The sequence below is a fragment of the Lynx rufus genome, unplaced genomic scaffold (assembly GCF_022079265.1).
Source record: "Lynx rufus isolate CCGP_SWC_20201006 ecotype Redwood Valley unplaced genomic scaffold, mLynRuf1.p SCAF_26, whole genome shotgun sequence".
NCBI classification, from domain to species: Eukaryota; Metazoa; Chordata; class Mammalia; order Carnivora; family Felidae; genus Lynx; species Lynx rufus.
In genome coordinates this window covers 3,026,592-3,160,059 of record NW_025814841.1, presented here as the reverse complement: position 1 = coordinate 3,160,059, position 133,468 = coordinate 3,026,592, and the positions used below count along the sequence as shown (strand labels likewise).

Here is a 133,468-nt window from a genome sequence, read left to right as displayed (position 1 = left end):
TCCGGGTCACTGGGAGGGAGAGTCTTGGAGTTTCAAGCGTTTGTTTTCCCTTGTAAGAAAAGGCACTTTGGGGAAAGAAATCCACCTTATTCTGCCCCTTAAAGACGAACGTGCCTGTCCCAAGACACAGACACACGCAGACTCTCTCTCTCTCTCTCTCTCTCTCTCTCTCTCTCTCTCTCACACACACACACACACACACATCACCTGCAGCAGCAACAATGAAAATACCCACGCCAGAAGGAACCACTTGATAGTTGATCTGGATTTCCTTTTAAAAATATTTTCTATGAGGAGCAAATCATCACACAACCCCAGTAATTGGCAGACACGGAGTGAAAGTTCGGAGTGAAATATTAAATATTTAATCTCTTTGAAACTAAAGCGGCTTGGTATCAACGATTCTCCAGATTTTAAGGATGCAATAGGTACCAGCAAGTTTTTCTTGGAAAATAGCAAGTAATGTAATTCTAAAGATCCGGGTTTTTAGTCTGATTTTTCACAAGACTGGTTTAGAGGTCTTCTGTTAAGTCTTTCACCCTCTTGGGTCCTCAGTTTTCTCATAAAACTGAGATATTTGTTCTCCCCCTCCACCCTTCCAGACTTCTTTGAGAAGCGGATATGGTGATGGATGTGAATGCACCTTAATAAAATGGGAAATACCATAGAAACCTAATGAACACATACTGGCTTTGTAAGGACTGACCATGGAGGGGATTGGGTGGGCGTGGGGGTGGGGGGTGGGGGTAAGGGATAAAGATAAATATCATCTTGTCCTCAAGGAGCCAGCCAATGGTGACACACATCCGATATTTCAATAGATGACAAAATATATAAAACAGAAAATTCTACCTTTGAGAGAGGATAAAGATAAGAGTTTGGGGGAAAGGGAGAGTTGACTTCTGTCTTGAAGAAATTAGATCTAGAAGATTCACAGAGAGGTATTTGAACCAGGATATAGAGGACACAGACATAAAGAGATGAGGGGTGGGGAAAGGAATGGCATGCTAGGCCATGGGAACAGAGTATGTAAAGTCACAGAGGAAGGATGGCAAAGTTGAGTCTGATAGAGCTAGACAACCTTGGACCAGCCCTGCACCCTACAGGGAAGGAGGAGGAAGCAGAGACAGAAGAGGGGTAGTCAGAATGGGTATGGCAAAGCAACGTGTGAGGGAAGACAGAAATACAGAATTTCAAGAAGGGCAGCAGAGCTGAATGCTGTAGAAGGGTCGGAGAGTGTGGTAGACATCTGCTGTTCCAGCACCTGTTCTTGTCCTTATTCTGCTAACAGGCCCTGGAGTTTGTCTGTGGGAAATCCTTCACCCAGAAGGAGTCCTCACAGTGATGGGATGGGCACGTGTCCCAGGCCACCTGACTGTGCCCAGTGAGATCAGATTCCAAGACTTTTGTTAGATGGAGCAGATGGGGACCTTATTCCTTCCTGCTGGACTTGAACCTGGAAGGTTATAAACAAGAGGCTTCTGGGAGCCGTGTAGACAACACAGGGAAACAGTCCTGTGAACAGAGCCAACACAGAGGACATGCAGGAGAGATGGAGAAAGGCTGGTTTCTCACGACATGGATGGAGCTTCCGGAACCTCCCGTGCCTCAAGTCCCCCCCTCCTCTAGACTTTCCACTCTGTGGCAGCTGGTTGACTTCGGGTCTTCTGTCACTTTCAGCAGTCAACTGACAGAGACTGGGAAGATATCTTTTGAGTTTAAAGACAAGGCGGTCACATGTGACCTCAGGGATGGTGTTTTCAATAGTGGAATGGACGGTATCGTTGCAAATTTCCTCATCTCTCAGATTACACATACGTCTAAGTGATTAAAAAATTAGAAAGCCTCAGTAATTTCAGATTCCTGATTTGGCCATCAAGCCAGAAACAAGAAATCCAAGAAGGTTATGCAATTATTGTGAAAAGGCTGCTGTGTAAAGGTGAAAGGAATAATTACAAATGTAATGAAACTCCTGTAAGCTATCCAAATAACACACCACCGTAGGAAAATAAGATGGGATGCCAGGGTGGTTGCAACATCCTTTCTGAAACTGTCCAGGTGAATGATTTCAAAGGTTTCTTTATTTTAGATACTTTATTTTATTTTTTTTAGTAGAGTCTTTTTCCCTTTTTTTTCCCTTTTAATTTTATTTTAGAGAGAGAGCTTGATCACGAGTGGGGGAAAGAGGCAGAGGGATAGAGAAACACACAGAGAGAGAGAGAATCTTAAGCAGGCTCCATGCTCAGCATGGAGGCCAACATAGGGTCGGTCGATCCCACAACCCTGAGATCATGACATGATCTGAAATCAAGAGTCTGATGCTCAACTGACTGAGCCACCCAGGCGCCCCACGGAGTCTTTTCCCCCCCATGTTTATTTTTGAGAGAGAGAGAGAGAAAAGAGAGAGAGAGAGAGAGAGAGCACTCATGGGGGATGGGCAGAGAGAGACAAAGACAGAGGATCCGAAGTCAGATGTGGGGGTTGAGCTCACGTACAGCGAGATTATGACCTGAGTCGAAATCAAGAGTCAGACGCTTATCCGACTGAGCCACCCAGGTGCCCCTATTTTAGATACTTTACATCAAACCAACTTCCCATGTTTAATTAACTCAAACTTTTATCAGAAAAAGGGCTTTGTAGAATGTCGCTGAAGCAGGAGGAAGTGGCTCATGGAGATTCACCAACAGCAACATGAGACAGAGTGGGGAAGTTCAAGGAGAAGTGTTAGTTCACAGAAAGAGTTCTCCCTGATTCACCGGGTGGGATGAGCCTGGGCAAAAGTGCTCCTTGGAGGAAGCTTGTCCTCAGAACAGCCCCTCCTCTCTTCGCTTTGTCCTGTTCAGCCTCCTTCTTACCCAGAGGTCTACTTAGGGCCTCACTGGGCAGTAACAAGGATTTGGGAGAGAGAGATGTGATACTGGTGGGAAGCAAGACTGTCATTTTGCCTTTTTCTTGCTGGGGGAAGAGTCGGGTTGGTTGACTCACAGAACAAAGAGTGGAGGACTCACTGTCACCCAGAAGATTACAAAGATCGATGCTTAACCACAGAAATCAGCCCTGACTGATGATTTCAAAGGGCAGCAAGGTAGAGGAGAACATGGTGACTTCCTTCACTGAGTGGCTTGAGTTTTTGGGAAAACAAATCCATCAGACCCAGGGGTATTTAAGTCCTCAGCAAGCCCAGAGTCCAGGAGTTTGCTTTCCCTATTCTCCTGAACTGGCCGGCTCCCGCTCTAGGACCCTGTGGCCCTGAGAGGGTTTCAAGCCACTGTTTATGGGCAGAGGGAAGGAATGATGAGGTGTGTGGGCACACCGAGGAACAAGAGAACAAGAGAGAACTGGGTGTCTCCGGAAACCGTGCCCCTGCTGGGGTCTGTAGGAAGCCCCGGCTCCCTATCCCGCCCTGGGATCCAAGGTAGTGAAGATTTATCGAGCACTCACGTCAAGTCAGGACTTGGCCAAACACTACGTGTCTTAGTTTACTTTACTCTCACAACTCTTGAATCAGAGATTGCAGAGGTGAGGAGGCAGAGTGGACGGGTCAAGAATAGAAGAAAATGCGACGAGGTGTTGGAATTAGGAATCTAATTAATCTAGCCCTGATGTCAACTTCTGGTGTGTGTTTGGGCAAGTCAGTCTCAGGGCCTCTGTCTTCTCAACTGAAACACAAGGAGTGAGGTTGACAGGAGCTTGTAGGACCCACCCTCTGGGCTTTTAGAGTTTTGTGACTCTGGGAACAGGGACAGAAGCTCATTCAGAGTGCCTGGCAGAGTCTTCGAGTTTAACTCTTCTCGGGTCAAGGTGTGTGAATTGGAGACCAAGTAAGACTTGCCTTTGAGATCCAAGACTATTTTATTTCTGGTCCCTCCACTTCATTGGAGGCCCTTCATGGAAAGGGTGCCATATACACAGTGTGAAGCCTGCAGTCATCAGGGAATGATGCTTGATGGAACTGATCCTGAAGTCTGTGTGCTGATGCCCAGGGGCAACATGTTTATCACTGCTCAGCAATGACATGCATGACAGGTGGGAACGGTCCTCTGCCTGTGGAGGGCCAGAGAGAGAGAGAGAAAGAAAGAGAGAGAGAACGCCCATTGGACAACTCCAGAGGGCACCCTTCCCTGAAGCACCAGTCTTGGCCAGAAGGAAGGATGCTTGCCCTGGATAACAATACCAGCACCGGTAGCGAAGATTTATCCAGCACTCACGTCAAGTCAGGACTGGCCAAATGCTTTATGTGCCTTATTTTACTTCACTCTCACAACTCTCTGAACTGAGTACTGTTTTTCCCTTTTTGAGGTCAAATGATTTGCCCCAGGCCGCATAGCAGTAAATGTTGGCAGTAAGCCATTCTGGAACCTGTGATTTGCCCATTATGTGACTCCGGATTCCAAAGCCAGGTTCAGATCCTGGCTGCACTGGGGCCTCAGGTGACGTAAATGGATACATGATGACCCAGAAATGAAATCCTGCCTCCCTGACAGTGACTTCTGACCTGTAGCACCCGTGATGAGCTGTTTCAAAGCTGCTGCACAGTCGCCTAGATTGTGATGACTGTATTGTGGAGTGATTCTGTGTTCTTGCTCAGGTCACCAAGGACATGAGTGGTTAAAACAATTTATAAAGCAGGCAACACCGATCTGCCTTGGGGGAAAACTTTCAGACATGTTCTGGTGTGATTCCAAGAAACTCGAGGAAAAATGCTTTGCAAACGTTCTTGTCTCCTATACAGTCTGGTATTAACATAATTTTTGTTTGTTCTGCTTCTGGTTTGTTTGTTAAACTATTCTGATGCTGAGCTGGAAGTTCAGGCACGTCTGGGAAATGTAGGACAGTCTTTCTGCATTTCCTCTGGCTGCTCAAACAAAGCACCACAAAGGTGACAGCTTGAAAGAACACAACTTTGTTGTCTCTTGGTCATGGAGCCAGAACTCCAAAATCCGTTTCCCTGGACTGTAGTCAAGCTCTTGGCAGTGTTGTTTCCTTCCGGGGTCTCCGAGGGAGAATTTGCTTCCTAGCCTCTTCCAGCTTTTGGTGGGTGCCAGCATTCTTTGGCTGTGGCCTCAGCACTCCAGTCTTGGTCCATGATTGCAATTGCCTTCCACAGCCTCCCTCTTATAAGGACACTGTGATTATAGTCAGGGCCCAGCTAGGTAACCCAGGATAACTTCCCCCATTTCAAACCCCTCGATTTCATATCTACACAGTCCCTTTTGCCCTATAAGGCAACATCCACAAATTCCAGGGTGTAGGAAGATATCCGGGTATCTTTGGGGCCCCTAATTCAGCCTAAGATAGTGCCTATCATCATTCCCCTGAACAAAAAGACACTGCCTTCTCAAGAGAAGGGCTGGGAACACCAGGCTGGGCTCAGAGGTTTCTTCTGCCCATCTGCCAGCTTCACTAGCTAGTGCCTCCAGAAATCCTCCTGCTCCTTTAACTCACTCAGAATGTGCCACGGTTTCCGAGTTATTTTAATCTTTCTTAGCAAAACTTATTGCAGCAATATGATAATACGTAAGGAAATAGTGAAAGTGTACCCTGGGTTACAAAGGGTATAAAAAATAAATAAATGAGTAAATAAATGGCTGATCTGCATATGAGTTCTGGCTTATCACCTATCACCTATGGATTCTTGGCTACATTTCTTGGCCATTCTAAGCAAGAGCAAATCATTAAAAAAAATACCACTTGGATTTTTGTTGCATAGACCAAAATAGGGTTTGAATACTGTATTTTATATTTAAAAGTTTAAAAAATAAAAACAGTAAAATACATAGAGTAAAATTCATCTTGTTTAAGTATATAGTGCTATGAATTTTGACAAAGACATGCAATCTTTTGCAGGCAACTACCATCGCAATCAAAATGGAGAGTATTTCCATCAGCCCCAAAAGTTTCCTTGTGCCTCTTTACAGTCAATCTGCTCTACCCCCAGCTCTGGCCCCTGGCAACCACTATCTTCTTTCTGTGCTTTGAATTTTGTTGACTTGCGACTTGGATACAAAGTGAGGTGTAAAGTATCTGCATAGTTTACCTACTTTGGTTCTAAAAGTCATCTTCAACTTAGTAGCGTTCTTCCTGTGCTGTACATCTAAAGCAACCCCACTCCCTTCCCCTTTGATGCTGTCAAGATACAAAGCAAAAGGGATTTAAGGCAGACCTTGCTGGAATTTAGTCCAGACCCCAGCTGGGGCTGAGGCAGGGATAGCAGGCGCTCTGCTGGAGCCCTGCCGACACTGTATAAAGTTATGCAGACATGACAGTGTTGAGATTCTGATGCCCCAGGCGTGGGAGGAATCAGGGTACAGGCAAGAACATGAAACACAGACACAACAGTCTGGGTGCGGCCCCTCTTACATGCACTGGTCTCATCGACACCCACGCCCTCTGAAGCAGAGACTTTCGACCTCTGCACTGGCCATGCCATCTCATTTTACGCTCTTACTTCTCTCACATAAGGTAGTGGAGTTGTATATCTTCCTACTTCATTAAAAATGTTGTGCATCTTAAATTTTTCTTGGGAAAAAATTATTCCTTTGCTGTTAAGCGGTACTTAGTACTAGACATGACAAACAGTGAAAATGTTGTAGGTCAAGGATAATACCTAATTACCCATCTACTATGTAACTGTGTATTTATGGCCACTAATCTGTGATGTTATTTACCTGTGTAATCAAAAACCTATCGATGGCACATAAAAAGAGCTCACTAACTTCACGTTCACTTTGTCAATATCACAGCACAGCACATGGAGGAAATGTTCAGCGTTGGGTCCACATTAATTAGATCACAGTTAAAAGTTTCTTTTAGACTTCTTTGGAGCTCCAAACTGAGCTTCAGCCTTATTTACTTTTCCATTCACACATTTGCCTTCAAAGAAGTTCACTGGAGTGTTCCTAAAAACAAGTATTCGACTAATTGCGTTCCAAAATAAATGACTGTAATGCTAGAATAAACCACTAGATGGCATCTCGAAAAGCCCAACTGTTCTTTGGTTCAGAAACTTTTGTGAATAATAGATAAGCCACTCCTGGTAACCTTATATCTGTATTTATATATAGTTATTATCCTCTCTTTAAAGTTGCAAAAGAAAATAAATAGTTTCTTTGTTCCCGTGAATAGGACTAATGAATCCTTTTGTGGACATGTTAATGTACAAGTATAATTTCATATTATAAAATTATGATTTTCTAGATTTACAAAATATATGCTTCATATTAAATAAAGTCTTCACATTATGATTTTAAGTGAAGAGTGAGCAAATATAGTCCCTCCATAAATATTTATGGAATAATTAATTGCTGAGCTTGAATCCAATAGGTACTGGGCTGAGGTTCTTATAAATGTTATCTCATCTTGACAGGAACTCCATGAGGTAGAAAGCATTACTTCCATTTTACAGATGTAAAAACTATGGTTCAGAGAGGTTAACTGCCAGAGTCACACAGTTAGTTGATCAGATTTCAAGGCCAATGGAACCGACAACCACTATGTTATATGGCTAAATAGATGAAGACAGTATTTTCTGTCTTTAATTTGATAAAACAATTACTTTTATCTTGCAGAATAATAAGCAAGAATATTTGTACAGGAATAGCATAGACCTAATTCTAAAAGCAAAAGGAGAAAGGGAATATTGTTTGTGTTTTTGTTCTCTAATTGTTAATTGCTTTATGGAGACAAATTATACATCACAAAGTTCACCACATTGTTCAATTCAATGGTTTTTTAATATATTTACAATGTTTTAAAAACATTCACCTAATCTAACTTCAGAATGTTTTTTATCAACCCCAAAGGAAACTTGTACCCATTAGAAGTCGCCAATCCTAACTCTCCCATCTCCCCATTCCCTAGCCCTACGTAACCAATAATCTACTTTTTGTCTCTACAGATTTCAGGACATTTCATATAAATAGGATCATACAATTAATTGGTGGTCTTTTCTTTCTGACTTCTTTCACTTGGCATGATGGTTTCAAGTTCCTTCATGTTGTAGGATGTTTTCCACTTCATTCCTTATTGCCAAGTAGTATTTCATTTTCTGGATATATCATGCTTTCATCCATTTATCAAATCAGGTACATTTGATTGTTTCTACTTTTGGGTTATTATGAATAATGCTACTATAATAATTCACATACAAGTTTTTTATGTGGACATATGTTTTCATTTCTTTGGATATGTACCTAAGAGTGAGATTTCAGGGTCAGATGGTAACTTTATAGTTAACTTTTAAAGTACTGAGAAACTGCTTTCCAAAGTGACTGCACCATTTTACATTACTGCCAGTGATCTATGAAAGGTCATTTTTCTATATCCTTGCAGTTCCCTCTCTGCTTGACAATAGCCATCCTAGATTGTGAAGTGGTTGTTTTTAAATTTTTGTTATTTTTTTAAAAGTTTCTTTATTTTGAGGTGGGGGGGACACAGAGAGAGAGGGAGAGAGAGAGAGAGAGAGAGAGAGAGAGAGAGAGAGAGAATCCTAAGCAAGCTCTGCGCTGTCAGCGTGGAGCCTGATGCAGGGCTCAGACTCACAAACCATGACATCATGACCTGAGCTGAAACCAAGAGTCGGATGCTTAACCAACTGAGTCACCCAGGAACCCCTAGTCTTTTTATTTTTTAATAAAGCAAATATGGTTCCAAAGAAAACAGAAATGCTCACTATGTGACTGTAATAAAATCTTAAATATAAAGTAAAATTTCTCCATTATTCTCTGTGTGAACATGTAGTTAAGAATTAGTTCGTGTTCCAAGAATTATACTCCTTCCCACATCAATGACAAAGGCACTTAATGCTGCTGCTGATACTGCTGCTTCAGAGGACAATATCTACCACCCAGACATGTTCTGAGGATTAGAAATGATGTACATAAGGCATCTAGTACGACCGTTGGTGCTCAGGAAGTACTCAACACATGGATGCTTATTTTCACTCACTCCATTCAAGAAAATGGTTACAAAGAATCACTTTGCACACTTGCCAAACAATTCTAATGGCAACTCATGAGCTAGAGGAATGGAAATTATATTGTATGGTGAAATCTCCATAAACAACAGTAATAATGCAAATCCAGCCAAAGGAAACCAATAGGAACACAATGATGTTAACACTCATACGATGCATAATAACCAATACAAAGTCTGTATTTAAGTCAGACTTGGAAAAACTAAATCTAAAAGCCAAAAGAAATTTCAATGTTCTTTTTTTTTTATTTCTTTATTTTGAGAGAGACAGTGAGAGTGGGAGAGGGGTAGAGAGAGAGGGAGACAGAGAATCCCAAGCAGGCTCTGTGGGGCCAGTGCAGAGCCCAATATGGGGCTCAAACCCACAAAACCATGAGATCATGACCTTAGCTGATACCAAGAGTTGGGACACTTAACTGACTGAGCCACTCGGGCGCCTCAGAAATTTCTATGTTCTTTAAAATCAGGGTTCAGCAGATAAGGGAAAGATACATGATCCTATTGTAGTGAAAGTGAAAAAAGTTTTAGAATATTATTTATATGTTGCTTATTACCATAGTTTCTGGATACAAATAATTTCCCTGAAAGCCTGTTATTTATACTATTTATATTAGCTCAATGCATGTTACTAAGTCCATAGCATGTAGCCACATCTTTCCTGTTCAGGGCCCTGTGGAAATTCTTCACTTTGGCCTTTGTAAAGTAAAATAGAGGTCTCTGCCAAGATACCACTTTTCATTGAGATGCAGACATAAGTGGCCCTGTAATCAAGAAAATAGGACCGTGGCTGTTGTAAATCTGCTCTTTTGAGAAGCTCTACTAATATACAGAACACATAACACATGGTGGAGGGGAGAACAAAACAAAGGTATTAATTTGGAAAATGAATCTGTAATATTGACAACTAAAATGTATTTTCAACCTCTTATGCTCTGGGAAAGTCTTCTGCATAGTCTTTTTTTTTTTTTTTCTTTTTCTTTTGTTTAATCCTTATAGTAGTAACTCTTAAGGGTAGGTATTATCCCATGTTCCAGATGAGACAGCACGGCTGGCTGAGATCAGATGATGTATTCAGTTCTAAAACTCTTTAGCAGCAGAGTCAGGATTCAGACTGTGATGTGTCAGACTCCAAAGCCCATGCTTTTCCAGCTCACTCTAGTTGTCCCTAGTAAAGCTTCCATGTCACTTTTAGGAAAACGTTAAGCTTCTTAGGGCTTGAGCCTTCTTTCAGCACATGGGAAGATCTACCCTAGTTGACATCTCAGTAACTTCACTTGAAGTCACTCTTAGTAAATTCTTTGCGAATACATTTATTTCAGTATCTTAAATAAACCATATGTGCCCTAGGTTAGCATAGGGTGACTTGGTCCTACAATGTTCTAGCACTGGTTTCCAAATTTATTAATCCCGAAAACCTTTTGTTCAAATGAAATCTTAGATAGTTACTTTTGGCAGAGAACAGGGCCAGCAGTTTATTGATAACCTGACCATCAAACGTAACTATGCTTATTGAGCACTACACTACATTTAACCTCTCCTGTCTAACTTGCTTATATATATTATTTCATTTAATCCTCCAATCCACTGTTATTTCCAATTTAGGAACCAGTCGACAAGTTAGGAAGGTATTACTCTGTGGGTAATGGAGAAGCCTATGACTGGTGCATCATGTAAGCAGAAGTCGAGGTAGCCAAGCCAACCAAGGCTTGTGCCGTTGCTCAGAGATATGAGACTTTTTCTCTTCCTTTCCCCAAACCTTTAAAATGAGGCTCCTCCTTTTGCACTGGTGTTGGAAATGCAAACTGGTGCAGCCACTCTGGAGAACGGTAGGGAAGTTCTTCAAAAAATAAAACTACCCTATGACCTAGCAATTGTACTACTAGGTTTTCTTTCTTTTTTTTTTTTTTTAATTTTTTTTTTCAACGTTTTTATTTATTTTTGGGACAGACAGAGACAGAGCATGAGCGGGGGAGGGGCAGAGAGAGAGGGAGACACAGAATCGGAAACAGGCTCCAGGCTCCGAGCCATCAGCCCAGAGCCTGACGCGGGGCTCGAACTCACGGACCGCGAGATCGTGACCTGGCTGAAGTCGGACGCTTAACCGACTGCGCAACCCAGGCGCCCCATTACTAGGTTTTCAATCAAAGGATATAGGGGTGCTGATTCAAAGGAGCACATGTACCCCAATGTTTATAATAGTGCTATCGACAATAGCCAAAGTGTGGAAAAAGTCCAAATGTCCATTGACTGATGAATGGATAAAGAAGATGTGGGGGGTGTGTGTGTGTGTAATGGAATATTCAGCAATCAAAAAGAATGAAATCTTGCCATTTGAAACAACACGGATGGAACTAGAGTGTATTATGCTAAGCAAAATAAGTCAGAGAAAGATTACCCACCATTCACCTCTAATAAATTTAAAAATAAAGATTTCAGAAGGCGAGAGAGAGAGAAAGAGAGAGAGAGAGAGAGAGAGAGAGAATCTCAAGCAGGCTCTGTGCTGTCAGCACAGAGCCCAAAGTGGGGCTTGATCTCATGATATGTGAGATCACAACCTGAGCCAAAATGAAGTCAGTTGGTTAATTGACCGAGCCACCCTGACGCCCCTTACCTTTGTAGTTGTAATCAATATGTGGACAATTGATGTACTTGACATATGATAGGAGAGCTGAGTTGATTTGATCCTTTTGGCAAATGAGCTTCTTCCTGGGACTGTAACACTGTTATTCTTAAAATATTCACTGGCAAGTTAGTGTTTATGTGTCAGGTCCTGTGGTAGATTGCAAATGCCACAAATTCTTTGCTGTGTCCACTATTGAGAGTGGGGTCTAGCACTCTCTCTATTGGATCTGGTTTGGCTTCAGTGATTTGTTTGGCCAATAGGAGACGGCAGAAGTGACATCCTGGGCCTTCTGAGACTAGGTCATAAGAAGCCTTGTAGCTTCTGCAGGTACCTTGGGACACTCATTCTTGGATCCCAGTTTCCATATTTAAGGCAACACAAGCAGCCCCATGGAGAGGCCCACGTGGACAGGATTCAAGTGTCCTGGCTGAGCTCCCAGCCAACAGCCAGCAGACTTGTCAGTCATATAGGTGAGCTTTTTTTGTGAGTATATCCTACAGCTCCGTGGATGCAAGGAGCAGGATGAACCAGTTGTACTGAGCTCTGCCCAAGTTACTGATTTGTGAGCAAACTGAATGACTTGTGGTTGCTTTAAGTATAAAATTTGGGAGAAGTTTGTTACACAGCAATAGATGACCAGAACATGTGCTAAGGCCTTTACAAATGTTATCACAATAATCTTATGGGGTAACTGCTATTATCCTTATTTTAAAATGAGGAAGCTGAGGCTCAGTGAGTTTGCATAATAATCCAGGTTTGTTAGCTCCAATTTGAATATGGGTATTTTTCTTTACTGATATTACTTCATTCTATGGTTCATCTTATTCAAAAGACAACTGTTGAGGCAGACAAGACTAAGGTCAACTCTTAGTTTTGTCCCATTGTCTTAGTTTAAGTCCTTCTAGGACTTCTGTCCTATTGGCACAGGACTGTGAGGATCCAAAGATCCATATAATGGGCTTGACAGATGGTAGTCATTCAACAAGGGGTAAATAAGTATGTGCTTTGAGAATTCTTTCCTATGACAAAGAAACAGCTGTTGGTAAAGGACTCTTAGAAATGGTTTTTGATAGTGTGAACATGGGGATACACCCATTTAGGTCAGGTATGTGCTAAAACATGTCAAAAAGAATGACCTTTAAAAAAAATCCATAACATCACATAATGGCTAAACCATGTGTGCATATATGGCTTATGTTACAAGGCATAGAAAAAATACAGATTTCATTGAATTGGAAAACATTCCTGATTAATCAGCTACATCTGTTACTTCCCTTCAAAAGATTCCTTCCAGCTCTGAAATTCTGCGAATTTTACTTTGCCTCATTCTACCTTGAATGTTGAGGGCCTCAGAAAAAGATGTAATCAGCCAACTTCCAGCCCCTGGTAGTAGCCACGTGCAACTTGTAATTTGTGTGCTATTTCTGAACGAGGGTGCAGTTACTCCAAGAACCAACCTCTCTACTGCCTATCAATTTTTACACAGGGTAAGTAAAACAGGTCCTATGAAGTTGCTGTCATTGTCTCCCTTGAAGTTCAGGGGCAAGGGCGTGAAGGAACCAGCAAGCAGCTAGAATGGAGCTCTTATCATCACCGTCATCATCAATGGGTCTGTGGTAGGTACTCAACAAATACCTAGCAAATTGAACATATAGTACCTTTTTCCTTGTCCTTTTAACCTGTCTCACCCATTTATTTCCAGCTGAACAGTGGATGATGGGGGTAGCAGTGGTAGAAACTGAAACTCCAGAGCTTGTAGAAAGACCCCCCTTCATCCTGTGCTTATGTTCTCAGTCCCGGCTGATGACAAGAGCTAAGGCAGGGCTGCTGGCCCAAAGAATCCTAGCACAGCCTCCTTGGTTTCTAGTCTCTTCCAAACTAATCCCTGACTGATGGACTGATAAGGCAAGACAAAGTACTATGTCATGATAATCTGAGTAATATCTACTAAAATCTGTATCCATAAACAGAGAATGTACTTAACAGTGTTCCTGGAACACTTAAAAAAAAAAAAAATGAGAAAGGACAAGAAACTCAAATCTCCCCAAATAATACATATAACATTTTCTGATCTTGATGCCATAAAAATGAAAATTAATGTAAGAATCAGAAAACAAAACTACTATTCACACCAAAATTCCATTATCTGAGGAAAAAAGGAACAAAGAAAAGAAAAAAGGAAAAAAAATTTTCTTCTGTAAAACAACTTTTGGATTAAAGTAGAAATAAACACTGAAATATCACAATCCCTAGAATATAAGAGTCATGACAACACCAATACATCTAAGTAATTCAGCTTAAACAGTGCTCAGAATTGTCTACACCTTCAATCTTACATTAATAATTAGAAAATAAAAATGAATGAATGAAGTGCTAACTCAAGGAGTCAGGGAAAAAACAACAAATGAACTAAGGAGAGCAAAAAGTAGGAAATTTATTAAAGTGGAAGTCAGTTAATTGGAAAACAGAAAAATTATAGAACAGAGATATTCAAAACATACCACTCTGGGAGAAACAAACAAAAAATTCAAAATGCCAACTCTTAGCTATCTTATTTAAGAAGATAATAGGGCAAACATAATACACAAGGGAGAGCCATATGCACAAAAGAGAAAGAGATAACTTTGCTCAACGCTATGCAACTAAATTTGTAAACTTGGATGAAATGGAAGATTTATGATGTCAGCTAAGATATAAAAACTACACAGACCAATTACTACAGAAGATAGCAACAAAGTTGTTAAAGAGCTACTAGCCAAACATCCATCAGATCATTTCACTGAAATTTTAAGGAACAGAATATTCCAATGCAATTTAAGCTGTTCTGGACCAAAGGAAAAGGAAGTTTCCAAATTCACCAGCATAAAACTAAAAACCAAACTTCTTAAAGACAGCACACACATATAAAAACTACAGACTAATATCACTGATGAATACAGTTGCAAATATGCTAAATAAAATATAATGTAGCAATATATTAAAAATATACACATGGCCAAGTAGTTCATTTCAGGAATGCAAGAATGGTTCAAAATTACAAAATATATTAATAAAATTCAACGTATTAAAAGATCAAAGGAGAAGAATCATATGATCATCTCCATAGTGAAAAGGCATGTGATAAAATTCAACATGCATTCTTGGTTAAGTTTTTTTTTAAATATAGAGATCGGTGGATCAATTGATTCTCCTTAACGTGATTGACTGATATGTTTAACATTATTCTAGAAGTACTAGACAATGCAATTAAAATGTAAAGAGGTATGCAAACTGGAAAATATGATTGTGTAACTAGAGAACACAAAAGAAAAAAATATTACTAGCTATAAGAAAATGGTAGTCTGGTAGCTGTGGAGAAAATTAATGTAAAGAAATCATTAGGCTTAACATACACTGAACACAGATTGAATTACAAAAAGGACTTCCTTAATATTGATAACAAAAACACTGAAAGTCCTAAGAATAAACTCTTAAGAACGAAGATGATCTCTATAAAGTAAAATGCGAAACATGTCTAAAGGAAACAACCACAAAAAGAATGAATGGGCACCATTTTTACATAGGTACCATGATTTAGACAGAAGCTTTAACATGATAATGATGTCAAATTTCCTTAGGTTAATCTATAAAAATTAAAATTGTCTAGGGGTACCTGGGTGGCTCAGTTGGTTGTCTGACTTCGACTCAGATCATAACCTCAGTTCTTGAGTTCGAGTCCCGCGTCGGGCTCTGTGCTGACACGTTGTTTCCTGGAGCCTGCTTCAAAATCTGTGTCTCCTTCTCTCTGTCCCTCCCCCGCTCATGTTTTGTCTCTCTCTAATATAAATAAACATTAAGGAAAAAAATGGTTCAAAAAACCCACATACTAATGGGACTTGTTTTGTGAGACTTGAGTAGGTCAATTCTAAAGTTCAAATGGAAAAATAAGCAAGAATATTTAAAACATTTAAACATGACAGTTATTAAAACAGTGTAGGGCTAGTATAAAAAGAGAAAGGTAGATCAATTGAAGAGAATAGAATTGGAATCTAGAAACATATCCAAATAGTATATAAATTATATGATAAAAGTGTCATTTCAAATAGTAAGGAAAGAATGTATTATTTAATAAAGAGCTGCAGGATAAAATTAACTGGGGAAAAAAATGGAGCCTTAAATTCCAGATTGATTGTGATTGAAGTGGGAAAATTGAAATAAAAGAAATACCCAACTTTAGTTTTAATATTCAAACTTAAATAGATACATTTTTCCCTTAAAAAAAGTACAAAGTATGCATAGTAGGTTACAATTTGTATTATTATATATGGCATTTATATATATATGGACACATTTATGGATTTACATGGTACCTTTGGAGGGGTATACAGAATCTCTTTGGAAGGGAACTAAAAGATGGGTGTCAGGGAAGGGGAGAGACTCACCTTTTACTGTTTGAACCAGGAAAATGTATTAGTTAATTATAGAAAGAAATTAAAATAGAAATGCCAGGAAACAAAACCAAGAAACCTATACAATATAGTATATTGTTAGTAGGACCTAAATAAGATTAATTTGGTGATACAAATTCTGCTAGGAAAATATTCTATACGGGTCTGAAATGCATCTGAAAATCATACAAAGAGAACTAATTGAGTTATTGCATCTTATAAGAAACATTAATTAAGAAGTTTTCTCAAAGGCAAATATATTCAGCTCCTTAGGAATTTTTACACTCAAGTGCTGGTATAAGCTACCACCTTACTCTGAAGAAGACTGCCTGCCCTTCAATGTTCTTCTAGACACAGCGCAGTATTTTACGGCCTCAATCTGCACGTGCAGCAAAATGCAACAAAAATAAAGAGCAACTCTGATTTAAAAAGTACCTCAAGGCAATACAAAAAAAGTGATTTTTAATTTTTGATACATATTAAAACATTTCAGTCAGTTCTTTCTGACAGCATAACACGACAAATACACAAGACCTCAAACATGCTTTAAAATGACATTCAGCAAAATACTGAAAATTTAATAAATAGCAATAATCACACACAAATACATATTTCATACTCAATCATTAAGCTATTAAAACAGACAGCTAAAGAATAAATAAACAAGAATAGACAATAAAAAAATATGCGGGGTTTGCAATTCATTCTACTTAAAAAAGGGGGGAGGATCTGAATGATTTCGTAATTTGCTTTCTGACATGTAGCATGATCCTCCCCTGCAGTGAATAAAATATATCGAAAACCACTCTTACAATAATGCAGTCTTTAAATACAACAAATAAATATGAAACCAGCAAAGCAATTTCAAGTTGTAATAAAAACGCCCCCCCCCCCAAAGCTATGGAAATATATAGTCATTGTGGTAGCAAATGACAGTATTGAAAGTGATAGTGCTTGTGCACTGAACTCATCTGTGACCTTGACATGACGTTAGTGCAAATCCCTAGGGTCCAATACAAGCATCACCCTGTACCAGGGAAGGACATTACCAGTTGGAACTTATCTTGTACAATTTTTGTACATTTTTTATAAAGTTCAAGATTTAATGCATAGTAGAATATCTTCATCTGCTTAATTCTGTCCCGAAATAGGGATGAAAAAAGAAATGACTTGGGATTTTACCATTTGGTCTGTACCATATTAGAGTATTAAAGTCAACATTAGAAAATCTATAAAAGAGTTTCACTTTTGCCATTAATTTTTCTAACTCTAAATTTCACATCACAGAATGTTAAATGTAAGAGAAAAATTTGTAGACAAAGGTTTTTCCCTTTGAGAAAGCTCATAATATGATGAAATCCAATAATATTTAGACAGATGTTACCTAAATAAAAACTCAGGTGAATATAAGGGACTTTTTTTTTTGTACATTAACCACCTTGAAATGTGATATATTAAGTTACAAGATGTAATGGCAAAAAGCATAAAGGGTTCAATGAGAAGAAGGTATAATTTTGTACAAACAAATGTTTTAACATAGGATAGATAAACTGACAGTTGAATGAGTCAGCAGCCATACTTCTACTGTGAACTACAGTACCAGGATAAAAACAATTAAAACGAATGGAAGAACATTACTGAACAATATGAATACATAATGCAATTTTAGCTGCTAAAATAGTAAACTCTAAAGTTCATAGAGTTACAAGTTGTTTAATTTAACCATGCAGGCTAATATATAATAATAAGAAATCACCCTGCATCTTTTTTGCTTTTAAATTAAAACTAGTTTAATTGTGAAGTTTACAAAACAACGAACGGATGCTGCTCCGACTCGTACATGGCCTCGCTCGCTGTGATCCGTACCTAACAAAGTAACAAAGCCTCATCATCACTTGTTTCATTTTTCAGTGTTGCTTCCAAGCAAGTGTCTGGGATCTGGGCAGTGTGGACGACGCCACAGCGCGCGCAGGGGCCGTCTCGATTACTTGGCCTCGCTCCAGGGTTCGCTGCGCTGTATGGTTGTCTAAACCCTTGTCCTTGCTCCGAGGCAAGATCGAGAAGAGGTCTGGAGCAGTCATTCACATCCAAGTCTGAAGCTCCATCAGAAACCGGAATTAGCATTTCAACATCATCATCTTCTTCTCTTCCGTTTGCCCCATTATCAAGCTGTCTCAAAGGACTCTGGTTCTGATTTACGGAGCTTGATCGCCCTAATGTAAAACGTACCCAACGCAGCCCCTGAGTCATACGACTTAGTGCACTTGTGAGCTGGTGCCTCGCAGGACTCACACCTGGGGGTTCTACACTTGTCACATCCCTTCCACTATCTGTGTGACCACCTCGGGTACTCTGAGTTGAGGAACTTCCACTTGCTCCCACTGTTGCTTCTACTGCTGTCGTGGGAGGGACTTTTTGGGGCAAAGGAGCCGCAACCCCCCCAGATGCTCCTGCCGTATCTCTTCTCTCATTTTCTGTGTCTGTGTCGTCGGACTCCACAGAAAACAAACTTCTGTGAGCATGACTTCTTTCAGGTTCTCTGCTGGTACTCTGACTAGGGACAACCTCATCTCCATCTGCTGAGACCAAAGCCAATGACCCTGAATGACGTGATCTTGCAAAATTAAAAATACGATTCCAAATATTGCTGGATCTGCCTGCCATTGGAAGCCTGATCGAAGTGAATCCAAGCTGAGATCGTACTGCCAGCCTCAGGTTTTCCAAAACGGAAGCCTACAGAAAATAAGAGGAGATCTTAAGATCGCTAACAATGAAGTATTAACACAGAAAACATGCTTCTAACAAGAACGTGTTGTGGGTAAAGACATTATTACTCATCGTTAGAGTCTATGAAGGATGAATTCAATTCTCTCATCTGTAAAGGTTCACCTACCACAGAATCTAATCTATAACTCGTACCATTGCTCACTTAAGATTTTCCTGACACTGCATTTTATACATACAACTTTAGAGTGATGTTTCATATCAATTACAACAACTATTTTATTTCAAAACTGGATGCTGTAATCCAATTCTAAAAGTGTGCCAAAGGGACAAAATTATTTGACACTGCCTTAGCTAGGAATGTAAACTAGGCTCTTTATCTGGTTTATGCCTTCCTTATTTTTAAACACAGAACAAGTCAGACTTGATTTACAAGGTTGAAACTTTCCCAAACATGGTAAAGTTATATATATATTTCACAGCTGGTTCTCAAGGATTTGTTGAATGAATGGGTAGTGAAGATTGATTTATACTGTCATAAATAAGAGAATTAATTAATTTATAATACAGCACAGGAAACAAAGTTTAAGATTAATTTTTTTATAGCACTACAACACAATGGTATTTGAGACATTTGGACTCTTCTCAATCTTTAAAGATTAGGTTTCATTTTCTACAGCATAGCGTTAAGCATAAATTTTCACACCCTTATTCTTTGAAAATTTACTCATTTTCCTAGATGAATACATTAATGGGTTATTTTAAAAACATACAACATTTATATAAAACAGTCTTTAAGCTCCATCTAGTGGTTATAAAAAGGAGTATTCAAACTTGGAACAAACACAGCTTTCATCTGTGGCATTTGGTATTTAAAATACAGTATTTCCAGGAAAAAATGGTGAGCTGACATATTCCCTTTCCAATGATGCTATAAGTTCACCATGCCAAAACGAATGGCTCTCCCTTTCCCTTCACAGAAGAAAAGAGTTTCCCTTGTTAGCATGTGTTCTCCACCTCTCTTCAAGATGGGTATTAAACTTACTTGTAAGTCCCACATAGGCCTTTTGAACATAATCTCAGGAATAAAATTCACAGAAAGCAAAGGAACTACGATCATAGGAATATTTAATAATCTGGCACGAACTGTCAATAAGAAATCTGAAGATCAGCATACACAGATTTGCTATACAAATGAGTCAGATTTTTCACCAATTAAGAAGTATCTAATTTTATATTAAAAAACAAACAAACAAAAGAACCGGTTCACATCCCTAAGGAATTTCTCCATAGATGTGGTCCTCACCATTTAGCATTTGAGTTCTGAGGCTTTCATGTGAGTACTATGTTATACCCAGCAGTGAACAGAAGGCTCTTCAGATAAGCTTCCCTTTTATTCAGCTATCACCCATCGAGATCAACAACGCTCACTTTCACATTAGAGTCCGTCATAGTGAAGTTCTCTACTTAGAGTTAAAAGTCTGTTTAATTAAAATTAATTTAACATTAGATTCCTAATGTTTTAGGGATAATTTTACATACTTCTTCAGTTTATGAAGAAGAAAGCATTCTTCAGAAAGCATTTCTATTTTTGAATGGGATGGGAATTTAGAATATTCTTTTTCTTTTTAAAGAAAATAATAATTGATAATGACAAACTGATAATGTGTTACCAAAAGTTTGAAATTTGAAAGTTTAATCTCATAAATGGAATAAAATCTAGCTTACTATTCATAAACATTTTATTTTAAAAGTTTGTTAAGTATAATTCCCTCATAAGGCTAAACTATAAACCTAAAGAATGGCGTAGTATGTAGTAAAGAATTAAATGTTATTCAGAGTGAGGTCTGACCTTTGCCATCTGCTTCTGGGATGTGATCTCTGAGCCCTTACAGCATCATCTCTGACAGGAGTGTCCTAGCCTGGGGCCTGGGGCCCGGGGCCAGCCAGATACAGATAACGCTGTGTCTAAGGTGGAGGCTCTAAGCCACACGAGCAGTGTGATGTCGGGTGGGCACTGGACTCGGCAGGATCAGTCAGTGTGCAGGGGGTAGAGACTGAGATCAGCCACATGCGCAGTTAATCATGCCTGCATGGTGGAGCCACAGTAAAAACTCTGGAGGCTGTGTCTCGGGCGAGCTCCCTAGTTGGCAATATTCTGTGCACACTGTCATACACCCGTGTTGAGAGTGTAACACTGTCTCGACTTTGTGGGGAGAGGACAGCTGGAAGATCTGGGTTTGGCACCCTCCTGAACCCTGTTCCAGGGGTCTTATTCTTTGGCTGAATTAATTGAGGTCTTTTCCCTGTAATTAACCATACCCCTGAGTGTAAGAGCTTTCAGTGAGTTCTGAGTCCATCTAGTGAACAGTCAAAACTGAAAATCATTTTGGGAACCTCAGAACTTATAATTTCTGTAAAGATGAGACCTGTTTGGTGTGGACTGTGCTTTCTTTAACTCCACCATTAGCTGAACTCTTGGAGGAGCTTCGGGCCATAGGGGTGGTAGGTGGCAGATGGCAGATGTTAGACCAGGTGGGTGGAGCCGACCATTGTTGGAGCTCCCACCTAAAAAGAAACTGGCCACCTGGCAGGGCTGAGAATGTGTAGCTTTCTCTTATTTTGCACACAAAATTCTGACCAGTGGAACTTCTGAATTATTTACTTAGCAAGGTACATCTAGAGAAATGTTCTTAAAACTATAAATTCTCACCAATATTTCTTAAAAGACTCAAATAAAGGTGACGGACTGTAGTCAGAAATCATATCTACCAGAAAGGAAACGGTCTTCCATTTTGCACAGAATTAAATCACTGGGAAAAGAAGGTTTATCAATTTTTATAAATATTTCTGAATGAATTTACATTTTAAATGTATACACCCTTATGTCTTTATGAACCCTGGTATACTTTAGGCATTGAGAAAGAAGTTTTTAAAAAAATGCTAATAGAACTTTATTTAACTTTAATTTTTTATATTTTTATTAAATTTATTTAGTTCTGAGAGAGACAGAGTGAGAGTGAGCAAGGGGCAGAAAGAGAGGAAGAGAGGCAGAGAGAGAGATAATCGCATGCAGGCTCCTCACTGTCACTGCAGAGCCTGAAGAGGGGCTCAAGCTGACCGGATCTGGGGCTCAAACTCACGAACCATGAGTTCATGACCTGATGCTTTACTAACTGAGCCACCAAGGAGCCCCAAAATAGTGTTAATAGAACTTTAAAGAATTCGGAAACATTAATAAAATAATGAGTTACTATTTAAAGAAAATGATATGAATTCTTAAACAGTGTAAAATCTGGCTGTCAAGTTTTCCCTCAAGTCAGGTAGAAATGTTAACTTCATTGCAATTACTTTTATTGTTAACTAGTTAATCTAATTACTGATATATTACTAGTTACTGTTAAAAAAAAAAACGGTATGAATTCTTAAAGACCGTAAAATCTGGCTGTGAACAAAAGTTTTCCCTCTAGTCAGGTAGAAATGTTAACTTCATTGCAATTTACTTTTACTTATTAACTCATTAATCTAGCAGATTATTAATGTATTAATTTTAACGTTCATTCTTAAATCTTCTAGATGTTTAGTTCAAACAGAAAATAACTTACTAAACTTTACTTCTGAATTTTAATGCACCAAATTATCATAAATAGTAAAATGCTTAAGAATCACATAACAAAATCAGAAGAATGAAAACATTTGGTATTTTGTAGCATTTGTTAAAATACAATGAAACATAATTTCAAATCCTCCATATATTTAATAATCCTTGACTACAAGAATTATGACAAAGGTCCTTTATCAATTCATTTTAGGAAACAGAAATCATAAATTGCAACATACCTGATTAGGTGAACAAACAGGAAAATCTTCAACTGGTGGAATTAAACCCTGAGCAATCAACTGTCCATAAGAGGGAGGGGCTTCTCTTCTTAGCAGTTCTGCTTCCACTCTTGACAGCTGTGTTTCAAATGACCTGTTAGAGAAAACAGGGGAACAGAAAAGGTTAAAAAGGCAAGCTAAAATAATTTTTTAAATCAACAATGAAAAAAATCTGAACCTTAATATATTTGACCATTTTTAAAGCTTAGCCAACTAACATTTATTGGATATCTATAGCATTCTGACACTGAGAATACAAAGGCAAAAAGCCATGGGGCTTTCACTAGGAGCCTGGATCACTAAGTTGTAGTGAATTAGAAATTCCCATAAAAGGTAAATGTATTAGATCTTTAAAGCCCTAAGAACATAAGAGGTTTGAGACTTTAGGTGAAAGTAATCATCAAGTTCAACACATTTAGTTTTTAGATAAGGAAAAGAGTGAATGAGTCACCAGTACACTTTCTGGAATAGCTTGTTCTTATAAGACCTCTGACTCTTCACTGAGCTCTTATGCTGCAATGTAGTCAAAAGTTTTGTGGCCAAAGAGGCAGCATGATTACTTTGATACTGTGCATCTGCGTGTATCTATTAGCTTACCTGTTGGGTATATGAAGTCTTTTGTTGAATCTATAATTTGTAATTCTCCTAGGACTGAGGGTCACTTCTCTACAACAGTGTCCTAAGGGACCTCTCTCTGCCATTAGCTTCTCCCAAGTCCAATCTATCCTGCACCACGTGGAAGAAAACCTTCCCTGAAGGTCACCTTTTAATACTTAACATTTCTGACTTAACTGAGAACTCTTGACACACGGCTGTCATGGACCTGAGACACTAGCCCCATGTTCCAAGTTTTAACTTTTAGCCCTTGATATGTATCTTAGGCTCCAGATGAAATGAAGTATGTGATACTTCTCCAAACAATGCTAGGCATTCCTACTTTTATGCATTTTCCTAGGCTATTTTTTTCAACCACAGTATCTTTTCCCTGTCTACATTCTACTTGTAGATTTCAAATGGCACTTGCTCAAAAAAGCCTTTCCATTCCCCCCCATCAGATTAGGTTAACTTCTGACTTTTCCTCTATACTTTGTTTTACAGCTTTTCTACCATTTATATTTTTGTCATCTTATTCCACTCACCAATGCCTTCCTCCTAACTGTACGGTGCCTGTGAAATTATGCCTTATTCATTTTTCTACTCATCCGTATTGTGCTTTGAACCAAGTAGGTTCTCAAATATTTAGAATTGAATTCTTACTTATAAAAATACAGGTTAAAACACTACAACTGAATATTGCAGCTTGCAAAATTCCTACAAAATAATCTGAAAACAAAAACTAGTAAATACCAGTTCTTAAGTATTTATTAGTTTTTAAAATATATTTTTAAATGTTTGTTTATTTTTGAAGGAGAGAGAAACAGAGTGTGAGTGGGGGAGGGGCAGAGAGAGAGGGAGACACAGAATCCAAAGCAGGCTCCAGGTTCTGAGCTGTCAGCAGAGAGTCTGATGTGGGGCTCTAACTCACAAACTGCGGGATCATGACCTGAGCCAAAGTCGGATGCTTAACTGACCGAGCCACCCAGGTGCCCCATCTAAGTATTAGTTTTTATGTGTTTATTTAGCCTCTTGAGTCTTAGCCTTTTCACACTGATTTTATAAATCATAAAAGATATTTATCTATTTCCCAAAATAGTATGAGACCAAAGTATACTGCTGATCACACTAAAGAATGGTTGCAAATACTGGGGCCATGTTTACTGCAGAAGCCATAACCACTACAATTTTGTCTTGATACTGACCTTCGTTCAAACATTCTCAGGGAATAAAGCTTACAGGTACATCCCAATGCAATGACCAGTAACAAGCCACAGATAAGGCTGCCTATGACGGCTGCAGTTATGACTCTGGTAGGCACAATTACGGGGCAATTCTCCTCATCGCTGCCGTCGCCGCAGTCATCCTGGGAATCACACACCCAGCTTTCAAACACACAACGATTGTTTTTACAATGAAAATTTCCTGGCTGGCAAAAAAAGCAGTTTTTTTCATCTGAGCCATTTGGGCAATGATTCTGGTAGTTGCAGCGATCAGAACGAGGATAACAGACACCATTTCGGGAACAGGGAAATTCTTCCTTTTGGCACATGGTGCAATTTATTTCATCCCTTCCATTTGGGCAATGCCAATACCCATCACAACGCTGCTGTTCTGTGTAACACCCCCAGTTACCCCCACAGGGTATTTCCCATGGCAAACAGAAGCCATCTACTTGGTAAGTTGCATTAAATCCCCTTGCGGCATTCACTTTATCAGCACAAAAATGTACCCTGATCTGTCCAGAAGAAGAAACAACTGTAAGAGGTGCATGAGAATCAAAAGCAGTTAACACACGCAAAAGTTTGTGTGGATTCTCCTCTAATCCATCGTATATTTTGACGTAATCGCCATAACCAGTACCATCAAGTTTAAAGTCAGTGAAGCGTAAAATGACTTTACGATGATCACCAGTGTCTATTAACCAGGTGCAATTGCTTCCAGGAGGATAAAAGTCTGGATAGTTGGGAGAATTGAAAGTACCGTAAAAATATTTTAGCCACTGTCCACAAGTTGGCACATCACAGTCTATCTCATCTCCTAGGTCAAGGCAGTCAATGTTGCCATCACATTTTAAAGACTCAGGGAGGCAAGTGTAAACCTTGGTAAACCGAGACAGACACTGGAACTGGTTGTAGGCACAGGGCTGAAAAGAAGCAGCCGTTGGGGGACCAGCTTCTTTGGCACAGATCTCTTCATCGGAACTATCTCCACATTCGTCCATGTTATTACATTTCCAGGCTTCTGGTATACACTTCCCGTTGCCACAGCGGAACTGATCGCAAGCACAGTTTGGTTCTTCAGATTTCCCTGGGAGGATGTGGGGAGGACGGAGATGGAAGAAGGGAGAAAAAAACATACTCTTTTAAAAGATATATAACAGTAAGTGACACTTTTATAATAAATATTAACTAAGCCCAAGTGATAGGGTTTAAAAAAATCTTATTTTACAAAATAGATCAGTTCTAGTGGCAAACTAATATTGGCTCACTAATTACTCAACAGTTCAATTCATTAAACACTTATTGTTTGTTCCATGAAGACCTTAGTATTTTTTTTTTTTTTTTTTCAACGTTTTATTTATTTTTGGGACAGAGAGAGACAGAGCATGAACGGGGGAGGGGCAGAGAGAGAGGGAGACACAGAATCGGAAACAGGCTCCAGGCTCCGAGCCATCAGCCCAGAGCCTGACGCGGGGCTCGAACTCACGGACCGCGAGATCGTGACCTGGCTGAAGTCGGACGCTTAACCGACTGCGCCACCCAGGCGCCCCAAGACCTTAGTATTTTGATCTAAAGTGAAGAGAACACAAACTGAGGGGTTCCTGGAGGGGAGGTGGGTGGGGAATGGGCTAGGTGGGGGATGGGCATTAAGGAGGGCACTTGTGATAAGCACTGGGTGTTATATGTAAGTGATGAATCACTGAATTCTACACCTGAAACTAAAATTATACTGGGTGTTAACCAACTGGAATTTAAATAAAATCTTGGGGGAACAAAGAACAATTCTGCTTTTGTAGAGAACTCTCTTACTGCAGAACATTTAGTGATATGATACAAGACACTTGAGCCAATAGACTGCACTGCCTAAAATTTGAAAAGAATTCATTGCGTAAACAGCATTACAATATTTTCAAATGAAGAAAAATTTACCCACAATAATCACCTTTCAAATCAATTTATTTCCTATTTTTCATATCCTTTTCTAGTTCTTGTTTATATCTATATCTATATACATACACACAATATTTTGCTATATGTGTCCTACAGTATATTTTGTAATCCTATTCTTTAGAACCAAATTTCTGCTAAGATTATTGTAAGATTAACTTTATACACGGTTCATGATTCATGTGACCATGACACAACACTGCCACTTTATATTTCTATTGTTTTACACAACTGCATGAATTTGAGTTATGTTATAAATTCATTCATCAAATTAGCAGCGGCAAGGAGAGAGGAAAAAACCTGAAATACCTACAGAATTCCAATTATTGTAGTGTACAATGCTAAATATACACCAATAGTGAGGCATGGAAAGAAAATCAAACATTAGCTCCTGACAGTTCCCCAAACTGACAGTGTTTGGGATAATACATCTCCATTAACTTCTTATTTATTGGTAAGCAGGTGACAGAAAATGTGCTTCGAAAGCTAAATAAGTATTACAAAGACTGTGTTTTTAAGAAAAAAAAACTAAAGGACAAGTGCAAATTTTAGAAGATACAAAATGATTTTCAGCAAAAAAGTAGATATAACTTAAAGAAGTGAAAGAAGATTTGATACTACAAACTAGGAAGGTGGAACAGAGCGGTCTTTTTTGCGAAGCTGTGAAGACCATGGTAATTCAGACACACAAAAACATATTCTGAAGTAACTTTCAGGATGTCAGTAAACACTTGAGGGAAAAAAAAGACTTACTTAAATTTTTTTAGTGTTTATTTTTGAGAGAAAGAAAGAGAGAGAGAGAGAGAGAGAGCACGCGCTGGCGAGGGGCAGAGAGAGAGGGAGACACAGAATCTGAAGCAGGCTCCAGGCTCTGTGCTGACAGCACAGAATTCAGTGCGGGGCTCTGACTGATGAACTGTGAGATCATGACCTGAGCTGTAGTCAGATGCTTAACCAACTGAGCCACCCAGACACCCCAAAAAGACTTAATTTTAAAATTAAGTATTTAATTAAAGTAATTAATTAAAGTAATTGATGTATTTAAAATTTGAAAACAAAATTGACCTTAGTTTATAAAAATAATCAGTTCATTAGAATATAAAAAACACCTGTATGAGGCCGTGCTGTGCTTTAGGGCACCTGAACCTTCTTCAATCTCAAACCCCCCCCCTTTTTTTTAATGTTTATTTGTGAGAGAGAGAGAGAGAGAGAGAGACAGATACAGAGTGTGAGCAGGGGAGGGGCAGAGAGAGAGGGAGACACAGAATCTGAAGGAGGCTCCAGGCCTGAGCTGTCAGTATAGAGCCCAACATGGGGCTCGAACTCATAAACCGCAAGATCATGACTTGAGCCGAAGTTGGATGCTTAACCGACTGAGGTACCCAGGCGCCCCTTCAATCTCAAGCTTCCTAAGGTCTAGTCACAATTAGACAGATGTTGTTTAGAAGACTAGCCCCAAAGTGACTTGGTACTTAACACTACAGAATTCTGTTCATTATCTTTCTTCTTTTTTTTTTTTAAAACACACCTGAAAAATATGCCAGTCTGAAACCCTTTCTAGAAATACTGTCATCGGAATGGAACCTGATCCAGACGTGGTCTTGTGAAGAAATATATGGTGGTGGAACTGTCGAACCACAGGCTCTGTAACTTTCGATATTCTTGTATGTTTCTATCGTCAACCAGTCCAAACTGCATCTTCTGGACCCTTGAATATCAAAATCCTGAAAGCTACAAGTAAAAAGTCAGAAAAGGTTATTAATAAGGGTAATTTGGGGGAAAATTTTCACTTAATAACTCTTAATAACTGAGGACTTTATTATAAGCCTTCATTCAATATTCATTGATTCTCCTGGGTTTTCCAGGCATACAGCCATATCATCAGCAAATAATAATACTGTTTCTATGTTCCTAATGTTTGTATCTCTTTCTCAGATTCCTGAACAATACTTCTTCATAAAAAATACCAGATTCCAAAATAATGCTAAAAAAACGTAGGTAATAGTTGGCACCTTGTTCCTTTTTCTTCTTTGTGTGTGTTTAGGAAGGACCACTTCTAATTCAGAATATCCTAAATTATTCTGTATTTGAACCAGAAACACCACACCTAATCTGATAAGCTAAAGTGAAAAAGAGAAAGTCAGCCTCCTCTTAGATTAGACTGGTTCGTCTGCTTGCTTAGTGAGAAGCTTATAGCTTACACTTTCAGGAGATGAAATAACATAAATCTGAGCAAAGTAAAAAAGTTAAAAGTGAACAAATAAAAAATCTTTATCAGTGAAAAACCCCTAAGTTTGGAAAGACTTCTTTTTTAACATAAGTTACATTATAGTCAAACATTGTCTTGTAGTTCACAAAATATGGGCATGCATTAAAAGGTATCAAAAGGTACACACAAAATTAGCTACTGCTATGAAAAAAGAGAAACTAAAATATTATTTTCCAATAACATGTCTCCACCAAAAAGGGAGTATCTGACTTTACCTCCTTGCCTCTGCCTTAATCCAAGTGATAAAGAAGTTAATTATCCAAGGATTATTACATGAGGATATTTCCTCTTTAAGTATTCTGAGTAACTACAACAAAGGCTGACAGATAATTTGATTGTTTCTAATTTCTCATTATTATGAACAATGCTTTAAAGAACCCTTATACATGTATCTCTACACGAGCAAATATTTCTCTAGGGCAAATTTTTCTAGAGGTAGAATTGCTAGGTCAAAACACAAAATTCCACTTTAAATTTGATAGACACTGACAGGAATATTTATACCAACTCACTCCCACTGAATGTATGTGAAAGTACCTTATATTAATGATAAAATATTTATCACTGTTCCATTTTATATTTCCTTATGTACCGAGATGGAAACACTTTTTCCAGTTTACTATTTCTTTTCCTATGAATTGCCTTGCTATATCATCCTTTACCCATCAGAAGTTTTTCTTATTCATTTAAAAATTCTTTACGTTGAACAAACACGTCCCTATTTGGGGGCATGTCTGTAACACAAGACGTATGTACTGATATCCACACGTGCATTCTCTCAACAAATAGCTGGTGAGGTAACTCCTGTTAACTTCAGTCATTAGTTGGCATAAACTGACATCTCTCATTGTGGTTTTATGTGCACTTCTCTGAAGACTAATGATATTGAACATCTTTTCATGTGCTTATTGGCCGTTCTTACATCTTCTGTGAAGTGTCTGTTCAAGTCTTTTGCCCATTTAAAAAAATTGGGTTGTCTTCTTGAGTTACAAAAATTAATTTTATATTCTGGATTCAAGTTCTTTGTTAGATATGTGTATTGATAATTTTCTTCTAGTCTATATAAATTGCCTTTTCGTTGTATCTTTTAATGATCAGAGGGTGTTTTTTTTTTTAATTTTTAAAGTTGTTTTGAGTTAGAGAGAGAGAGAGAGAGAGAGAGAGAGAGAGAGAGCATGAGCAGGGAGAGGGGCAGAGGGAGAGAAAGAGGGGAGAGAGAAAGAGAGAGACACTGTTAAGCAAGGCTCCATGCTCAGTGCGGAGCCCCACAGGGGGCTCAATCCCATGATTCTGGGATCTTGACCTGAGCCAAAATCAAGAGTTGGACTCTCAACCAACTGAGCTACCGAAGCTCCCTGAGCAGAGATTTTTAATTTTAGTTTTGATGAAGCCTAATTTATTTTTCCTTTTATGTTCAGTGCTTTTAGTGTCCTCTCTAAAATATCTTTGCCTACCCCAAGATATTCAACAATGTTTTCTCCTAATGTTTTATATGAGTTTTAGTTTTTACATTCACATCTAGGATTTATCTTGAATTAATTTTTGTGTGTTCTCAGAGGCAGGTCAAGATTCTTACACTTATTTTCTTCTATCATGCATGGAACATCCTGGTCTGGTCATCCTGCACTTGTGGAGGGAGGCTTGGCTCAGCTTTGCCCTTACTTAGTCTTAGGTGAACTCTTTATTTTAGGACATTGTCTTTACCTATAACATGACATTTCTGTGGTTTCAATGAAATCCCAAGGTATTTAACAAGCTCGTCAAACTCAGCAAGTTTCAGACTCCAAACTCTGTCTCAGCTACACCACACAGGCACTGAAATCCTTGTGTAGCTTTCTACAAGGCTCCTGGGAGTCTCTTAAGCATGCACAGTTCAGAAAACAGCAAGGAATTTGAGAAGAATTTATATGTAGATGTAAGGACTTCCTACATTGGAGCTCTCTCCTTTTTGGATTTGCCTTTTCAATTTCCAGCTACTCTGACAGCCTCAACTCCACCCTGTGATACAACCACAAGCTGACAAGACTGTGGCAGTCTGCTTGAGTTCTAGTTACTACATTCTGCATGGATTAGGGAACAGACAGGAAGCAAACATATCTCACCAGTGTGGATCCCTTCTTTTAAGAGTTTAATCCCCTCCAGTTTCCTCCAGCTTCTGATTACTCTCCAGTGCCTTTGAGTAGTTTTTAAAAAACTTTTATCCAAAGTTGATAACTGTTTATGGAAGGGCTAGTCAGATTCAAGCTAAGGAATCCCTTAGTATGTTTTTATCCATTAAAATGTTTAAGATTGAGGAAAGCAGGATCCTCGTCCAGAACAAAATAAGTATCTATTCATGCATACGCTTTTGGATTGGTTTTGCTAATATTTCATTTAGAATTTAAAAGATACATTTAAAAGCAAAATTAGTTTTTCGGTTTTCTTTTTTTTAATGCTTCACAGTAGTTTATATAACAAAGACTGTTCACATACCTGGCCCATGTGCCTATTTCAAGTATAGATCTAGAGTTGAAAATTTTAATTTCTTCGTTTTTTGGTTTAATCAGCTTTTTCTAAACTGGTATTGAGTCACTTTGATCATTTAAATTTTTGTAGAAATTACCACTTTATCTTGACAGTAAAATTTATTGGTACAAAGCTGTAAATCGTATTTTCTTACATTAAACAAATTTCATGTCTGTGGTCTTTATATTTGCTTAGGTTTTCTGTGGAGATCGCACAGTACTGGAAAAAAAAGGAGAGACTCATCTCTTCCTTCCCATTTTTTGTATTACTAATTCTATTTATCGTCTTGTTGCATTTTCTGAGGGTTCTGGTACAAGCAGTGAAAACATGCGTCATCATCCTGGCCCTTGGTACTAAAATTAACTTCAATATTAAGTTTGATTTAAAATTTTTTTAACAGATACCTTTCATCAGGTTAAGGATTTCCTTATCTATTCATTTAGTAACACCTGCCTGTAAAATTACTCAGGTTTAGAATCTTATTCTGAACGTTGATCCAATTTCTTTAGCGAATATTGATTTAATTAGCTTTCTAATTCTTGTTGAACCAATTTTGGTAATATACATTTTCCACAAAATGGTCCGATTCATCTAATTGTATAATAATGTTACCACAAACCACTTGTAATATTCCCGTATGACTTTTAAAATCTCAAAAAATTAAAAAAAAAAAAAAAAAAAAGGGGCGCCTGGGTGGCTCAGTCGGTTAAGCGTCCAACTTCAGCTCAGGTCATGATCTCGTGGTCCGTGAGTTCAAGCCCCGCGTCGGGCTCTGTGCTGACTGCTCAGAGCCTGGAGCCTGTTTCGGATTCTGTGTCTCCCTCTCTCTCTGACCCTCCCCCATTCATGCTCTGTCTCTGTCTCAAAAATAAATAAACGTTAAAAAAATTTTTTTTAAATCTCTATTATTGTATTTGTAGTTATAGACACTTTTGCTCACTTTTATTAGTACCTTTTCCTTTTTTTCTTCAGTCTTGCTTTCAGATTTGTCTATTTTCCCCAAGTTTTCAGAAAGCCTGTTTTTTGTTTTATTGAATCTTATTGTTAATTCAATTTTTTTCTGATCATATTATTTTTTCTACTTAAGATTTCACCTGTAATTTTCCTTCTAAACTCCTGAGTAAATGGGGAGCTCATTTATTTCATATCCTACTTATTTCAATGCATTAAAGGCTGTAAATTTTTCACTAGGTACTCTACCAATGTGTTCCAACAGTTTTAATATATAATACTTTTATTATGGTTATTTTCAAAATATTTTATGAGTACAGTACCACTGTGATTTCCAGCATTAATGCAGGAGTTATTTAGGAATATGTTTCCAAACATATGGGTTTTTTATTGTGGTTTCTAATTTAATTGCATTGTGGTCAGAGAACACATTCTGAATGATGTAAAGTCTTAAAAAATGGAATTCAGAGTTCCTTTGTGGTTTAATACATTATCAATTTCTTATAAATGTTCCATATGTCTTTGAAAAGAATATATATATTCTCTATTCATTGAAATAAGTATAATATACACATATATAATACATGTTCCTACTGGATTAAGCTTGTTAATTTTGTTTATCAAATCTTCTATCTTTACTAATTTTTTTTCTGTTTAATCTATTAAATTCTAATTAAAGGTATGTTTATAAACTTCCACTAACTGGCTTAGTCAAATTTGCTTGATAATTCCCCATATTTTGCTACTTTGCCTGTATTTTAGACTGTGTTAGGAGGTATACAAAGTTTACCAAGATTATATCTTCCTAGTGGCTTATTCCATTTGTTACTAATATTTTGTGTTTTAAGCTCAATTATATCTAATGTTAATCTTCCTACACTAGCTTTCTCTTTCTCAGTATTTCTGAAGTTTATCTTTTTTTATCCCCACCCCCCTTTTTAAACTTTCTGTGTTAGTTTTGTTTTAGTATGTTCTTAGAAGCCCTTTATAGGGGGATTATACCAATCAACAAACCAATAAACCCAATCAGATGGTCTGTCTTTTAAAGGTTAAATGAGCTTTTTCCTGAATGGCCTTTCTATCAGAGTTCTAATTTTCCTCCTTTCTTCTTTTGTATTCGTAGGTTTTGGGTGTTTTTTTTTTTTTAAAGTTTCTTTTACTTTTACTCAAGACTGCTTTCTATTGTTTCAGGAGTTATCTTTTGATGTTGTAATTCAAATACTAAAACATACTTTTGTTCTAATAAAGTCCAAGTAAGAGTATTTACTCAGTGTTTCTATTCTCCTCTCAAAATGTCAAATTTGGTGGAAAAATTTACAACCTTATTTTCACTAATCTCTAACTGAAATTTGAAATTTCACTTAAGAATATAAACAAACCATTATAGTATTTACAGTACCTGTCACTCTGTTACCAACAGAAATCACAGATATTTACACATTACATTTCAGTTTTAATAGATACCTAGAATCACTATTTACACTCAAAATCACCTCGGAATTACAGTAGTTGTTAGAACCATCACTTACTAATATGTTAATAAATAAGCATGTATTACTATATTACATATTTGTAAAAAATATCAGATAGCTTTGTTCAATATAATTGGTTCCCTTTGTAATGGTGTGTATTATGATTTATGAGTTTAAAAACATTCTGGGAAAGGATCTATAGATTTCATTAACTACCAAAGTGTTCACAGCATAAAAAATTTAAGGAAAAAAAAAACCCCTGATGCACTTGTTGTGATGAACACTGGGTGAAACTAATGTAACATCGTATGTTAACTATGTTGGAATTAAAATAAAATAAACAAACAAACAAAAAAACCCTGATATAGTAAGTGTATTACGTCTGGAGTAAATTTGTGTTTGGATTTTGTGGCTGTTTCTGTCAGTATTAACATTTTCCATACATTTTGGAAATAAGGCTTATTTATTTTTTTTTTTTTCAACGTTTATTTATTTTTGGGACAGAGAGAGACAGAGCATGAACGGGGGAGGGGCAGAGAGAGAGGGAGACACAGAATCGGAAACAGGCTCCAGGCTCCGAGCCATCAGCCCAGAGCCTGACGCGGGGCTCGAACTCACGGACTGCGAGATCGTGACCTGGCTGAAGTCGGACGCTTAACCGACTGCGCCACCCAGGCGCCCCAGGAAATAAGGCTTATTCTTTAGACGCTTTTCTGGTTCACTCTCTCTCCTTTTAATCCATTCTCTCTCTATATTCTCTATATTCTCTATAGTTACTTCCAACTGGGTCTGCATTCCAGAACAGTCTTAACATGGTGGTTCACAGCACTATAGGTCCTGTCACGGAGTCTTTAGGTGGCCTGGTTAAATTCCTATTTGTTAGGGTATGTCTTCCCACTTCTTTAAGTTCTCAGCCCCATACAAACTCAGGCAGTGGTTAGTAGAAGTTCTTTTCAGCCTTCTTTCTTGAGCACAATAGCCTGACTCCAGTCCCTGGCTTCAAGCAAGCAATTAGAATCTAATCCTCTATCTCTTCTTGATAAGATGGCCTTTGTTGATTTTGGTAGGTTTCAAGGGAGAGGAGTAAGGTAAAAATGCCTTTACGTTACCATCTTTAACCAGTTTTTAAAATTTTTTTTTAAAGTCTGTTTATTTTTGATAGAGAATCAGAATGTGAATGGGGGAGGACAGAGAGAGAGGGAGACAAAGAATCTGAAGCCTGCTCCAAGGTCTGAACTGCCAGCACAGAGCCTGATGTGGGGCTTGAACTCACAAACTGTGCAATCACGACCTGAGCTGAAGTCAGATGCTTAACCAACTGAGTCACCCAGGCGCCCCTAACCAGTTTTTACAAGGACAGCTCTAAATATTGTTTATAGTCTATAATTTTAGTTTCCCTCCTTTATCTAGATTTTAATTTTATTTTAAACTCAGGAATGAATGTTTTCTTTTTATCAAATGCTTTAAAACATCTATTCTAGATAATCATATACTTTTTCTTTGACTTGTTAATATGGTAAATTCATTTAAAATTTTCTAATAGTGACTGACTTGTGTGTCTAAATGAGCTGCATTTGATTATGGTATAAATTTCTTTTGAACAATTTAGGATTACACCAATATTCACAAGTGAAACTTGGTTGTCTTTGTATGTATGTGACCCTTCTCAAGTTTGGTGTTACCATGACAATGATTTCAGTAAGAACTAGGACAATTACTAAAATCACTTTCTGATCTCATTAGGCTGGGTAAATCCAAATTCACTAACTTTGTCTGGAATTTGGGAAATTTTCCTTTAGATGTATGGTCCATCTCTAATTTTGTTCTGCATTTCAGCATTGTGCTTGGTTTTGGTGTATCTTTGTAAAATCTAAAGGGTCCAACACACGATCAGAACCAAATGGCAGGGGCACCTGGGTGGCTCAGTCAGTTGAGCATCTGACTCTTGGTTTTGGCCTGGGCCATGGTCCCAAGGTCATGAAATTAAGCCCTGTGTTGAGTTCCACACTAAGCGTGGAGTCAGCTTGAGATTCTCTCTCTCTCTTCCTCTGTTCCTCTCCATTGCTTGCTCAAGCTCTCTCTGTGTCTCTCAAATAATAATAATAAAAAAAGAACCAAGTGGCAGTGTTCCATGCAGCCTCCTCCGTGCTGGCAAGAATTGACAAGTTTTATGGAACTGAGCTGGTAGGTGGCAAATTTAATTTTGGGGTTGGACTTTTAGGTTAAGAGATAAAAATTTCCCACAACTCTAGTTTTATGTGGAAAGAAATCTTATACTTGGAATTCCTATGGTAAAAATGCTACTTTGTAAACATATTATAAGTAATAGAAAATAGGTGTATCGTCTGGGTTCCAGCTCGGGCAGTGCTGCAGAAGGATAACCTTAGTAGCACATCTTATCAATCCATCCAGCAAGACATTCACCCTTCTCACAGAGCAGAACGGTTTCCAGAGAAGCTCAGCTCTGGTGTTCCAGAAGATGTTGGCCCGGGGCAGAAGAGACCAGATGGAAAGCAAACCAGATGGCCCCTGTTTTACGGCTTCCACAGACAAAGGGGGATAGGACACAGTTGTGTTTCTCAAGAGACAGTGGGTGTCTCATTAGTTAGTGGATACAAAAAAGGAAGCTGGATGAAACAGATAAAGGGGATGAAGAGGTACAAACTTCCCATTATAAAATAAGTCAGTCGCTGAGATGAAAAATAGAGCGTGGGGAACGTAGTCAATATATTATAATAACATTGTACGGTGACAGATGGTGACTACTTTATCATGGTCAGCACTGAATAATGTAGAGAACTGTTGAATCAGGATGTTGTACACCTGAAACGAATATACCATTGTATGTTAGTTATACTTCAAAAACCCCCACAAAAGTAGGCTAAATTTACAATCTTAGTTTTAAAAAATGTAAAGAAGGGATTTGAGTCTATGATGTGCACGGTCTCTTCTAAATCTAAAATTCCATACTCTTGCCTATAAAAATGTTCCTAATGAAACAATGTTGAAGACGCGGATGCTGGCCTTTGTGCTGTTGCAGACACTGCCTCCGTGGTGGGCGTGACTTTATTTGTGTTTCATTTCCAACCACAGTTCTTTAAGCACACTATTTTTTTTCTTTTTCTCCTCTTCAGGCATTTTTTTTTTAATAGCCTTGATATAACTTCCTTAAGCAAGCATTATCTAGTTCCACTGAATATTTTCTCCTTAGTATCTTATCCTCAAGGTTTTTCTATACAATTTTAAATGTTACTAAAGTGAATCTTAATCTGCCTTATTTATATTTATTCTTAGAAACTTATGTTTCTTCTAGGAGTATCTTTCATTTTATATTCTTAACAGAAGTTCTTTTATTTCAACGTTACAAAAAAGGAGATTTTCCTAGATACAACGTTTATCCATTATCAGCCTGTTTCAAGTTTTATATACGTACATGTATACAGATAAACACTACAATCATGTTTTAGCTTATTAAGATAGAGGATTCTACTAATGAGATTAAGGTTATGGGCTAGGTGTCCAAGTGGATTAGTGAGTTTTGTTTATTTGTTCCATAGCTAAAGGTTACACTCTTGACCCTAATAAGCTACTTCTCAAATGTGCACCTTTTGTTAAAAAATGACCTACAAGAATATGGATGGCTCAGTGGAAATCCACTACCACCATCAGAAAACATTCAAAACATACACCCACACAGTACAGGAAGGATGGGCCATTACTCCTACTCTTAATATGGTACTGGTAACTACAGTTTATTACATTTTTAGAAAGTTGTCTTTTAATATAATTGCATGCTGAGGGATGATACTTGGAACCTGAATTTATATTCTATAAAAATATCATATTTATAATAAAATATTATATATTAAACATATATATGTTTATATTATATATATAAGTATATATATAATAAAATATTATACATAATACAGAAAGGTATCGGCATTACCTTATAGTAATGATTTCCCCTGGGTTTGCCCTTATGAACCAGCTGCAGTTGATCTTGGCAGGATATTCAGAAGGCCAGCCTGGGCTTGTGATTATACCACTTGGTGCTCGAATTTGTTCTGGAGTCTCTCCACAAGCTGTAAGAAGCCAAAGCAATCTTAGCTAATTATTATACTTTAAAACAGAGCACTAAGTAAATCAGTCTTTATTTAAAAAACAAAAAAACCCACAACACTTTAGAGATCAAATTATATACAATAAAATATGGTATTATCAACCTTAAAGAGTTTTTATTATTCTAATAAGATATTTTATTTTCTTCCCCTTAGTCAAAGGATCTTATGCTAATTAAGTACACATTTTGGGGAGGCATGGGAGTTTTCAAATTAGATCTCTGAATAACAGTTTAAGAGTCAGGATTACGAGCTTTAGCCATGGATTCTGATCAAGTGATCCATCTATCTTTTTTCAAAACTCACCTTTTAAATTCATTTTCTTTCTTATAAACTACCTATAAAGTTCAATGTTTGCCGAACTACTGTGTTTAGATCCTTAAAAGTACCATTTTATTTTCTGGATACTTTAAATTAAAAAACTATTATATACATATGTATGTATATAAATAGTCTTCTGGACAAAATAATTAAGGGGAAGCACATATAAACACAACAGCAAGATGCTGGGTCATTAAGAAGTTAGTGGATGACTGGATAAAGACAGCAAAACACTATACTTCAAAATTACTGCAAAGGAAATCTTTAATTTATTCTATGAATATTTCTAAATGTTATTAGAGGGTGATAAATGATTCCTAAATTATGTGAAAAATAAAGGCTTGAAATAGTGATTAAAATATCAGTATGTGATCAGATCTGAATATCGTGAAGAAATACAAAATAAACTCAAACTACTACCAACACTTTCCTGGTTTGTTCTTGCATTATCTTGAACTCTCACAGTGACACAGTGCACATTTTACCTATCCAGAAGTCAGCAGATAATGTGACAATTTATTCTCCCTCAATTTAAAAAATAGCCACTGGGCTACAAAAAATACATGATGAATGTATAAGCTTTCAGTAAGATTTAAAACCCTAAAACCTCTTATTTGATGTAATTTCAATATATTAGATTATCTGATTTTTAAAATCAGATAGATAAGAAGTCGCAAATTAGAAATAGAAGTGAGGAAAGTAGCGGCCAGAGGTACACACAGTTATTAGAAGTAATGGAGGCAATTTTCAGAATAAAGTATGTGCTGAACTAAAAAACCACGACAGCTCAGAATATGCATAGTACTGCCTATCTTCCAAAAGGTAAGAGAGGACTGTCCTTTCATACTAATTAGTGGTCATTCCTAGCTAAAAGAGTTGTTGAGTGAATAAATGAATCTTTGTAAGCAAAGTGCCTGGTGTAATAGGTGGCCTGAACTTTCATGCTTTTTGAGTTCTGCTGTTTTTAAAAATTAGTTAACCCAATTTGTAGATAGGCAAGAATCCCTATTACAATTATAATTTGTAAAAATGGTCATTTTTTTGATAGCAGAGGTTATATCCATTCAACTTAAGTTAGAATGCCAAGAAGTATATTATGCAATTAAAAAAAATTATCTATAATGATCAAAATAAAGCAAGCTATATTGCTTAAAGACTCAATCCTTACTTCTATAGAATAACCCAATCTCTGAAGAAAAATCTAGGTTTTAAAATGTACTTTAGTGAAGAAAAAAAATGTTCATGCCTAAAATGGGTCTACCCTGGAATTAGGGAACACTGCACCAAAAGGATCTTGTTTTTAATCACTTAAAAAAAAAAAACCTTCACAGCATAGAATACAAGGATATATCAAGAGCCTAGTACACATCTTATTGCCCATTCATAGTCAAAGCTTCCAATATTTTTTGTTAAATTTCATTGAGTAAAATTTCCCTTATAAACTTTTAAAAAAATTTTGATGAATGATACTCTAGAAAATGATTAAATTTATCCGCATGTGAGCTTACTGACCATGAAGTCAGAGTTTTGCTTTTAACTTTGCTCTAATGAGTTATCACAATAATTAAAGAAAAGACATCCAAAGTAATTTATAAGAACTTTTTCTTTCTTCATTATCTCTTGCCAAAGCATTTCGGAGTAGTATGCCAAAGCAAAAACCAGGTAGGGATAATTTATGGCAACGTAGACAATTGTTAGCCTTTATATAAGTGGATGGACCAGTTATTGGTGAAAAGCTGGAATTTTATTAGGTTTGGTTTTAAATTTCTCCCCCCTGAATAACTGAGACACCCATAGGTGGTGCTCTTATACCAAAAACGAAATATGTTATGTTCTGATATGCTCAAAAATACTTCATTTTCATACGACTGCCTGAAGATAAGACACACCACCCATAAGAATGGTTATTTTGAGATTCAGTATTTTACATTTCTAATTCAATAAGTACTTTAAAAACAAAACTCTAGTATCATGTTTCTCCCTTAATTGGTTATGAATACATATTTTGATTTAATTTTGCACATTTGCAACATGACTGAGTTTGGCATTTTGTTTCAGATCCAGCTGGTGGTTTTTTATCAACACATTTTTTGCATGTACAGTACGCTGGGCATATAGATAAATATAATTTAGAACAGCCATAGCGCATACCTTTCTCTAAGAAAGAGTAAATTCAAATGTTAAAACAGTAAGATTAACATTAGAAACCACTAAAAAAGTTTTCTGTCCCTTTTGGGCTAGGAATTTACATATGTATCTGGGTAGATTTGGATTCATGAGACCTAGATGCTATCCGTTCTACCTGCCATTTACTGGTTTTGTCATGCTATAAACTACTAAACTTCTTTGGGTCTTGATTTCTTTATGTGTTAAAATAAGAAGTTGCTATTTGAATATCTCTAAGGTCTATTTCAGCGCTAACTCATGCCCAACCCCATATCCCATCATGATGATATATTTCCACTACCCTTCTGATGGCTCATCAGGATGAACTCATACATTTTTCTGTATTTTCTGACTTTTTAATTTCTCTTTGACCTACTGAAATATGATTCCAATTTGAATTCCATGAAAATCTTGCCAGCTGGCAAAACCATCACAGACATCAGTGCCGTATCGAAGGGATGCTCAATTCCCATCTTCCTTGATCTCTCTGGAGTATATGACAGTGGTTTGTTTCTTCTTGATACACTACTACCTTGACTTGCTGACACAGCCTCTCTGGCTCTCCTCCTCCCTCTGACTGTCCTGTTAGTTCTCTAGTCCAAGGCCTCCTTCTTCAGCCAGCTCCTGGAATGCTGGTGTTTGTAGTTCATTCCAAGCCTTCTGCTCTCCTCACTCTCTAGGGAAGGGTCCCATTCCATCGTACAATTTCAGCTATTATCTACAGTTCATGGGTTTAAAATCTCTAACGCAGAGATTCTGCATTAGTCAAATGCCCGCTGGACATTCCAACATCAAATTCAACATGATCAGGATGGTATATTTCACAAATCTTTCTTTCTATCCTATATTCTTAATCTTTATTCTTAGGCATCAACTGGTTAAAGGAATAGTCACTTCATCTAATTCAAATAGAAAGGAAATTTACTTTAGTATTACAGGTGACTTCAAGGATTTCCAAGCATACGAAGTAAGTCAGGCCTAATAGTGACTAAAACTAGAGATTTCCAAGTCAAACTCTGAGAATGCCTTTATCACCTCTTAGGCCTGCTTTATCTCCCAACATCCACCCCAATCTTCCAACTGACTTCCTGTGAGTCCTCTATTTTTTTCATTATTTCAGGGTCTTCTAATGATTTCCCATTTCTAATTCATCGTAACCCTTCAGCTCAAGTACCTACCCTCAACTGTAATATCATTTTTCTTAAATTTATTTATATTAATGTTGTTAATTTTATATCCTTATATTAAAAGATTTGGGGTGACTTATTGTTACAAATCAATTTCATAATACTTAAGCCTCCATCCTCTCACTTATAAATGGGGATTTAAACACTACGACCATCTAGAATGCTACAAAGGCTAAATATAACTATTATGGTAAAGGACTTAGCACAGTGCTTGGATTGAAGTGAATTGTCAATAAATAACAGCACATGATCTACCAAGTCAGACTGGCTGGTAGCAATGCCTTGGAATGCTTTATTGAGATGGCTACTAAGGCTGTGTTCAGACTATGTGGGAAAGAGACACAGATTATTCATTTAGTATGTACTGGCACCATTATGCTCTAGAAAGAATGAGAAATTATGCCGCAATTAACTGGTTATCTAACATGGGCAGACGCCAGGGTAAGGATGAGGTTAGGATACATACCCACAAAATAATGCTTTAGGAAATTAATTTTGTTTTGAACCACACTGCTTACATATTTCTGCTAGTCTGAAGCTCATCTTTCCAGATTTTGACTACATTCCCAACTTGGGATATACCAAACCTGACCTTCTTTTACCCATGTTTATTCTACCCATTCGTTCTCTACTGCTTATACATAATTATTTTAGCCCCAATCTGACCGATTCTTCAGTGAGAAATAGTTTATACGTAACTAGTAGATAGAAGAATCTCGTGAGTATAATGCAAAGTTGTGACAGATTTTATTTCCAGCATGTTAAGGATCTGAAGTAATCAGAAGCAGGAGTTTTTCACAGTTTAAGAAAAAATATAAACACTCTATAGAATGGCTTTCCTTTATTGCCAAGTGGTTACTTTACAAGCTTAAAGAACTGCTTGACTTTCCTCTATTTTAATCTATCTTGGGAGGTTGCTCGTACAAATGGGGACATGAAGACATTTTCCTGCTACGGAAACAAAACATTTTAATGAAGGGTATTTCTGAATTATATTCTTATTATTGATGAAGTTGTTCTCCATTAGAAGAAAATGTCTTCAAGGAGTAAGCAGGAAGCCTAAAGGATATGACTGCAAAGTCTGGACTGATTCTAGGTATAAATGCCAGGGGTATTTGACTGTGTTAGCATTTGGATTGATATTTCATCAGGGCTATACTTTGCAAAGCTACATAGTTGTAAGTGATCTGTATCAACACTACTTCTGTCACATGCCCTGTTAGTTTAATGTTTAATTTTAAAGAATGTGAGATTTCCTAGGAACACATATGTAGCATTATGGCAGAAATGACTATGTTTTAGTCTGTTCATTTTGCTTCCTTAATTGATCTCTTAATAACCAGTATCAACTCTCTTAGAATACAAGCATCCACAAAAAACATGTGTATCTAATTTACTCTGGTCGGTATTTTTAGATATAAAGAAGCACTCAAGAATTTTGCATGATGATAATCCATTCTCTCTACTTTTGATAAATTTCCCATAACTGCGGAAACAGAAACTCCCAAGTTAAAGAGGTCCCAAATGTTCACTCAAAGGATGGCAGCTTTCAACTTGGACAGCATCTTCTCCATAAGATTATGTAGTGAAGAGGTTATCTGACTGCTTATCAAATAAGAAAGGGAAAATTAAGGAATGAATAGGCAGAGATTCACTGATGGGAGTTCTCAATAAGATTTTGATATTAGTTTTCAGGCTTAAAATCCAAAGATCTTACTGTATAGTTTAGAAAATGACAAAACTGAGAAAATACTCAAGATTTCTTCATGTTTAACCTGATACTATTCCAATAATCTCAAAGAAAAGCAAAGAATTATGGTTTTTAAGATGGATTAATGTACTATAGCTATCATCTTTAAATAGGAAGTATTCAAACAACCTCTATTTTACAGGACACATGGCAGAGGAGAGGATAGGATGATTTCAAAATAATGTCAAATAAACTGCCCTTCAACTTGAGATTTCATGGTTTTAAAGCCTGAGGAGAAAAGAAGCAGGCAAGGAAATTTACGATTAGAGCTGAACTACCTGTAAAAGAAAATGAAAACTACAATTTCCTGTTCTACAGATGAAGAGCTGGGTTTCTTTTCAAAACTGACAAAGGTTGACATTTTAGGACGATAAGTAGTTGAGACTAAAAGCGACATGGAATCTTTGTGCCTTTGGTTTTAATAAATCACGAAACTGAAAAGCAAATAAAAATCAACTGTGCTCACTGACCACCAAAGTAGATAAAATACATATGAAAGGCACAAAAGAGCATGAGGAGAATTCATGGTCTCATGGAAACTGCAGTGTTGCAATAATGAGATATGCTTATTCATAATCCAAGAAACATATAAACAGCCAGGAGAACATACAAAACAACATACGTAGTCCTAAGTGATGTAATACGTTTTAAAGTAATTTCACACGATGTATCATGAGGACATAGTGTTACTAAACAGACGCAAAGACCCACACATACAAAAAACCTGCATTACGTAAGTATAGAACAGGGAGGGCTTACTTGACTATTAACACAGCATTTCCTTCACAGAACAGAAGTAGGCAGAGCCAGAGTAAAGAAAGAGCACATTCCAAATTAGAAAAATTTAATGACTCAATTCTGTAGACGCTAGTCAAGCCAAGGTAGGCTACTATGAAAAGAAGTGATGTGATGCAAATAAAGAAACTGGTGAAGCATAGAAATCAGCTAAGAAGCAAATCCTCCAACCTGTAAAATTTCACTTTACAGAAGTTTCATTATCTAACAAGAGCAGGTTCACTCTGTTTATAAGCAAAAGACAGCATTTATAGTCAATGGTGGTCACTATCATTTGGCTGTCTCATTTTCAGAGTACAGTATTTTATAAAGATTAGCTCCATTATGTCTGATAATACAAAAGCAATTCCAAATGTTGAAAACACTACTGAGAAGAATTTAATTCCAATGGAAACAGATGTACTTAAGAAAAAATGCCATCTCCAAAATAAGAAAAGTGGTAAGCAAATGGTGACTACTAAATGGGCGCATGGGATGAGAGAAAAGAATGATCTGGAAAGCTGACGAGGGAATCACAGGATACGTGGAAACGAGTGTGCCAGTGCAAAAGCAGTACAAGGCAGCAGGACATGGAAAATTAGGATATGTAGATAGATGATTAGCATGCAAACCAGATACCTACTGGTCCAGTTAATTTAGGAGAAGGGCAGCAGTTTGAAACTTAAAGGTTAATTATGGTGCACAAGGCTGAAGATGAGATTCCTGCTGCAAGTCAGAAGTTTATGGTTCATGAGTTGAAGGCCTGTAAATACAATCAAAATGAGGAGTGTGTGGTCAGGCCTGTGGATCACATGACTAATGATAATGTTACTGCCTATCGGGTACTTCCTTTTAATTCTTAGTATTTAATTCCTAGTATTCTTTAACTCTTAGTATTATTATCCTATTTAACAGAAAAGAACACAATGGGGGCAGAGAGAAATTAATTTTCCCAAGATCACAAAAAAGCTAGTAAGTGTCACAACTGGGGTTTGAACCTAGGCAACAGGCTTCGAGGGACACACTCTTAACCACTAAGACACACACCTGCCCTAGAGCTCCCTATGACACTTGGAACAATTATCAAGGGGGTGGAGGGAGCTGCCTCAACAGAATTTCAGTAAAGATAAAAGTAGTCTATTTTGGAAAAAAGAACTTTGGTCCTGTATTAGCACAGACAGAAAAGGTTTTAAAGCACCTAAAGACGGATTCCTATTTAGTACAAATCTATGTAGTGACTGCAGGCAGGACTAATCTGCTTCTAAGTCTCTTTGGAATTAAGACTTTATAAACTCTATTCTAGGACCTACCTTTTATAAAAAATATACATGTAGGGGTTAATTATAGGTAAGATGTTTAGGGCATGGGATAAAACAGCAGTAAGAGGATGTGATGAAGGCCGAAGGAGACATTTCAAAGGACAGAGGAACAGAGAAGGGGAAAAGCAGGGAAGGCTGGGGGACTAATGGAAGGTGGTAATATTCTTAATGTTGGACACTCAGAATTTGGGAAGCAAGCATGTTGAGTAGGAAGTCTATGGGCCACTGAGCCCAGTATCAGGCAAGTACCAGGCGAGTGTCAGAATCTGCAGATGAATGAAGTACAAGAGGGTCCCTCTTCAGACAGTCCTTGCAACACAGCTAAGCCCTTGCAACCTCCCCAGAAGACGATGGTTAGGAGCCCATGGTCAGGAAGAAATGACTTCAGTTTGAAAGTTCTCTTCTTACAACTTGACTGGGTGTGTTGCCCATCCCAGTGTTTTGATTTCTTTGAACTTTTGTTGCCCAGATTCCTTGAATACCTGGTATCTGAGCTGAGCTCTCACATAACATAAATGTCAGGACAGTCAACACACTGAGGATGGACAGAACTGGAAGGAGAAAGAGATTGGACATGGGTAGAATTCCCTTAGAATTACTTCACGCTTCATTCCAATGTTTTCAGAAAGTCAGAAAACTAAACTTCTCTTTTTTTATGGAAACAATTACTAGCACCCTAACAGCAATATTTACTAGCTTAAGATGGGAAGGATTTAGGTGTCATCTGAAAGGTAAGAATCAGTACAGGCAGAAAAGTTTGTATCAATCTATCGCTTACACTCAGGACTCTCATTATTTTCAAACCTATTACCAGAAATCACACATTTCTACTACAAGTAGAATATTATAGTAGAATATTTCTACTATGAGTAGAATATTACAGTAGAATCCTTATAGTTAAATGAATATTCCTTTTCATTAATGTAGATACATAAGAATGAATGCAGCAATATATTTATTCATGTTAGTTTAAATATGTTTTTTGAGGACCAAAATATTTCATGTGGTCTTCAGCTCTAATCAAGGCAGGTTGTCCAGAACAAACAATGATCAAGGGAACATCGCAGTAAAAAAAAAAAAAAAAAAAAAAAAAAAAAAAAATATATATATATATATATATATATACACACACATATATATATTTTTTTAAAAAGCCAAGAGGCACAAAATATGGAAAAAGGAGGAAAAATGGGAAAAAAAAAAACCATACAGTTTTTCCAGTTCCAAAAGGGTCATAGCACAATATGAACAAGATAAGGAGAGTACCCTTAATAGAACTATCCAAGTAGCTTTATCCTAAAATTTCTAAGTAGTAAGAGTAATTCTGAATTTTGCTAGCAAAGTGTAAGATAAGGTAAATGGAGAAGACTCAAAGTTTTATACCTTTTTTTAAGGGCATAAAAGGGCAATTTTCTCCTGTATGGGCATAAAAACTACTGATATGGTACCTACATTTCCCAATTTTAAGTACTACAGAAGAGTCAAATGCTAAGCAAGCTACTTCTATTCCCTGAATGGGAAATAACATTAATTTTGAAGTTTACTGTGATTCTTGCTGGAAAAATAGAAGAAGCAGAGCAGAAATCAGCACCTGAGCAAACACATATTGGCCTTGATGCTCGTGATGTTCTAAGCCACCTCTCTCAGCTCTGACAGGGCTTTTTATATACTCACATCTTTTCCCAGGAGTGTCTTAGTGTCTTGCCAAGAGTGACACCCAGCAATAAATATACTACCCGGAGTGTGTTTAAGAGAGGAGGAAAGACGAACTACCACCTACTTTGTTCTGGATACTCTATTTCCAGTACTGCAGTTTAAGATCGCACCACCCCTTTTACGGAGCTGTTAGTCAACTGGAATCCCAAGTCCGTTCTGCTCATCCACCAAGTGACTGGCTCTTGCACAACCGCTCGCTGCACAGTGCCTCTAATTCAAATTCATGCCTCAGCAAAATCACAAATAAGTCACATGCTATCTCACTTTGAAGAGTTATTCTCCAAGTAGGAAAAGAATTATTCTCAAAGTTACAGAGTAGTAGAGAAAACATCAAACCTTTGAACGCAATGTGTTACATCTTCACAGGATCTGGCTCGCTCACTCAAGTGGTTGAGTTTCACTTCCATCGTCTAAGTGTCACACACTTCTGTCACATTACCACCTGTTCTATCTATGGTCCTGGTGCTCACGCTTACTGTTTTAACACTGTTTCTTATGATAATATAATATAAAATTATTCTATGTAATTATCTGCTATTAATATGCAATTGTTCGATAAAGACATGCTAATACATGAAATATTATTACATAATACAGAAACAGGCTTCACATAAAATATTATTATATAATAAAACATCATAAATAATATTTAATTATATACTATGTAATGCTACATATAAAAGTACAATACATAAAGTTATATTACTATCATTACTTTCTTTTCTAAAAGTTTCAAGGAATGCTCTACTCCAGAAGCTAAAGCATTTCATGAATAAATTCTCTGAAGGCAGGCAATACTTTAAAAAATTAACAGTATCTTAAAACATGTCCATTATTTTTTAAAAAATGAACTCTGTCTTGTATTCTCTACTCACTTTATTCATTTGAAAGATGGTTTCCTGGGTTCACGTTAAGTTCTATTTTTTTTATATTCTGAAATCCTAAAAACCCTAATGGGTTCAGTATCACCTAAAATATAATAAACTTTATTTCTTTTCTCCATTTGAAACATGGATAAAAGACACACCATATAATACCGGTCAAAAGAACTGGTGAAATTCTTTTTAGTAAGTTTAGGAGGAAGTCCAGTATTTGCTTGAATAATTGAAAATAATATTAAAATCACAAATGAAAGGTACAAAGACCACTTACACCTGCTGCTTTATTCATGCAACTTCTCTATATTTAAAAAAATAATTATAAACTGCTATCAAATAATTAGAGTTTAGGCTTTATTTCCTTTCGGAAGATCTGAAAATTCTAGGATAATAAAAGTGTTATCAGACAGGATGTTCTTCCAGGGAAACTTCAAAATACTGCATTACAGTATTTAAGCCCAAAATGGTAGCTAAAAACAAAAGTCACTTTACAACAGTGCTCTAACACTAATGCAAAATATTACTAACTAATTTGTAGGCAAAATAACTGCAATTTAGAAAATAATATATCCTAATTAAAAAGGCCACAACTAATTATTTGTTTTAAAAGGGTTATAGGATCAGCAGTATGCTACGCCTCTGAATACCATAATAGAAACTATAAAATGCAAATATACAAACACAAAGGTAATGACTTTAATAGAATAAAAATTCTGACGAAATAAAGGGAGGACAATACTTAAAAACTATTTGAAGTCTTTCACTTATATGAGGACTTAAAGATACAAAACAGATGAACATAAGAATAAGGGAAGGGAAGCAAAAATAATATAAAAACAGGGAGGGGGACAAAAACTAAGAGACTCTTAAATATAGAGAACAAACAGAGGCTTACTGGAGGGGTTGTGGGAGGGGGGATGGGCTAAAGGGCATTAAGGAATCTACTCCTGAAATCACTGTTGCACTATATGCTAACTTGGATATAAATTAAAAAAAATAATAAAATTTTCTAAAAATGTTAAAAAAAAATATTTGAAGTCTATTTTATATACTCTGGTAATTCAGTTAACATGAACAAGGCTTAAAAAAGAAATTTCCTAAGTAGATATTCTCTTTCTCAGCTCCCAGAAATGCAAGACAAAAAAAAAATCCAAGTTAAATGTAAAGTAGACTCAAGACAAAGCTAACCTCAGCTACTGATGTTATAAGGTAGGCATTTAGAAGCTGTATCACTAGTGACTTGGGAATAATGTGTTAATCCTCATATGTAAAAACGTTCTATTTGAGAAAGCAGCAAGATCCAACATCTGTTCCTATTAGCAACCAGAAAATCTTCTTTAAAATTCAGGGTAGTTTTGCCTAACTATAAAAGAAAGCCAATCTCATTCTCTCATTCTATGCAATGCCACAACTCTCAGCCATGAATCAAAAAGAGAAGTAAACAATTACATTTCTGAACAGTCTGGGGAAAATAAAAGGTTGGGACTTTAAAAGAAATATGATAAGAAAAAAGTTTAAAGAGAAAAACATGATCACACCCAAGACAAGTGTTCTCATATACTGCAGACAGCTGTGTAAACTGGTATTGTCCTTTTTGTTTTTTTTGTTTTTGTTTTTTTTTTAATTTTTTTTTCAACGTTTTTTTATTTATTTTTGGGACAGAGAGAGACAGAGCATGAACGGGGGAGGGGCAGAGAGAGAGGGAGACACAGAATCAGAAACAGGCTCTAGGCTCCGAGCCATCAGCCCAGAGCCCGACGCGGGGCTCGAACTCACGGACCGCGAGATCGTGACCTGGCTGAAGTCGGACGCTTAACCGACTGCGCCACCCAGGCGCCCCTAGTATTGTCCTTTTTGAAAGAAATCTGTCAAAAAGTTTCTAAATTAAATTATTTATGACCTTTAATACACTAATCCCACTTCTAGAAATCTATGCTAAAAAAAGTCTTAGAAAAAAAAAAAAGGCTTGCACCATGACCCAGACTAGGAAAAAACCATTGGAAACAATCCACCGATATGTTTAAGAACATTACAACATAGCCACTGAAGGGAATTTTATACAGGTATTAAAATAATGGTTATGAAAAAATGTATTCTATAAAATGTTCAACAGAAAGGGCAAGAGACAAAATTAGTTATAATTCAAATGCATATACAATTATTTTTAATATATGTACAGAAAAAGGACAGATGAAATAAAATACTATTATTAATTATACTAATAAGCAGAGTTAATGGGTGACTTTTTTAATCTTCTTGCTCTTTTTCCATGTTTTTCTAAATGTTTGATGAACCTTGCATAATGAGTAAGTAAAATTTATGAAAACAAGTAAAAACCTTGATTTGGAAGTAATTAAGAATAGGGAGGGCATAACCAAATTATTTGTAGAATTATTCCGATTGAAATAAATATCACAGATCATAAAGTTTAAAGTAGGTAAATTTAAAAAGTCAAATAGACTGGTTTAACTTACGTAAAGATCTTGTTATTAATCAATCTCACCTAAGAAATGTCTCATTCTATGCAAATGAGCAGTTAAGTTAGCTGTTTTAAAGATTTAGACATTTAAAGGAGGAGACATTTGATTTACATATTTTTTAAAAAGAACACTGAAATAGTATTTCTACTCTATCAACATATACAATTAAATTATTTGATAGTTCATATGATATAATTTCATGATTTTCACATATTATTAGATTTACAAAAATACCATTTGTCTTTCTCCTTCCTCTATTGTATATATGAAAGCAGATTTAAAATTCTGGACCATGAAAAGTTCTAAATAAAACATGTATAGAAAATAAAATTTTATCCAGTAATGCTTCCCCATTTTAAAATCATCTGATATATACTTTTTTATAATTTATGTTTTCTTATGCCAATACTTATAAGAACCAGCAAAAGGACAAAGACTTCTCTCTCTGGGCAAAGATTTGAGGAGGAGGAAGACAAAAATGAATAGAATTATTGGAAATAGAAACAAATTATCCTGAAGCCTAAGAACCAAAAATACACTGTCAATCAGAAATTAAATCATTCCTATAATTCATATGAATTCTCAAAATTCATATTAATAAAATAAAATTAAGTACTTAGTGCTATTCATAATGAAATATGAAAAATACTGTCATTTACTACTCACTACATATTGTAAATAGGTCTTTCATAAACTCATTTTCTCAATTAATATGCTTATTATTCACTATAGGATACTACATTAATACAACATTACAGGTGCATTTTGCACATATCTACTTCCTTCATTAAAATAAGTTCCTTGAGATAAGAATGTTTTACTCATTTCTTATTCCCACCCTTCTTGGCACAAGGTCCACAGGAGCTTTAATACATGTTAAATGAAACTTAATTCATTACACATAGGGTGACTTTTAAAAAAGCTGTTTATTTATTTTGAGAGAGAAAGAGATAGCAAGCGGGGGAAAGAAGGGGCAGAGAGAGAGGGAGAGAGAATCCCAAGCAGGCTCCACACTGTCAGCCCAGAGCCCAACATGGGGCTTGATCTCACTAACCATGAGATCATAACCTGAGCCGAAATCAAGAGTAGGATGCTTAACAGACTGAGCCACCCAGGCGCCCCACACATAGAGTGACCTTATATCCTGCACAGTCTGGGACAGTCCTGGTTTTGTCTGTAGTACTAGAATAATAAAAATAGTGTTACTTTTCACTTTGAAAGTGTTCTGATTTGGACAATTAACTACGTGGAAACACTAACTGTAGGCAAATTAAAATTATTTCTAAAACTGTCAGTACAGTTTCCAAAAAGCACGGAACTAGACTGGACAAGAGCACGGAGCACCATCAAAGAGAGTAGCAGAGGTAATATGAGAGCAGGGATGAAGCAGAAGCCGCTTCTGCTGCTTGCTGGTCTCAAGAGGAAGCAAGTCCTACATTTAGAGATTCTTCCGAAGGCTAGTTCTCCATTTAGACCAGTGCTGAAGGAGCTCTCATTTCACCTAGAGATGCACAGAATTCAGAGATGTAATACCAAGTATTACATCTTCTATAGCTGCACACTGGCCAAAGCAAAACCACAATGAATCTGTATCTGAGGGCACCTTTTGAGACAGCATCCATTTATTTTTTTAATGGGATAACTGGAATAGATTTCATATTATTCTTTTTACATAGAAGAAAGATTTTATAAGAACAACCTTCAGGAAAAACAATAAACCATTAATAAGGTTTCACTGACCTCTGAAATTAAGCATTTTATTGATGTATAAATTTGATGCATAAACATTTCATTAAAATACACATTTTGCTATCAGCTGAATTGTGTCACCCTCCCCAGACTCCTATGTTAAAGTCCTAACCTCTGGTACCTCAGAATGTGACTGGGTTTGGAGATAGAATCTTTAAAGAGGTAATTAAATTAAAATGAGGTCATATGGGTGGGCTCTCATGACTGGTCCAATATGACTGGTGCCTTTATTTATTTATTTAAAATGTTTTTTTTTTAACATTTATTTATTTTTGAGACTGAGAGAGACAGAGCATGAATGGGGGAGGGTCAGAGAGAAAGGGAGACACAGAATCTGAAACAGGCTCCAGGGTCTGAGCTGTCAGCACAGAGCCTGATGTGGGGCTTGAACTCACAGAGTGTGAGACCATGACCTGAGCCGAAGTCGGATGCTCAACTGACTGAGCCACCCAGGCCCCACTATGACTGGTGCCTTTATAAGAAGAGATTAGCACACAGATACACAGAGGAAAGACCATGTGAAGATCCATGGAGAAGATGGACACCTGCAAGCCAAAGAGAGAGGCCTCAGAAGAAACCAACTCTATCAACACACTGATCTCAGATTTTAGCCTCCAGATTTGTGAGAAAATAAACCTATCAAGTCACCTAGTTTATGGTACTTAGTTATGACAGCCCCAGCAAACGAATACACATTTCTAAATATATGTCTGAAATACAGAAGTAGAAAATAAACAAGATAAAAAGAAAATAAACAAAATTAATATATGCAAAACTACATATTCTAAGTGCTGAATTTTTAAGCTGATTTTTTTTTTCAAATAGGAATCTATTTAAGGGTAATTTTGATGTCCAACAAACATCAAAGCTTAGTGGCTTCGTAGTCTAATTTCAAGCAAACATAAAAATTATGAAGTAGAATCTAATCTTGATGAAATGAAGCAAAATTCTGAGCCTAATACTAAATCTGTCGAAATTTCCATAGCTCTCATACTCCATATGAATCTGCAAAACTCAGAAAACAATTATTTTGTAAATTACTACTGCATATTACAAAATAATGCATGGTAAAAGAAAATCCCATCCCAAGGGCAAGAAAGGACAACTGGGTTTTTCTGTAACAGAGAATAAAAAGTTCACTACAATGGTTTCAGATTCCACTTGAAACTACCTTTGAACTACAAATTGTTGAATTTTGGTATAATAGCAAAGAAGAATATTCAAAATTATCTGAGAAGGCTGTTAAAAATACTCCTCCTTTTATCAATTACACATCAGTGTGAGACTGGACTGTCTTCATATATGTCAAACAAAATAACATACTAAAAGACTGAAGGCAGTCTTTTCTACAGATCTTTTTCTACAAATCTAAAAATCCAGCTATATTCCCTTAAGCTATTCTTTAAAGACTGCAAAATTATAAATTCTTACTGATGTTTGTCTTGAAAATTCATTTTTTATAGAATTATTTTATTAATGTAAACATGCAATAGATTCATTACTATTACTTGAAAATAAATTAATGCATTTTAAAATAATTTCTCAGTTTTAATTTCAAATACAATAAATATCAGTAGCTAGAACCTACATAAAAAAAAATTCTTTGAAGTCCTTGTTATGGACTGCATTGGGTCCCCCGTCAAACTCATTTGTTTAAGCACAATTTGTCTGTATTTGGAAATAGAGCCTTTAAGGAGGTAAAATGAAGTTAAATGAGGCCATAAGGGTGGGATGTAATCCTATAGGACTTAGGGTCCTTATAAGAAAAGGAAGAGACACTAGGGACCTCTCTGAACACAGATGAAATGCCATGAGAGGACACAGCAAGAAGGTGGCCATTTGTAAGCTAGGAAGAGAGATCTCACCAGAAACTAACCCTGCTAGCTCCTTGGTCTTAAACTTATAACATCTGGAATTATGCAAAAATAAATATATCTGTTACATAGGCCATTTCAGTCTGTGTATTTTGTTATGGTAGCCCGGGCAGATTAACATGGTCCTCAATGTTTTGGAAAAATAATCGTAATTCTCATCAGCTATTCAAAATAGAAAAAGGGACAAAATTGAAGTCATTTTTTAAATAAGTTTATTTTTGCTTGATGTGTAGAAAATCATACAGAACTCAAAGACAAGAGAACAGTGAAACAAACTAAGGCACTCACTTCCATTTTTCAGAAAACCACACTTGTCAATGCATTTGGCTCTGCAAACTAACTCTTAGAGCTCCTAAGTCTACTAAGTTTTCGAATATAAAATCAGACATAAAACCAAAGAGAAAACTGTCTGTTTTACTTCATCTGAGGAAAAAATAACAAAAGGACAAGATGACATGAGGAAATCAATCAGTAGATTGATAAATACACAAAGTATAATTTTTTTAACCACATAAAACTTATCAAGACTAAAAGGAAATAATAATATAATTAATACAATGGTAAGAAATTCTATTTCACTAAATGCAACAATAAAAGATTTTGCTCTCCTAAGTAATTATAGTTGACACAGCAAAAAAGAAAACAAGGCTGTGGAAATCATGTTAAGAACGAAAACTATAATAGTAATAGACCTTTACGTAATTATTAAGTTATAAAAGTTTAGATGAATGGGAAAAAGTGCATTTGCTTCAACAAGTTTCTGAATTTCACGGATACAAATATGTTGTTGGGTTGCTTTTTAAGAACATAAATTGTGCACTTAAGAACAATTTTATGCATAGTAGTAACTCAAATAAAAAAATAAAGAAAAATGCTTTTCTAAGGCTCTAATACTAGAAACAGACTCAAAATTACATTTTAATAAATTTCATTTCATGTAACTTTGTATGGAAAGAAAATACTAATGCAAGTTGAGCTAACTTTTTTTGGTTTAATGTTTATAAGAAAAAATAATTATGCCGTCTGTATGGAAGAGTATAATCAATCCAGGGGCATGCAAGTATCAACTTTATCTTATGAGAATTTCTCCATGTTCCAGTTACTTCATTCCTTATTACATGCTGCAAAAAGCAGTAATAATTTTTATAGCCAAATATCACTTTGTAAGATACCAGGTGGCTTTCAATATTTACCATATAAGTCATGCATGAAATTTAAACATTACAAAAAAATGACTTACCAGTTGACACTCCTGAAATATGCACATTTTCAGAATGTTCTGCAAGAGCACCATTTCCTAAAATTAAACACAATAATAAACTAATTTCCAAGATAAAATTTATAAAGTTTTTTTCGGATTCTACCTTTAAAAGAAATACAACTACATAGAGATACTTGTAGTGTTCAGGAACTAAAATCTCTTATGATAATCTTCAAAACAATACAATGAAGCCCCAAATTATAACCGTAGTAGGGATAACAGAACATTTTGGAAATCACAACAATGTGGTATTATATACATGAAGATCAAATTTATAGATCTGATTAATATCAGGAAAAAAAATTCTATCAAAAGAGAACTCAGAACTACTATTAGAAAAGAGAATCACATACTTCTTCAAAACAGCATCCCACCAAGAGCATGCTCAATTAGTCCACAATGCGCTTACTGCTTAATGGTCATACATGTTGGTACTTAAAAAATAATAATGTCTTTCTTGCCTTGTCTTCTAAATCTTTCAACCTCTTCTCATCAACAATTCTAATGGTTCTAAGAGTAGGGACAGAATTACACCCTATTTTGGTATCTGCTGATTTCCTGCACTTCTTACCACAAAGTTGGGCACATGGAAGCATTAAAATAACTGAAATAAGTTACTGAGGGTCACCTCAAACTCCCATTTAAAGTGCTGAGGATATTTACTCCTTCAATTAATGTGAACAGTGTCCCTTCAGGTATTCTTTTTTTTTCTTGTACCTATTGCTCATCTTTACTTGTAAAGTTTAGTCTCTCTCTAATCATTAGGTCGATTTGGCATCACCACAGCTCAGGAATCCAGCTGTAAGAGAAAGAATTCTTGCAGTGGGGTAGAGGAGGAAGCTAGGTGGGAGAAGGTTAGAGGGCTAAAGTAGAATTCTCTCTGACGGTTGAAAAGAGTAGAGACAATAGTAAGCATGGTAATTAACAACTTGTCTTTCACAATCATCACATTCCTGTGATTGCCTGATTATTGTATAGCACCCTGCAATATACTAGGCTCTGGGAGAGCAGAATCTGCTTATTTGGCTCACAATTGCATGCACAGTTCCTGGAATAGAGCAGGTGCTCGAAGAGCTGATGAATGAATAAATGAGGGAGGTCATGATGATGAAGTCAAATCATGCCAATTAAGCACTTGATACATTGTGTGGCGCATAGCACTGAACAAGTATTCACTTTTGTAATTGTGTAAAATATGCTATTATCAAAGAAGAAAATAATAGTCAGAAAACAACCTTTCAGCTCAACTACAGCGATAGCCTTCAAAATGAAAATAAATGTTTCCCTCCATTAAAAATGATACAATGGAAATGGAGACAAAGGTGTGATTTAGTACATAAATAAATCTGATTATAGTTATTTAAGTATTGTACATTAATACTACAGAAACCAAGATTTATTTTCAGCAATGTTAAATGCTACATAGAATTGAAACTAGAAACCCCCACCTATTTAACACTTATAACTTATAAAAATAGGTACCATAAATAAAATGATGTAAAAACTGATTCAATAAAATCAATACGATTTGCCAAAGGTCTGTATAAATTGCCTAAACTTTTGCTACTCACAAACAGGTCAGCAGTACGGGCGTCACCAGGAACTTACTAGAAATGTAGGCTCAGGCCCCACCCCAGATTACTGAATCAGAAGGTACATTTTAACAAGATGCTCCCCACTCCCAGAGATTTTTATGTAAATTAACATTTGAGTAGCACTGGTTCAAACCTTCTACTTGTATATTAGAAACAACCACAAATTATAACTGTGTAATCTGTGACCCTAGGTTTCCAATATCCTTAAAGTAGCATATTAAATTATCCTCAGGAGAGTTTTCATATTAAATATATTTCATACATTGATTTTTTCCCCCCTCAATTTGGTAGGTAGACTAAGGCAGAAAGAAAAGAGTAACATAATGTAGTATTTAAGACTGGATTCTGAACTGGATTGCCAGGATTCAAACACCAGCTCTACTTACTTGCTGTGCAATTTAGGCCAAGTTACCTAACCTCTTTGTGTCTTAATTTCATCTCTAAAATAGAGAAGATAATACCTATCTCAAAATGCTTAGTAAACTTCTCTAAAATAGAAAAAAAAAAGAATTTAAATATCTATCAGTATGCAAATGAATAAACTAATATAACCTTATAATAAAATATTCAATAAACTGAATGAATTCTATATGTACTAACTTGGAAAGATATGCACATTAAGTTACATGTTTCAGAATAAGATTAAAATACGATCTGATTAGAAATATGATCTAATTTTAACTAAAAATGATGTATGCAGAGCTAAATGTATATATTTACATAAGCATATGATATACATATGTATATATACTTATATATATGTTAAAGAGTCTACGGGTATATATAAATTGTGGAAGAAAACCCCTGGGACTGGAATTAAGGAGGAAGACACGGTTTCTATCCTTCAGCATTGACTGAATTTGTTATAACAGGTGTGGATTTCTTTAAAAATTTTAGGAGTATTCCTAAAAACACAGGTGAAGAGATTATAGTTCATTTCCCACCTTTGTAAATAAATGGAAGTCTGATAAATATTTTGAAATATTATAAAATATTTTAATTTCATAAACATTAATGATTTTAAAACTGATAAACAATATCTGAAAACATAAAACATGACACTGCTAATTTCTCATACATTTACTCTACCTTAAAAAAATCCTATTTAGAAGTTAAAAAAAATCAATGATTATTTCTGTTAACATAAATAACTTAATTTAATTTAATTAATTTAATTTTATATTTTATTTCAGAGAGGGCAAGCAGGGGAGAGGGGCAGAGGGAAATAGAATCTTGAGCAGGTTCCACGCTGAGTGTGGAGCCCCATGTGGGGCTTGGTCCCAGGACTCTGAGATCATGACCTGAGCCAAAATCAAAAGTCAGATGTTCAACTGACTGAGCCACCCAGGTGGCTCTTCCCCTTTCTTTTTCTTTTTTAATTTTTTAATTCACTAATTAACTTAACTTTTTAATTTACACCCAAGTTAATTAGCATATAGTGCAACAATGATTTCGGGAGTAGATTCCTAATGCCCTTTACCTATTCAGCCCATCCCCCCTCCCACAACCCCTCCAGCAACCCTCTGCTTGTTCTTTATATTTGAGTCTCTTATGTTTTGTCCCGCTCCCTGTTTTTATATATTTTTTGCTTCCCTTCCATTATGTTCATTGTTTTGTATCTTAAATCCCTCATATGAGTGAAGTCACATGATATTTGTCTCTTTCTAACTAATTTCGCTTAGCATAATACCCTCTAGTTTCATCCACGTAGTTGCAAATGGCAAGATTTCATTCTTTTTGATTGCCAAGTAATACTCCATTGTGTGTGTGTGTGTGTGTGTGTGTGTGTGTGTGTGTGTGTGTGTACACACAGACTACACTTTATCCATTCATCCATCGATGGACATTTGGGCTCTTTCCATACTTTGGCTATTGTTGATAGTGCTGCTATAAACACTGGGGTGCATGTGTCCCTTTGAAACAGCACACCTGTATCCCTTGAATAAATACCTAGTAATACGATTGCTGGGTCGTAGGGAAGTTCTATTTTTAATTTTTTGAGGAACCTCCACACTGTTTTCCAGAGTGGCTGTACCAGTTTGCATTCCTACCAGCCATGCAAAAGAGATCCTCACGCCCCCCCCTTTCTTATAATTAACACTAGAAGTAAGTGAGCTACTTTACATATACTGCCATTCTACAAAAGTATTTTTACAAAGATGACAGTTATGTAACACAATTATTTTGATATTATAAGCAGACAGCTCCCACAAATCAAACTGCACTCTCCCTAATGCCCCTCATCAGTCCCCAAGAGAAAACTCCACACATAGAAGAATGTACATATGCTATCTTCTCACTATAACCACAGTGTTCAAATGCAGCCATGCTAGATGTTCTCACAGCAGTCCCTTTTAGAGGTAACATGTACTAGAAAAACACAGGGTCTGATAAATCATTACTTCTATAACTATACATTAATAGCTAATTAATTAATGGATCAGCTAATTAACTATAACTCCTAATAAAGAGTTTTCAAGCAGGAAAAAGTTATTATCACCTAAATCAGGAAATAATGTATTATGGCTTAGATTGTTTTTAGTCCCACTAACCAAATACCAAAGTTATCAATCTCCTCTATTTATTATTTTTCTTTCCAAAACGAAACATGGTTTTGTAGTTTTTTACTGCAGTCAAATGAAAGAGAAAGAATCTTCCAAAAGTGATCCTGCTTTAGAAAAGAGGCCACATAAGGAGGTGAGTTGGAGCTGTGGAACCAGACTCCCCGGAATCATCCCCAACTCTACTATTTATTTAGTCATGAACCTTAAATAAACTACTTCTCCTAAGATGTGTTTTCCTCACCTGAATAAGCAGGATGTCATCATTAAGAGAATGCCTAAATGTACGGTCTGCATCCTTATTGCTTTGTAATTTTCTGTTTATTTGTGCTTATATTTAAGAACTGAAGTTCTTAAAGAATAGCTAATAAATAGAGCTAAGATTTGACAGATATGTGCCAGCCAAATCCTAAGTGCTTTACAAGCCTTCCCTCAGCTCATCCTTAAAACAATACTTCCTTTTAGAGATGAGAAAACCAAAGCTTCTAGCAATTTAGTAATTCTTTCAAAAAGCTAGTAATTGGATGAATTGAAAATTCAAATCCAGACACTAAGAAGTTTGTGTTCCTTAACTTTTTAAAAAGAATTCAGAATGAATGTATTTCTTGTTTACAAAAAAATAGTACTTGGCTTTCAGAGTTAAAACCCGCCTGCCACAGCAATTCCAGTTTGTATGTTGGAAAGTCACTGGTTTAAAATTTAATAAGCAGCATTTACAAGTAACTTATATACTACTCAGCATCCTACAATTTCATTTTCTATGTGCACTGAGAGCAGTTATCAAACATAAATACATATATATATACACACAAAAGCAAACATCATTCCTATTTTGCTACCATATTAAAGGAAAAAAATCCAAAATCCTAATAGGGCTTACTAAACTCTCCACAGTCCAGTTCTATCTAACTACTGCAAAAGCTTCATCTCTTGTGATCCACTCTTTTTTCTTCTGTTCAGAAATACTGGATTTCTCTTAGAGAAGTGTCAGCTGTCTCTTCTCTTTAGACTTTCCTTTAATATTATTTCTTTAGGGACGTATCACCTGATGTTCCTGTACTAGGTTAGGTCATTCTGCTATAGGCTCCTATAGTTTTTAATACTGTCACTTTCTGAAAATTTCCCACACTTGTGTTTTCTGCGTAATGTCTGTATTTCCCCTCATATCTTAATCTTGGCAGCAGGGTTCGGGGGGAGGTGGTGTGATATGGTGATGGGACATAGCTAGGTTTGTTTTGTTTTGCCAAGTGACTAGCACAGAACATAACGCATAAGAAATACTTAGACCATATCTGTTCAAATAAAAGAATTGTAGGTCAGTACATAAGAGGCATAGTCCCTGCCCCAAAGAGTTGACAATCTATTGAGAAAATGATTTTAAAAAAAAACATGTGAAACAGAAACAAACGTACAAAAACAAAATAAAATTGGCAAGCTTCTTATTCAAGTGGGAAGCGCTAGAGACTTCTTTCTCTGCCAAAAATGGAAATGGAAGACAAGGGTGCCCGCTATAGTTATTACTATTAGCTAATGCAATTAAACAAGAAAAACAGTTACAAACATAAGGACGTAAAACTGCATCTATCTGTAGATGATATAATTGTGTATCTTTTTGGAAAACCCAAAGCAGTCAACAGAGAAATAATTTAAATATGAAAAATTAGTAAAGTAGCAGGATATAAAATAAGCATAGAGAGATCAAAAGCCTTTGTAAATACAAACAACAGCCAGTCAGAAAATAGAGACCCATTTTTAGTAGCAACAAAAAAAGATATTTAAAAACTCAGACACAGAACTCCTGCTGTTCCTCATGACAGAGCAATTGGTAATGGATCAGTAAATCTGCTATAACAACCAAAAAAAGGTGGAAAAAACACGTGAAAAAAATTCAGACACCTGGACAACAGGCAACATAAGACTATGATCTCTGAGAAAAGGAAAACAAATTAAGATGAGCTCTATTATAGCACTAGCTTTCTGCCTAGAGATTTTCTGGACCCTGTTACATTGAAGGACAACCCAAGTTCATTGTTCTAGTATCCAGACCAAATTTTTCTGAATTGCGCAAAGGCTATAAGACAATTTGTTGGACCTTTGTAGAAGTTAACATACATTTGTCTCCAACATTTCTACTCGTGTGATTATCAATCAGAAAAGGAAATAGTTTCTCCAACCTTCTTCTTACCAAATCCATATAACTTATAGATTTATTTCCTCTCCTACATGTTCTTCTATATTCTCCTATTTCTTCTATTCTTTATTCATCATCTGCCCTAGGGTATACTACTGGTAGTTGTTGGTTTATGGAATTCTAATGCTTCTCACTCCCTGGTTTGGAAAATCAAAATTGCATTTCCTCTTCCAGTCTTCTGACCTTTCTTCTCTCTTTTCTTGGAATTATTTTAGTATCTAAGTCAGGATTCTTGAAGTTATTCATAATACTTGAATCAACTCCTATAATCTTTGCACCTCTGTCCTTCAAGAAGCTTTTCAAAAATGGTTATTCTTATCCTTTCAGTTTGAAAAGCACATTTTGATAGAAGGGACATAAACATTACCAGTATTAACTATCTATCCAAGCAATAGTTCTCTATATCTTTGTGTTATTCTTTATTTTACAAATGTTTCAAAGATCATTTTGCCATTCTTGGTTTTTTGTTCAACTCAATCCTGAATTTTCTCTACATTAGTAATATTTATAATCTATTCTTGGTTAAATATCCTTTCTATCTTGGGAATATGTTAATTAGTCTGAAGTCATTGAGCAACCACTTAATTTCTTTAGATTTCTTCACCATTTATTCCTTTTGCGTTTGGAATTTTAATAACCAGAAATTATTTCTGAGATCTTAATAACCTCTCTGGACTATCTCTCTTTCCAGATTTCAATGTTGTGAAGGCATATGAATATTTTTTTAATTACTTCTGAATCTTTAGGTGTTAAGCTCTCTGACTGTACTCAATCCCATCTTTTTTCTTTACAGTAAACTCTACTGCTAACATGGGGCTCAAACTCACAACCTCAAGACCAAGAGTTACATGCTGTACTGACTGAGCCAGCCCCGTGCTCCTCTTTTTTCTTAAGCTATTACAACATATTACGTCTTTTGGTCTGGTCAAAGTAAGGCACAGACTAGCACACTGTTTTAAATTGAATTGTGTCACCTAAAATTCATATGTTAAAACCCCAATCCCAATGTGACAAGGGGGATAATTATGGTTAAAAGAAGTCATAAAGTGGGGACCTAATCTAATAACACTGGTTTCTCTAAGAGGTGTAAGAAATCTCTCTCCATCTGTGCAGAGAAAATGTCATATGAGGGCACTGCAAGCCAAGAAGAAAATCAAATCTCATCAGAAACCAACACTGATGGCACCTTGATCTTGGGCTTCTAGTCTTCCAGAACTGTGAGAAAATAAATTTGTATTGTTTAAGCCACCCAGTCTGTGGTATTTTGTTATGGAAGCCCAAGTAGACTAATACACACACTTTTCTCAAAGGTTTGCTGAACTAAGACGTTTGTGAATCCCTTGAAAGTGTATGAAAAATTCAGTACATTCTTCTGAAGAGAGGTTCCATTCTGTTGAACAAAATACCTATAATGAGATGTTTCATGGAAAAAGAAGTTAAGTAACCCCTGGGAGATAGAGTTATTTTTCCTACTTTATTTAATTACTGGTATTTTAAAACTATTATTTCAATCTGAATTACAGCCATTCATTATGTATTTTATAGACTTTTATGAACTGGCCTAAACCTATCTGCCACTTAAAATAATAGTAATAATTGGGGCGCCTGGGTGGCTCAGTTGGTTAAGCGTCGGACTTCAGCTCAGGTCATGATCTCGCGGTTTGTGAGTTCAAGCGCTGCGTGGGGCTCTGTGCTGACAGCTCGAGCTTGGAGCCTGTTTCAGATTCTGTGTCTCCCTCTCTCTCTCTGCCCCTCCCCACACACGCTTTGTCTCTGTCTCTGAAAAATGAATAAACCTTAAAAAACAATTTAAAAAATAAATGTAAAATAATTATAACATTACTTTTTATAAAAATGTACTTCATAATTTTCAAACCACATTCTTAACAGACATTTGTAAACTCAATGTTTTTATTTATAAACTTCCTACGGTACTATATTAGTAAGATTTTATATTTAAAATGTCTTCAAATAAGGGTATGATGACAACGAACTATTACTCAAACTAAAAATACTAAACAAATACACATTCTCAGTATTCAGAGAATGAATCAATCCCTTAAAGAACATGCTAGATAATTATGAATCCTACTGTTGAGATGCTCAGCAACACTGTTCATGGAAATAATTTTCTTTATTCTAAAATAGCTTGAATCACTGATGTAGGAAGTCACAATTTACACCAGAAAGGAACACTAAAGTATAGGAGTTCAAAGGTTCCAAACTGTGACCCCTGTGGGTCACAAGAGTAAATATGAAAATATGAAGGGATTCAGAACTCCAGGAAAAAAACGGGAAGAAATTATACACATATACTTCTTATAACAGATTGAGATATACTTCACCATAAAAATCATCTTTTTAAAGTATACAATCTAGTGGTTTTTACAATGTTCAAAAATTGTGCAACCATTACCATTATCTCATGGCTGAATGTTTTTATTACCCCCAAAAGGAAGCTTATACCAATTAGCAGTTATTTCTTTTTTTTTTCTGCCTGTATTTTATTTTATTTTTATTTTTTCAATATATGAAGTCTATTGTCAAATTGGTTTCCATACAACACCCAGTGCATCCCAAAAGGTGCCCTCCTCAATACCCATCACCCACCCTCCCCTAGCAGTTATTTCTTTGTGTCCTCTTCTAGCCCCTAACAACAACTAATTTGTCTCTATCTCTATGGGTTTGCCTATTCTGGTCATTTAATATAAATGGGGTCACAGAATATGTGATTTTATGTGTCTGGTTTCTTTCACCAAGTTTAATGTTTTCATGGTTCATGCATGTTGCACCATGAACCAGTACTTCACTCCTTTTTGTGGTCAAACAGAATTCCATTGAAGGGATAAACCACATTTTGCTTACCCATCCACTGGTCAGTTGACAAACATTTGGGTTGTTTGCACTTTTTGTGAATAATCCAGCTATCAATATTTGTGTACAAGTTTTTGTGTGCATATGTTTTTAGCTCTCCTGAGTATATACACAGTAGAATTGCTTGGTCTTTTGGTAACCCTACATTTACCTTTAAGAGGAAATGTCAAACTGTTTTCCAAATGGCTGTGCAATTTTACACCCCTACCAGCAATGTGTAAGAGTTCTAATTTCTCTATATCTTCACCAACACTTGTTATAGTCTATCTTTTCATTTATTAGGTATCCTCATCGGCATGAAGTGGTATCACTGTGGTTTTTATTTGCATTTCCCTAATTTAGAGAAATGATGTTGAGGTTCTTGTTGTGTGTTTACTTGTTTTGCATATTCTTTGGAGAAATGTCTATATCATAATTGACTGGATCTTTTTATCGTTGTTGAGTTGGAACAGTTCTTCGAGTTCTTTATATATTGTGGATATGAACCTCTTATCAGATATACGACTTGCAAATATTTTCTCCCATCCTATAGTTTGACTCTTCCCTTTCTTGATGGTGTCCTTTGAAGCACAGTGTTTTTGATTTGAGCCCGTCCAATTCAACTATTTTTAATTTTGTTGCTTCTGCTCTGCTGTCATATCTAAGAATCATTTCCTAACCCAAGGTCATGAAGATTTACTCCTATGTTATCTTCTAAAAGTTTTATAGTTTTAGCACTTACATTTGGTCTCTGTCCATTTGGAGTTAAGTGTTGTATGCAGTTGAGGGAAGGGTCAAATTTCACTCTTTTGCATATTGTTAACCAGTTGTCTCATCTCAATTTGATGGAAAGACTATTCTTTCCCTAATGAATTATCCTGGCACTCTTGCTGAAAATCAACGGACTATAAATGTAAGTGTTTATTTCTGGAATCTCAATTCTATTCACTGATCTATCTATTCCTATGCCAGTATCACGCTGTCTTCATTTGGTAGCTTTTCAGTAAGTTCTGAAATCAGGAAACATGGATCTTCCAAATTTGTTCTTCCTCATTAAGATTTTTATTATTCTGGATTCCTTATTTTTCCATATGAATTTTAGGATCAGTCTGTCAATTCCTTCAAAGAGAATTGAGATTTTGATAGGGACTGTGTGAAATCTGTACATCAACTTGGGAAGTATCAACACCACTAATTCTTAATAAATATTACATCAGTACATAAAAAAAGGATATCTTTTCATTTATTTGGGACATCTTTAATTTCTTGCCACAATAATTTGTAGTTGCAGAGTATAAGATTTGCACTTTGTTAAGTTTATCCTTAAGTATTTTATTCTTTTTCACGCTATTTTTTTAAGATTTTATTCTTTAAAGAAATTTTTTTTATGTTTATTTAGTTTTTGAGAGAGACAGAGCACGAGTGGCGGAGGGACAGAGAGAGAGGGAGACACAGAATCTGAAGCAGGCTCCAGGCTCTGAGCTGTAAGCACAGAGCCCAACGTGGGGTTCGAACTCACAAACTGTGAGATCATGACCTGAGCTGAAGTCAGATGCTCAACGGACTGAGCCACCCAGGTGCCCCAGATTTTATTCTTAAGTAATCTCTACACCCAACATAAGGCTCAAACTCACAACCCTGAGATCAAAGGTTGTGTGCTCTACTGACTAAGCCAGCCAGGTGCTCCTCATGCTATTATTAATGGAACTGTTTTCTTAACTTGATTTTCAGTTTTTCATTGTTAGTATATAGTAATACATTTTTTCTTGCATCCTACAACCTTGCTGAACTTGTTTATTAGCTCTAATAGGCTTTTTGTGAATTCCTTGCAACTTTTTTATGTACAAGCATGTCACATCTATAAACTGAGGAAGTTTTTAATTCTCTCCTTCCAAATAAGATGCCTTTTTCCCCCTACCTAACTGCCCTGCCTAGAACCTCCAATACAATGCTGAATAAGAGTAGTGAGAGTACACATCTTTTTCTTGTTTTTTTTTTTAAGTTTATCGATTAATTTTGAGAGAGACAGAGACAGTACAAATGAGAGAGGAGTAGAGCAAGAAGGAGACAGAGAATCCCAAGCAGGCTCCGCACTGTCAGTGTGGAGTCCATGCGAGGCTCAAACTCATGAAACTGTGAGATTATGACCTGAGCTGAACCCAAGGGTTAGATGCTTAAACAACTGAGCCACCTGGGTGCCCCCTTGTCCTGTTCTTGATTGTAGAGAGAAAGCTTTTAGTCTTTCATCATTAAGTATGATGTTAACTGTGGGTTTTTCATAGATGCTCTTTATCAGGCTGAGAAAGTTCCTTTCTATTCCTGGTTTATTGAGTGCTTTTATTATGAAATGGTGTTGGCTATTGTCAAATGTCTTCCCTGCATCCTCTGAGATTTCCCTATGGTTTCTGTCCCTTATTCTATCAATATGGTGCATTACATTCATTGATTTTCCTGTGCTGAACTTCCCATTCCTGGGAAGGATTCCATCTGGTCATAGTTTATAATCCTATTTATATACTGCTGGATTCGGTTTGCTAGTATTTTGTTAGAGGATTTTTACATCCATATAAATAAGGGAAATTAGTCTGTAGTTTTCCTTTAGTGGTACCAGGGTAATACTGACCTCATAGGATGGGTTGGGATGAGTTTGTACCCCACCCCCCCCACACACACACAAACACACACACACCCAGAGTGCTACTATGTGTTTTATTCTCATTTAAGGAAATACCAATATATTGTTTTTGCTTCTAATTTTTTCTTGGTTTATTAAATTTCATAGATTACTGAACAGCAGATAATTAACTTATTGATTACATTATAACATTATAGTCTGAAGAGTGACTAGTGACTTGCTTCTCTCAATGTACCAGGCACAGTACCCAAATAGATAAATGCAGTACATGGTAAGCTTAGTACAAAAGAAAAGTGTAACAGACAAATAAAGGTAGTTCTTTCTTGTTTCTCAACAGGCAAAATCTTCTGCAATGCAGGGGCCTGTGACTGAGGTTGCAAAGGGACACTAGGAGATAAACAGGTTGGACACCTCTGATGTCATTTCTATTTTAATAGTTGGTGAAAACTTAAGTACAGAGAGAAGGAAAAGGTAGTTATGTGTTTTTTTTTTTCAATTGGCTTTGTTGAGGTTTAATTTACATGCAAAAAGTTCAGTAATTCCAAGTATACAGTTTGATGAATTCTAACAAATGCACACAGTTCTGCAACCACCACAATAATCAAGACACACATTTCCAAAATCCAAACAAAGGGGCCCATTTCTGGGCCCCTTTGCAGTCAACTCCCTTCCCACTCCTAAAGCCAGACAACTACTGATCACCAGTCAATGTCCATAAAGCATTATGCATTGTACTGAACTCGTGAGTTATTATTTTAATCTTCTTCCTAAGGATACTGTTATCCCCCATGTTATGGACGAGGCAACTGACTCAGATTAAGTACATTGTGCAAGATTCTTCCACATAGGGATATGCTCAAATCCATATCTACCTAATTCTAACATTAAAGACTGAGTTTTCATCTAAAAATACTAAATATAAATTTCTTGTCTTCCCTTGAAAACATTTTAATTAACATCTGTCTACATGTATTCCTGAATGGAAACGTACTGAGCTGATCTCTTTCAGGAGAAGGATGCGTTTTTTTTTTTTTAAGGTAACCAACTGCCCCATGACTTTCTACTGTCATTCTGACACCGATACCAGATACCCTACCTTCTCAGTACATTTGTATTACTTTCTTGGTCTTTGTTAGAATTTGAATTTGTGACCTCTGGTGTATTTTGTGAGTCCAAGTTACAGTGTAGAGATATGTATAGAAGGACACAAAATTGTTAAAATCAAAGTCTTATTAATTTAAATTAATAATTTTTTAAAAAAAAATTTAAGTTTTTTCTTGACATTAACTCCATGCTTTTTCTTTTTGCATCAAACATCCATATTGTTGTCTCTATTACCTTTATTATTTGTGCAAGATGAAACAGTAAATACCTTGTTTCTACTTGTGGTAGTATCAATGACCAGAGAACATGACATTCTGAATGGTATGTCACTTCTCAGGAAGATTGTTCTCAAGTTTATCAGAGGCTTTATCACAGGAGTCAAGGACACAGTAAGTCTAAAATCACTCTGGATCCTGGAGTCACTCATTAGTTCCCCTCTTTCCCTTCCCTTCAGATATTTCCAGTCTTTTGGTTCCTTTGTCTCCTCTTGATGACATGTCAGATCTTCCTCATCCATAAAAGAAAACTTATTTTGCTGGTTCACCTCCCTGTTTCTGCTTCCCTATCTTAGTCTTTTCTTTCTCAGCCAAACTTTTTTGAAAGAAGAATGAACACTCACTAAGGGAATTACCCTACCTACCAATTGCCCCAACACTTTCTCAATCTAGCTTTTACCCCTAGTGCATTTCTGAAACTCAAGGCAAAGATCACCAATGTTCCATCTATCAAACACTTTATTCTCAGAAATATGAACTCTATCTAAATCCAGTTTTCTGATAGATGGAGAAAATCACCTAACTGTGAGGAGCAGTGTCACTATAAATTCATGGTTTCAACTCTTCTGGATACTCAATGTTGGGACCATAGCCTTTTAATAAAGCCTTAGTCAGCTCTATCTTCTATTCCCTCAAAACCTACAGGAATCCTTCATTATTCCCTTTTGAGTCTCCAAACAACTTCCTCAACCAATACTCTTAGCAAATCATCTCCCTTGCCAACCATTCAGAGATCTTCTGGCATATTATCCTCCCTCTTTCTAGACACTCCTTCTCACATACATGTTTAAAGGTTCAAATCCTCCATGTTGATAAATCTCAAATTTCTACCCCTAATCAGCATCTTTTTCTTGAGCTGCAAATTTTTACCTCATACTCACCACCCTGTGCCAGTCACTGTGGTTGGTGTTTTTCATACACTATTACTAAGCCTTGCAGCATCCTTGTAAAATAGATACTATCCCCATTTCACATGTGGAGAAATTGAGAATTAAAGAGTTTAAGAGAACTGCTGGAGGCCACACAGCTAGTAAGTAAGTGGCACTGCCAGGATTTAGACAGATTTGTCTAGCTCAAAGACCATACTCTTGAAATAACAGCAACGACTAATATGAGAAGTACTATTTGCCAGATGATGGTCTAAGCAATTTCCATGTTTCAGCACATTTAATCTTCATAATCACCTAACAAAGGGGCTGCTATTATTATTTCCATCATAAAAGTTGTCTTTTAACTTCCTATCGAACAGGAATTCAGTATTACCTTAATAGTACATATAAACTCAAACTCGTGTCCAAAACTGATTTCCTTTTATCTGTCTTCAGTCTGTCCCTCTTCCTATACTCTTCATCGTGGTGAATGACACCAGCATCTTCCAGTTGTCCACACAGAAACCTGGAAGTCATTCCAGATCTCTTCTTTACCATCCCCTTCCTCTGCTCAGGCACTACATATTAAGTTCTCTTGATTCTTTCCAATTCTGCTATTTCAAACCTCCTTCATGTTACTGCTATTTATTTCCCGTTTGACTACATTAAATAAGCTCCACGAGGACAGAAACAAAGAATAGTGCCTGGCCCACAGCAGACATTTGATAAATACAGTTGACTCCTGAACAAGACAGGCTGTAGTTCAACAACTGTGAACCGCTCAGGCCCACCTATGCACAGATTTGGAGGGGGTGGTGATAAATACAGTACAGTGCTGTAACTGTACTTTCTCTTATGATTTTCTTATAACATTTTCTTTTCTCCAGCTTACTAGATTTTAAGAATATAGTATATAATACATATACCAAAATTTATCTTAATCAACTGTTTATGTTATCAGTAAGGCTTCTCGTCAATGTAGGCTATCAGTAGTTAATATTTTGGGGGAGTAAAAGTTATACATGGATTTTTGGCTGTGCAGGGCGAGGGGAGGTAGATGCCTCTCACCCCTGCATTATTCAAGGGTCAACTGTGTTTGCTAAATGTAGGAATAAACGGCTTAGCTTGCAAGCTTCCTACTTTTGGTCTCGCAGCTCTCTGATCCTTTCTTCACAATGCTACTAGAGACCTTTTTTAAAGGCATGTCTGATATTAATCTTCAGCTTATAAAACTGTAACTGGTTCAACTCCTTACATGTATTAAGAGCCTCTAGGGCCCACTATAGTCTGGCTCTCCTTTATCTCTTCACCCTCAACTTTTACTGCTTCTTGTCCACCTTTGCCTCACATATACATATTCTGGTTTTAACGCTGCTGAGGTAGTTTCTGAAACTGGTATTTTTGAACATGATGTTGTCTCTCCCTGAAACAGTCCAGTGCACTCCCACCAGTTACTCACCTAACTCCTTCAACTCAGTTCAACAGATCTCTACCAATCGTAGAATGAGTTAGGAGTCCTTCCTGATGTTCTCATAGTACATCATGCTAGTACTGAGTTATGAGCATATTACCACTACAGTCCTTATTATCTTGTTTGGGGTTATTGTCCATTTCCCACATCAAATTTTGAGTGTCTTAAGGGCAAAGAAACACCCCCCCCCACTTTCTTCTCTCTTTTTCATTTTCACTCTTTCTTCCTGCCTTCCCATTCCTCAACAACTCTCTCCCAGTTTCTGACAGAATTAAGATCTCAGTAAATATGTGTTGGTTTAATGAATCAAAATGATCAGATTTTGAAATCAAGCATGAAACACCCTCTGTAATTAATAACTTGGTTTCATGTTACGGCTTGCTCAGATGCTAAGAGGAAAGAAACGGCGAGAGAAATATAAATAGAAAGATAGGCATTTTTTCATTACAGAATGAAGTCAGAAAGCCACAAGGGGAAAGCAAGATTTCAGATCCATTGTTCACTTGGATTATGGGCTTTAGAGAGCTATTTCTTTCTTTCTTTCTTTTTTTTCCTCTTAAGCCAGGTTTGTTGAGAATGTAAATGATATATGATAAAACTAGGATGTGCAGTTTTGTAAGACTTGCCAAACGTATACAGTCATGCAAACATCATCTCAGTAAGGACACAGTACTTACATCATCCCCAAAGTTGACTGTGACCCTTCAGAAGCCAGTCACACCTCCCTCCCCCAGCCCCTGGCAACCTCAGATTGGATTTCTGCCCTTAGAGTTCTGCCTTTTTCTTTTTTTGTTTTTTCTTTTTCCTTTTTTTTTAGTTAGCATATAGTATAATAATGATTTCAGGAGTAGAACTTAGTGATTCATCACTTGTGCATATAACACTCAGTGCTCATGCCAACAAGCGTCCTTACTGGCCATCACCCAGTTAGCCCATCCCCCCCCCAACACTCCACCAGCAACCCTCAGTTTGTTCTTTGTATTTAAGAGTCTCTTACAGTTTATCTCCCTCTGTTTTCATCTTATTTTTCCTTCCCTTCCCCTACATTCATCTGTTGTGTTTCTTAAATTCAACATATGAGTGAAATCATATTTATCTTTCTCTGTTGGACTTATTTCACTTAGCATAATACACATTGTTGCTAATGCAAGATTTAATTCTTTTTGATCGCCACATAATATTCCATTGTGTAAATATACCACATCTTCTTTATCCATTCGTCAGTCCATGGACAGTTAGGGTCTTTCCATAATTTGGCTATTGTCAATAGTGCTGCTATAAACACTGGGGTGCACGTGTCCCTTTGAATCACATTTTTTTATCCTTTGGATAAATGCCTAGCAGTGCAATTGCTGGCTCGTAGGGTAGTTCTATTTTTAATTTTTTGAGGAACCTCCATACTGTTCTCGAGTGGCTGCACCAGTGTGCATTCCCACCAGCAGTGCAAAAGTGTTCCCCTTTCTCTGCATCCTCACCAACATCATTGCCCTTTGATATGTATTCGGTAAAAGATTGTTCGAAGCTCCTGAGCAGCTTCAGTCCTCAGGCTGCAAGGGAGTCTACTCAGCATCAGCTTTAGCAACTTATTGGGGAGAGTGAGGGGAAGACACCAAGCCAAAAACGTGATGCTTTCGCCATTTTTGATTTTTAATGACTCCTGGGTTCTTAACAGCTTACAGGTCATCAATCTAGTGAATATGTTTAAAGCATTCCTTTTTTCTGAGCAAATGGCTAGCTCTTTACTTAACTCTACATAAGCTCATCTTATACACTTACTCTTTCACAGAATCTTAAAATAGTGCCTTGCAGTTTATGCTGTCAACTTGGCATTTCCCTAGAGAAGTATCATACGTGAAGTTGAGGATTCTCCTTTTTTCACATAACTGTAAAAAATTATCCAGCGTAAATATAGCTATCTCTACTATACTGGTATGTTTCTCCAAGTGAACAAAGAGAAAAGTATTTATCTACCTAGTATGTATTAGTGGTTATACTATGTACTTTCACAAATTTTAATTTACTTAATCATCAGAACAAATATTTAAGATAGGTGTTATCTCTAGTTTACAAATGAAGAAACTAAATTTTAGAAAGAGTAAAAAACTTGCTTATGGGGTCACAGCTAAGAAATAGTACCCAAACTTAGGTCTTAAAAAAGATCATACATTTAATTCCTCCACTACACTTCCAAAATATAAATGGGTCATATTTTGGATAATAATTTCTCCATGCACAAAGCACTTTCCTAATACACATCCTTTAATTTTAAAACAATCCTGGGAATAATTGTTATTCCCATCTCATGGCCCAGGAAATTGAGACTCAGTAATTTAACTGACAGGACTGAATTCTCATAGCTACTGAGAAGCAGAATGTTGTATGGAATACAGGCTCTTCTCCTATTAAGACCAGGAGATGTAGATCCATCCTTGACAGATGCTCCTCCATCAATGATGTCTATATACAGTGGAATAGGAGAAAACCAAGGTTGTGCATACATTGACAAGGATTCCAAGAGGTGAGGGAATTTTAAAAAGGTAGATTAGGGGTAGTTAAAAGCAACACAGAAGGCAATACTAAAATCTACTAGAGTCAGTATATAATGGTGTGGGATACAGTGTGCAAAGTACATGAGCCTTGACATCAGAATCCTGAGTTTGACTTTTCTGCCTTTGATACTTATTTTTCTCTTGTATGTGTGTGTGAAGTATGTTAAGGTATATGCCACGTATCATTTCACCTCTATATACTTCAATATGCATCTCTAAAAGTATAGACAGACATTCTCTTGCCCAAATTCAATGCTATTACTTTAACAAAATTAATAATTCTTGATGTTATTTTATCTAACCAGGCCATTATCAGATTTTCCTGGTTGTCTCATAAATGTCTTTTTACATTTGAAGCAGGATCCACAAAGTCTCAGTGTTTCATTTGGTGTTTAAATGCCTCAGTCTAGAGTGATACTCCCTTATTTTCCATTGCACTGACTGGTTTCAGAAACTAGATCAGTTGTCCTTTAAGAGGCTGTTTTCTGTGGTGTCACTTCCTCTGGGTGCCACTTAACTTTGTTCATCTAGCTCAAGGCTTAGCAAACTTTTTCTGTAAAAGGGCCAGATAGTAAATATTTTAGCCTTTGTGGGTCAGTCTCTGTTATAACTACTCAACTCTGACACTGTGGCATAAAAGCAGCCATAGACAATACTTAAAGGCACCAGAGTGGCTAGATTTGAATAAAACATTAGGAAAAAACACAACAAAACAAAACAAAAAACAGACAGCAGGCTGGTTCTGGCTCAAAGGCCATGGTTCGTAACCCCTGCTATAGAAGCTTCCACATTTTTGGTTGGGTTACGTCAGAGCTGGTGCTGGACGCTTTACAGGTATAATCTTAGGAGGCACACACTATCTCCATGCCCTGCTTTTCATAAGATTGAGATTAATCAATAGGTATAGGTAGGGCAACCTGATCCCTCCGTCGTAAAGTTCCTATATAAACATCTAATAGTTTCCTTTACTGATGATTACAGCCTGAATAAATTATTTCATCAGGGGTTGCAAAATATTTTCTAATCCTGCCATTCTTTATACATTCATTACCTGAAATTCTGCAAAAAATTTTTCTCTCAACAAATGTTATTTGCTTACCTTAAAACACAGTTCACACAGAAAAAGGAAGCGTAAGTACTTAATTCTTCCCTTAAAATTGCTTACCTTCAGAGTATGGAGGTAGTGCCCCATTTATTGCCACTGGTAACCAGCAAAGTGTTATTGTAGTGTGGTGCGTGTGTGTTTCTTATTACATGTCTGTTATTAGAAACCAAGGTTTGTTGTTGTTGTTGTTGTTTTGAATATTCAGGGAATTTCAACCAACTGTCTTCATGTCTTCATTACTCTTTCTAATACTTAAAAGTTCTCTCATCTTTGGCCAGTGGCAACCCTTTTACACTGATTGGCCCCTGTGACTTTTGGCATGAACCAGTCTTTGAGAGTCTCCTTGCTTTCTGATTTATCAGACTGTCTCAGGCTCAACTCTTGTATTTTCTGCCCCAGAACAGAATCAGCTGCCTACCCATGACCCTAGGTAGGATCCTTTCAATTCAGAATGGTATTTAGAGATGACAGTTAGGGTTCCAATTGTGCTCTCTGCTGTTGTACTATTTATTGCGATGTATTCACTGATGAGGGTATAAAAAGGTACATAATTTTAGGGGCACCTGGGTGGCTCAGTTAAGCGACCAACTTCAGCTCATGATCTCACAGTTTGTGGGTTCAAGCCCCACATCAGGCTCTGTGCTGACAGCTAAGAGCCTGGAGCGTACTTCAGGTTCTATCTCCCCCTCTCTGCCCCTCCCCTGCTCTCTCATGTGCACACATTCTCCCTCTCTCAAGAAAAAACAAAAGGTATATAATTTTAAATTTCATGGGCAGAAGCTTAAAATAGTATGTTCTTTATGGAAAGCAAACTCTGTCTCTAATTATATGACCTTAAGAAATTATTTAATTTCTCTATGGCTTAGTTTTCTATAAAATGGAGTAAAAAACCAGGCCCATCTCATAGTTTTGATATAATGATTTAAATGAATCAATATAGGGCGCCTGGGTGGCTCAGTCGAGTAAGCGTCCGACTTCAGCTTAGGTCATGATCTCACAGTCTGTGAGTTTGAGCCTCACCTTGGGCTCTGTGCTGACAGCTCAGAGCCTGGAGCCTGTTTCAGATTCTGTGTCTCTCACTGTCTCTGCCCCTCCCCCGCTCATGCTCTGTGTCTCTCTCTCTCAAAAATAAGTAAACATTAAAAAATTTTTTAAATGAATTAATATATATATAAAGTATTTAAAGCAATGAGTAGCATATGGCACTCAATAAAAATTAGGTATTATTTTTGTTTATTTTTGAGAAATTTGAAAGTACTCCAAACTTTGACCCGGTAAATCTACTTTTATGACTTAAAAGGAAAATAATAAAAAATTAAGATAAATATTCATAAAAGCATGTCTATTACAGTATTTATAAATGTCCATAAAACTGTAGATAACCTAATGTTCAACATTAGGGAAACAGTTTATGAGGAAAAGTGATATGGAAAAATGCCAAAGATATATGTCAAGCAATACCAATAAACCCATCAATCAAAGATTACCATTTCTACTAGTCAAATAGGAATGCTCATTTTAGTATACCCTAACCACGTGTTGATTTTTTTATGTCTTCATTGAACACTTGGAACACTTGACAGAAGTTTGATTTTTACATAGTTATTAAATTAGTATGTGGCATTTACTTGGCATTTTTAAAAAAAATTTTTTTTAATGTTTTCATTTATTTTTGAGACAGAGAGAGACACAGCACGAATGGGGGAGGTGCAGAGAGAGAGGGAGGCACAGAATCTGAAGCAGGCTCCAGGCTCCGAGCTGTCAGCACAGAGCCTGATGCGGGGCTCGAACTCACCCAGTGTGAGATCATGACCTGAGCTGAAGTCGGACGCTCAACCGACTGAGCCACCCAGGGGCCCTGGCATTTCTTCTTTAAAGCTAATTTTTGTTTCTAATTTTATTAGCCATCCAATTACTATTTCTATAAAATTATTTTTTGTCCATCTACTGAGGAAGGAAGAAAATGAATATTTTATGTAGAAAGTATTTGCTTAAGTTATTTAAAGCCTCACAACAAACCTTAAGGATAGGTAGCATAAAATCCAATAACCCAATATCCTGCCATTTCAAAATCTCAATTAACAGCAAACCGAAATTAATTCAGAAAACACTAATGATCTGGTATCTGTGGCTCATTTATCAGCACCACAAGAAGATGAGTCCCAGTAATGAATTTAAAAGAGCAAATGTATCAGTAATTAATCAATTTGCATATAAGTAACAATGAGTTTAGGGAAATCTGTTAAGTAAAAATACAAAGAAGCAGTAGAGAGTAGTGGTTAAGAGCACAGATTCTAGAGCCAATCTTTCTGGATTCAAATCCTAGCTCTTCCACTTACTAATTATGTGAACTTGGCTAAAATACTTAACTTCTCTGTGTCTCAGGTTCCTTATCTATCAAATGGAAATAATAATAGTATCCAGGCTGATTAGGCTGTTATAAGAAAGCGAGTGTGTGTGTATATACATACATGTACACACATATATACACACACATACACAATGATCAGAACACTGCTCAGCACATAGTAACTGCTACGTGTTTGCTACTGATACAAACATGAGTTTAGAAATCAATCCCTCTTTGTCTCTTGCTGTTTCATATAGCATAGCTTGGTATTCAAAGACTACATTTTAACTATTTAAAAATATTTCTACTTTAATAACCCGTGTGCAATTTGGGTGACTGCAATATGACTTTTTAAAAAGTAACCCTGATGATATATCATTCATATATATATATATACATATATATATATATGTATATATGTATGTATATATACACACACACACACACACACACACACACACACATAAAGGGAAAAAATCAATATAGATGACATACACAATACCATAGAGGTCCCTCATCTTCTACAGCAACGCTTCTCAAATTTGAATATGAAAGATATCACCTGTGGATCTTGTTAAACTGGAGATGCTAATTCAGTCAGGGACAGGACCTGAGATTCCGCCATTTCTAACAAGTTCCCAGGCAGCACCAATGCAGCTGGCTCAAGAACAACACCATCAGGGGTCATGAATGAGCTTTCAGAAGTTCTGGAATTACACAATACCGTATACAAAATCTTCTCTGAATGTGTGTATGTGGATTATTTTCTGAGGAAAGGACCCACAGTTCTTACCACACTGTCAGGGGTGGGGGTGCAAGTAGGGGAGAAGGCAGGTAGAGAGTAAGAGAATTCACAGGAGAGGTGAGAAACACACGTCAGTTCCAAAGCTAATTGAAAAAAAACCAATAGTGTCACTATGAAAAAGGAAAATTATTTGTAAAGACAAATATTTTATATTTGTATAACAATTAAAAAACTTACAAGACTAACTGAAGAATCATAGACCAATCTAAATTATAGACAATTATAACTTAGAAGACTAAACTGAAGAATCTTTACATTTGAGAATAAAAACACAAGGATATAAAACTCTAAGAAATGAGAAAGATAAGGACAAGACATATAATATTCACTAAAGAGCAGTTCTTAAAGTAGACAACTTATAGGATAATGGAGTTAAAACACATATACAGATACACACAATATATAAAACATATGCATGAAGCTATCTTTTTACCACACATCTAGGTATTTTCAGGTAAAATGCCTACCAAATACCAAACGGTAATAATAACACAAGATACATACATAAACGCATACTGGTGAAACCTGTAAACTACAAAGATAAAAAGGAAATTCTTATAAGCTTCCAAAGGAACAAAGGAATGAGAATCAAAATGGCAACCTAAAGTTACAAGATGATAAAGTAATTCTGTATAGAATTCTGAATAGAAAATACTGAAACCTGGAATTCTCCCCTCAGCCAAACCATTATTTAAGTGTGAAAACAAAGTAAAGAAGCATTTTCAGCTGTGTATACCTAAGTATATATACAATCAATACATATTTCTTAGGGAGAAGGAGAATACAATTCAAGAATGTACTTTTTTTTTTTATATATGAAATTTATTGACAAATTGGTTTCCATACAACACCCAGTGCTCATCCCAAAAGGTGCCCTCCTCAATACCCATCACCCACCCGCCCCTCCCTCCCACCCCCCATCAACCCTCAGTTTGTTCTCAGTTTTTAACAGTCTCTTATGCTTTGGCTCTCTCCCACTCTAACGTCCTTTTTTTTTTTTTTTTTTTCCTTCCCCTCCCCCATGGGTTTCTGTTAAGTTTCTCAGGATCCACATAAGAGTGAAACCATATGGTATCTGTCTTTCTCTGTATGGCTTATTTCACTTAGCATCACACTCTCCAGTTCCATCCACGTTGCTACAAAAGGCCATATTTCATTTTTTCTCATTGCCACGTAGTATTCCATTGTGTATATAAACCACAATTTCTTTATCCATTCATCAGTTGATGGACATTTAGGCTCTTTCCATAATTTGGCTATTGTTGAGAGTGCTGCTATGAACATTGGGGTACAAGTGCCCCTATGCATCAGTACTCCTGTATCCCTTGGGTAAATTCCTAGCAGTGCTATTGCTGGGTCATAGGGTAGGTCTATTTTTAATTTTCTGAGGAACCTCCACACTGCTTTCCAGAGCGGCTGCACCAATTTGCATTCCCACCAACAGTGCAAGAGGGTTCCCGTTTCTCCACATCCTCTCCAGCATCTATAGTCTCCTGATTTGTTCATTTTGGCCACTCTGACTGGTGTGAGGTGATACCTGAGTGTGGTTTTGATTTGTATTTCCCTGATAAGGAGCGACGCTGAACATCTTTTCATGTGCCTGTTGGCCATCTGGATGTCTTCTTTGGAGAAGTGTCTATTCATGTTTTCTGCCCATTTTCAAGAATGTACTTTAGCAAAATTTAAAAAATCAAAGACTTCAAGAAACATAATATGGGATAAAGAAAATGATAAGGGAGGAGGAGATGAAAACTTAAGAAATCAAAATAATTAAGAATGGGGATGCAAATTTTAATGTAATTAATTTGGGAAAGTATTTTAATATCTTTTTTGGCTTTATTATGTAAACTATCAAATAATACACAAAACAGTTTATTAAGTTCTCATGTCTCATCCTCCTGAATTCCTGATAAGGGGTTAATATCCACAATATATAAAGAACTCCTATAACTCAACAAAAAGAGAATCCAACCCATTAAGAAATGATAAAGGATTTGGATAGACATTCACAAACAGCCAATAATGGAAAAAACTTCAACATCAATACTCCTTAGAAAAATGCAAATCAACACCACAATAAGATACCACTCACACCTACGGGGATGCCTGTAATGAAAAGAGGTCAATAACAAGCATTGGTGAAGATGTAGAGAAACTGGAGCTCTTACACATCGCTGGTAGGAGTGTAAAATTGTACAGCCATTTGGAAGCCGGTTTGGCATTTCCTCATACAGGTAAATGAAGAATTACCACAAGATCCAGCAATTTCACTCCACGTATATACTCGAGAGAACTGAAAACAAATGTCCACACAAAAATGTACACAAATACTGAGAGCTGCATTATTCACAAAAAGTGGAAACCACCCAAATGTTTGTCAGCTGATAAAGACATAAACAAAATGTAGTTTATGCATACAATAAAATACTATTTGACTATAAAAAAAGAATGAAGTATTGATTCAATACTTCAATAACATGCATGAACCATGAAAAGATTAAACCAGATGAAAGAAGGCAGACATGGAAGATCACATATTGTATGATCTCATTTATATGAAATGTCTAGAAAAGGCAAATCTTTAGTGACATAAAGCTAACAGTTGCCGAGGGCTAGGGGGAAGGGAATAGGGTGGTGATTGTTAATACATACAGGGTTTCCTTCCAGGCTGATGAAAATATTTTGGAATTAGATAGTGATAATAGGATAATTCTGTGAACATACAAGAAACAAATGAATTATACACTTAAAAAGTCTGGACTTCATTATATAAAATTGTCATTTAAAAAATCAGAATAGATTCATGCAAATATAACTGCTTAATCTTTGACAAAGGTGCAAAGGTAATTCAACAGAAAAAGGACAGTCTTTTAAACAAATGGTGTTAGAACTACTTTTCATACAAAAAATGAGCCTCTTCTTAAAATTTACAATGTATAAAAAATAAACTCAAAATGGATCTTAGACCTAAATGTGTAACATAAAAATAAAACTTTCAGAAAAAAAATAAGAGAAAACCTTTATGATCTGGGATTAAGCAGAGAGTTTTAGAAATGACACCAAAAACACAATTCATAAAATAAAAAACTGATAAATTGAATTTCATCAACTCAAAGACTTCTCGTTTGCCCCTCATCCTTCTTCAGATGTGCATCCACCTCCACTAAGGTATCTTATTGGCTTATTTAGCCTTCAGGCCCATTCATTAGAAGGGATCTACTTCTTACAGGTCCATCTGTATTATCCTGCTTAGTGACACAAAGTTTAACCATACTAGGAATGAGAAACATTTCTGCTGTCGGCAGGACAAAGTTAATTGTTGCTTTCCTATTATAAACACATACTCTCCTTTCCTAATCTTAAAAAGGAAAATAATCACAACTGAAATGCTAAAATCTTTTATACTCTTCCTAACCACTGAAATCAAAAAAAAGTTTACAAACATATCTAAAAGGATTAAGAGATTAGGGATTAGATATGAAAATCAGGCAGGAAGAAAGGGGAGAGAGAAAGTTTATAGGAGAGAAAGGAGTGGAGGGAGGAAGAAATTTAGGATTATATGTCGATCTCATAAATATGAACACAAAGTCTTAAAAAAAATACTAAGTGTATTCCAGCAGATTAAAAGAAAATACATCATTACCAACTTGTTATGGCCTATTCCATCCTTCAATTTACTCCATTCATAGGAATTCACTTACACAAGTACTATCTGTAATTATGTTAGGTATGATTGCTTTGCCTAACACTGGCCCTCATAAACACCTTATGATCATCTTGGAAATGAAAAAACTTATGTGACAAAATCAATACCAATTCTCAAAAACTTATTAATGTCGGTATTTTTAAAAATCTCCAATGTGATTAAAAATACCAGAAACTTATATAGCAAATATCACACTTAAAATTAAAAAAAAAATGGGGTACTTAATAGGTATCAACAATTGCAGATTATGGACCTTATTTGGATCCTGATCCAAACACTGTCTAAAAATTCATGCTTATATGACAACCAGGGCCATATGTACATGGCTGGGTATTTGATGATAATTAGGAATTGTTAATGTTTTAAGTGTGAAGATGGTATTGAACTTTTCTTTTCAAGCCATCACATCTTTTTTTTTTTTTTTTTTAAGTTTATTTTGAGAGAGAGAGAGCAAGCAGGGGAGGGGCAGAGAGAAAGAGAATCTCAAGCAGCCTCCGTACTGTCAGTGTTGAGCTGGACGCGAGACTCAAACTGACTTGAACCAAAATCAAAGGTCAGGTGCTGAGCTGACCAACTGAGCCACCCAGGCACCCCTAAAGCCCTCACATCTTAAAGATACATGCTGAAATATGAATAAATTAGCTGGGATTTGCTTCAAAATCATTTGTGTTTAGGAAGTGAGTAGAAGTCTAGATAAAACATGGCTGGCCATATAATAATTTTTTGAAGCTGGATATTGGGTATATCAGGTTAATTACAGTAGTTTCTCTACTCTTGAATATGTTTAGAATTTTCCAAAGTTTTAAAACTCTTTTTAATTATCAAACCCAAAGAAAAAAATTAAAGAACAAAAGCAGAAAACACTAGAGAGAATATAAACTACCAGAGAACTTTCCATACATACTATTATCTAACATGATTCTATTTTTTAAAAAAGTACTTAGCTTTTAACGGAGATATACATAAAAAAAGTGCATTAATTGAATGTTTACAGTTCCACAAGTTATCACCAAAGAACCCCGAATCTGTGCAAACTCTCACTTAGGTCAAGAAACAGAATAGGACCAGCAGCTCAAAAGCTACCCTGCTGATCCTATCACAACCTCCCTGCTTCCCACTGACAGGGAACTACTCTCCTTGTATTCTAACTTCTTAAATTTTTTTTTTAATTTTTAAAAATGTTTATTTATTTTGAGAGAGTGCAAGAGAGAAAGAGAGAGATTGAAAGAGAGAGAGCAGAAGAGGGGCAGGGATAGAGAGAATGTCAAGCTGTGAGTGCAGAGAGCTGGATGCTTAACCAACTGAGCCACTGAGGTGCCCCCTAACTTCTAAGATTGTGACCATATAGTAAATACTCTATAATTTTGTGTCTGACTTCTTTTGATCAACAAGTGAAATTCACCCATGCTACCTGTACCAGTAGTTTGTTCTTTTTCACTACTTTGTAGAAAGTTATTCTCAAAATATGGGCAGTGGATTCCTGGGAACCCCCAAAACCCCTTCAGAGTTCATTTAGATATGGTTTCAGATTCCATGTTGCAACTAAACTTAACAAACTACTACTTCTCAAATTCTGGTGGCACATCAAAGAATATTCACATTTATCTGAAAAGGCTATTAAAATACTTCTCTTTTTATCGTAACACATCTATGTGAGACAAGCTTTCTTCCTACACTTCAACTAAAACATGTCACAGTGCACTGACTGCAGATACAGACATGGGAAATCACCTGTTTTCTATTAAGTCAGACATGATCGTAATTTGCAAAAATGTATAGCAATGCCATTCTTCTCACTAATTTTTGTTTGGAAAAAAACAGTTGTCATTTTACATATTTTTATTTAATGTATGCTATTCATGGTCACATGTACTGGGTTTCTCACTGTCATTTTAAATTTAATTGTAGAGTCCTGAAACCTACAAGTTTGAGAACTGTGGCTCTGCAATGTTCCCTTATGCTAATACACCATAATTAACTCATCTATTCTACTGCCCACGGATACAGGGGCTGGGTTTAGTCCAGGACTATAGCAAATAAGGATACTATGAATAATCTTGTACCTGTCTTTTGTTAGACATTATGTGCCCACTTCTGTTGAGTTTATACTTTGGAGGAGAATTGCTAGATCACAGGGCATGTTTATATACAACTTTAATAGATACGATTTTCCAAAGTGGCTAATAAGCATTTGAAATGTGGTTACTCTAATTAAGATGGGTTACAGGTATAAAACTTACATTGGATTTTGAAAACTTAATATAAAAAACACTGTAGAATACCTCAGTAATTATATTCTATTGATTATATGTTAAAATGATAGTATTTTAGATATACAGTATTGAGTTAAATAATTATTAACATTAATGACACTTGTTCCTTTTTTTTTTAATGTGGCTACTAGAAAATTTAAAACTAGGTATATGACTTACATTTGAGGTTCACATTATCTATCTGTGGGACAGTGCTGCTCCAGGAGGAAACAGAAGTAAAAGAGCCCAATAACAATACTGTATAGAAGAAGTGAGATGCTTCTGAGAAGGGCACCTTTAAGGAAGACTCCCCAAAGGAGGGAGTATCTAAAGGAAAGCCAAAGGACATGCAGGAGTTAGCTTAGCAAAGAAAGTGATAGAGGAAGGAAGGGAAGGGGCAGAGGGGACAGAATGTGCAAAGGCCAGGAGATAAGAGAACTGTGTTCAGTATAGCAGAAACATGGTGGAAGGTAGGGAGTGGTGAAGGGAAGTAACAAGAGACGAAAAAGGTAAAAACTAGCCAGATTATGAAGGACCGAGTGAATTATGCTTGTATTTTAAGAACAGGGAACTACTGTTGGGTTTTAAGCAAGAAAGTTACATAACTGTATCTGTACTTTAGAAAAGCCACTCTGGCTGCTGCTGCTGTGTATCTGATTAAATCTGAACAAGACTAGGGGCGCCTGGGTGGCTCGGTCTGTTAAGCGTCCGACTTTGGCTCAGGTCATGATCTCGCGGTCTGTGAGTTCAAGCCCTGCATCAGGCTCTGTGCTGGCTGCTCAGAGCCTGGAGCCTGTTTCAGATTCTGTGTCTCCCTCTCTCTCTGCCCTTCCCCTGTTCATGCTCTGTCTCTCTCTCTCTGTCTCAAAAATAAATAAATGTTAAAAAAAAAATTAAAAAAAATCTGAACAAGACTAGAGTCATGATTAGTTGGGAGCTGTTACAATAACGTAGACAAAAAAAAAAAAAAAAAAAAAAAAATGATGGGCCTGTACACAAAGAGTAGAGAACACAGCAGTAGAGGTATGTGAACCTTAGGCAAAATCACTGCTATCAAATTCAGTTTCCTCTATACGTACCCTCATATTCTAAGTCTTGGTGAAAAGTTTTAGGGTCACTAGAATGGGCAATAATAATTTCAAGAAACTGATTTTTAATTCAGAATATACAGGATACAAAGATTTATCTTTTCTCCAATTTGGTAACTTAACACCTAAATGATGCTTTAATAATCAATGAAATTAAGTTAAGGAAAGGCTTGCTTTCTTACTTAAGAGGTAAATCTCAACTACTAAATGTGGTACTGTGCGCTATGTAATCTATTCAGTATTAAAAGACTAGCACAATTTCCTGTTTCTCTAAAAACTGAAATGTAAGTAAATTAAAGGTAGATACCAATTCACTCTCATTCAGTGGTACGAACGTGAGTGTAAAACCATTTCGCTTCTTCAGTAAACTGATACTAGCAGGGCAGTGAGTTATCAAATATTTAAAAGTCAACTAGAAAACTACTTTGTCAGTTTCATTTATTTTGAAATTTTGGAACCTTCTAAAGTTGTATCCTCTGTAAATAAACTGCAACCCAGGGGAATAAAGACAAAAAAGGTCACTTAAGTTTTTGTTGCCCCTTCTAAGACATAAAGCAATCTTTAATTGACCACTTAATATAAAGCATTTAATTTGGGCAAACAGGTCCTTGAAATCTAACTTTTGTTCTATCCTTTGCTTCTTACCTGAAATACTCTTCTTTTCTTATTTTTTAATGTTTATTTTTGAGAGAGAGATGAAATACTTTTAAAACACTGTAGAAAGTTATGTTCTATACTTATTTCATTGACAAAACTGATAGTCTTTAGAACTGAGTTCTCCGCAGGCCACTTGTTAAGCCTCTCCCCTAAATCCTCATTCCTTCTTGTCATGTGTTGTAGAGCTGTTCACCACAATACCCCTTCTTGCGCTGAGTGTTCTTAGCCTTCCCTTTTCTAGACTGAATAACAGAAACTTACCTTCCTAATGACCTAAACTGCTCTAATGAATTGTGGAACCTCTCCTCTCTCCTCCACTCACCAGATCCCATGTCATATTACTTTAAGAAATCTCTATCTTCCCACCCTGAAACTTAGAGGCCTAAGTACACTGGAGCTGGTATTTTCCTCCTTCCCTCTTGTGACGAGAGGAAGCATCCCTTTCTTTCCTAGCAAAAAGCCAATCCATACTCTTCTATCTGCACTATCACTACCTTTGTCCAAACTCCCATGTCTCTCACCTGGATCACAGCCAAAGCCTGATCACCCCATCTCTACTCTTGTCTACTTCACAAGTCTCCACACAGCGGGCAAAAGTGACTCTTTTCAAACCGTAAATCACACCAGGTCCACTTAAACCTCTTATATAGTTATACTTAAAATAAACCCAAACTCTTTACCACGGTTTCCAAAGCCCTGAGTTCTTGCCTAAGATTCTAAGCTCACCTTGTCGGTCTCCCTTATGACCACTGTGCTCATCTACACTGGTTTTATTCATTTACCTACAACACATCAGCTCTTCTACATCAGCACCTGCTTGATTCTGGGTCTTTCAAACGTGGTTCCCAAGTGCAAGGATCTCTTTTCCCAATCATAATATGGTTAGCCATCCTTTGGGTCTTACAAATGTCTCTGCAAGGAAGTCTTCTAATTACCGTGTCTGTTATTCACTATCTCAGCCTCTTGTGAGTTTCTTACTGTAACTTACTCACTAGACTATAAACCTTATGAGGGCAGAAACTAGGTCCATCAGCTTGTTGTGCCTTACACAGTGCCAGACAAAAGCGAACGCTCAAGGAATATTTGCTAACTGAATGAATGAGTAAAGAGACAGGATTAGGTTACAATCCCAGCTCTACTACTCCCTAGTGGTTGGATCTTAGATAAGGCACAACCTTTCTGAGCTTCAATTTTCTCTTCTATAGAAAAGGGGCAAACACCTGATAGGACTGCTGAATAAGACCTACTGAAGATTAACCGGCAATAAATAAAAACCAAGCACAGAATCTGAACTTAATAAATGTTACAAACTTAATTTAATAAACGTTAGTTTCCTTCCCTTCTTTCTTTTGCTTAGACAGTGAGAATTCCTTAAGCTAATTCAGTATTGAAAATATGCATAGAAAGATAGATCTATATATAAACCCATTGTTGCATATACTTAAAAGACTGATGATATGCATCTCAACAGATGGACTGGTAACTTGTATTTGCAGGATCTAATCCTATGCTTTAGAAAATGGGAATAAGTAGTGTACATCTATTACTCACTTCTCCCCAAAAAACGGTGGGGGTGGGGGAGGGGGAGGAGAAAAAGAAAACAAGAGGGAAAGGTAACCTTAGAAATTAGAGATCATTAACTCAACTTCAATTCCTAGGTTTAGAACAACCTCCACTTACCTATAAAGACTTGCAGAAAAAACAAGATTAATACTTATTCTAAAATAAAAACATGTTCTATTTGCTTAAATCTATACAAATCTCATCTATATTTACTTACCTCCCTTTTTTACCTTTCATTCTTTAAACTGTAAGAGCATTGAGAAAAGAAAAAGAAAAAAAACAAGAAAAAACCTCAACTACAAAAACACCTCAAATCAGACACACAAAAAGGTTTCACTGTTCCCTTAATTTCTTGATAAGCTTTAAATGGTCTAACCACAAAAGTCAGTCTTTTCTTTCCATTTTCTTTAACTGCTGCTCACTTTTCAGCCTGACATCACTTTTATGTTTTTGTCAGAGATTTTACTTTCTAGGAACCTTCGAAACCATTTATGATACATCATTCAAATCTCCACCATATTCTTCCTAGAACATAGCTAGCCCTCTGACAGTGGTCATTTAATAGTCTCTGCCCGATAACTGCTAATAATTTTTAAGAAATGTGCTGTATACCTTCATATTCTCCCCAGGATATGGATATAATTTAGATTCTAAACCCAAGGAAGGGTTTATGTTAAGCAATTAATTCAGTTTTATTCAACATATTTTATGTAATCAAGCTTGACTTTTTTAGAAGTAATTGGAATCTGGTTTAGATTTTTTTCCTCACGTTCCAGTTATTTCTACAACCTTTCTAAAATTGGAACTTCTAGTCTATCCTTAAACTGGAAATTTATAAAATGCTGTTGAATGTTCCACAAAATTCATGGGAAAAGATTTACCATTAGATAGAAAATGCAAGGTAAAAAGAGTATTTTATGTTACCACAACCCTCTGTAACAGTACTGTGTATGGCAAAGACTTTTGACTATAATTAGCCGAAAACCAGTTCAAAGAAGAATTTTATCACAGGCCAGTCATGTATGCCAAGAAGAGTTCTTACTGCTATCAAATGCTCTGGCAGCAAGTAGCCACAAACTAACCACCTGCAGTTCTCCAAGGCTATTGTAAAATGATATACAAATACCACAAACATTTCAAATTACATTTTAAAACTTCATCTAGGGCCATGTTCTCACACTAGGAACTGCAATCTATTAATGGGTCCAAAATAATGAGTCCAACCAGCAAATGAAGAATGTTGGGTGCATCACAGGTAGTAAAAGTATTATTTCATGGTTTTGTTCATGGTATTTATTTCGTTTTGTCTGTGTACTGGGAGTAACATAAAATGTATTTTAAGGGTGGGTTTCAGTAAGGAAAAAAAAAGTTAGAAAACACTGATCGGGAAGTGGAAAAAGGATAAAACAATGGAACTGTTACAATTACCAACTTATGGCTTGGGAGATGAGCCAATCAACAGCTTCTGTTGACTAGGACACAGTTTCTGGAAACCTCCATGCACTTGCAAAAGCCAGACATCCCTATGTGAGATCTGAAAAAGCACCTTCTCCTATAGTCGGCCTAGGACAGTGCCCAGCAAAGCTCACAGTTGTTTCCACTAATGTTCTTATTCCTTCCAAATTCCAAAGACAGAAGTCAACTTTTACTTTTACTTTTACTAACTCTCAGGGACATTCAATAGTTAAGTTATAGCAGCTAAGATAGAGTAGCTCCTGAAAGATAATTATTGGTTCTCAAACGACTACTTCGTTTTTTTTTTTTTAATGTTTTTTCATTTATTTATTTTTGAGAGAGAGAGCACAAGTGGGGAGGGTCAGAGAGAGAAGGAGACAGAATCCGAAGCAGGCTCCAGGCTCTGAGCTGTCAGCACAGAGACCGACGTGGCGCTCGAACCCACAAACTGTGAGATCATGACCTGAGCCAAAGTCGGACGTTTAACCGACTGAGCCACCCAGGCACCCCACCAAACAAACAGCTACTTCTAAAAAACATTACTATATTCCATATCACAATTTAGAGTTTCAAGTAAGGCCTTAACATTCAGAAAAGTAACTTGGAAGTAAAACAGTCACACTATTCCACTAATATGGTCACATTTAACAGTCACAAACATAGGCCACTAAAATGGCCATGTGAAGAGAATAAAAGCCAAAATAAGCAGACTTATTTTATTTATTTGAGAGAGAAAGAGTGCAGCCCTGAGCAAGGTGGGGGGGTGGGGAGGAGAGGGGGACAAGGGGAGAGAGGGAGGGAGGGAGAAGGAAGGAGAGGGAGAGAATCTTAAGCAGGCTCCGCGTTCAGCTCCATCCCACGACCCTGGGATCTTGATCTGAGCCAAAATCAAGAGTACGACACTCAACTGACTGAGCCACCCAAGCGCCCCCAGATTTTTTAAAAAGATACATGAAATGTTCCAAGATTCAAGACACAACCTGGAGCCATTTAATACTGCCATTAATGCAGAAGACTCATTCTGTGAAGAGTTAGTTTGGAACTGCCTACATATTGAGCAACCTGCTTTTTTTCACTGAGCCTATGTTAAGAGTTACTCTCAACACTCAGTTGTTTTAACAATAATTTCTAATTATTTTTGAAGCCATTTAAAAACACGTTTTGATGCATAAGGTACAGTTTCATAAATTACACCTAATATCTGTTCTAAAGGCCCAGTGTGATGAGTATTTCTCAGTAATACTCCTCACTAGTGCATATTCAAGTTAAACAAACCCCACTATTTATATAGAAGCACATCCCCCCATATTATTGTTATAGCTTTTTTTTTTTTCTCATGTAAACCCACATATGGCTGGACAGACAAAAGAGGACAAAAGTATAGCTGTAAAGAGAATTTCCCCAGTTGCAGGGTGAAGGGTCTCTGCTCACATAGTTTTAATATTCTGCCTGGCTCACTACCTCCTTTTTTCTTATACTTTGAAACTTGCTGTGGCTGGAGACATCAACCCTGGCACAATTACTTGCTAGTTTTATAACATGGTCCCACACTGTTGGAAAAGGAGTTTCCTTCTTTGCCTACCAACAGTTCGTCACTAAACATAAATTCCAAAAGATAAATCTTTGATAAGCACCTACTAGAAAGTCGTTTTGTGTACAAGTACAAAAGAATGTACCAAGACAAATTACAAGGTTCACAGCCTCTTATCCCTGGAGGCAAAAAGACTTTTAGTTCAAACACTAATGACACAGATTTTCATGAAAGAGCTAAAAGAGCTCATTTATTTATCTATTCTGATCAGACATCTCTAGGATTCAATTCTGACTATAGCAGAGGACAAAGCAGGACACTTCTAATCACCCCAGATTAAAGATGCCTTCTTGCTTTCTTCTCTCTTCTGGGCCATTACACCAAACCTAGGGCAGAACTATACCCACCTTCAGGCTAGAAGAAACAACATAATAGCTTATTGATCTCTGGTGTAGACCCAAACCCACAAGTCATCATGCAAGTGGGAATCACAGCTACTCGGTGCAACTAATACTCAAAAGTCACGCACAGGGTTTTCTGATCACACACAGGCATACCATTCACAATTACCACGTCGAATGCAAACCTTCCCCTGCCCTAAACAAACGAAAATGCACACTATATATAATGTATAATATATATAATACAGTATAATAATACATTAATCAGATCAGGCAGAGAGCAACACATTTTGAATCACACTGAAAAACTATTTTGGTTGCTAGTAAATGTTAACTTACGGTCATTAAATTCATTTGCAGTAATTTCTCAGGTTCTAACAGTTACCATCGCATTCGATTCCACAGATAAATGCTTCAAAAGCGGTAATATTGCTCACGAAGTACATACTGACTGAACTCCCATCACCATACCATTAGTGGAATTAGTGTTCGTGGCAAATGACTTAGACGTCTTATAAGTGAAATTTCTCAAGGAATGGCAACTCCTATTTACAGTATTTCCTTCTGAAGATATCCAAACACCACGCTAAGTAGTAAATGTTAAGCGTGTTCACAGAAACACCTTTTCAATGCGTTCAACTGATAAACTAAGAACGGTGAAGTCAGAAGTGGAACTCAAAGTCTCAAGCAATGAATGTTCTAATTAATTCCATTCAGCTCTAGTTCAGACCCTGATGTAACATAAAGCTTAGACCTCGCACACAGTCTCCAGCCTTCTCTCAACCTCAAAGGAGTGAGTATATGCAACGCAATCCACAGACTGGAATGAAGCAACAGTGACAACATTAGCGGCCAATGATGGATGAAATGACAAATGAACCAGGAGTCGGGGCAGACATCTACGCCCTAAGGGAGAGAGTGAGGTGGGGCTGGAAACTATTTTCTGGCCTTCTCCCGCGTACTGCTCCCAGAGAAGGGACAGGATCCAGCACGCCCGGGAGCAGCGGAGCCTCGGCCTCCGAGGTGCAGGAGTGGGACGAGAGCGGTAGGCTGCTTTTTCAGGGAGTGGGGAGAATGGGGAATTGGTGCGGTGGGAATTTCACTGGGGAGAGAACTTCCTGACCCCGGAAGGGTCGGGGGTGGCAGGACCGTCCCGAGAGCGGCGAGGGCGACCTCCTCTTCCTTCTCACAGTCATACATCTTTGTGTGCGTGGATTGTGCAAGGGGCCCTCGAGTCCAGGTCGGGAAGTCCGCCCACCACCCCCTCGCTCCACCGGGACTCCCTCCGGCCGGGACGCCCAAACCCCTCTCCGACAACCCCGAGGGTCTAGAGGTGGTGAGCGGACGAAAGCATCTTCGTGTGTGGACACCCCTCCGGGGCATCCACCCCTCGCCGGGTCTTTGTCCCGTCGGCGGTGGGGTCTCTCCCCGGTTCTCCCGGGGAACCCCTGTCCTGGAGGCCTCGGGGCCCAGGGTCGCCCCAGCTTTGTTCGGTCAGCGGGGGGCAGGGACGCGGACACTTACCGTACACTCCGGCGAGGAAAAGCAAGACCAACGCAGACCTCCACCGCGGAGACTCTTTTGTGCTCCAGCGACGGGCCATAACCACGGCAGATGGAGGGAGCGAGGATGAGATGGAGGAGGAGGAGGAGGAGGAGGAGGAGGAGGAGGAGGAGGAGGAGAAGGAGGAGGAGGAGGAGGAGGAGAAAGAGGAGGAGGAGGAGGAGGAGGAGGAGGAGGAGGAGGAGGAGGAGGAGCAGCTGGGGCCAGACGCCGCCGCCACCGAGCCCCCGGCTGCTCCCTGCGCGCTCCGCGGCGGCGGGAGGGGGAGGGGAGGGGCCACCGCCGTCGCCCGCCCGCGCTCCCTCCCTCCGGCCCTCCCTCCGCAGCACGCCAGCTCCCACCTCCGGCGGCGCGACAGCCCTACGCGGGGCGCTTTCCCCGGGGCAGGGGCAGGCCGAGCGCGCACAGGCGCTGGGCGAGGGGGCGGCGGAAGCGCCGACTCCGGCCTCGCACTGCACAGGCTAGCCGGCGCCGCCACCCGCCAGACGGAGCGCGAGCCGGGACCCGCGCTCATCCGTGCGATCGGCAATCACCTGGCCCGCCTGCCTTGGTTCCCGCCCCGCGTTCAGCCGGTCTTTCCAAGTCTCGGGGACCGTTTCCCCGCGAGTAGAGCCAGATGAGTAAGGCAGTGCCAATCGATGAGCGAGCAAGCGAACGCCGGCCGCTAGGTTCCCGCGAGCTGGGGAGCGGGGCCCCGCAGTGGAGCTCCGCCGCAGTCGGAGGCCTCCTCGCTGCCCCTACGGGTGGTGTGAGGGCAAGTTGGGAGGCTGAGGATGGTTGTGCGTGCGGGGAGAGTGGGTGAACGGCGGCTAGGAACTTGGGAGTTCCTCTCCCCTACCCCTGCTTGCGTCCGCTTACTATCTGCGCAGAGCTCAGGGTGTGTGGGTGCCTTAGTGCTGCCTTCTCCGGCCGGCTTAGTGTGCACGCGTGCTGAGATGCTCGTGCTGGACACCCATGCTCAAGGTGCCCGGCGAGAGTCCAGCAAGCCTAGAGCGCGGTGCTCTTCCAGTCTAGCGTGGAAGCCGCGGGAAGCAGTTTGACTTCGCAGGGTAGGGCGGGATGCGCGGCTGGAGAAGGTGCGGAGGGTGGGGGGCGTGGGGTGTCTTTTCTACATTCCCTGATTTCCCTAAGCATCTTCTCCCAATCACAGCGAGTGCGACTCCTTCCCTTGACACTCCGTAGCACTTTCTAGATACTTTTGTAGTGACACTGGCACGTCAGACCTTCCGCCGTGTAGTTTTAAAGTGTTTGTCTATTTTTAAAGTGTTTGTCTATACGTCTCCTCTCCCTTACTGATATCATTGGCCTTTACATGCACTCCCCTGGCTATTCATTGAAGACCTACAAAGCGCTATGCTGTCTCCTAGACACAGGTTAACTCTTTTTAACCCCCAACAGCCTCGTGAGATTTTACCCACATTTTATAAATAAGAAAATGAGACTCGGAGAGGTTAAATTACCCCAAACGAGACAGCAAATAAATAGTTTGAAACAATTTTTCTCATTCCAAATTCAAGACTGTTTCCCCTGTGTCACAGTTTACTCTGTAGCACAATGCTTAGTGCATAGGAGGTAAATGTTAAATTTTAAGATATACATTTTGAAGGTACATTTAGGCTTTGCCTCTATCCTCTACCGATTCGTCCCCTTAAAAAAATATATATATTTTTTTCCAGGAAATGGTATTTCAAAAAAAAAGCGTATTAGAAAACAATAGAAAATCCAACAATTAATAAATTTTGTATAAGCTGACAAAAAGAAAAAAACAAAAAAACAATGGAAATCCAAAAAGTGTTTTCCGTTCTCATTGGAGAAGAAGCAGCAGCTTCTTTGTTTTTCATTAAACAGCCAGCAGTTGTCTGTCCTAGTTTTAGGATTCTGGATTCTATTTCATTGTTTCTTTAGACCTTTTTCTAGAAATTGCGCTGCCATGATAGCTGTGCGTAGGACAGGACACAAAACGAAGAGAGCCTAGACTGCATCTTCCCCTCTCCACTTTTAGTACCATTCCCATTCAAGGAACAGTATCCCCAAGACAGGGCACACAGTGTCATCAGTCCCGTGACACATGCATTGACACCCTTCCCACCAACTATACTTGGTCCTCCACACAGACCTGTCTTCTGGGATGTATCAAGTTCTCAAACTTGTCTCAGGGTCCATTTGAAAACACTTAAAATTTGGCGAGGACTCCAAAGAGCGTTTGTTTATGTAGGTCATATCTAGGGATATTTACTGTTTAGAAATTAAAACAGAAGTTTAAAATATTTGTAAATTCACTGAAAATAAAAATTACAAGTTAACTTCGTTTTACAAAACAAAAGTTGGTGAGAAGTGTGGCATTGTTTCCATCTTTGTAAATCTTGATGTCTGGCTTAATAGAAGACAGCTGGATTCTCATATCTGCTTCTGCATTCAATCTGTTGCAATATGTTGTTTTGGTTGAAGTATACGAAGAGAATTCAGACTCACACAGATACACAATCGGCAAAGGGAGGATCTCATGTACCTCCCCGGGATTCTCAGATAAAACTTTGAGAACTCTTGATCTAGGTGTCTATCTTAACACCTTTGAAACCTGAGTACTTTGTTTCTCTTTGCAAAGAATTAATAAATATCTATTCTAAGGGATTAGAAGAATAGTGCTTCAATGTACACCAGCCAAGGATATTTATGTTGCATGAAGGAACATTTTTATTTATACATAATCTAATTCTGATAGACTATCCAGACATTTGGTAAGCAACACAGCACAGAATACATATTCAGTATTACCCCTTCTTACCTAATCTATCTAACCTGGCATCTAAGTGTCTACTGGGCTAATAAATAGCTTCTACAAAAAAAGCACTTAGAAATTTATAAAAACTGTATACAGTAGTAAGTATCGGTGAACAGTTTTATTGCAGTTGGACTGACGGTTTAGCTTGGCCAGTGTTCCTGTCTACACCCTATGAAACATAAAGTGTGCTCCTGAGACTCATATGGTTCTTAATCTGGATCTCTGGATCCACAGATGGGTTTCAAGGGGTCCCTTAATCCTCCTGAAAGTGTAGGAAAATTTTGTGCGCATGTCTTCCTATAGGCATAAGTTTCATTTTTTTCAGAAGATTCTTAAAGTGTGTGTGAACCATTTTAAAACGTTTAAGAAAGATTAAATGAAGCAACTATTTGAGTTGCTTTTTTTTTTTTTAAACATGCATTTATTTTTGAGAGAGAGAGGGGTGGGGAGGGGCAGAGAGAGGGAGACAGAGGATCCGAAGCAGGCTGTGATCTGTGAGCTGGAGCCAATTGGAGGGCTCAAACCATGAGGTCGTGAGGTCATGACCTGAACCAAGAGTCAGCCCTTCAACCCACTGAGCCACCCAGGGGCCCCTGTGTTGCTTCATAATCCTTTTCCAATGGTTCTCAAACTCCTCAAAGGCATGCATTCAGGAGTGGAGAAGTATATAGACTGTTTCTTTTTCCCTTGGCATATTCTGAAAAGGGCCACAGTCCTTCATTTTATGGAGACATGCCCTTAAATAATCCTTTTGTTTTGATTTTAAACTTCTTCTTCCTTGTTCGGTTATCACTGTATATAATGGTTTAATTTTCACTCTTGTCACCAATAAAAACTCATTCCTTCTAGTGTAGACCCTGTTCCATTTAGTAGCATTTGAAAATCTCATCAACACTGTGAGGTTAGACTGGGAATTTAAGTCTACCACTCTGAGCATCATCTTTTATTGGAAAGAAAATTGATGATAGTGGTTTTTCTATTTGGCATGCTGCCAGGCAAAGCTAAATCTTTTAACTCCTCCTCAAAGGAATATCATATTTAAAAAAGAAAAGCCAACTTGATAAACACATATAACTAAAAGGGAAAGAAAAAATTTTCAAATTGAAGTTACATAAATAAGGTATCTTTACAAGCAAATTGTAATTTCCATTGGAGTTGAGTAATACAGGATAGCAAATGAGATCCATCAATCTAGGCAACTTCTATACCAGTTCCCTAGCACATTTATTGTGGTTATTATTTATTATGTTCTGTGCTCTGACAGCATACCCAGCATTGTACCAAGTAGTCAAAGACATAATCCTGGCTCTAAATTAAATAGCCCAATCCACATAGATTTAGTTTTGCCCTCGTAAACCTACTTTTTAATTGTAAAACCCAACTGTAGAGCATGCGTGATTTTACAGTGCTAAACACATCTCTCGTAGACATATGTAGCGGTTGCCCCTACCAAGAAAAAGGAGGGAAGAGGGAATTAACTACAGACATTGGTACTTATACTCTGAGTGTTTTTGTTGTTTAATTGCTAGATTTCCAAATGCATTTAGATGTGTTAATTTTAAGCTCTTCGTATGATTGATTGAGGATGTGAGCTGGAGATGCTCATAGAATAGAATCTTATCCCCTATGAGCCCATCAGAAGTGAATTTGGCAATTGTAATGGCAACACAATGGCTCTTTATAGGCTAATTTCAGACACGTATAAGTTATTTGTTTATATTTTGCCCATGTCCAAAAAGGATTTGTGATCCCCAGTGTATTTGTAGTAGACTATAGTTGTTAAAAGTGTAGATCTTAAGAGTTTAACAGAGCTGAGTTAACCTTGGTAAAGTAACCCAACCCTTTGTGTCTCTTATTCCCACCTACAAAATCAGGAGAAAAAATGGGGCATCATTAAATTACGTACCTGCCTTAAGTGGGATAATAATAATTGCTAATATATGTTGAGTGCTCATGGTATACTACACATTTCATCCTCAAACAATCCTCTGATGTTGATACTATTATTTACTCCCCCTTTTCAAATGAATAAACAGGCACAGAAAAGTTCAGTAATGTTATCAAGATCACAGATAGTAAATAATCAGTATTTACACTCAGGCAGTCTAACTCCAGAGCATGCTGTCTTAATCATTCTACCATGTTGTATGTAAAGCACTGAATAGAATGCTAGGCACCTAGTAGATACTCAATAAATGGCAGTTACTGTTATTAAACATATAAATGACATAAGCAAAAAAAAATGCTTATTCTCTAATATCATATAATTTAAAATAAAATGTACAGAGTTATTTTCTGTCTTCCTTTTATTTCCTGGAAGTAGCTGATAGCACTGTTAGTTTGGTTAAAGTTAGACTTAAGCCTCTTTTAGATTTCTTTTTAAAAAGAAGAGTTATTTTAAAAAAAATTTATTTCCTTGAATTTTGGAAAACATCAAGTGAGTATCAGTTAGATGAAGCATAAGTCTGACTTTTTGGTGCTTGTACTAATTTTTTTTTTTTTTGGTGACCTTGTAGTCATTATTTATAGTTTCCTTTCAAGATCAGAGAACCTTAGGTTGCTTATCGCCCTAATCTTTAGAAAAGATCTATGACAGATTTTTCTGATCCCAAAGAATACATCAAATCATATAAAACTGCTCAGTCATCAGGCCATGAAAACAGAGGTCATTTCTACTAAAGAATAGATTACTCCAGCTTCATCATGAAAAGAATATTCTCCTTGGAAATACCCAGGCGGGTTTGCATTTTGAATATGTACCAGCTGTGATGGAAAAGAACAGTCTAATCCTTTCGATTCCTGTAGTCCACTGCCTCACTTGCACAGCAGGGGACGTGAAAGAAATAGTGTCAAAAAGCATTTCGGTATAAAAATTTTATTCTCATACCCAATGAAATGAATTAAGTAACTGAAGAAAAGTTAAGCACCTCAGAACATTGTATCAGTTGGTTCTAGTCACCAAGTCGCTTAACTGCAGCCACCAAAACTTTTTTTCCAGGTCAATTATTAGCTCTGCTTAAGTACTGACACCGCTGAGACGGAAACCCCAATTTATAAATACTCATCTGTACAAAATTTCATGAAATAGTTTTAGCCCTTTCAACACGGGGCTTAAGGGTAATTACTGGCAATTAGCAAGTGGCGAAACAGCTATGAGGAAGCTGCTTCAGCTGGCCCGTGAATGAGAAAAAGGACAGTCCCAGAGCACATTGTGCTGACTTTGCTGTCTCTGGATTACATTCCCAGCAGCGCTAACCTTCAGTACTCCAGGGACTAGAATCTGTGGGAATGAGGCTCCTTAGGACATTTTTTTTTTTGCCCTTTTTTTTTTTTCATTGCCTCGCACAGGCAGAGCAGAGAGCCAGGCTGCATACCATGCACGCTTTTTCTTCCCACTCTTCTCCCCTCTCTGTATTCAGTCGATGATGTCTTCCAGGAAGTCTGTTCTCAGTGATGTTCACCCTCATCAGATCAGTTAACCTGTTCCCTCAGGAGTCTCCTTCTAGCACAGGCTTCAGACCCATTCTGGCGAGCCAGTTCATGGGCACTCCTCATTAACTCAGAAAAAGTGTGTTAAGAATTGAGACACTGGGGCGCCTGGATGGCTCAGTCGGTTGAGCATCTGACTTCGGCTCAGATCATGATCTCACGGTCCGTGAGTTCTAGCCCCGCGTCAGGCTCTGTGCTGACAGCTCAGAGCCTGGAGCCTGCTTCAGATTCTGTGTCTCCCTCTCTCTCTGACCCTCCCCCGTTCATGCTCTGTCTCTCTTTGTCTCAAAAATAAATAAACATTAAAAAAAAAAAAGAATTGAGACACGGACCCATCTCGGAAAATGGGAGAAGCATTTTGAATCCATAGACTGGTGTGCATTTTCTAATCTGAAGAGCAGGACTAGCATATTCAGATCCCCCCATCTTCACTGAGGAAGGTGGATAAAGAAAGGGAGAGAAAGCTCCAGTGAGACAGGGAATTTTGTCTGTTTTGTTCACTACCGTATCCTCAGCACCTAGAAGAAGGCTCATCTCCCAGCGGATGCTCAGGAAACGTGTATTGAGTGAATGAATAAGAGACATGAGGAATGAAATAGATCCCTGGGGAAAAGGAGAAGCAGAGCTGTTAGGGTCCTACAGAGAGAACCTGTGTTTGTTCTGACATCAGTGTCCAAGATGGCCTGAAGAAAAGCCTGCTTGCTTTGGAGCCCAAGCACAATGGAGCAAACCATCGGTTCTTGGGCTTCTAGGAAGAGCCAATAGACCTCACTGCAAGATGAAGCACCTATCGCCTTGTGTGCTGATATTCAAGATACTTCTCAAAGAGGTTTTAAAAAACTATTCTGGTGTTTAAGTTCTAGTTTTGAACATTGTCTAAAATTTCCAGTATATGACAGGTTAAGTGGATTTTTTTTTAAATGTTTATTCATTTTTGAGAGAGAGAGCCTGAGCCAGGGAGAGGCAGAGAGAGAGGGGAGCAGCCGACAGCAGTGGGCCCGACGCAGAGCTCGAACTCAAGAACTGTGAGATCATGATCTGAGCCAAAGTCGGACACTCAACCGACTGAGCCACCCAGGTGCCCCTAAATGGATTTTTAGTGGTCTCAACTGGCCTTATAAGATCTGTAAGTTGGGCACTACTGATTTTATTGATTATTAACGAGACCTTTGTTCTCTAACCCTGCAGAAACCCTCAGAAGACTTTCCAAAACCTTCTTCAGAAAGCTGTAAACTAACACCTGTCTATGAAGTTAAGCGGAGTTAATCAGTCTAAGAGGTGATGAAATCAGTGCCCAATGTGAAGTCAGGATCAGAGGGCAAAGAAGAGAACCCAAACAGCCAGACCTTTGCAGTATGAATTCAAGATTTATTCAATAGATCATGAATTGCTGGGTCCTCAGTCACTCCCAATTTAAAACGTAAGTACAGGGATGCCTGGCTGGCTCGGTTGATAAAGCTGCAACTTTTGATCTCAGGGTTGTGAGTTCGAGCCCTGCACTGGGTATAGAGATAACTGAATAAATAAATAAAATAAAATCTTTAAAATGTAAGTACAAAGAGCACTTTCCCCTTCCAAATTCAAAAGGAAGTTATCTTTTTTTACGTATCATTTGCCATTTTCAATATTCTCTCCATTACTATGAATTTGCTAAAGTTGGTCGTTAGGCAAAATAAAATCAGTTCTCTAAGAACTAGAATCTTGTTGGGATTTTAATAATAACTCATTTATATTTTTGAATCCTTGAAATATGCTAAAGATTGTAAAATGTGGAAGTTTACATTGCCAAACTCAATCACCTAACGGTGGGGGTTCTCTATCTGGCTAGTCATTGCAGATACAAGGGATATTATAATCTAGTGGGGAAACAGATATCCCAATAAATATAAACAACACTCATTCATTAAGCAAGTATTTATTGAGCACCTAATATGTGCCAGTCATTTTTTTTTTTTTTTTAAGATGCTGGGCCTGCTTGGTGAACAAACGTGGTACCTGCCACGGTAGAGGTGCACACACATAAGATATACCACAGGGGAGAGTTAGAGAGGTCCTCATGGAGAAAAAACACTTGCTTTGAGAAAGGAAGCCTTAGTGTGAGAACGATAATAAAAAAGGAGGTAGGCCAGGGTTGACAGAAAAGCATTCCAGGCAGAAGAACATCAAGTAGAAGTGGGAGAGTTAGATGCAATATGGGAATGTAAGTAGTTTGGTATCGCTGACTTAAAAGTGTGTGTGTGTGTGTGTGTGTGTGTGTGTGTGTGTGTGTGTTGGGGGTAGGGAGGAAATAAATATAATCATAAATCATAAGGGGTCTTAAATGGCGTGCAAATATGTGTAGATTTTATTCTGTAAGATGCAGGATGTGGGGAGTCATGAACAAACTGTGAGCAATGGAGTCCTGTTCGATTTCCGATGGAGCCTGGAATGGGACAGGGAGGGAATTTGGGGACCAGTCGGGAGGATATTAGAGCAGGGAGGAATGAGGCAGAGTGGCGAGTGCTCACGGGCCATAGGAATGGGGAGTAGTTAGCTCAATCAACAGTTGTTTGGAAGATGAGAATCCATGCTTTGTAGTCTGAGCATCTGGATGGCAGCATCTTTCCACACAATGAGGAATATGGGAGAGGGAGTGAGGTGGGCAGAAGAGGACTGAGAAAATGGGGAGTATAACTTTGGACCAGCACATTCAGATAGAGAAGTCCAATAAGCAGTTGGATAACTGGATACAGTTAGATCCCAGAGGAGAGCAATGGGCTCCAGATGGAAAACTACCAGCACTGGTAAGATTACTTTTGGAGAAGATGGGTTTTCCCACAGCGAATAGGAAAAGCATCAGCATTCAGGGAATAGAGGTAGTAGAGGGAAAACAAATGGCCAGAGGGTAGGAGGAGATGCAGAAAAGCCGATGTCACAGAAACCAAGCACAGAGAATGTTAAGAACAAAGGAGGGGCAGAGAGCATAGATGCCAAAGAGCTCAAGTAATAAAAGGTCAAGACCTGAAAAGGAATGAATAGAATCGGCTGCAAGAAAGTCCAATGTACATTTCTGAAGCCTTCTACAGATAACTGTTTGGCCTTGAATTTAGATCAAAGATGAATTCTGGATGATCTATATTTTTTTTTCTTGCTTCATCCAGCATTTTAGCATTTCTCTGCCTCAGACCTTATGTCACAGTATTAATCCATTTTAAGTTCAAATTTAAAAACTTCCAAGTTCAGCACTGGCCCTGGATGTGACGTTGAAGTACCCAGTTTGTCTTCTCATGCAGTATTTCCTTGTTTGGTTATGTCCCTCTTCCTTCCCAGCCTTGCTCACATTCTCTTCCTCTGACCTCAGACTCCTGACATGTTCATGCTTTCCAACCCTCACCTTTTCTGCATCAGAAATAATTCTCGAGAAAGACCTTCATAAGTGAATCCATCTTGAAGTCAAATATGGCTTCTCTCCCAGGAGGACAAGTTCAAGGGAGAAAACATTAAACATCTGTAGTACACATTTCAGGGTGGAATGTCAGTGGATGGCGGAGAGATTTGGGGCCTGGGAAGTTTTCCCAATGCTCCTCTCAGGTGACCTCTTAACACAAGGCTATCCTTGCCTGAGGTATCCAGGGCATCCTTGCCTTGGGTAGCCAGCCCAAGATATGGCTGTGCAAGAATGCCCAATTTTCCCTCCTGGAACCATACTAAACCTTTAGAAGATTTAAAGGTCACAAACATTTATTATATCAGTAATGTTCTTTTTGGAAATTATATTTTTGGCTGATAGTATTTCAATGTACTTAGTTGCTAACATAATAGCCAAAGAACACATACACTTTATCTTGTTTACTGCCAATTACTCTGTCACTATTTTGCTCAGAGCTATTGGAATAACTTCAAATGTGGTTTGGGACAGACAGGTTCAACTCTGCAGAGGCCATGCGTCCATGTCCACTGAATCAGCTGCTTCCTGTTGAGTTTTTAAAAGCAATATTAATGACTGGCTTTTGTACAGCCAAGTAGCTTGATCATGCTTTTAATTTAATTCAGTTTTTAAGGAAAGGGAAACAATCTCATTCATCATTTTTTTTTTTAAGATTCCGTTTATGTGTGTGGCCTAGATATTGCATTTCCTGCAAGGGTCTCTGCTGAGGTTCTTTGACTGGAAATAAAGAATGGCTCCGTGAGTGAAAAATTTTATTGTTCTGCACTTTGTTTCTAAAAGCAAAGGTAAATGGCAAGAGGATTTGCCTGTTCGGACATGCAATGGAAAACGAGATTAACTTTTTCTCAGTGTATCATTTACAATGTGTTCTGCTTTCATGGGTATGTTTGTCTCTCATGTAAATTAGTTATGCTCTTAATCCTCTATTTACACTTCAGCCTGAGGGAACACGGTTCCTAATAAACACATGGTGTAAAAGTATTCTTTTACCAAAAGAGAGGAGGAAGTGGAACTGCCCAAGCATATTCTCACCAGCAAAGGCCCAAGTACCAGAGGCATGTGTGGGTCCTGGCCAGAGTTCAGTGACAAGCCCCCAGGGGCCGGAAGCAGGAGATTAGCGGGGTCTTCTGTTTAGATTCCATTTGTGTTGTGTAAGAAACCGAAGGAAAATCTCTAGCACATCCCTTAATGGTCTGACTAGAATAAATTGGGTGAACTGATAATAACTATAGTATTTAAGGAAAAGCACTCTCTAAGAAATAGAAGCATTACTCAATGATGAGAAACTTATCATCAGAAAAGAGAGCCAGGCATAGACATGTCAGAATAAAAATAATCTACTCAGGACCTGGTGTGATTTTATTTTCTCTGAGGTGCTGTCAAGGACCATTAAATAGAGGAGGCATTTATAGAATCATAAGCCTGTCAGAGCTGAAAGGGTCATTTCTAGTCCAATCTCCTAATTTTACAGGTGAGAAAACTCAGGCCCATTTGTACAAGGGTACTAATACTCTGTGAATTCTGCTAGAGGACAGGCATTCTGGGAGAAACGGGGAACCAGAACTAGACCTCACACTTGGGGGGAAGGGGGCAAGAAAGAGGGACTGCCTGCCAAAAGCAAAGCCCAATCTCATGAAAAAAGCATGGCATGTGCAACCAAGGGTACAGCACCCAAGAGAAAGTCTTAGCCTGGATGAGTATCCTCAGCTAGAAGGGCTGGGGCAGCAGGACCATTCTGGCAGCTGGACAGCACGTACGATAGCACGGAGGTGGTAATGGCAGGCCGGCAGTTGGGATTGGGAAATCTAAGCGGGTAGTGGATCCTGAGCCGGTAACTTGGGCCTTGGCGACGCAGCCACCCGCGCGCACGCTCTCGCTAGGCCACCCGCGCCCCGAGCCTCAGTCTGCGCTCGGCGCCGGGGGTTCATCTCCAGTTCAGACGCAGGTGTCCCATCCTGCCCTGGAAAGAAGGGAAGTCTAACAAGAGCCAAACAGGGCTCCAATCTCAGAAAGATACCTAACTAGGGGGCCAGTTCGGCCAAAAATGTATAATCAGCCTTGAATTGGACTGGATGTTCAAGATGGGTATTTGCAGCTCTGGGGCAAGAGAGATTCCTACTTCCGGGGCACAGGGTGGAGCTGATAGAAGCCAAGTAGACAGATGGTGTGTTCCAAGATGCTAGGATAGAACTCCCTAAGTTGCTCTTAAGGAAAAGATTTTTCTAAGAAACTCTAGTATGTGGAAATCCAGTGGTTCCAACTGCGAGGAGAAGAGGGCTTCAAGTCCCATGAAAATACAGATGAGATGGCACACATTCAGGGTGCTATGGCTGTAGCAGTCCCATGAAAATACATTTAGTCACTTCCAGCATTGCGGACCCAACTTCATTTGGAATACCTTTGTGCATTATCAGTTTACTTTTCACATTTAATTGATGAATCTGGTCTAGGGATTTAACCCTCACAATTCTTACATATAACTGATATTAGCAACATAGGGATGGAAAAATAGAAGAAAACTTGCCCTTTCCTTCCTCATTAATAATACTGATTGTTCTCATGGATGAATTTAATAATAGAGCTTTGAATTGTGGCTCTTGCTTTTGTTACTAGCAAGAAGAGGAAAATGACGAACAGTATAATTGGAATTGCATGCAACATTTCAAGAGAGTGGGATAATCTCTGTTACTTAAGAATTGGTATCGGGGCGCCTGGATGGTTCAGTTGGTTAAGCGTTTGACTTCGACTCAGGTCATGATCTCACGGTCCGTGAGTTCCAGCCCCGTGTCAGGCACTGTGCTGACAGCTCAGAGCCTGGAGCCTGCCTCTGATTCGGTGTCTCCCTCTCTCTCTGACCCTCCCCCGTTCATGCTCTGTCTCTCTCTGTCTCAAAAATAAATAAACATTAAAAAAAATTTAAAAAGAATTGGTATTACTCAGTTCAGCCTTTACTGAGGCTGTCAACTTGGCTAGGTCATGGTACCAGAATGTTTGGTCAAACACAAGTCTAGATGTTGCCTTGAGGGTGTTTTTTGTATGTATTAAACATTTAAGTCGGTAACTTTGACAAAAGCAGATTATCTTCTGTAATGGTGGGCCTTGTCCAATCAGTTGAAGGCATTAAGAGCAAAGACAGATTTCTTGAAAAAGGAATTTTCTTCAAGACTGCAACGGAGAAACCCTGCCTGAGTTTTCATTTTGCCGCCCTAGGGAATTTGGACCTCAACATCAGTTCTTGCCTGGATTTTTAGCCTGTGGGTCTGCTCTACAGATTTTGGACTTGCCAGCCCCCCACAGTCACATGAGACAATTGCTTAAAATAAATATCTAGCAAGCTAGCTATCCTATTAATTCACTGTCTCTGGAGAACCTTGACTACAGTCCATGAAATGCAGAAAACCTTAAATACCTCAGGTAGCTAGCTTGGTGTGCTTAGGCAAGTAGAGTTTGCATTCTCTAAAAATGTTGTCAGGAAAACAACGCATCTCAATACATTGAACTTCAATTTCCCACGTCAAGACTTGATTAGTTTTCTGCAAATTTGACTCGCGATAAATCTTGCATCTGATGAATCTCTGCCATGTTTCCTTTTCGGGTCTCTACAAGCCAAGTTTTAGTAGTGACATGTGGAAATGTCTAAGAGACCATGGCAAATAGGCGAATGTGAGAATTTGAAGGGCACTTTGATGAGCAGCCTAGATCATCATGAATTCACTGTTGCCAAGCACTGATTTTTATTTTTATTTTTCGTTTTTTTTTTTAATTTTTTATTTTTGAGACAGAGAGAGACAGAGCATGAACGGGGGAGGGTCAGAGAGAGGGAGACACAGAATCTGAAACAGGCTCCAGGCTCTGAGCTGTCAGCACAGAGCCTGACGCGGGGCTCGAACTCATGGACCACGAGATCATGACCTGAGCCGAAGTCGGCCGCTTAACCGACTGAGCCACCCCATGCACTGACTTTTAAAAATAGTGTCAAGTGAAGCAATTGATGTATTGTTTGTTGTTAATCACAAAACATTTAATTAACCAGGTATTTAAAAAAAAAATCCTTTTTCCACTCATATTTGTATGATTTCTTAAAAGTTGAAGCAACCTAAAAGGATCTCTAATCTAGCCTACTCGCTTTGCAAATGAGGTGCAGAAAAATTAAATGACCTTGAATAGTGATTTATTTTCAACCCGCAGATAGAGTGAATTTTTAAAAACACATCAGATCATGTTACACCTACTCAATACTGTCCAAGGACTTCTCAACTCACTCTGAGAAAAAGCCAAAGTCTTTTCAAGTTATTCAAGCCACTGCTTGATCTCTATCTTCCTTCTACACCCCTTGGTTACCACTTTTGACCTCATCTCCTTCCATTGTCTTCCTGGCTCAGTCTGTATCAGCCGTTCACACCGGCCACTTTGATGTTCCTTGGCCACTTTGATTTCCTTGGACAGACCGATGACTCTCCTACCTCAGGACAGAGATGAGCACTGTTAATAAAATGTTCAGGAGAGCCCATTAATACAGAAAAGGTGTCCATATGTGGTGTAATCCAGATGGAAGGCAATTAGGGAGGTAACAGAGGAATGTTCAGAATCAGGGAGGTCTATCAATACATTTTGAAGACCTCAATTCGTAGGAAAACTGAACAAAGAATCTTAGTTTCTCTACCACGTCAAGTGGGTAACAAAGCTAGGCAAGACCATTGATTCAGCAAGTGTACTGAGCACGTACAATTTGTCAGATGTTTTAGGCTCTGGGCATAAAGGGGTAAACAAAGAGGACTGCAGTTCCTGCCCTTAGGGAATGTAGGTCTTAAGTGGAAGAGAACACACAATAAAGCAGATGAGTAAATGGGGTTTGTGACATCACAATGAATGTTATAACGAATAATAAATAGGAAGGAAGGGCGAGATAAGGATTGTGTTGGAGGAGGTCATCAAGAGGATGTAGTCGCTGTTTGACCTGAGAGCTGGACCCAGGCAATCAGAGGCTCCTCACCCTTCCCCAACCCCATCCCCATCCTTAGAATATATGTTCTTTCTACTATTCCCACACTAGCAGCCCTTTCTCAAGGATACAGCCTTGAGAGAGTAAGGTGTGTTGAGACTATCTGGACTGAATATATGACTGAACTAAGCTAAGTTATGACTAAGCTAATATATGACTGACTAAGCTAAGCCCTCTATATAAGCTTCTCAGGTTCTAGAGGGTGGATGGGGGGATCTGTTAGTCTTGCCACCACCCAAGACGAACCTTGTATGTAAGTTCTCTTGCTTCTTAAACCTGCCACCTAACATCTGTAGTGGTCTGTGTCTCCCTTTGGCCTCTCTTTGGCCTCCATGTACAGGGGCTTCATTTCAGATTTCACCCAGGAAGCTCTTGAGGTTGCAAGCCAACAGATTATCAGAGCTGGGAATAGGGGAGAGGAAGGTTCAATTTTATACAATGAAAGTCCTACTGAGAAGGTGACATTTCAGCCAAGACTGAAAAGAGGGGAGAGAGTGAGCCACATGGACATCTGAAGGAAGAGTGAAAAGAGCTGAGTCCTGAGGTTTGATGAAATTACCAAGGAAGTGAGGGAAATAAGGGAGAGGGGGCCCCTTGGCCTTGGGGTCTTTCTTATTGTGAAGAATCAGCAAAAGAAACTGAGAGGGAGAAGCTAATGGAAATAGACCAGGAGGATGTCATCATCCTGTAAACCAAGAGAAAGAGCTTCCAGTTGTAGAAAACAATGAACTGACAAGCTGCCAGTAAGTCAAGTAAAATGAGGACTGAGTATTGATCATTAGAATTGCAGCAGGAAGGTCTTTGGTGACCTTGAGAGGATTAGATTCAGTGGAATGGTAAGGATGAAAAGCAGAAGGGAGTGGATCTAAAAAGAATAGAAAGCGAGGAATGGAAGACAGTGAGTGCAGACAACTCTTTGGAGGAACTTTTTTGTAAAGGGCAACAGAGAATCGAGATGTAAGGTAAAAGGGGATTTGGAATTAGAGAGGCTTTTTAAACTTATTTTTTTAAGATGGGAGAAGTGACACCATATTTTTATACTGTTGCCACTGAGCCGTAAGGGAGGGGAGGAGCCTGATGAGGCAAGAGAGGGGGAGAGTTTCTGGAGTAGCTGAGAAGGGATGGGGTTAGTGAGTAAGTGGAGGGTTGCTCTCAGACAGGAGTACATGGGAGGAAGGCAGGGTATATGGGCCAACAGCAGATAGGTGAGTAGGTTGTGGGCATAGCCTGACGAACTTCTCTTCTGGTTGCTTCTGTTTTCTCTCGGTGAGATAGGAAGCGAGATAGCAGCTGAGGGAGGACTCATCTTCCAGCCTATTGGAGTTCTTGACTTACTTTGTGGCTGGGAGTGGGAAAGAAGCCTCCTATTGAGGAAGGAAATGCATTACTGAGATAAGTGAAGATAGGGATCTGAATTGGTTGGTTTTAAACAAAATGAAATGTGACCTAATCATGGGTCCCCAGCTGGCCATATTAGTCGTGGTTCTCCAGAGTAGCAGGCTATATATACATAATTGTATCAACACAGAGATTTTTAAGGAATTGGCTCATGTGACTGTGGGAGCTGGCATGTCTGGAAGTCTATCTGCAGGGCAGGCTGACAGACTGGAGATCCAAGGAGAGTTGATGTTGCAGCATGAGTCCAAAGATGGTCCAGAGGCAGAATTCCCTTTTCCTGGAGAAACTTGATTATTGCTTTTAAGGCCCCCAAGTGATTGGATGAGGCCCACCCACATTATGAAGAGTAAACTGCTTTACTCAGAGTCTACTGTTTTAAATGTTAATCTCGTCTAAAAAATAATACCTTCACAGCAATGTCTAGACTGTGAAGACTGGGCACCATGCCTAGCCAATTTGATACATCGTAGCTGTACTGTCTGAATTAACCAAATTAACCATCCCTGATTAACTATATTTACCAAATTAGGCATCACAGTGGTATAGTCTGAAGAAAGGAGAATCAATGTGACAAGGACAGGGAATGGAGGAGAGAGGGTGAATGGTGTGGAGGGAGCAATGGGGAGCAAGGAGGACATCCATACCACATTCAGTCTGACTCAATACTGGATCAATTAGCTACTTACCTACAGAGTTTTACTGTCCCTATAGGAATGGGACTGGTTCTAGAGTCAGGAACCAATGTACCCTAGTAGGTAGGCATTGCATGGTCTGCAATTATTAGAGCAAGTTAAGGCATGATTATTGTGGTCATTGACATTCTAGCCAATATGCTAGATATACTTGTCTAAAAGTTATAACACTTGAGTGCCTGAGTGGCTTAGTTGGTTAAGCGTCCGACTTCAGCTCAGGTCATGATCTCACAGTTCTTGAGTTCGAGCCCTGCATCAGGCTCTGTGCTGACAGCTCAGAGCCTGGAGCCTGCTTTGAACTCCGTGTCTCCTTTTCTCTCTGCCCCTCCCCAACTCGCGCTCTGTCTCTGTCTCTCTCTCTCTCAAAAATAAACATTAAAAAAAATTTGTTTTAAGTTATGGCACTTTATCTCATTTCTTCTCATACCATAAAACATAAAATAAGATACATATCCATGGAGTGTCTGGGTGACTCAGTCGGTTAAGCATCTGACTAAGCATTTCTGCTCAGGTCATGAGCTCACAGTCATGAGATTGAGCCCCATGTCAGGGCTTAAGATTCTCTTTCCTCATGCTGTCTCTCTCAAAAATAAATAAACATTAAAAATACTAAAAGAAAACATAGGACGCCTGGGTCGTTCAGACGGTTGGGCAATGACTTGGCTCAGGTCATGGTCTCGTTGCTCATGGGTTTGAGTTCCACGTTGGGCTCTGTGCTAACAGCTCAAAGCCTGGAGCCTGCTTCAGATTCTGTGTCTCCCTCTCTCTCTGCCTCTCCCCTGCTCACGCTCTGTCTCTGTCTCTCTCTCTCAAAAATAAATAAACTTAAAAAAAAATTCTCTTTTTCTCTCTTCTACTGCCCCCACCCACCCATGCTCTGACTCTCTCTCAAAAAAAAAAAAAAAAAAAAAAAAAAAGATGTATATCCTATGGAATAGAACAAAATAATCCCTTAGGCTTATTTTTATTTAATGTGTATTTTCATATTTTTCCTACTTTCTGTTTTTAAAATATAAAAATACTTTTAGGGACACCTGGGTGGCTCAGTTGACTGGGTGTCCGACTTTGGCTCAGGTCATGATCTCACAGCTCATGGGTTTGAGCCCCGCATTGGGCTCTGTGCTGACAGTTCAGAGCCTGGAGGCTTCTTCGGATTCTGTGTCTCCCTCTCTCTCTGCTCCTCCCCTGCTCACACTTTATGTCTCTCTCTCTCTCTCGAAAATAAACATTAAAAAAACTTAAAAAAAATAGTTTTAGAAAATCATCATGTGATAATGAATACTGGGCATTTGATTTTAATAATAGCAACAATGGGGGGCGCCTGGGTGGCTCAGTCGGTTAAGCGTCTGACTTCGGCTCAGGTCATGATCTCACGGTCCGTGAGTTCGAGCCCCGCGTCAGGCTCCGTGCTGACAGCTCAGAGCTGGAGCCTGCTTCGGATTCTGTGTCTCCCTCTTTCTCTGACCCTCCCCGTTCATGCCCTGTCTCTCTCTGTCTCAAAAATAAATAAATAAATAAAATAATAAAGTTAAAAAAAATAATAGCAACAATGGTAATGATTATCAGCAGTTTTCCCAAGTCACAATGAATTCCATCATGCATTAATTGATGGGCCCTTTCTTTCTTTCTTTCTTTCTTTCTTTCTTTCTTTCTTTCTAGGTTTTATTTATTTATTTTGAGAGAGAGAGAGAGAAAGAGAGAGAGAGAGAGAGAATATGAGCAAGGGAGGGGCAGAGAAAGAGGGAGAGAGAAGGAAGCCCAGAGCTGGACAGGGGACTCGACTTCATGAACCGTGAGAAATCAAGAGCCGAAATCAAGAGTCGCTGCTCAACCAACTGAGCCGCCCAGGCACCCCTGATGGGCCATTTCCAAAGTGAGGTCCTATTCCATCAACTTTACTACAGCAAATAGACTTGATGTCTTACTATATAATCTCCATCCTAGCCTACCATGTCAGACTGTGCCAACCAAAAGTTAGCATCCTGACCGTTTGGAATTATGTTATATTACATATATATTTCCCCTTTTAGCTCTGGGTAGTGAGTATATTTGTTATGATTATGGTGAGGACCACCCACTGACTAAGTCTGATTTTCTTAGAAAGAAATCTGTGTATACTTTACCAGTTGCTATTTGGCAACCCTGCCAAGCAGATGACTGTAGCTGTGAGACCAGTGGCCTTTCCCTTCATTTTATAAATTTTGCTGACACATTCATTATTTTGTAATGGTCATAGATTTGTTCCATTTCACTGTTGTCATCGTTGTTTCTCCTGTTTCTTTAGAATATGCTTTCTTCTGGGGTGCCTGGGTGGCGCAGTCGGTTAAACGTCCGACTTCAGCCAGGTCACTATCTCGCGGTCAGGCTCTGGGCTGATGGCTCAGAGCCTGGAGCCTGTTTCCGATTCTGTGTCTCCCTCTCTCTCTGCCCCTCCCCCGTTCATGCTCTGTCTCTCTCTGTCCCAAAAATAAATAAACATTGAAAAAAAAAATTTAGAATATGCTTTCTTCTTACTCTTTCTGATAAGGATTGTGATAGGGATTTCATGTATCTCTGATATTACTCATGTCTTATAAATGCTATTTGAGTGATGATATTTTTTGTAAATTACTTTCGCTTACTCTCATAATAACCACTATATTTTGAATACTCACTCTACTCTGTATGCATGCTGTTGTTAATATTCATAATTTTGGATTTTACAATAGAGGTAACCAAGGTGTAGAGAGGTAGAGTGACTTATGTAAGATATCACAGCCAATAAATGGGCATGATTTGAACCTAAGTTTGTTGAACTGTGAAGCCCTTCCTCTTTTTACTCTATCATTCCACACATACTAGTTTCATTGTATCTTTTCAGCAATCACAAGAGTGTTTTGAACAATTACCATGCACCTGTTTTATGTATTTGGCATGTACTATCTCATTTAAAATATATTTTATATATTTGGCATGTACTATCTCATTTAATTCTTAACCAGCCTTAAGAGGTGGGTAGTATTACTACCCTCACTTTGTAAAAGAGGAAGTAGAGGCACAGAGTGGTTAAGTGATGTGCCCATTCAAACCACTAGTTACTGGTGGATGCTGGGTTAGTAAAGGAGATGTTATGATTCCCATTTTATAGATGAAGAAGCTGAGATTCAGAGACAGCATTGCTTTGTTCATGTTTACAAAGGTGATGAGTGGCAAAATTGGGTCCAAATTTCGTGGCTTTCACGAGTAATATAAAAATTACTTTTAAAAAAAAAGGAGAGTTCTTAATGGCTCTTGGAAGATGTGAGAGGTATGTAATGAGAACTCTAAGCATTTACTGTATGTAAAACTTCAGCAAAGTGAATGCACGTAGGGGTGCAGAGGAAACACATTAAGAACACTGAAGAACCATTTCACACCATGAGGAGTAACTGTGGACCGCTGAGAAACAGTAATAAAAGAGAATCCAACCAAGCATGCAGAAATCAGAAATTGGATTGCTCTTTGGAAACAAATGTCACCAGCAATTGCAAAGATATTTTTTAATCTGTGAAATAAGTATAACCCTTTAAGCCCACATCTTTCTTGTTCTCTTTTCTCAGTGTTTAATAGGCAAATCACTTTGGTCAGTGATTTTCAACTTTTGAAATGCAAGCAATCTTGACTTCATCACTGTAATGCTGTGAAGTTTGTAACCCAAAGTTTAAGACTCTAAAAGAGTCCATTTGCTGCATTCCAAATTCTTCTTAGCTTCTTTTTCTTTTTAGAGGTAGGCATAATGATTTAGCATAACTATTTACTAAGTTTCAGTAATAAGAAAATTCAGTAATAAGAAATAAGTAAGTTTCAGCAATAAGAAAATTATCATTCAGGCAGGACTTGATCTCAGTCTTGATTATCTGCATAATTTCCAGCAGCCATGGAAATTCGTACCCATTCACGAGCATGTCACATGGAACAATAACAACAAAATGAGACAAAGGAAAAATAACAAATTTATACTGTTATGATGGTTCAGATTTCCATTTTAAAACTCTCCAAATATTGTAAGCATTTAAAAAAAAATTTATCTATTTTGAGACAGAGAGAGAAAGCACAAGCAGGGGAGGGGTAGAGAGAGAGGAAGTGGGAGAGAATCCCAAGCCTGATGTGGGGCTCAAACCCATGAACTATGAGATCATGACCTAACCGAAGTCTGATGCTTAACCAACTGAGCCACCCAGGAGCCCCTATAAGGAATTTCATAAAAAAAAGAAATCGATCAGTCTGGTAAAATATTAATGCAGTTGAAGGATTCTGTGTTGCTAAATTTATATTTGGGTCTTATTGAGTGACAGTATATGTAACATGGAATGTATTTTAAGATCTCTGATCTTGCAGTGTCTATGTGGAATCAATTGTTAGAAATTCTAAATACAAATATGACAGAAGCGAACAAAAGTTCTTGTTGATCCTAAGTTCCTTTAAAATGCATGTATGTGTCTTTTGTGTAACTATGACAAAATTCTCAAGGCTATTTTGTTTCCTTATGTGGTTTTTATGATAGGACATTTATTTTTTGTAAGATTATTCATCCTGTAAATGTATCTCTTTGTTTTATTGAATATGCTAATGAGATAGATTTTATGTGTGATTTTTGGTGTATATTTATAGGACCCAAAGCACAGCTACTACCCTATCAGCATATTAGTAAGAAAGGTGTAGGAATTAGTCGTCTGGATGTTTAGCAATTTAAGAAACAGTATTTAAGAACTTCATTAAGCCTCTGACAAAACATCATATCCCAACTCTTCAGAGTATGAGGAGGATCCGTGTTGGAAGTCTAAGAGTTCAAGGTCAAGTAGGGGAAGAGAGGTCTGTTGAGGACACTGAGAAGGTGTATCCAGAGAGAGTGCCAGAGTTCATCATCAAAACAAAGCAGAACGGAGTCACCGTAGAATAAGGACATTTTAAAATCACAGTTATTATTTAAATATACTGGATATTCTGAGTATACCAGAAAATCCTCTACACAAAGAAAGATTCACAGTAGAATTCCCTAGGAAACAGTCATGACAGTAATCCACCAGCATCTTTTGAAACTTCATAAGGAAGGTGCAGGGCTTGAGGAGTATGAAAAGTTTCTTCAGATGGTGAAATTTTAAATCAATTAAGGTACATATCAGGGGGAAAAGTAGCTGGTGACTTTGTGGGGTCAAGTGAGAGATACTGATGGCAGCATGAACAGTCACCACATCCTACATGTTAGGGCCTGATCTTCACCAATAACCTTTGATGGTTCGGAGTACGTGCCCCATCAGCACAGGCTTGGGAGTCTGACAGTGGGCCTCCTGTATGACTCCATGCCTACCTGTTCCTGGGGGCTAGGCCACTTCCCAAAATGTCTTGTCTCTGATTCTGACTCGTCCACTCTCTACCTCTACTTCGGAAGCTCTACTGAGCGAACTCCTCCTTGAATCAGGTAATCTTTCATTTCAAGGAACCAGATCTGAGACTGAACTGCATCTGCAAGTAGCAGCTTATAATCCTGGCCTCTGACCTCTGCCACTGGAGACCCCATTTCTGGCTCTGTTTTGTTATTTCTGCCAAATTTCAGTGAATTCTCCCTTACTTGGGCTGCTGTCTCCCGTTGCTTGTAGGATGTAGTGTACATCCTCCTGGAATTAGCTCTGAGAAAGAACTAAATAAAGTTCAGCGCAAGAAGTGGGTCGGATTCAGATAGTCAAAGTAGATTCAGGAAGGAAGAGAAAGTTAAAAGTAAGGTGAGATCATGAGCGCCGCATCAGGTGTTCAGTAGAACCCCAGTGTGAGTTTGGTTCCAGACCAAGGCTGCCTTTGGAAGCACAGGGTGACGATATAATAAAACAACGCTGCTCTGGGTGTTTGCTCTTTGCTCTCAGAAGCAATAGATGGCTCCGGGCTCACAGGGGTGTAACTGTAGCCCGAGGGAACTCTCAAAGGTCAGCCGGGGCACACTGTTTCTACAGAGGGTAGGAGCAGAGGGGTTGCGGTTGATGGAAGGATCTTAGTAGACTGTATGGCAAATCTCCAGGCCATCATGAAGACCCATGCTGTCCATCTGCCTCAGAACGTATCATTCAGGGAGTATTTAATATTTCATTATTATTATAGTTAGGATTGTAGTTTAAAGGAAAATTAAATTTTGAAGTAGGGATGAGTGTTGATATAGTCAATTTTTAATGTGCTCTATTACTACCATCTTTAGACCAGAGGGGCTGACTGTCTTTTGTGATAGGGTTTTTATTCTCCTGACCATGGAAGGGCTACTCACTCATTCAGCAGGCTTATTTTCTTGTCAGCTGTGTGCTGCACACGGTGATTGTGCTGAGAGTAGAAAGATGAATAAATTCCAGTTCTGACATTAAGGAACCTAAAATAGAGTTGGAGGAACTTAGAATAGAGTAGAATGGTTTTTAGGTGCAGTGAAGTGTTTGGGGGGCATGACATATGTCAGCAGAGAATACAAGGTGAGTAGAAGTATGAGTCATCAATTTTATGGGGCTGGGAAGGTTAAGAAATCTCCATGGAGAAGGATGTCCTTAAAATGCACCTGATAAGTGACTAAATGCTCTGTCAGTAAACAAGCACTAAGGTGCTCCAGACCACAGAATGTGATGAGAGGACACAAAAGTATAAATAAGTGGGGTGTGGAGCAGGAACTTTAGTTTGAGGAAAAAATTCTGACAAGAACATGGTGGATGGATAAAAGGGGTTTTAGATGTGTGGTAGAGAGAGCCTGAGAATACTATTCCTATGGAATTAAATACGGCAGTTGCCACAGGGATGGAAAGAAGACAGATTGGAAAAATAATTTTGAAAAGGTAGAATCACCAGGACCTGGTTGTGGGTTAGAATAAAGAACAAGGAAAAGTCTAAGATGATTCCCATCATGTGGGTTGGATCACTGGATGGATGGCCCACCATCGTGGGTCATTCACTAAGATGGGGAAATTTCAGAAGAGGAGCAAGTACAGATTGGAGAGAACTTTGAGATGTCTGTGAGTAACTAGGCAATACAATAAATACTCTGAACCGCAGGAGACAGGTCTGATGCAGAGACATGGATTAGGATGTTACTGACATGTGTTAGCTGTTGAAGGCACAGGGATTGATAAGAACACAAAGGAGAATGTTAATATTGGAAAGCAGTGGAGAAGTCATCCTTGGGAATTGCTAACATTAGAGGACTGGGAAGGAAGGGGATCTGGAAAAAGCACCAAGAAGGAGTGAAAAGATTGGTAGCATGGGACGCAAGAAAGCTATTTTCTGTTAACCAAGGAAGAGTTGTTCTTAGCAGGGCAATGTCAACATGGTCAGTTGATTCAGAGAGTTCAAGATGCTGAATAAAGAGAGAGCAGTGGGTTAGGATGTCAACAGTGACCTTTGTCAGAGCAGTGTGTCCAGGGAGTAGTAAGAGCAGAGTCTTGACTACAGTTCACCGAAGTGAACAAGTGAGGGGACAGGAATTGCTAGTGGGGACTTAAAATCCAAAAAGTGTATATTTTCAAACAAAGGAAGTTGAACTTGTTTAGGCTTCCGAATGGAGCCTATGGAGACAGCAAGATGTTGAAATACTGGAGGAAGAAGAAATAACTCTTGTAGCAAGTTACCAGTAGAGATGAGAAGAAATGGATTCAGGATCCTGGGTAGAGAGTTTGCCCAGAGCAACACATCTTCCTTTGAGACTTTGGGGACAGAGTGAGATTTGGCACAACCACTGTTCTTCTCCATATCGTCCAAACATCCTGCAAAGTATTCTGGTCCACATATTCCTTATTATTTTGTTTGGATTTGCTGAATCACTGGAATGTTTTCTTCAGGTTTTCATCCTTCCTCTGATATTTAATCAAACATTGGTGTTTATTAGTTGCATTTTCATGTTTGTTTGTTTTTTTTAATTTTTTTGAAGATGCAGTCTTTCTGGCACAGGCATTTACCAATTAAGGGTTATTAAATCCACAAGAGCTGGAAAACCCTGATTGCCAGCCTTAATTATCAGCTTTAATTCTCTCAGTTGCATGAGCGTTGGTGTCATAAGGCAATTCCCAACTGTCTGCCTACAGACGTTCTTATTCTTTGGTCTTTAAGAACTACAGAAACTGAAGCTATTCTTATATAATTTGCTCTGACATTTTCCTGAAAATCAAAGCCCTTAGTTTCTAGTCACCTATAGTCTCTCTTTCCTTTCTTTCCTCCCTCTCCCTCACCTCCCTCTTTCCTTCTTTCCCTCTTTTCCTTCTTTCCTTTGTTTCCAACTCACGGATTTCTCTTCTTTCTATGTTGTAAATGATTCTATAACCAGTACACCAATGCTAATTGCTTCACTCAGACCCTCAGCATTTCTTGCCTTCTTTGAGGCGACAAGGCCACTGGTACTGCTGCCACAAGTCTAGGTCCTCTTCCATCAACCTGCCAGGTGTCCACGCACATTACTTCTTTAAACACTTTAAAAAATATTTATCTGCAACCTGGAGACTGTGTGGCCACTGTGTGGCCTTGACAACAATAGTTTTAGTGGAGTGGTGGCAGCGAAAACTAGAAAGGACTGGGTTAATGAATCGTCTTACTCCACCAATTTATGGGGACGAAATGCATTTGAGGATTTTTGCAATCTGTCTCCAACTTGCTTTTCAAGACTTGACCCCCTACACTGTATTTTACCTTTTCCACATAAGCGTATAACTGAAATTCTACACTCACTAGGAGAAAGCAGTTTCTTTTTCCAGAACATTCCATGTTCTCTCATACTCCTATCCGATTTTCCTGAAATGCCTTCCTTCTTTTTCCACATTAAAAAACTTCTACTTACTCTTTTTTAATCTAAAAAAATTTTAAGGGGGTGCCTGGGTGACTCAGTCGGTTAGGCTTCCAACTCTTGGTTTTGCTTGGGTCGTGACCTAACAGTTAGTGGGTTCAAGCCCCACGTCAGCCTCTGCGCTGGTAGCACAGATCCTGCTTGGGATTCTCTCTCTCCCTCTCAATATGCCCCTCCCCTGCTTGTGCGCTCTCTCTTTCTCTTTCTCGCTCTCTCAAAATAAATAAATGAACTTTAAAATTTAAAAATTTTTATTTTCATTTATTCTTTTACTTTTTAAATTTTAATTAAAAAAAAAACAGCCTCCCACTTATTCTTTAGGGCACAGTTTAAATATCTTCTCCGTGCTCCCATAGTGTATTGTTGTAATTTTCATCTTATTAGGTTGTTATAGGAGTTGCCAGTTGTCATTTTAAAGAACATGAAATGGGGTTAGGAGAAGGGATTCCTGTGGTTTCTACCCTACCCTGTGCTCAAGATAAAAACTTTTGCTGACTCCATTTGAAGGAAGTGAGCCATTATCTCAGGGTTCCATTGTGGTTGTTTACTTATCTCTTTCTCTTGCTGTGTCTGAGCTTCTTAATGGCAGGATCCATGTCTTACTAATTTTTATATTCCCAGGGTTTTGCTCATAGAAGAACAAATAGATGTAGAATTAGTAACATTTAGCTGCATGCATAGGTGATCCCGAAGGATTACCTTTGTTCATGTATTATGGCAAAAAAGAAAAAGCCAGAGCCAAGTAGATCAGCTAACTCTAATAGGCAAGGTTGTACAGTTGTATTTTGAAAGTTATGATGAGGAGTTTAGGAATGTGTGGAAGTGACCGGTTTCTCACACTAGTCAAACAGAGCTCACTACTGACCTAATAGTTATTGAAGTACACATGTGGTTTCAGGGCTTACAAGTCAAGTACAGCTCAGCAGTTTGGGGAACTTGATGAGTCCTGTGAAAGACCCTGGGTCTGTTCAGCTTACTCTGAGAAGAGCCACCCATTGAATCATGTATTCTAAAGTCTTTTCAAACATACCACTTATCAAGTGTGTGTGGTGGGGGGGGGGGGGTGTGTGTGCAGGGGTGCTAGCAATAATTTTGTTCACTAAAAGAAGATTGGCTACAATTCTTGGACGTGTTTTATTTTTTTTAATTTTTATTTTTGAGAGAGAGAGAAAGAGAGAGACAGAATGCAAGTCGGGAGGGGCAGAGAGAGGGAGACACAGAATCCAAAGCAGGCTCCAGGGTCTGAGCTGTCAGCACAGAGCCTGACACAAGGCTTGAACCCCCAAAGCACAAGATCACAACCTAAGCCGAAGTCAGACGCTTAATCGACTGAGCCACCCAGGCAACCCCTTGCACATGGTTGTTTTTTAACTGGCAAAATGAAAAACTACTCTACCTAACACGACACTAAATAGACAAAAAGTGTTTTTTAAATGAGTTGCTCTTGAGCAATATTAATAATAGTTACTATTTATAAACACTTCTTGAACTGCAACTACATCTACTATGGAGAAAGCTGTGGAGTAAATTTGTTTTAAAAGAATATGAACTTATTTTAAAACAATTTTTGAAAAGTTATTGAAAGATTAAAAAAGCAAGGCAACACTTCAAATATGGATGAAGACCTACCATTTTGAAAAAATGTCAAAGTTCAGTGTTTGAAACTGTACAATACTGTTACTGTAAAAGATGGTAGGATCAGAGAAATGCAATGTAGAGACTAGAAACAGATCCGATTATATATGAGAATTTAATACATAACAAAAGAGGCGTTACAGAGCAGTGGGGAATGAGCTGGTTACTCAAGAAACAGTGCAACAATTGGCATTGTTGTATAGTGAAAACAATCAGTTTAATTATTCGCTCTGCAGCATATACAAAAGTGAATTTCAGGCAGCATGAAGAGTTAAACAGTGTCAACCAAAGACAACCTAAAAGAAGATAGAATTGGCTTTTTATGTAGCTTCTAGAAGGGGAGGTCTTTCTAAGTTTAAAAGCAAAAGAAAGCACCAAGGAAAAAATAAACAACTTTGTCTTATTCCTTCGGATAAAAGTTTTGCATAGTCCCTTTAAAAAAACAAAAACCTACGGGGCGCCTGGGTGGCTCAGTTGGCTGAACGTCCGACTTCGGCTCAGGTCATGATCTCACGGTTCATGAGTTCGAGCCCTGCGTCAGGCTCTGTGCTGACAGCTCAGAGCCTGGAGCCTGCTTCGGATTCTGTGTCTCCCTCTCTCTCTGCCCCTCCCCTGCTCACACTCTGTCTCTCTCTCTCTCACAAATAAATAAAGATTAAAAAAAAAATAAAAAACAAAAACAAAAACCTAAATCCATCCTAAATAAACTGGCAAACAATAGAGTAAGGAAATTACTTTCAGCAAATTTAAGAAACAAAGCTAATATCGTTACTATAGGAAGAATATATACAAAACTCTCTTTAAAAAATTAAGTTCACACACACCAAAGACATAAAACTGATAAATAAATATGGCAAAATATTTGTCTTCCTTAGCGACGAAAGAAATGTAAATTAAAACAAGATCGAAGTACTAGTTTTGCATATCAAAATAGCATACATTAGAATTAATGAAAATATTTAATGAAGAGGGTTATGGTGAGTTGACATTCTGTTACATTATGTAAGTTGTTTTTTGAAATCAATTTAGTAATCTTCATTGAGCCTCAAAAGATGAGCATCTATTTTGACCCATCATTCTGCTTCTAGGACTCTGTCCAAAGGAATTCATTGCTGTTATGGAATGAATAAGTCATGGGGATAAAAGGTACAGCATAGGGAATATAGTCAATGATATGGCAATAGCATTTGTATGGTGGCAGATGGTAGCCATGCTTGTGGTGAGCACAGCGTAACAAATACAGTTGTTGAGTCACTGTAGTGAACACCTGAAATGAATGTAACATTATGTGTCAACTATATTTCAATCTTAAAAAGGTCTAATTAAAAAAAAAAGGGTCCAAGTTTTGCAATATATAAAAAAAATGAAAACGGGGCGCCGTGGTGGCTCATTCAGTTAAGCATCCCACTTCGGCTCAGGTCATGATTTCATGGTTGTTGGTTCAGGTCCCACATCGGGCTCTGCGGTGACAGTGTGGAGCCTGCTTGGGATTCTCTCTCTCCCTCTCTCTCTCTGCCCCTCCCTGACTTGTGCTTTCTCTCTCTCTCAAAATAAATAAATAAACAGAAACAAAGGAACTAATTGCTAAAAGCAAACTCAAAACAATGTCTATGGGAAAAGATGTGTATCAGTGTTTGTATTAGTATATGTGGCCGCTAGGACGAATTATCACAACCTTGGTGGCTTGAAACAACAGAAACTATTCTCTCCCAGTTTTGCAGAGTGGAGGTCCAGAGTCATTACTGAACTGAAATCGAGGTGTCAGCAAGGCTGGGCTCCCTCTGAAGTCTCTAGGGGAAAAGCCTTTCCTCACCTTTTCCAACTTCTTACAGCTGCTGGTATTCCTTGGCTTATGGCTGATCACTCAGTTTTACTTCTGTGGTCACATGGCTTTTTTTTCTACCTGGAGTCAAATTTCCCTCTGCACCTCTTATAAAGACATTTGTGATTGCATTTAGGGCTCACCTGGATAATCCAGGATAATCTCCCCACCTCACAACCCTTGATTGATTTACATTTGTGAATACCCCCTTTCCCCCTAAGGTAGCATTGACAGGTTCCTGAGATTAAGACTCGGATATCTTTGGGGGGATCTTTTTTAGTTTCCCACAACGTATGCATCAGCCCCCCCCCCAAATACTTGTGCAAGACCCTGTACAAGGTATGGGGATGCAATGGTGGGCCAGGAGATTGTACCTGCTCTCAAGGAGCTTATGGCTTGGTGGCAAAGCCAGGTAAAAATCAGCAGGTGCAGTCTGCAGGGAGGAGAAACCCATGGCACTACGGGGACCTGGTTTTGAGGGTGTCAGGGAAGGGAAGCAACAACATGTCATTTGCAGCTTGAAGGATGAGTGGGAGTTGGCTAAGGGGTGCCATGGGAGGAAGGAAGTTAACCACACTTTCCTGCTTTATATGTACCTCAAAATGAACATATTTTAGTTTTCCTTATGCACACTGCACTCCCTTAATTTGTAAATGTTTGTCTTTGGGCCTCTACATGTGCTATTACCTCTTCCTGGAACACTTGCTAACTCCTCTTAACCTCTAGGGTTGAGCCTGCAGAGAGCGGATGCTCTCTGCGATAAGGTTTCTCCCAAGTGCTTTGTGTTTCCATGACACCTGCTGTTTCCCCTACCACAACAGTGAAACCTGATTCTAACTGCCTATTTACTAGTGCATATCCTCCATGAATTTGTTACTTCTGAGAGATCCTGGTTATGTCTGTCTTGGTCACTATTGCAGTCCTAGCTTCCTACCTCTTTAAGTAGAGTTCTTGGCACATAGTTGATGCCAATAAGTATTTGTTGAGCGAGTGAGCGAGCCAGTGAGTGAGTGAATGAACCCAACTGGTGGGGAACTTGGGCAGCATTCTCTTACCGGTCCTCCCTCTTTCATTGAACATCTATTAAATATACATCTATCGAGGTAGGCTAAACACCGTATTTGACATACGTCAGAGAGATGCAGGTTCAAGATTTGCTTTTATTTTTAATTGTGTGACTACGTGTCACCTAACATCCCTTGGCCTCATTCTCATTTTTGTTTCCTCGTCTATAAAATTCAGAGCTTAGATTAACATACATCTAAGGTCTCTTTCTGCCCTGCAGAAAGATTCTTCCATGATTTCCATGATTCTTGCCTTTTCCCAATCAAATCATTTCTTTGTCCTTCCTCTTTTGGGAATGGCTTTTGTCCTCTTGTCTCCCCTGGAGAACTTCTAATAACCCCTTAAGGCATGGCTCAGATAGCTGCTGCTCCCACTTCTCCCCTAAAGCTGGCAGGGCTCCTCAGTTTTCTTTGCAAGTGTCGCTGTGATGGGACGTGGCACACTGTGTGTAATTGCTTGTGTGTTTTCCATCCCAGTCCCCTCCCCACCCCTTCACCTGCAACTAGGATTGCCATTCTATGAAGCGGGTGCAATGCCTTCATGTTTTAAATCTATCTCCCTATTCCTGAATGAAGTTCTAGCATCAACAGGGAATGCAATTGAATGAACTGTTTTTTCTTTTCTCCAATGTTACATATGAGCCTTTTCGAAAATAAGGTAAGAAGAAGGGGAAGAGCATTGTTAATATCCTGGAAAATCAGTAGCAACGGGGCACCAGCGGTGCACTCTGTCCTACAGTTTACAGGACTGCTTTTTCCAGCGCTAGAAGTGCAGTCCAAATGGTTAGTCTGTGTAAATATAATTTGCAATATCTTCTAAGCAGTAGATGAACTTGGCTGGGTTGCTCAGAGTGAGGAAGAGAGGCATAGCTTACCTCTTAAGAGGAAGTGACAGGTATTAACCTTTTTGAGCTACCTGGATCCATTTAGTAATTTACTTTTAGTAAATTGCTTAAATAGAACCTTAGTGGCCTAGAAAGTTAGCACATCTGCCTAAAAGTAAGCAATTTACTCTTCTCTCAGTTATAGGATTAGTCCTTAATGGCTTCTTTAAATCTTAATGACTTCCTCAGAGTGTGGAACAGTATAGTCTTTTATGGTATTCTAACTTAAGCATTTCAAATCAAATCACACATATTTATTGAGCTCTATGCAAAGCATAGTGCTTAGCTGTGGGGCATACAAGGATGAATAAGATATAGTTGTTATCATCAAGGAGGGTACTATCTTATTGGAAACACAAGGCAGATAAATTAAATAATAATACACGATTTAAATACAATCTAAGAGACTCCTTAAAAAGATTTTATAGGGTGGTAAGTCATTAACTGGCAGACTAAGTATTCAGACTACATGTAGTTAGACCTTCCAGAGAGTGGAGAGAATTCTTTGGGTTATGTAAGGCTTTATGAAAAAGAAAATGTTTCAGTTAGGCCTTCAAAAGTGTCTGGGAAGGGGAAAGGAGACATAAGTGTGAATGACCTGTTACCTGGTGGGACAGGTAACACTGTCAGGAAGTAGTGGGTTGTGGGTTGTCTTAGTCCATTTGGGCTGTCCTGTAACAAAACACAACATGCTAGGTAGCTTATAAACAACAGAAATTTACTTCTCATATTTCTGGAGGCTGGATATTCTGAGATTGGGATGCCAGCAGAGTCAGGTGAGGGTCTTCTTCTGGACTGTGGATTTCTCACATGGTTGTGAGATACATGGGTTGTATCATCCTCAAGTGGTAGAAAGGGTGAGGGAGCTCTCTTGGGCATCTCTCTTTTATTAGGGCATTAGTCTCATTCATGAGGGCTCCACCCTCATGATTTAATCACCTCCAAATACCCCACCTCCTAATACCGTCACATTGGGCATTAAGATTTCAACACATGAATCTTGGGGAACATGAATATTCAGACCGTAGTGTGGATCAAACACCAGGCTCAAACAGGGAAGTTGCTGGGAGGGAGTTCAGTCTGTGCTACAGCATCTAGAGGGAAATGAACATCCAACATGTGACATGGTATTGGCAAAAAGTCAGTATTAAGAGATCCAGCATAAAGGAGAAAGATGTAAAGATAATCCATTGTACATAGATACTAGTTAATTACAGCAACAATGACAGACAACAACACCAGCAATGGAATCAACAATAATTAACAATTTGGGGTGTTAGTGCTAAGTGCCAGGCACATAGCCATTATCTCTTCATTCTTTTAATCCTCACTAATGTGTAGATTAATTACATTATAATTCCCATTTTACAAATGAGGATATTGAGACATTGATCCACAAGGAGGTGGTACTTCCCAGTCAAATGGCAGAAGGAACTTCTGTCCACAAACAGCACTGGTATCTGCACAAAGTCCATCTTGGCAAACTTCCAGCCCCATAAGGATCTGAGAATTAGAAAGGCTGTTAGGAAGGAGATGGGTTAGCACACAAGGACCTTTAATCTGGCCTGAATCACCTACTTAATGTGTACCTACCAGCCCATGAATTTAAGTCACAGCCACCCAGTAGTGTTTGCTCCATTTGGCCTGAAATTGCCCAAGACTTTCTTACTTGGACTTTATTTCTGCCTATTCTGTCCTAACTCTGAGACTCTGCCTTCATTGCTGCCTCCAACTTTTGCATTCATATTTGGACTTGCTCTTTCCAGTCTTAAAATGTGTTTACCAGTGGACTTTGACTTGATTTTTGTCTTGATTCTTGGCCTTTCAGACTGTCTCCAGCAGGAAGTTCTAGTTTCCATTCCAACCCCCAAACTCAGTCTTGTGACTGGCCTCACTCAGTATTCCACATATGCCAACCTTTGGCCTGCTTCCTCACTATTTCCCCGAATAGTGGGATATGGTGGGTGGGGATGTGGGTGGGTTCAGATGTGAAAAAAAAGTGCTCTGTATTTGGGAATCAGAGTTCAGCCAGAGCAGAGTTCTTTGAGGGAATAGAGGAAGATGAGCTTGGTACAGTCCCTTAAGGAGATCAAGATGGGGAGGGCCTTTTAGCTTGAAAGATTTGAAATGTAGCATTTCTCATGATAAGATTTAATGAGAAAATAATTATAAAACCAATTCAGCAATGTGTTTTAGATGCTCCAACTCTGGGCTATGTTTGCAATATTAAAGTCACACATGGGATCTATATTAAGTAGATTTTTCTTTCCAATTTCAAGGAAGGTTTACTACCTTAGGATAACTTAGATTAATGTTTCTTACAAGGGGAGTCATTGGAATATCAGGCTCAGATATATAAAATGAAGATGTCTAGATCATGCCCTTGATCTACTAGATCAGAGACTTTCTGGAGTTGGAGATAGTAGATTTTTTGTTCACATCTCAAGTGATTGTTGTGCGCACTGAATTTTTATTTTATTTTGCATTTATTTTTTTGTGCACACCAAATTTTTAATGAAAGGAAGACTGATAAACACCACAGCCACACCATCAGGCTTCATGGAAAAACTAAGAGCTTTTGTGCTTCAGTGTCAGTCTGGTGATAGTTTCTGTCTCTTTAGCAGTATTGTGACTTATCTTAATAGCTCACCATTATGACTCTGCTTTTTTATTCTCACTCACAGTCTCTTTGGCTCTTAAGACGAGCACTGCCTTCAGCTTACCTCCTCAGTGTTGCTCAGTCATGGTTTCCACTACCTTACAGCTTCTACTCCCTCATGGCTCATGCTCCCTACATTTTCTCTGGATTTCTTTCTGCTCTGCCTTTTCTCTCAAGTGATCATTGTGTCATCATCCAGGTGAAGGTTGGTGCACAAGGTCTTAAATCAGGGATTCAGTGATCTTTGAGCAGGATAATGCTCATAATTTTCATTTGTTCTTATTTTCAGTCTTCATGAACAATCTTAATATTTGCATGATTATATGGGGCGCCTGGGTGGCGCAGTCGGTTAAGCGTCCGACTTCAGCCAGGTCACGATCTCGCGCTCCGTGAGTTCAAGCCCCGCGTCGGGCTCTGGGCTGATGGCTCAGAGCCTGGAGCCTGTTTCCGATTCTGTGTCTCCCTCTCTCTCTGCCCCTCCCCCGTTCATGCTCTGTCTCTCTCTGTCCCAAAAATAAATAAACGTTGAAAAAAAAAATTAAAAAAAAATATTTGCATAATTATAGAATAAAACTGTGATTTACATTTCCAGATTATGTAATTAAAATCTCCAATTCTATCACATTTCCCCCATCTTCCCCCAGCTATAATGCTACACATGTCCTGCATTTAAACTCTCCAAGAGAGATAATCTGACTTATTCAGTTAGTCACTTTTCCAAGTCGAGTAGCCAGGCTGACAGAGATCTCATGCCATTTCTCATGCTGTGGCCTGCCTTCAATCAGGTATCCAGCCTCGTTCCAATTGACTGTGGCCAGAGTAGTAAGGTCATATGGTCAGCTTCCTTTAAAAACAAACAAACAAACAAACAAAAAACTATGAACCATTCAAGAATTTAGAATGTATATACCTCTCTATTATGTAGCCATGTTAGAATTTGGTGACTTGGAACTTTTAGGATAGCCTCTTGTGCTTTTTTATTTTTTAAAGCCTACTGTGAAAATATAGTCTAATATATGATTGTCTTTCTCAAGTATTTGAATTCACTCAGGGATGGCTCTCAACACAAAAGGAACACACGATCAGGCACCTCACTGGGCATTTGTCGCTGTGACCTTACAGTGGAAATGCAAAGATAAAGGCTGAGCATATTCCAAGAGTCACACACTACTACTTCTCTATTCAAGAGAGGCTAGATGCACAATAAAGATTCATGAGCCTTTATTTCAAGTGCTAGCTAAAAACAAAACAATAAAGTTGGTTGAGGGATTCCACAGATATCAAAAAATCACAGACCTATAGCTTCTTCAGATCAGAGAACCAATTACATGCTAGGTTCCTTGAGAAACCATGCATTATTATTTATAGCAGGCATGTCGATCGATTATTATAGACTGTACTTAAAATAAGAAGGCTTGATTTATAGGCACCTGTTTTCTCACAGAGAATATGAAATGCTTTTGTCCACTGTGTTCATGAGACTGGAAAAATTATTCAACATGTCATGATGGCCATATTACAGGAAAAGCTAAATGGATAATTATTTTCCCAAATGCTGGCTGTTAAATATACTGCATGGAGCATGAACCTCTTATTCAAAAAGCATTGCTTGTCGCAAAGAGGAGATTCAAAGTTTATACTCTGTAAAGTCTTTTCTACTGGCATTGGTGTGAATATTTACGATATCCAGGAAGTTCCCAACTATTCACTCCACGAATATTTATCAAGACTGTTCCAGACATTATGTGCCAGTCATGGGCAAGATAAAGTCCTTTTCTTGTGGAGTTTACTTCCTACTGGAGGAAAGCAGAAACAAGTAAGATAATTTCAGATGGTGGGAGATGGCTTGTAGAAAATAAATTAGAGTAATAGTCTAAACAGTAAGGGGGTTGGGTACTTTAACCTGGACAGCTCCTTTAACTAGAATGGCCAGGAAATAATACTCACAGGAGATAAAATTTGAGCTGAGACCTGGAGGTAGAGCAGGAGGAACACTTACTTAATGCTGGTGAAGGTGTAAATTAATATGTCACTTTGGTATAATCTATGGAAAGTTGAAGACACATGCTCTGTGACTCAGAAATTCCTCACCCAGGTATATGCTCAATAGAAATTCTATCACGTCTGTACCAAAAATTATGTACAAATATTGTCTGTCTATTTTTATCCTCAGTAGTGATGCTCGCCTTTGTGCCAGCCTCATAGTTCTCAACACACAGGGCCTGACATTGGGATGTGTGGTAAATTCCGCTGTTGATTTACTGGCAAATATATTGTTCAGACACCTACAGTGTGTCACAGTTTCATGGCTGCACACTCTAAACAACCCAGATGTCCACCCACAATAGAATGCATACATAAATTGTGTTCCTCATACAATGGAATACTTTACAGCAATGAAAATGAATGAACTACATCTACACATTCATCATGGATGAATCTCACAAACACAATGTGAAGTGAAAGAAACCAGACATGAATGAATACGTGGTGTATAGGTCCATCTATGTAAAGCTCAAAAAAGGAGGCAAGCTAAACTCCAGTGTTTAGGGGATGCAAGCTTAGGTGGCAGGGAAGTGATTACTATCTAGGCCAGGATAGTATTTACCTCTGGAGGAGAGGGGGTTAGTGCTCAGAAGCTGGGAGGCTTTTGGGTGCTGATAGGGTCTCGACTTGCAAGATAATGCCCCATCCTGATAGTCTACATGGACTATAGTCAGATAGTTCTTTGAACTCCACATTTTGATTTTATGCGTATAACTATTTGCTGTATTTCACAGAAGAAAAAAATTCATAAAAGCACAACCCATGCGTAAATGAATACTACTTGTACCAAAGAATGAAAACAAATCAAAGCTTACTAGTCAATATCCAAAAAATGAAAAAAATTATGAAGGTGAAAATTTTAAAGGTTATTAATGACATTTTTATCTTGCATTCATGTGTTTAAATTATTAAATACAGATATGATTTTTACCTGCAGTAGAAAAGTCTTGTATTTTATTAATTTTTTATTTGCCACTTCATTGCTGTTTAGCTGTGAAAGATGCTGAATGAGTGATTTATTCTCACCTTAAACCATGTCAGAAAGTGTTTGAGCTATTAGGTTAATAACAGAAATAGAAACTAATATTTTATGTGATACCCTTTATGCTGAGAATGTCTTAAGGCACTTTGCAGAGTAAACACTGGTAGTGAATAACCTTGAGCAAATTTTGCCATTGTTATGCACTTAAAACTCTATACATATCAAATAAGGAAATGTTGGCTGGAATGGAAGGCTTTTGTTATTATTAATATTTATTTCCAAGCCTACTTGGGGTCTATATATAATACAATGCTATTCTGAAATAATAAAGGTCAACACTCATAAAAAAGATTTACCTGTCTACTTACCTACTTGGTAATGAGGCTCACATTTGTGCTAACATCACAATGCTTACTACTAAGTGTCAGGAGTTAGAATGTATTATACAATGTTACCAACAACTATTGATTCCTGAATCACTTAATGCTTAATCCACTATTCTGCATGGAACTGTTAGGTGTATAGCAATCTCATTACAAAGGAAAATTGTGCATGTTTTTTCTTTGTTCTGCTATAAAATCTGTAATTTCTTTTTTCCTGTGTGTGTGTGTGTGCACGTGCACATGTGTCTTCATAAATAACATGTGCTGTATTTAAACTAGAGTTTATCACCCAAAGTGATAAAATCTATTAACAGCTCTTAATCATTTGTGTCTCTTTCTGGCACCTCAAACATGGAGCTTGAAGGTTGCTATGACAAGGGTGAACTTAACTGCATTAAGAGCCCAAGGACCCTCTAGGACAGAAGGGACTGAGATGCCACAAAAGTCAGTGTTATAAAAACTTCCTAGGCTGAAGCAGCCGAGTTGGTCCTGAGTAAGGTCCAGGGGCAGAGTAGGCAAAAAAATGTCAATGACAAATTATGAGAAAAATTGCTATTGGAGGTGGAAAGACTTAAAAGAGAGGATTGGTGGGGCACCTGGGTGGCTCAGTCCGTTAAGCTTCCAACTCCTGATTTTGGCTCAGGTCATGATCTCATGGTTCACGAGTTTGAGCCCCGCGTCTGGCTCTGTGCTGGCAGCGTGGAGCCTGCTTGGGATTCTCTGTCTCCCTCTCTCTGCCCCTCCCTACTCACATGTTCTGTCTCTCTCTCTCTCACTCTCTTTCTCTGTCTGAAAAATAAATAGACATCAAAAACAAAACAAAACAAACAGGATTGGCTTGGGTGACAAGACAGATAAGAACCACAATTTTTCTGGGGTCTGTGAGGCAGTAGACATCAGAACCTCTCTATACCTACATCCAGGTAACAGACTTAGGTCCTGGGAAGGTGGCTGAGCAGCTACTTCTAAGAACCGCAATGCAGGGAAGCTAGGCCAGAGAAGGCTCTTCCTCCCTCGTCCCAAGAAGAACTAGTCCGGCTCAGCCAGGAGTCTCCACCACAGTGGTGGTTCAATCCAGCTCTGTTGCTTTGGGATAGACCAGCAAGGGTTTATGCCTTTAGAGAAACAACAGCAGAAACAAATGGAAAATTTCCTCAGACTATCTTGGGAAGGGGCTTCTCCAAGTACAGATTTCCACAAAAGAACGACATCAGAGTCATCTAGCAACTGGCTAGAAATGCATGTTGTTAGGTCCACTCCAGACCTACTGAATCAAAGTCTGAGACAGCATTTTGTGTTTCAGCAAGTCCTCCAGTTCACCCTGGAAGCGTCAAGGGTCTGACAACAGGGGGACAACCACCAGGAGTGGCCCTTTGCATCTCTATCAGTGGTGACTGAGCTCTAGTCCCAGTGACAGCATCAACAATTAGTATCAACATCAGGGGCCAATGTGCTGTCTCAATGATGGGGGCAAAGCAACATTGTGTTAACTTCTGGAAAAACCCAACCTTCATGGCTGCTGGGTTTCCAGTAGCTTGAAGGCAGTTCTGGCCTCTGTGTGATTTGAGAGTAGATCAGTTACAACTTTGGACTCTAGAAAGCAGTCTTGGGGGCTTTTTGAACATTCAGGGAAGGAGGATCCAAGCAGAGGAGAGACTGAACTCTTTCTAGTCTCTGGTGAGGAGGCCTCGTTGTTGCATTGTGCAGTATCGGGGACTGTCTTTTACACCTCCATCTATAAGGGGGGTAGTCCTAGTTCTGCAAAGAGGTATTTTAATTTAGTAATTTACATTTTCAGTCAGTTTTGTTTAAGATGTTAAAACTTGAAATATTTTTATCGATCAAGTCAAGGATTAACATCTTGACTTATGACTTATGGTATTCTTGACTCCACATTGGTATCTCTAAGATGGCCTTCTGTTTAGTAGATGTTAGCAAGGGAGAAATCGGTGCTTCTTTTTGGAAGTAGCCATTTTTTAAAAAATGTTTATTTATTTTTGAGAGAGAGACAGATAAAGTGTGAGCAAGGGAGAGGCAGAGAGAGGGAGACACAGAATCTGAAGCAGGCTCCAGGTTCTGAGCTCTCAGCACAGATCCTGACATGGGGCTCGAACCCACCAACCATGAGATCATGACCTGAGCCGAAGCCAGACGCTTAACCAACTGAGCACCCAGGCGCCCCAGGAAGTAGCCATTTGGAAGACTATGACAAAATACTCAGTGCAGATATGCTGTCTTTATTCTCTCAGGAAAATAGAACTAAAGTCAACATTGCCCTCAGGAATAAAACTTAGTACTCATCAGAAGAAAGCTGACAGGTCATGCTTATCTATGGATCATGTTATAAGAGTCAACATTTTAGAAAATGCAAAATAGCATGAAGACATTATTAAGATCCAGCATAAAATCTAGCACATCAGTCTCTCAGAGCTGAGACTGGGGAAGATTGAGAAAACTAAAGGTATTTATGGACGGCCTCCTCTGCCTTGGTTTGTTTTTTTTTTTTTTTTTTTTATTATTTATTTTTGGGACAGAGAGAGACAGAGCATGAACGGGGGAGGGGCAGAGAGAGAGGCAGACACAGAATCGGAAACAGGCTCCAGGCTCCGAGCCATCAGCCCAGAGCCTGACGCGGGGCTCGAACTCCCAGACCGCGAGATCGTGACCTGGCTGAAGTCGGACGCTTAACCGACTGCGCCACCCAGGCGCCCCTGCCTTGGTTTTTAAATACTTTGTAATTTCTTTATCCTTTAAGGAAGATTGAAGAAAAAAAATTCTCATACCATAATTATAAAGCCACATCTGATGTTAAAGAATGTTGTTACGGCTAAGCCCAGCACCATTATTTTATATTTTATATTCTTATTAATTTCTCTCATTTCCCCCCATCTGAGGAAATCATTACATCATCTCCATATTAAAAGATGGCAGGAAGCTATAGATTCTCTGCAAAGTTTTGAAACTGTGGAAACAGCCATACTCATAAATCGATGGTGCGTAAAATGATCACAAGCTGTAAAATCGTACTTTAATGGTTCTTAGCATATAAATGAGAGCAGAATTTGTTCTAAGTAAGTTATTGCTACACTGACACTTATTCAGTAAGGTTGTTGGATTCTCTGGCTGTATACAATTGGCTATATGTTATGGTGTGAAATAAGTTAATTGTGTATTTTTTTATCCAGTCAAAGTCTAGATGGTCTCACAAGTAGTAAGTAATATTGACATTTCTCTTAGAATCATCAACACATAGGAAAGCACTATGAATAATTCTGATCCGAAATATGTGGGATCCCAGATCTAGATAACTTCAGAATAAGCAAGAAGCTTTTCACATACGCATGGATATATATCCCCACTCCTGAAGATTTTGATTGAATAGATCTAGGAAGAAAGCTGAGAATTTGAATTTAAAAAAATTCCCAGATGTTTCTATTATTAATCAGGCTTGACAACCAATGAAGTACTCTCTATCTCTATCATCTATTGATATATATCTATATGATTACTATTTTTTTAAGTATTTATTTATTTATTTATTTATTTATTTATTTATTTATTTTGATATTTATTTGAGAGAGAGAGAGAGAGAGAGAGACTTCAGGAGGGCAGAGAGAGAAGGAGAGAGAGAATCCCAAGCAGGCTCTGCGCTGTCAGTACAGAGCCTGATGGGGGGCTCAAACCCCCAAACCATGAGATCATGACCTGAGCCAAAACCAAGAGTTGAATGCTTAACCGGCTAAGCCACCCAGATGCCCCGTATAGATTATATCCTAAACTTGTTCATAACTTTACAGATTATAAAATGTGATCTGAGGTATTTAATGAGCCTCACAGAACCTTTTGAAGGAAATTTAAAGACAAAGACCTAACACTCAAGGAGGGTCTCAAGCTGAGGTTCTCTTGGTCTGTAATTCGTAGGGGCAAGATTCAAATCCAGATCCTCCTTTGTCAGTGCTTGAGTTCTTTTCCTGTATCACGTGATGCTATAATAACATCTTGCCACCAGTTAAATGTGATCTTTCTCCTTCAGGAGAGTATGGAGAACCCAACCTCTTGAGACTGGGAGGAGTAGGAGGTTATTGGAAAGGGAAGTCATCACTTTCTTTCCTTCTTCCAGAATAACCTAAGCATTTAGTGAGGTGATAACCAAGAATATACATTAGTTATGTTGATACTAGGGGTTCCCTACTGGGTGAGTGCAAGAATCGCAGAAGATACATATATGGGTTTCAGAGGGTCTGTGAACCTTTCAAAATTATATGCAAAATTTTGTATTTATGTGTGGCTGAAACATTAGGGGTTTTTGTGGTACTTTAGAATGCTGTATCCCACATTAATAATAGCATACACTGATTGTTTTTTGGAGTATAAGTTCTTCCTCATTGGATATACTCTGGTAGGCTATTAAGGAAGGTGCCCAATACATCTGCAGCCCTAGCCTAGGCATATGACCCATGTTAAGCTTACTAAATAGTCACTTTTAGAATTTAAATCATGAACCAGGTAATACAAGACTGAAATCATTTAGAGCTTATCCATTCTAGCAGAGGTGCCCCAAGCAATTCCTATAACTAGGACCCTTTAGAGTTGCTTGATTCTTATTTTTCCAGTCAATTTATCAGCTTC

The 133,468-nt window shown here is 38.2% G+C and overlaps 1 protein-coding gene across 2 annotated transcripts; it reads right to left on the bottom strand.

Moving 5' to 3' along the window:
- Positions 1-16,565: 16,565 nt before the first annotated feature.
- On the bottom strand, positions 16,566-91,832 carry LRP12 (LDL receptor related protein 12). 2 transcript variants are annotated; one of them, XM_047088970.1, is made up of 7 exons: positions 91,724-91,832; positions 55,163-55,219; positions 37,537-37,672; positions 27,919-28,121; positions 24,426-25,530; positions 22,588-22,720; positions 16,566-18,756 (listed from the first exon to the last, which is right to left on the bottom strand). In XM_047088970.1, the coding sequence occupies exons 1-7, from the start codon at positions 91,800-91,802 to the stop codon at positions 17,890-17,892; spliced, it is 2,580 nt and encodes an 859-aa protein (XP_046944926.1). In that variant the 5' UTR covers positions 91,803-91,832; the 3' UTR covers positions 16,566-17,889. The 2 variants fall into 2 exon arrangements, with proteins under 2 accessions (XP_046944926.1, XP_046944927.1); XM_047088971.1 differs by lacking the exon at positions 55,163-55,219.
- Positions 91,833-133,468: the final 41,636 nt, after the last annotated feature.

What these genes read in the sequence shown, in the direction of transcription:
- LRP12 (XM_047088970.1), bottom strand. Translation starts at nt 91,802, where the DNA reads ATGGCCCGTCGCTGGAGCACAAAAGAGTCTCCGCGGTGGAGGTCTGCG. An exon ending in TATTTCAGGAGTGTCAACTG is followed by an intron (nt 37,673 to 55,162) that starts GTAAGTCATTTT and finishes GGCTTCTTACAG; the next exon opens with CTTGTGGAGAGACTCCAGAA. An exon ending in GGGGAAATCATTACTATAAG is followed by an intron (nt 28,122 to 37,536) that starts GTAATGCCGATA and finishes TTTTACTTGTAG; the next exon opens with CTTTCAGGATTTTGATATTC.